General features: G+C 37.4%; 13 protein-coding genes and 2 pseudogenes across 23 annotated transcripts in view; 8 read left to right on the top strand and 7 right to left on the bottom strand.

Annotated features, from left to right (window-relative positions):
- Positions 1-1,467: 1,467 nt before the first annotated feature.
- Positions 1,468-9,388, top strand: LOC120004111 (annotated as a pseudogene).
- Positions 9,389-10,407: 1,019 nt separating this feature from the next.
- Positions 10,408-11,912, top strand: LOC120004110 (GATA zinc finger domain-containing protein 14-like). The gene is made up of 2 exons (XM_038853358.1): positions 10,408-11,357; positions 11,660-11,912. Exons 1-2 carry the CDS (start codon positions 10,928-10,930, stop codon positions 11,701-11,703), a joined length of 474 nt encoding a protein of 157 aa, XP_038709286.1. The 5' UTR covers positions 10,408-10,927; the 3' UTR covers positions 11,704-11,912.
- A 7,017-nt stretch (positions 11,913-18,929) lies between these two features.
- On the bottom strand, positions 18,930-21,582 carry LOC120003452 (PLASMODESMATA CALLOSE-BINDING PROTEIN 5-like). The gene is made up of 4 exons (XM_038852448.1): positions 21,249-21,582; positions 19,943-20,470; positions 19,767-19,797; positions 18,930-19,477 (listed from the first exon to the last, which is right to left on the bottom strand). The coding sequence occupies exons 1-4, from the start codon at positions 21,310-21,312 to the stop codon at positions 19,312-19,314; spliced, it is 789 nt and encodes a 262-aa protein (XP_038708376.1). The 5' UTR covers positions 21,313-21,582; the 3' UTR covers positions 18,930-19,311.
- A 16,409-nt stretch (positions 21,583-37,991) lies between these two features.
- Positions 37,992-38,324, top strand: LOC120003616. The gene has a single exon (XM_038852632.1). The coding sequence runs from the start codon at positions 37,992-37,994 to the stop codon at positions 38,322-38,324; it is 333 nt and encodes a 110-aa protein (XP_038708560.1).
- Positions 38,325-56,243: 17,919 nt separating this feature from the next.
- On the bottom strand, positions 56,244-58,140 carry LOC120003724 (pentatricopeptide repeat-containing protein At2g42920, chloroplastic). The gene has a single exon (XM_038852778.1). It carries the CDS (start codon positions 58,027-58,029, stop codon positions 56,449-56,451), a length of 1,581 nt encoding a protein of 526 aa, XP_038708706.1. The 5' UTR covers positions 58,030-58,140; the 3' UTR covers positions 56,244-56,448.
- Positions 58,141-60,247: 2,107 nt separating this feature from the next.
- LOC120003239 (26S proteasome non-ATPase regulatory subunit 14 homolog) lies at positions 60,248-63,569 on the top strand. Its single transcript, XM_038852129.1, has 5 exons — positions 60,248-60,677; positions 61,079-61,160; positions 61,837-62,013; positions 62,094-62,261; positions 63,134-63,569. Exons 1-5 carry the CDS (start codon positions 60,367-60,369, stop codon positions 63,323-63,325), a joined length of 930 nt encoding a protein of 309 aa, XP_038708057.1. The 5' UTR covers positions 60,248-60,366; the 3' UTR covers positions 63,326-63,569.
- A 6,959-nt stretch (positions 63,570-70,528) lies between these two features.
- LOC120004208 (callose synthase 7) lies at positions 70,529-89,469 on the bottom strand. 2 transcript variants are annotated; one of them, XM_038853478.1, is made up of 42 exons: positions 88,981-89,469; positions 88,569-88,669; positions 88,345-88,457; positions 88,122-88,209; positions 87,920-88,030; positions 87,670-87,822; positions 86,119-86,208; positions 85,924-86,042; positions 85,420-85,543; positions 84,594-84,728; positions 84,419-84,495; positions 84,255-84,339; positions 82,643-82,765; positions 82,427-82,544; positions 81,837-82,168; positions 81,677-81,729; positions 81,413-81,473; positions 79,400-79,481; positions 79,262-79,311; positions 79,068-79,154; positions 78,755-78,859; positions 78,483-78,577; positions 78,310-78,391; positions 78,046-78,209; positions 77,789-77,912; positions 77,562-77,686; positions 77,333-77,444; positions 76,920-77,071; positions 76,420-76,529; positions 76,203-76,334; positions 76,040-76,108; positions 75,721-75,907; positions 75,516-75,627; positions 74,942-75,064; positions 74,754-74,872; positions 74,519-74,602; positions 73,695-73,807; positions 73,391-73,620; positions 71,661-72,458; positions 71,504-71,554; positions 71,132-71,317; positions 70,529-71,009 (listed from the first exon to the last, which is right to left on the bottom strand). In XM_038853478.1, the coding sequence occupies exons 1-42, from the start codon at positions 89,195-89,197 to the stop codon at positions 70,770-70,772; spliced, it is 5,832 nt and encodes a 1,943-aa protein (XP_038709406.1). In that variant the 5' UTR covers positions 89,198-89,469; the 3' UTR covers positions 70,529-70,769. The 2 variants fall into 2 exon arrangements, with proteins under 2 accessions (XP_038709406.1, XP_038709405.1); XM_038853477.1 differs by having other exon boundaries at positions 82,427-82,568.
- A 1,098-nt stretch (positions 89,470-90,567) lies between these two features.
- On the bottom strand, positions 90,568-93,131 carry LOC120003709 (receptor-like protein 6). Its single transcript, XM_038852757.1, has one exon. The coding sequence runs from the start codon at positions 93,093-93,095 to the stop codon at positions 90,723-90,725; it is 2,373 nt and encodes a 790-aa protein (XP_038708685.1). The 5' UTR covers positions 93,096-93,131; the 3' UTR covers positions 90,568-90,722.
- Positions 93,132-97,632: 4,501 nt separating this feature from the next.
- On the top strand, positions 97,633-101,956 carry LOC120004139 (annotated as a pseudogene).
- Positions 101,957-102,857: 901 nt separating this feature from the next.
- Positions 102,858-105,986, top strand: LOC120003618 (receptor-like protein 6). Its single transcript, XM_038852634.1, has one exon. It carries the CDS (start codon positions 102,858-102,860, stop codon positions 105,984-105,986), a length of 3,129 nt encoding a protein of 1,042 aa, XP_038708562.1.
- Positions 105,987-108,441: 2,455 nt separating this feature from the next.
- On the bottom strand, positions 108,442-110,932 carry LOC120003735 (GDSL esterase/lipase At4g10955-like). The gene is made up of 2 exons (XM_038852791.1): positions 110,626-110,932; positions 108,442-109,653 (listed from the first exon to the last, which is right to left on the bottom strand). Exons 1-2 carry the CDS (start codon positions 110,763-110,765, stop codon positions 108,648-108,650), a joined length of 1,146 nt encoding a protein of 381 aa, XP_038708719.1. The 5' UTR covers positions 110,766-110,932; the 3' UTR covers positions 108,442-108,647.
- Positions 110,933-113,846: 2,914 nt separating this feature from the next.
- LOC120003619 lies at positions 113,847-115,464 on the top strand. Its single transcript, XM_038852635.1, has 3 exons — positions 113,847-114,291; positions 115,119-115,190; positions 115,340-115,464. Exons 1-3 carry the CDS (start codon positions 114,138-114,140, stop codon positions 115,462-115,464), a joined length of 351 nt encoding a protein of 116 aa, XP_038708563.1. The 5' UTR covers positions 113,847-114,137.
- Positions 115,465-124,574: 9,110 nt separating this feature from the next.
- On the bottom strand, positions 124,575-126,119 carry LOC120004597 (cytochrome b561 domain-containing protein At2g30890-like). Its single transcript, XM_038853964.1, has 4 exons — positions 125,985-126,119; positions 125,708-125,869; positions 125,139-125,287; positions 124,575-124,996 (listed from the first exon to the last, which is right to left on the bottom strand). Exons 1-4 carry the CDS (start codon positions 126,117-126,119, stop codon positions 124,690-124,692), a joined length of 753 nt encoding a protein of 250 aa, XP_038709892.1. The 3' UTR covers positions 124,575-124,689.
- Positions 126,120-127,911: 1,792 nt separating this feature from the next.
- On the bottom strand, positions 127,912-132,160 carry LOC120004397 (3-hydroxyisobutyryl-CoA hydrolase-like protein 5). 4 transcript variants are annotated; one of them, XM_038853747.1, is made up of 16 exons: positions 132,143-132,160; positions 131,749-131,820; positions 131,499-131,582; positions 131,325-131,393; positions 131,127-131,190; positions 130,865-130,938; positions 130,667-130,750; positions 130,459-130,543; positions 129,987-130,072; positions 129,611-129,732; positions 129,461-129,521; positions 129,264-129,362; positions 128,960-129,061; positions 128,823-128,864; positions 128,508-128,614; positions 127,912-128,413 (listed from the first exon to the last, which is right to left on the bottom strand). In XM_038853747.1, exons 2-16 carry the CDS (start codon positions 131,779-131,781, stop codon positions 128,326-128,328), a joined length of 1,200 nt encoding a protein of 399 aa, XP_038709675.1. In that variant the 5' UTR covers positions 131,782-131,820; positions 132,143-132,160; the 3' UTR covers positions 127,912-128,325. The 4 variants fall into 4 exon arrangements, with proteins under 4 accessions (XP_038709675.1, XP_038709672.1, XP_038709674.1 ...); XM_038853744.1 differs by lacking the exon at positions 132,143-132,160 and adding an exon at positions 131,951-132,098; XM_038853746.1 differs by lacking the exon at positions 132,143-132,160 and adding an exon at positions 131,955-132,039.
- Positions 132,161-132,883: 723 nt separating this feature from the next.
- Positions 132,884-133,056, top strand: part of LOC120004395 (tRNA (cytosine(72)-C(5))-methyltransferase NSUN6) — a 6,305-nt gene continuing 6,132 nt past the window's right edge. For all 7 annotated transcript variants that reach the window (XR_005469522.1, XR_005469523.1, XR_005469524.1 and 4 more), the window contains exon 1: positions 132,884-133,025. Coding sequence is in view for 4 of the 7 variants with exons in the window: in XM_038853740.1 (XP_038709668.1) it covers positions 132,951-133,025 (75 nt within the window). In the remaining 3 variants the exon portion in view is untranslated. The remainder of the gene's footprint in view (positions 133,026-133,056) is intronic.

The following is a 133,056-nucleotide window of genomic DNA, read 5'->3' on the forward strand; positions in this document are numbered from 1 at the left end:
GAAAACCCACCATCCCTAAAGCCCCAATGATAAAAGCCCATGGTTACATGAGCTTAGTTCATTTGTACGATCAATTTTATTTATTTGCTTGTTTTATTCTAACATGAATAACTAGACATTTTGCTAGGGTGATGATGTAACCTCTTTATTAGTGTTTGATGATTTCGGTTTGATTCATGCTATTTCAAGTGTTGATTGCTATACTTAATTTATAATTGAACATTGATGACTGATCACCATTTAGGTTTGATTATTCTGATATAATTTGTTGTAGACGTCATGCTAAAATTGAGAACAACTTCTTGCAATTTTAACACCATATTTACCTAGATATAGACGTTATATGCTAGGACTTATGTGATTGCAACAAAAGTTACCATTGATTTTAATGCATTCTTGTTTGTTAAACTAGTCTAGACGTCATTGATAGTTGCAAATCAAGAATAGACGTAGTAGTTAGATGCCATGAATGACCCAATTGATTTTTGGCCACTACAAGCCCACCCGTCAAACAATTTATAATGTAACAGTCCGTCCATCCGCACTAGTAACACTTTATCCGCTTTTGGCATCTTTTATGTATTGGACTTGGGCCCATGTTTTGAAGGTTAGTGAGCCCAATCAATTTTTGGACACTACAAGCCCACCCCTCAAACAATATATAATGTAATAGTCTGTCGCTCCGCACTAGTAACACTTTATCCGCTTTGAGTCAACTCATACTGGCCCACACGGCTTACTCTTATTACTAGTTTTGAGTTTAACCTATTGTATATTGTACTTCACATCTTCCCTTAGGCGATGTGGGATAAAAGACTTAACCCCTTCGCCACGCGATAGCTCACCCAACACCATCAAAGCTTGCACTACAGAGGCTTGTTTCCTGCCCCTCTACACTAAGTAACACTTTGTTTGTTTGAGTCAACTCATACTAGCTCATAGAACTTTGTCTTCTCATGAGGTCACCCATCCCAATATTGTTTTCGAGTTCCAATAGGATCATGTGCGTCTCCTATAAGGAAAAGTGTTTTGTTACTAATTTAGAAGTTTGACCTATTATATATTGTACTTCACATATTCCCCAGACGATATGGGACATGAGATTTATAAACACTAATTTATTTTTCTCAAATATAAATTACACCAAACACACCCTGGGAATAATTAGTATATTGTACAATAGTGATAATTGTTAATTATGAGCATTATATATATCCCATTTTTCACTAAGTACACCCACTCTAGTGTATTTGTACACCCACTCTAGTGTATTTTAAAAAGGGTAATGTGATGTACTTACTTAAAAATAGATGAACATTATTTGTATCCCATTCAGTTTTTACTAAATACACCCCACTCTAATATGTTTTTAAAAGGTTAACGAGATGTATTTAGTAAAAAATGGTGTGCAAATAATGTTCATCTAAAAATAAATGGGATAAATGGGGTGGATATAGAGAATAATACGCATTTTAATATTTTCATGTGCGTATTGTATTGCGTCAATATATATAATAATGATAATAATAACACATAAATAATTAATAAATACACCGCTCTCTCTCCAATCATTATCCGTTTTGAGTTCTTAATTTTGATTCTAATTTTCTTGTTTCATTTTCTCTCTGTGTGCATTGAGTGTCTATTCTCCGGTTTCCCGGCGGGAGAGAAGTAGAGGAGTATAAGAAACTAATATCTCTGCTTCTACGAAACTCTTGTGTGTGTGTGAGACTATAAGTTATCTCTTGATGAAGACAAGTAAACTTGTTTTGGAATTTGCTAGACTGCCCCTCCGAGTGTTTGTTTATTTCTTTATATTTCTTTTCCGAGGTAATACTGTCTCCCTCTAATTTTTCATTCTCAAAGGTGATTCTTACTCTGGGTTATTTCTGCGGTTTGTTTTTCATTTTGACTTTCACTGTTCTGGATCATGTATGCGCACAAACGATGGTATAAGTGGAATTTTGGGTGATTGTTCAGGAAGAAGTGAGTGATGTTGGGATTTATTGGGTTTCTGGTCGGTGGGTATTCCCGGATGTGCCCAAAGTGGGCATCCTTCGGTTTATGATTTGAGTTTTTGGGTGGGTCTGACATCCCATTAAGGCTATTTTGTGACCTCCTATGGGATATTTTGTTGCCCTTTTTGTGTTTTGAATTTGGTTGCATGAGTTTTGACCAAATTTTACTTGATTGATATGGGTTCCGGGAGCATTTAACATGGGGTTAACTGATTAAGTGTTAGGTATTGTGTTTGTTTTTCATTCAATTCGTATTATTGATAACTCGTTGTGGAACAGATAGGATCAATAAATTTTCTGGTTGATATGTTCTTGTCTGCATAATCCCCCCCTCACCAAAATGTGATGGACTATTTCGTGTCTCACATAAGGAATCAACTTGACTGCCTAAGTTTAAACTCAGATATGTCTTCCTTGAACTCAATTCCTGATTAAATCTGCTGTGGCTTATGCTTTTAGTTTATGGACTATCGGTTTCCATGACAGATTCACCTAGTCTACATGGTGAATTCTGGGTCTTTTTATTTGTTCCTTTGTGATATATATTATATAATGTGTTGGATATTGACTACCATGTGATGATCTCTATTTATTGCTCCCATGCTTTATCTGTCTACACCTATGGTATTGGACTTGAATTGAAAATCTAATGATTACTTCGTTTCTGGTTTTTCCCAACTCTACTTGTGTAACTAGTAAGTACTTGGATGGACCAGAATTCTAAGGATTCAATATCAGGTTAGTCTGCGTATGCGTATTCGTATGTCATGTACTTAGATATATCTTTAGCAGCATCGTATGTCTGTTTGTAGGTTGGTCCATTTCGCCATTTGCTAATATGGAGAAAGTGAACAGTACTGTGTGGGAAATCCCACATAAACCAATGGCATATCAAGCATCCAATGATGCAAGCTTGTTCTCTAGCTCGTTGCCCGTGCTTCCGCATGAGAAGTGTATGCATACAGCTCCTGTTACAAGGTTTTTTCTTGGTTCCTGTTATTCAGGGACTTCTGAGATTTTATTTTGCCAACATGCAGTGAACTTTACTGATTCAGAGGATCATGGCCAATCTCTTGATGATAGCTCGCCTAACTTAGGGAAACTTAATGTAGAAGCCGAAGGTAAAGATGAACTTGAAGCTGTTGAACATAATGCAATTGGGAACTTACTTCCTGATGACGAAGAGGAGCTTCTTGCTGGCATAATGGACGATTTCGATTTTAATGGGTTGCCTAGTCAGCTAGAGGATTTGGAAGAATATGACCTCTTCGGAAGTGGAGGTGGGATGGAATTGGATTTTGAAGCTCAACAGAAGTTAAGTATTGACATGTCAAAGCTAAACATATCAGATGGGCTTTCAACAAACGGCATTGGCAATTATACACTTTCAAATGGTGTTGGGAGTGTGAGTGGGTAGCATCCATCCAGAACATTATTTGTTCGGAATATCAATAGCAATGTGGAGGACCATGAATTGAGAACTCTCTTTGAGGTAACTTCATGTTAATCAAAATATTAACCTTAGCCAGTGAGAAAGTGATTGTTTCCCTGTTGTCCCTCGTTTGTTATGGTTAACTTCTTGCAGTTCAAGAGAGTATAATGTCATCTCTGAATCATTCTCCTTTGTTATGTGCAACAAATATGGTTATAGTCTGAAAATTTTGCTTATGTTCAATCTGACGTTTGCTGTAGCAATATGGGGACATTCGAACTTTATACACTGCATGCAAACACAGGGGATTTGTGATGATATCATACTATGATATTCGAGCGGCTCGCCACGCAATGCGTGCATTACAAAATAAGCCATTGAGACGAAGAAAGCTGGACATTCATTTTTCAATTCCAAAGGTTTGAGATAGGATAGTTCTCTTAGGTTTTGTTTGAAACTGTTGATTTTATCAACATCCTTATCAAAGAGTTGTTTTACCTACATATCAGGATAATCCATCGGAGAAAGATATAAATCAGGGAACTCTTGTAGTGTTCAACTTGGATCCTTTGGTATCAAATGATAACATTCGTCAAATTTTCGGGGCTTATGGGGAGGTTAAAGAGGTGGAGGCTTCATGTACTTGATTTCAATTGCTTTGTGCATGTCTGCCCATTAAGCTAATTCTTTACGTGACTCCAAAATACAGATCAGGGAAACACCACACAAGCAGCACCATAAATTCATAGAATACTTTGATATCAGAGCAGCAGATGCAGCTCTCAAAGCATTAAACCGGAGCGACATAGCTGGAAAACGCATTAAGCTTGAACCTAGCCGTCCTGGTGGAGCTCGTAGAAGGTAAATACTGAGTTTTGTCTTTTCTGTTGGCATTATCACAAATTTTTGAGGCATTTTTTTCCTTGGTCTTTCTTCTTGCCATCCAACCCCTAATGAAAGGGGGGAATCAGTTATTCTTTTTTCCATGTACCATGCTGTTTGATTTAGGAGAATTATTTTATTCATTATTAATCAGAGATAATTGGGCCCTGCATATTTCTTCTGCTGAAAAAGGTTCTATCATGATAATCGAAATATTTATTGTAGAAGGTGGTATGACAGTAGCTTTTAACTTATTTAATGTGTGCCATTTAAATTGGCTGAGTGATATTTGGCATGATTATGAGGACTACACGTGAGATCACCTTGGTATAATTTGGAATTATAAAACAGGTTACGACTACCATCATGTAGTTGTTTATGTTAAAGTTGATTGTGGAGAATTTTAGAGGGTAAGGAAATTGGCGATGACAAATCAATTGGGAAATAAAATTTTCAGCATTTTAGTGTTTTACAGTGCAAACTATTGTAATCCCTTGCACTAGTTGCTGCAAGATGGAAGGGGAGTTTGACTGAGAATGAGGGTCTTCTCTTTTTGAATTACTTTCCACCTGTTCGCTTTAGTTGTGAGTATGCTTCAACCCACAATTTCCTAACAAGTGGGATCGGAGCAAGGTTGCGGGGTTACTGTTCACAGTGAAATAGTGGAAGCCGGTTCAAGTAAAAAGCATATCGTCATATTAACTCCCTGGGCTTACTCTTTTCTTAGCTTTACTTTTCTTCTTCTTTCATGATTTGCATCTGTCATTTCCATTCTCTATGATTTCATCTCTACTACCAGGCAGAGTAGGTATACTTTAAATTATGACATCCAATATTGTGTCCACCAGTTTTAAAAAATGACGGCCCGCCCTCAAAAACTTTCTAAAGTTCATGCTAATAACTGAAGCAATTATTTTGGCTTCATTGAGTAAAGCTGATAAGGTGAACGTTTGGCCTAGTGGCATAGTGGCGAAGCTACAACCTAGGTGTTAAAGTTCAAATCCTAGAAACAACCTCTCCCCAATACAGGCAAGTGGGAGGTCATTTTCTTTTAAATAGGAAAGCTGATACATCTTTTTGTTGAATTGAAAATTATAATATTATTAGTTAGAGGGTGACAGGAAATTGCCTATCTCTAGGTGAAAAGGGCCGCGCTCTTCATGAGCTGCATTGCCTTTGTTCATCTGTTTCTCTTTATGGGTTAAATTTTCTTTACCGGTATCTCTCGTGCCTCCTTTTTCAGTAATAGACTTCTAAGAGTGTGTTTGGATTGAGGGATTTGTGGGGTAGGGAAGGGAAGGGAAAGGGAAGGAAGAGAAGGGAAGAGAATGGAAGGGAAAATACATTTCCCTCTCTCATGTTTGGATAGATAAAAAAAGAAAGGAAAGAAAAATAGTTTAATTTACTAGTTTATCCTTATTTTTTTATGTTTAAGTGTTATGTCCAAGGGTAAAATAGGTTTTTAACTTATAAGTAACTTAATTAGTAATCTCTTCCCTCCAAATGACTCCATTTTGGGAGGAAAGAATTTTGACAAAAATTTAAAGAAATCTTCCTCCCAAATCCCCTTAAATCCCTCCCCTCAATTTTTTATAAACTATCCAAACAAGAGAATTGGAAGGAAACTCCCTTTCCCTTCTCTTCCCTTCCCTCCAAATCCCTCAATCCAAACACACTCTAAGTGTCCTAGAGAGAGAGAGGGAACAAAAAAAAGAAGAAAAGGTGCCAGGGAGTACATTAAAATTGACTTAAGGTCATTGGTCTCACATTACAATCTCTTCACTTCCCTTTTGAACTGGAAAAAGATTATTCCGCCGCTCGAAAAGCTCATTATCCCTCTCAAGCCAAGCTATCCAGCAGTTCACCAGTGATCATAAGTCAATGAACTCGTTCTGGTACTTCAATCTGGATAAGCATGAGAAGGCCTTCAATTCTTCTTTGGTAATGCCTAATTCTGATACATTACCTTACGACAAGAGCCTTCTTTGAGGAAAGTAGCTTATAATTGGTGATTAAATGCAGAGTTGCATTCATACAGTGCAGCTTACCATTGTGCTGTCAAGAGAATTCCCTGCAGAACATAGTGTCAAAGACGTTCCAGGAATTGAATAGTTTTTTACGCCTTTCTGAATAATAGAGAGAAGTTCCTATGGAAACAAACGTTCCAAGAATTGCATATTTTTTTATGCCTTTTCAAGTTAGGAATACAACTACAAACCAAGTTTCTGAATAAGCAATGGTTGAGACTGCCATCATATGGCCCTCCTTTGAGCAGGTCAGGATGTGTAACCTCACTTTTGCATTGGGATCACTGACCTCTTCCAACTGTTGTTACTCGATATTTCTGAAATATCCTTCTGCTATAGAATTGGATAACCCTTCCATTCTATGTTTTCTTTTGATTGGTAGTGATAACATTTTATATTTGTTTATTTGCTTTACTTCATCAGAGTAGTACATTTTGTAATTTCTGAATTTTAGCTAAAACTACCTTTTTGTGTTCAGTTTGATGCACCAACCGATCCTAGAGGTAGATCAAGATGAAGCTCGAACTTTTAGGCATCAAGGAGGCTCACCTGTGTCCAACTCTCCTCCTGGTAAATATATCTTGGAAGTTTCTATTACTGAAAAAGTGGGTGAATGTCACTTTTGGCCACTGACAGATGACCTATGTTACAACTTAGCCACTTACGTTTTAAACGTTACACTTCGGCCATTGATACAACTGAGTTGTAACACCAGCAGGTTTTGTTGGGTTTGGGCCAGTTAATGTGATGAGATGACACAAAAAAGTCAAAGAAACCGTTTTTTAACTACCAATTGCACAATTGGAATTTTCTTTTTCTTTTTCTTTTCAAAAAATACATACATGGCAGTTGACTCCAACGGTTCCTGGGGAATTTATAAAGACTGTAACAACATAGACCCTGACAATATATAAGTGTAACAAAATAGCATTTCATTAAATATTTAACATAACAGAGTTCAGGGTAAAAGAGAAACATGTGGGGCAAACTCCAAAACTTTGGGATCACTAATGCACAAAGACAATGACACAAGCAAAGCCAAATACAAATAGAAACAGAGACATCAACTATTGTACAGAGCAAAAACCACACTAAAGTCATAAACTATTGTACAAAGCACTTGCACAAACCCATACTAAGAAATAAAAAAGAAAGTCGATGTCGGTATAGGGAAGAAAACACTCTCAATCACGCTACCATACCTGATGAAGCAACTATGTTGAATTGATTGAGACTTTGAAATGCAACAGAGTGAATAGAAGAGAGATGCTTGCAAATCTGTGTTCTGAAAATGGCAAATTAGAGTTAGGGTTTATAAGATATAACCCATAACCCTTTATCCCAAATTTTCCCTCTCAGATTACCCGCCAATGAGTGCAAACCCTAATCCACGTGGCATGACACATCATTAGTCCGTTTGCCCTATCACTTTTTAAACAGATTCCATTTGGTCAAAGTGCCATGTCATCACATTGACTACCCCAAACCTAGCAAAACCTGCCCATATTACAACTCAGTTGTATCAATGGCCAAAGTGTAATGTTTGAAATGTAAGTGGCTGAGTTGTAATGTGGGTCACCTGTCAGTGGCCAAAAGTGACATTTACCCCTAAAAAAAATTCTGCTACTCTTTGATAACAGTTAACTGACAGTTTCTTGTCCTCTTCTTATTTGAAGTTCATTTTGGCTTATAGCTAAAAATTCCAGCATTGCAATGACAGGTAACTGGGCACTATTAGGCAGCCCTGTTGAACATAATCCTTTGAAAATTTTTAGTAAATCTCCGGGCGTGGGATCTCTTAGCCCTGTAAATAGCAATACTTTGCCTGGGTTAGCTTGCGTTCTTCCTACTCATGTGTCTTAACTTTGGAAAGATTGCACCAATTGGTAAGGATCAAGGAAAGGCTAACCACGCAAACAACGTATTTACAAATATTGGGTCCACACAAGGAGCAATTTATCAGCACTCTCATTCCTTTCCTGAGCAAAAGTTAAGTGCAACTGCTGGGCTCATATCTGCCTTTGGCAAATCAAATTCAAGTTCACCAGGCATTGGAACACTTTCCGGTCCTCAGTTTCTATGGGGAAGTCCAAATCCCAACTCCGCGCTTGGCCATTCTGCTTGACCCAAATCATCTATGGGGCATCCTTTCACATCAAGTGGGAGAGGGCTTGGTTTTCCATACACTAGTCAGCCTGGTTCTTTCCTTGGTTCTCATCATCATGTGGGATCTGCTCCCTCTGGTGCTCCTCTTGACAGGCATTTCGGCTTCTTTCCAGAGTCGCCAGAAACAACTCTCAGGAGCCCTATTGCATATGGAGGGATGGGTATAAATCGCAGTAACGGACATTATATGATGAGCCTAGGTACTCGTTCTGCAGTGAGTGCTATGTTGGTATTCCAGGAAATATGGGTGAGAATGATTCACCGAGTATTCGGATGATGTCATTGCCAAGGCACAATCCTACCTTTATTGGGAATGTTGCATATTTAGGGCCTGGACCAACCAGTAATGAGGGGCTGGCTGAACATGGTCGAAGTCGACGGCTAGATGATGGTAGCCAAATAGATAGCAAGAAGCAGTATCAACTTGATTTGGACAAAATCGTAAGCAGGGAAGATACTACGACTACATTAATGATTAAAACCATCCCTAATAAGTAAGATTCATTGATTTTGCTTGTAAAACAAGTATGCTGTTAGGTTCCTAGAGATTCGTTGATAAATGCTGTCATTTTCTTTAGGTACACTTCCAAGATGCTACTGGCTGCTATTGATGAAAAACACAAGGGTACCTATGATTTTCTCTACTTGCCTATTGATTTTAAGGTAAATATGTACACATGGAGAACGTGTGTTTAGTATCTTGTTCTAATGGAATTGTTGTAAAAGTAAAACTTCTCTGGTTGCAGAATAAATGCAATGTGGGTTATGCCTTTATCAACATGGTGTCTCCTTCAAACATCATCCCCTTCTATGAGGTTCAATTCTGGTCCCTGTACTATATAATCTAACAAGTCTATACTTTATTAGATTTTCAGAAATTACACAGCATGTGTCATTAGTGTCAGAATGGTGAGCTGTAAATCTGTGCAGTTTGGCCTGTTTATAAAACCATGCGGCCCCTTGAATTTTTCCAGAACTTAAACCAGAAAATTTGTGCGGGCATTCAATGGCAAGAAGTGGGAGAAATTTTGTTGAATTTGAAGAAGACAAAGAAGACGAAAGACACAATGAAGATGAAAGTGATGTTCGGGTGCCCTAACAATTCTAAGCTGGGCTCTTTCCATTCTTTCTAAGCTGGGCTCTTTTAGTTGGGTTTATCTTACGGAAGCACTACATGTCCATAACTTTGATGTCCATAAGTGTCCATAATCTAGGTGGCATGAGGAGAAATGTGGGAGACCATCTAATACAAAATGGTCTCCCATACTTCTCCTCATGCCACCTAGATTATGGACACTTATGGACACCAAAATTATGGACATATATCATTTTGGTTTATCTTATGGCCCAATGTTAACTAGGTTTTATTTTGGCCAACTCGGCCCATAGAGTGTTTCTTATCTGGGCTTTGGCCCATGGTCAGTACCAATTAATTCCAACGGCTATTTTTTATGACCGTTGGAACTTCTCTGTATATATATTACTTTTGCACAGATTGTAAGTCAAGCTGCTTTATTCAATTAATACAATCAGTTCTTCCTCTTCTTATCTCTTTCTTTTCTAACTCCTCATATATTTCTCACAAATTTTACATGGTATCGGAGCATTTTGGGATCGTTTACACAAGAAGATCCAAAGCCATGATGAATTCTACAGAAAATGCTATGTTGGGTGGCAATGGTATCCTACCAAATCCAGCTTCTTACAGCTTTCTCAACCCCTTCTACTTACAAAATTCTGATTTTGCTATCACGAACTTGATACCCGTGATGCTAACTGGCCCCAACTACAGTTTCTGGAGCAGTTGCATGGTCGACTCACTTGAATCAAGAATCAAGAAACAAGATGGGTTTCGTTGATGGAAGCATAAAAGTTCCTGCCATGACAGATGCAAATTATCAACTCTGGAAAACAAACAATTTCATGGTAAAAAGGTGGATTGCAGGATGTGTTGATGAAAAAATCATGATGAGTCTCCAAGGTTGTATTACAGCCTATGATGTATGGAACAACCTCAAGAAGAAATATACAAAGAGAAATGGAACCAGAAAGTCACAACTCATCAGGGAAATCTCTTCAATCAAACAAGGGGAGTTATCAATTATGGATTTTTTCACAAAGATTAAGACTTTGTGGGATGAATATGCAACATACAGAAGAAGACCAAAGTGCAAGTGTGGAAATTGCTACTGTGATTTACTGGAAGAAATCCTAATTGAAGAAGAAGAAGAAAGAGTGTTGCAATTTCTACATGGACTTAATGATGAGTACAAGACTATAGCTAGTCAGATCCAGCTTATGGAGCCTATGCCAGACATGGACAAGACTCTAGGCATGGTATGTGAAGAAGAGACAAAAATCAAGATGGAACACAAGCTCAACAGGTTCAAAGTTATTTGGCAATGAATGTTCAAAAGACACAACAGAATAGTAACACAAATGGAGGACAGCAAAGATTTCAATCAAAGGGACAAAACTTTGATAAGAACCAGAGATTTCAAAAGAATGTCAACAACAATGGACAGAGACCAAGAAATAACACATTCTGCAGTCATTGCAAGAAAGAGGGACATACCATTGATGTATGTTTCAAGATCCATGGCTATCCAAATGACGGTTTCAAGAGACAGAGAACCAGTCAAGGCCCCTGGAATCAAAACAAAAATTATTCAGCAAACCACATTCAAGGCAGTGGAAACAACAATTCAGAAATGTCAAGCAATTCAAACAAGATGGAATTCACTGCTGAACAATATGAGAAGCTGATGTGTTTGCTGAATGCCAATCATGCAGAGTCAAATTCAAATGTGGGCTTTGTTGCTAGTGTGGGAGGTAAACACATAACTCAATCTAAAATGCATACATGGATAATTGATAGTGGAGCATCTAATCACGTAGTGCATGATATTTCTTTATTGTTTAATTATTTCCCTACTAAAAACACTTATGTAACTCCGCAAAATGGTGATAAACACACTATCACACACATTGGATCCGCAAAAATAGGGGATAGTTTGGTCCTAAATGAAGTTCTGTGTGTGCCTACATTTTCAGTAAATTTGCTTTCTGTAGAAAAAATAACTGAAGATAAAAGATTTGAAGTATGTTTTAAGAATGGAAAATGTGAAATGCAAGACTTGAGCACCTGCAGGAAGATTGGAATGGAAAGTTTACTTAAAGGAATCTATTTGATGGGAGAAACTGATGGAAGAACTAAAGAAACCCAAGGAAATTTCGTGAGAGCAGTGAATGGGATTTTGTGGCATAGGAGATTGGGACATCCTTCACATTTTGTAACTAGACTGCTAGGGGATGAATTTTATAATGATTTTGGTGATTGTAATGAATGTTTATTGGGTAAAATGAAAAGAAAGAAGTTTAACATCAGTGTGACTAATTCAGTAGATATTTTTGAAATAGTTCATATGGATATTTGGGGCCCAAACCACATAGTATCTTTAGAAGGATATAAATATTTCCTTACTATTGTGGATGACTATTCTAGACACACATGGATTTATCTTATGAATAATCAAAGTGAAACCAGGAAGTATATTCTTGCATTCATAAAATTTGTAAAAACACAATTTAACAGGAACATAAAAAACATTAGAAGTGATAATGGATTGGAATTCCAAATAAATAATTTATACCTAGAAGAGGGAATCGTACATCAAAGATCTTGTAATTACACTCCATAACAAAATGGTGTTGTGGAGAGAAAACACCAACATATATTGGATGTTGCTAGAACTCTAAAACTGGAATCTGGTGTGGATGAAACATTATGGAGTCACTGTATTCAAGCGCTGTGTTTTTAATAAATAGACTACCTTCTGAGAAATTAAAAAGGAGAAGCCCATATGAAATTTTGAATGGGAGGAAGGTTGATTATAGCTACCTTAGGGTATTTGGATGTTATTGTGTGGCAAAGGATAATAAACCATCAGATTCAAAATTCAATCCTAGAGCTATAAAATGTATTTTTCTAGGTTATCAACTAGGAATTAAAGGATATAAGGTACAAGATTTAGAAACTCAAGAAATATTCATTTCAAGGGATGTTAAGTTTATGGAAAATTATTTTCCCTTCAAAGATAAACAAAAGGAAGACAGTTTAGCAAATGACTATTTTGAACTCATTCAAGGAAGACCTAATGAAAATATCCAAATAACTGAAGAAAAGTCTAAAGAAATGAGATATTCAAAGGAAATATAACAACCTAGAAACAGAGTCAGAAAAATGCCTGAGTACCTAAAAGACTATGACTGCAATATAAACACACTGGTTGTAAAGGATAGATACATGAATAACATTAGTCAAAGTCAGAATTTTTCTACAGAACATAATACATATGTTAATAATATATATGGACATTCTGAACCAGCAGGATACAAAACTGCATCTAAGGATTAAAAAATGGTGTGAAGCCATGAAAGTTGAAATGGAGGCATTGTTAAACAACCAAACTTGGACAGTGGTTCCTCTTCCTGAAGGAAGAAAACCAATTGGATGCAAGTGGGTATATAAAACTAAATTTAATTCAGATGGATCATTGGATAAGTATAAAGTCAGATTAGTGGCATTAGGGTACAACCAATGCAAAGGATTTGATTATTTAGAAACTTTTTCACCTGTTGTGAAAATAACCACAGTAAGGTTATTTCTAGCCCTAGCCAGTATGCATAATTGGTATGTTGAACATCTAGATGTGAACAATGCTTTGCTAAATGGAGAATTGAATGAAACTGTTTATATGATGCCCCCTCCAGGAATGACAGTTCCTAGTGGGCATGTGTGCAAATTAAACAAATCAATATATGGTCTTAAACAGGCTTCTAGACAATGGAATACTAAATGCACTAATGCATTGTTAAAATTTGGTTTTAATCAAGCTAAAACAGACTATTCTCTCTTTTACTATAGGAAGAATGAAAAAACAGTTCTATTACTTTTATATGTTGATGATATGGCTACTGGTGGTGATGATTATGATCTTATCCAGAATGTAAAAGCCTACCTTAGCAGGTGTTTTAAAATCAAGGATCTAGGAAAAATAAAATATTTTCTGGGTATTGAGGTTCATAAATCAGCTGCAGGGTACTTCATAAATCAAAAGAAATACACCTTAGATCTGTTGAAGGAAACTGGATACATCAACTGTAAGCCAATTCACACTCCAATTGATGTTAATGTCAAATTATCATCAAATGTAGGAACAAGATTAGAAGATCCTCTTGAGTTTAGAAGACTCATAGGGAAACTAATGTATCTGACTATCATTCGACCTGATCTTAATTTTTCAGTCAATACTCTTGCACAATTTATGCAAAACCCTACTAATGTGCATCTAAGTGCAGGTTACAGAATTTTAAAATACATTAAGGGCACAATAGGAGAAGGATTGTTTTATCCTTCGAAAACTAACATGCAGGTAGAAGCTTACTACGATGTTGACTGGGTTGCTTGCAAAGACACCAGGAGGTCCGTGACTGGATATTGCGTCAAGCTTGGGAAATCACTCATAGCATGGAAGTCCAAGAAGCAGAAAACTGTGTCCCGAAGCTCTGCAGAAGCTGAATATAGATCAATGGCAGCAGCAGTTAGTGAACTTCAATGGATACATAATCTCTTTAAAGAAATACAGATGGAGATTAACCTACCGATGATCTTACATTGTGACAGTCAGCCAGCTATTCACATTGCCAATAACCCTGTCTTTCATGAACGGACTAAACACATAGAAATTGACTGTCATTTTACAAGGGAGAAAATTCAGCAAGGATTAATCAGTCTTAGCTATATAAAATCAGAAAAACAACCAGCAGATGTACTTACTAAAGGTGTTCCTATCATCACGCTCAAGCTTTTGTTAGCCAAGCTCAACATGGTCTCCCCCACCACGTCGAGCTTGCGGGGGGGGTGTTGAATTTGAAGAAGACAAAGAAGACGAAAGACACAATGAAGATGAAAGTGATGTTCGGGTGCCCTAACAATTCTAAGCTGGGCTCTTTCCATTCTTTCTAAGCTGGGCTCTTTCAGTTGGGTTTATCTTATGGCCCAATGTTAACTTGGTTTTATTTTGGCCAACTCGGCCCATAGAGTGTTTCTTATCTGGGCTTTGGCCCATGGTCAGTACCAATTAATTTCAACGGTTATTTTTTATGACTGTTGGAACTTCTCTGTATATATATTACTTTTGCACAGATTGTAAGTCAAGCTGTTTTATTCAATGAATACAATCAGTTCTTCCTCTTCTCATCTCTTTCTTTTCTAACTCCTCATCTATTTCTCACAAATTTTACAAATTTAAAGTGAAAAAGTTGCTTCACTGGCATATGCACGGATCCAGGGTAAGGCTGCCCTTGTGACACACTTTCAGAATTCAAGCTTGATGAATGAGGATAAACAATGCCGACCAATTCTCTTCCAGTCTGAGGGCCATGAGATCGGTGATCAGGTTACTAATCTGCACACTCTCTTGTTTTTGTTTTCATGATAATTTTTCCGGCCTTCAAGATTTTGTATTTAGCGTGGGAATCTGTTGCATTATTTTTGAAATGTGGTTCTGTGGTATTAGCTACTTGGGTCCAAATCAATGGAAAGGTCATGTTGCAACATCTAGAAAAAGAAGAAGGAAAGGGGACATGGTAATGAGTTAGTCTGCGTAAAAAAAAGATAACAGCAAAAGTGATTTAAATGTTAAAGATGCTATTGCCTCTGAGAATTCTAGTTGTAAATGTTTTGCGCAAGGGCTTAATTTGAATGTTCTCGGCTTGTCTTGGTTATGATATTATACTATCTGCTGACTATTGAGTGTTGTTCATGGAATGTCCAGGAACCTTTTTCATCTGCAAATTTGAACATCTGTATACGTCAGCCTTATGGGTCTTTAACTCCGGGGATTCATTGGATAGCCCATAGGACGGGTTTGATGAGATGCTGGAGAAGAGCCAACACTCATTGGAGACTAGTCAGTTTTAAGTTTTTAACAAGTGACGACTGGGAATTCTAACTACTGTGTAGATATTTAAGTGTGTGATGGTTAAAAGAGATGCCATGTCATGATGTTGCTAAGAAAGTTCTGAAAGGAATGGCAACACAGAGAATTTTGTTCATATGCAGAGCAACACATTGTTACTTAAGCGGTGCAGAATAATAAGATGGAGCATGTATAGCTGAGAATTGTGTGTCTCGTGCAGAACTAGCATGGCTTGCCTTGTCTCCTAAAGCTCCTCTTATCTTCCAGTTTATGGAATGATTTTCTTGATTCCATTTGCAAATATGGTTCCCTGTGTATGTGCATCAAGTCTCCAGAAGATCAGGGGTCATTAGTAATGAGGAGAATAAGGAGAGTAACAAGCCCAACATCAAGAATCATATCAAGCCCAACATCAAGAATCATATCAAAGCCCAAGCCCAAGCAGATACAACTCTGTAGAGACACATGTCTTTGGATTCCTTTAGTTTACACTCCAACGGATATGTTTGTGTCAGGAATCTCTGTCACCTCTGTCCTACCTATGTCTTTACTTTAGTTTACACATGTCCTACCCATGTCTCTGTCTTAGCTAGTCTGTCCATATAGCTGTTGCAACATCATGTATATATCAACTGTATCTCCTCTCCTTTGATTAAGTAAAATCATATGCTCAAAGCTCTTTATGGTATCGAAGCCGTAGCACTCTAACGAGTCAAAAAAAAAAAAAAAAAAAATTCTCCAAACCCAGCCATGGCTGCTCCTCCTTCCCAGTCTACTGCTATCGTGATTCCGATCTCTGGCAAGTCCTCTACAGTCACTGTCCAGGCCATCTCTGCTATACCTCTCAAACTTACATCAACAAATTTCATCTCCTGGAGGTTACAGATTCTCTCCTTGCTTCGTGCATACAACTTGGTTGGCTACGTTGATGGCACACTTCCCTGTCCAGCAGAACCTTCTTCTACCAATACTGATGATGCTCTTGCTACCTCTTACCATTTATGGAAGAGTCAAGATCAATTTATATTGTTGGCCATCGTGGCTTCTATTGATGGTGCAGTTCTACCGCTTATTGGCGATGTTAAATCCAGTGCTACTGCTTGGACCAAGGTTCATTCTCTGTATGCGAATTCCTCCAGATCCAGAGTGCTCCAGCTCAAGTCTCAACTCACTCACTGTCGAAAAGGAGGCAAAACAATGTCCGAGTATATGCAAAGTGTGAAACATTTGTCTGATGAACTTGCTTTAATAGATCATCCAGTTTCAAATGATGATCTCACTCTTTATATCCTTGAAGGTCTCAGTGAAGAATATATGGGCATAGTTGGATCCATTCGAACTCGCGAGACTCCCTTCACGTTTGAGGAACTTCAAGATGTCTTGGTTGCTCATGAACTTTTTGTGTCCAGACTAACTTCTGCCCAAACAACCAACCTCACCACTGCAAATGTTCATCAAGTCCAAACCAACTCTCATGATTCTCGGTCTCATGGCAGAGGTGGTCGGTCACAGTGGAATGGGCAACGCAATAACAACTGGAATAATAACACTCGTTCCAACTCTAGTGGCGGCCGAGGATATGGTCGCGGTCCACCTCGACTGGTCTGTCAATTGTGTGGCAAACCAGGCCATCCTGCTAATAAATGCCGGAAATTGAAATATTATGCCAACAATGTCTCACCAGCAACTGGTCAACCTTCAATAAATTTTGCTCACTCCACTACAGGCCCTACCTCTCATCCTCCACATCATCCACAGTGGTTACTTGATTCTGGTGCTAGTCATTCCATGACCCCAGATCTGCAGAACATTCAAAACCCGGCTGAATATGATGGTTCAGACTCAGTGTTCATTGGTGATGGTACAGGTTTGCCCATCTCTCACACTGGTACAACACGAATTCACACTACTCCACGCCCCCTTCACGTCCACCAAACACTATGTGTTCCTCTTATTAATAAACACTTACTCTATGTGCATGAACTTACTAAACAAAATAATGTTTATGTTGAATTTTTTCCTTTTCATTGTGTCATAAAGGATCAAGCTACGGGACGCACTATGGCTCTGGGCAAATGCACTGATGGCTTGTATCACCTCGATTCTACCTCTTACTCTTGCAATGTTGCTACTGTCTCTCCACCTTCCAATTCCAAAATGACTTCAACAGGATGGCATCATCGCCTAGGCCATCCCTCTAGTAAACTTTTGTCTACTATTATGCGTATTGCTCAACTACCGTGTTCCTCAAATGAGACTCTGCTCCCTTCATCTTGTACTCCTTGTGATTTGAATAAAAGTCATAAGTTATCCTTTGGTGTATCCTCGGTTACCAGTAAAGCTCCTTTACAAATTCTTTACAGTGATGTTTGGGGCCCTGCCCCCCTCAAATCTATTGATGGTTTCACATACTATGTCATATTTGTCGATCACTTTACTCGCTATTCATGGTTATTTCCTATCACTCACAAATCCTCCGTGCACTCTGTTTTCATTCAATTTAGACATATTGTTGAAAAACAATTTCAACATCCTATCAAAACACTATACACTGATAATGGTCCATATAGCCGTTGCAACATCATGTATATATCAACTGTATCTCCTCTCCTTTGATTAAGTAAAATCATATGCTCAAAGCTCTTTAATTAGGCTGTTTCCAAAAACAGTACATAAGCGAGAACAACAAACCCTGTTCATCAGTCTTTTTAACATTGTAACATTGTTCCCTTGTTATATACTCTCACTCAAGCTCTCAAATGCTAGAAATTCTTCAATTATATTGATAAAGTCATTTATTTAACCAAGATATTTTATTAGACGTATTTTTAACATTTCAGATGGCTTGTCTGAACTCACAGGTGACCCATGCCATGGTAACACAGTAATCATCCCGTCCATTATGGATCCGTTTGGGAGCATGTTAAGTTGCGAGTTCCGAAAATGTGATGAGGTGAGGGAGTTTTGAAACTGTGGTGTGGTGGGATGAATTGCGGTAACAGAAACGTTTGGCAGTGTGTTTGGATTTTACATCAAACACACTGCTTTTGGCTTGAACGTATCGCATTTAGAAAAGAAAAAAAAAGAGTTCAGCTGAGCGGTGCATTACGGTATTATTGCACCATGATGACTTCAAAGTTGAAGTTACAAAGAGCTACTTCCAATCCCAAAACAACGTGGTTGATTGCATTTTCGACGCTAAAATGCGAGATCTTTTTCCAATTTTGCTCTCAATAAATTTTATTATTTCATTTATATTTTTTATAAAAATTAAATGATATCAAAGAAACATATCTAATTTTATCCTTCCCTCGCCACAGTATTTTTAGTGACGAGTAAAAAATGACAAATATGAGTCCATTCGAGAGTGTGTTTATGTTTCGATTTTCTAGAATGAGATGAGGGAGTTCTGCAACTGTGATAAGATGAGTTGAGTTGCGATAACATAAAGGATGGATTTGGCACCTGCAACGTAGGAAATACAACTAGCAAGTTTCCAGCAGTAGCACAAAAATAAAAAACCTTTCTACCTCAATCAACAGCATTAATCCATGTACATATAGATCGATCAAAAATATGATTTGGTAACCGCAAGCTTGAAAAATTCGTCCGCAGAAATCTCGACTGCTATTAATTAATTTCTTGACCAAGTCGATGGTCTTGTGCATACCATCAGCCATCAATTTGATCGTTATACAATCCGAGTCCTCACACCAAACTCAGCGCTGTAGTTATATATTTCATCTATTGAGCGCGCAGAAGTAGAAATCCTAAAATACTCCCGATTGCAATCGAACCGTTAGTTAATGTAGAGCATGCATAGTTAGGAGAAATGTGATGGTAGGCAGTGACAAGCAGCAGATTTGAATTATGTAAGCCGATGAAGTTGCGGGAGAGGGGGTATAAGGCACTGCTCCATAAACCCTTGCACCATCTGAATTTGTTGTATTCAATACGGATGAACTCGTGCTGCATTATTTATTATTTACTCATTTCTCACAACACTAAATAATTAACTACTATTTAACAAAAATAAATAGTTGTCAGAATATAATATAGGAGGGCTTCTCAAGTGTGGAATCACGCACTTTATTTAAAATACAGGATCCATCTAACACCATTCATGTGTGAGGACCACACTTACATCAAATAATTGGTGTTAGATGGATCCCTCATTTTAAATAAAGTGTGGGATCCCTCACTTGAGAATTTTCTTATAACATAGTATACAGAGGGGAGGGCTATATAAATTAATTACCTTGTGGATGGATATTGACATGTTCCCGTACCTGAGATGAAATGTCAAAAACTTATTAGAGAAGCAAATTTAATCCTAACTAATGCATTGCATGCTATAAAATAAAAAAATGTGATAACACTTTAATGAAGCAGATTATTTATTTATTATTATTATTATGTGTATGTGTAACTTACTTGGGTTAGTGCTGGTAGTGACAGCAGTTCCTCCAAAATTGCAACTAGTAGGAACAGGATTCTTCTGATAATAAATGTTGAACGCATAGGAAGCGTGGTCATGGAGTGTGTTAGGATTGTAACAAGTTCCACCTCCCTGAATTGCTGAGCAATCAGCACCATCACCAAACCCACAAGCATAGTCCAATGCCACCTGTAATGCTGTTGGTGATGCACTTTGGCTAGCCACACACCAGCTCACTCCTCCAGAACCACTCACCGGTGACGATGTTGTCGGGGCTGGGGTCACCATTGGTGTCGGTGTCATGGGTGATGTGGTTGAGTCCGGATCCGAATTAGGGTTCATGATTGGAGTGGTTGATGGTGTGGGATTAGTCGGCGTTATTGTTGGAACCGTTGTTATTGGAGTGGTGATGTCCTTTTGGGTAGTGAAAATCATTGTTAATTTTTGTAAATTTTCTTCAAAAATAAGGATACGGTGCTCTTTTGTATCCCCTAATTCCAACTTTCTTGCAATAGTGATCGAACCTGAATTTGAATACAAGCAAACAAGTAAAGATTTATGCCAACATTTTTACTCACTAAAAGGACAAGCTATGGTTTGAAAATATATTTAAAAAAAAAAAACTAAACTAAATAGAAATCGAAATCGAAATCTTTATGATGTAATCCAGCTGATTGTGTAGCTAGGCTAGGTAATAATTGATGCCACCCCAAAAAAGAAAAAAGAAAAAAGAAAAACAAAAATTTAAGTTCAAAAATGCACCATCATTATTGCCAATTTGACAAAACTAGTTGGCTAATTTGTCAACAACTAAACTAGAATCTTAGGCCAAATGGCAAATAGTAAAAGAATCGTGTTTACAGATAAAAGAACTGCCATTCTGAGAAAAGATAAACTATACCCATGTGGAAAAGTAATCAAATTCAACATCTAGTCCAACATGTAAAGCAAATAAAACAGAGTATAGAATCAAAGAAGAAGATAAGGACTCTGTTCTTTTACATGCAAAACCATTAAAAAAATTTCTTTTACATAGAATAAGAATTTTGAACAACTGAAATGGAAAATGAACACCAGGGATCCATATGACAATGTTGATTTTTAGTTATATGACACAATTATAATGTAAAGAGTGACCAATATTATATATTTATTTGTTAAATCGCTAAAAAGGGAAAAGTAGAAGAACTAAAACAGAAAAAATGCAAATGTCACCTCATAACCCATGATGCAAAATAAATGAATAATTGTAGCTAAATAAAATGAAAGAAGAAAAGCCAAATCAAGACCAAGGAGAGTCACCTGATGAACAGAAGAGGAAGGCTAACAGAAGATGTACTAGAGGACAGATAACTCTGCCATCCATGCTTCTTCTTCTTCTTCTCCTCCTCCTTCCCCTTCTTAAACTATATAAGCATCAATGAATTTTGTTGAGAAGCAGAGAGGAATATGCGTAAGCATATAAGAAGTACAAAGGGAAAGTTGTGGTAGAAGTGCAGTAATCTATTGAGATTTTGAGAAGAGAGAGAGTGAGAGAGGTTGAGGAAGGAGACATGGATAGAGTGAATGAGGGAGCAAGCAAAGAAAGAGGAGAAGGTGGTGTAAAAAAGGTGTAGAAGAAGGTTGAAAAAAGAGGGGAATTGTTTGGAATTTAGGTTTGGTATGTGGGGCTTCTTAGTGATGATGGTAATCATGGCAAATTAAGTGTGCAGTTTTACCTTTTCTCTCTTTACCTATATATAAATATATCCACCTTCTTTTATTGCCCTCTCTATTTATATTCCCATTCTTCTTTGTCAAACTATAGATATTTCCAAATCTTATCTTTCTAATGCAAATTAAAGTGTAAATCCTTCATATAATAAAGTGAGACATCACTAACTCAATATTACTTAATATACATATATAATAAAGCAGGGCCCAAATTCACCAGTGTGAGATGTGCCCAGACCACCAAAAGTGCACTCAAGTATTCTTTCCCTCAGTTTGACACTATGACCCTCAAATAATTCTCTCCCCCCTTCTTTTCTACAGCCCGGACCAAGACTCTCTGGCCAGGTTGTTATGTCATCAATGTGACTACCTACAAGAGGGTAGGCAGAATCAGAATTCCTTTTTCTGAGTCTTTTTTGGTGACACAATTTCTGTCTTTTAAAAACAGAGGTAGAAGCAGTTCTGGTTTATAATTGCTTCTAATTCCATATGGGATTTCATTTTTGACAGTAGTAAAAAAAAGATTATAGCTTGTAAATATTGCTCTTAGCTAGAAGCAGATTATATTCTGATATCTCAATTCTACATCCAAATGACTTGGAATTCAAACTTGGCACAGCTATATAATCATTAAAGCTTTGTCATTACTTTAGTTATTTAATTAGTCATGTTTCGTGAGATCCGCAAAAACAATCCCCCCATCATCTAACTAATTTAAACCCTCTGGTGACTAATGTATAACATCAAAAGCTGTCCTAAATAATTGGTATTTTAACAGCAACCTGTTTAAAGTAAGGGGGCCCATATTTTTAAAGTAAAGAAAATTATTAGAAAATTGTCCTTGAGGTGGAGGGTCCAAAATTTCTATCTGCTCTTTTGACCAATTGGACACCTATATTATGACTGACTATATATATAATAAAATCCCTAGACTCTCCCCTTTTTTTTAAAAAATAAATAAATTATTAAAGACACATCTTAAAGTTGGATTATTACAAATCAGAGTATGTTTTTGGTAAATACATTAGGAAGGAAGAGATCAAGAAGGGCCAGGCCCAAAGTCATGCTCAAGTGAATCATATCCGATTCCCACAAACACAATATTCGACATAAATGGATGTGTATTTTTTGTGATTGTCATCCTCTGCAACATTTTAGCCTTAGATCACTTACTATTGGGTTTATCTGCTACATTTTAAACCTGCAGAGTCCGACGACCCTTGTTGGGCTGTCCCTTAAATAAAGCACCTACAGCCTACAGATAAGAATGTGTGAACGCAGATCCTCAAAAATTTGCTGCTACTTTTCTTTGATGAGTGCAAGACTTTAAGGGACTGAGTTTATTGCTCATTTTTAGCCCAGTGTCAACACCCATTTCCCGGCCCTGAAAGAGTACAAATACACGGGCAATAAAAAAAATCCATTAAAATTACTCCAAATAGATTGTCCAGTGAACTCATCTGTTTCAACTTTCAAGTCACGCGCATTTCAGCAGGAAAATTAACAGCCCCCGCCGATGATGGTTAGTTAATTTTCTTAGGTCGCCTTTTTTTATTTATATTTTTTCTTCTGTGGGGTTGGTTGGAAGTGCCGGTCTTGGGTTATTTTCTAATCAACAGAAGCCAATGTAATCTCAACCCAGAAAGCTCAGGGTGATGAAAAGTCCAATTCTTTAAAAAAAGCATAAGTCTGAGCAGCATTGAATTTGACTTGATCACTTCTAACAAACAGATGAACATGATTTAGTTAAGTTTAGTAACTTATCTTTTTCGTTTTAAGTTTATTCAAATGGTCGTCATTTACGATGGGAATTCAATGAGTGTTGATTCTGATTGTCAATTTCATGAAAGTGATTAGCTTTGGTAGTGTAACAGTCAATTGGGGGTTTGCTGCTTTTGATGTAATGTGATGAAGTGTGGAATTTTGGAAGAAAATGTCATGGAAGATCCACATTCTGTAAGTAGTTCTAGAAGAACCATTTAACAGGTCAGTTACCATGTCAAATCTTGGTCAGTTGTTGCTTTTAGAATTATTAACTACCCAGCATTTCTTCTTGCTTATTTTTAAATATATCAATTTAACTTGCACTCTATTAATATATACCACGTCGAAAGATGTTGGTATACAGTACCCTTTTATAAGGGCAAGACCCCCACTTTACAACAAGGGCTTAAGTTTAAATGAGTTTGGCTTAACCCACAGAATCAGATAATCCAAAGTGGACAATAATTAATCTATTTATACTTCTTGTGGAAATCAACTAAGGGATACTCATAGCACTTGCAATGGTCTTAGTTTGTTGGGGTAAGGATGATATTTTTTCAAAGTTTGTTGGGTCATGGATCTAAAAGTTACCACAACAATGACAATTTAAGGGGTTTGTTTTGTTGGGTCAAGTATGGGGGCTTAGACTTTGGCTTGCCCCCATGTTCGCTTGGTTTATGTAAAATAGGGCCCACACTTTGAGAGAGTCAAGTATTGGTTCAAATTTTCTTAGAATTCCAAGTCAACAAAATTATATCGGCAACTGCAATGGTGCTCTATTTGTTGGGCCAACAAAAATATTGGACAGGTCCCACCTCTATTACACAAAAAGTCAAGTCAATCAAGTCTTTCAATACAGTCACATCAGTAAAACACACCTTCCAATACAGTCACATTAGCAAAACATAAATTTCCATACATTATCTTTTCCCACCCAATATGGAGGCTAACAACATTCCATGCCTCCATGTTGTCCCCAACAAAATTACATCAAAACACATAATTTCAATACAACCACATCAGCAAAACACGTCTCTCGATACAGTCATATCAACAAAACATATTTTCTAATACAATCACATCAACAAAAGACAACATCTTTATTGACCCAACAACAATTTACCATTGCAAGTGTCCTAGTATGCATATCTCCATTCCTATGCTACATCATCCATTGTCACTCTCCAATGACATCTAATGGTCCCAACAAACTAAGACCATTGCAATTGCTCGAGGATCTATTAAATCAGTTATACTTTGTTGTCTTCTTGTGGAAATGAGGACGGTTAGGATAGGAGTTGGACTCTTTTTTTTTTTTTTTTGAGTATAAGTACAGATACAATATACAACACACCATCAGATCAAGTTTAGGAAAGTACCTGTGTCAACAAGCCCCATCCAAAAGGCACAAACTAAGCCCACACAGGGTTACATTCTACATATTTATTTATTATTTATATTGCTGATAAACTTGTAAAACAAGATTTGGAATTTTGGAGGGTGCCGGGGCTTTGCTGTAAAAAAATTACAGCAGGCCCCACTGTAATAACAATTTGGGATGAAAAAAAATTTTATTTTATTTTGAAAAAATTATAGATGTGTAGTTTATGATCTAACGAATCCAACGATATATTTTTTGTTCAAAACAAAAATCATATGCTATATGAAAAATGCTTAACAATTTTAGACCGTCGGATATAAACACAAAACATTCGGTGTCTGGATCAAGATGAATTTGATTTTTGTTTCGAACAAAAAATATATCGTTAGATTCGTTAGATCATAAACTAAACATCTATAATTTTTTCAAAATAAAATAAAAATTTTTTGCGACCCAAATTACCTACAGCGGGATCTGCTGTAGTTTTTACTACAGCAGACCCCTGCCACCCAATTTTGGATGTTTACGTCTTGAGATAGTCAATCCTGCTATAGATATCAAATCATCCTGAATTGTGGAGAAAAAAGCGACTTTAATAATAAAGACTCATTGCATAACGTACAATTGTCTCAACCACTCTAGAAAATCATTGAAAATCAAAAGACGTTATTTGTCGCCATATTTTTATTGTATAAACAAAGGAATTACTTAAGCGACCGATCGAGGGGCAGAAATTTGGATGATTCAAATTTGCACCTAGATTGTTGTCAGATTGATGGGAATGACTGCTGATACAAAGTACAAACTAATGAAGGTTCTTGGTAGACTCAATTCGGGATTCCCCGCCTAATTAAATAATATACATATATACATCCAAGAAAGAGAGATTGTCAGCGACTCAGCGTTAACAATTTTGGTTCTGCATTGGACTTGGATGACAAATTAATATAAGATTAAGTGCCTGTTTGGCAGGGAGGCGCCGCACTGCCAAACAAGTGAAATACGGCAAATGGATTCGCTAGCCAGAAAGAATCTCCCATTTCACAGCTTCCGCTGCTTCCTTGTTTTTTTTTTCATTTTTTTATGTGAGACTCACGTTGCATCATTGTGTTTTTGACTTTTTTACATAAATTAATGTGAGTCCCACAACTTTAATAATATATATTTAATACATTATTTAGTTTTATAAATGTTTTGCCAATAAATTTAATATTTATAATTAATATTATAAAAATTAATTTAACATTTATAAAATAAAGAAAATACACATTAATAAGCTTCATATTTTACTTCTAACATTCATCCACTTTTAATTATATTAATATTTTTTTATTAATTCACCAACATTTTAAATAAAAATAATATTAACTTAACTTTATTAAATTAACTTTAATAACAAAATGAAAAAAAATGATTAAAAATTTATTATTAAATTCAAGATAATACTTTTAGTCTAACAGTTTTTCCGCTAGCGTCAGCTTTTAATTCACCAAACACCTCACAGCTTTAAGCTCAGCTTTTTTTCTACGGCATTTCCGCTAGCATTGAAAATCAAACTTTCCGCTCTACCAAACGGAGCCTAAGGTTGTACAACACAGCTATCATATTTTGAGGAATGTCTTGTTTACAAATGAAGATGGACCTTTGTTATTTTAGTATCATTGAATTATATAAGTGGGCCGATGATTTAGTATAATATATTTGTTATTCATACATCGACAATATATATAGCAAGGCGATTAGGTAGATGGGATACACAAAAGGCTTCGTTTGGTAGAGCAATTGTATTGATTTTCAATGCTAGCTGTTAAACTGTGAAAAAAAGAGCTAAACTTAAAACTGTAAAATAAACTGTAAGGTGTTTGGTGAATCGAAAGATGTTTGTAACTTATAAATGTGGACTGAGTTGTGTAGTGTTTGGTTAATTGAATTAATTGACTTCACTATTTACCATGTACATATTAATTAAATCACCACTTTTTAAGAAAATTATACTCTAATATAATTTATTATGTTTAAGTACAATAATAATATACTAATGAAATTATTTTATCATGTTTTTCACATGAACATCACTCTGCACGCGCCAAAGAAAACTAAATTGAAGCGTGAAATAATGGAGATAGCTTTATTTATTAGTTATTGATCATAAGATATAATTATTGAACATAATATGTGTTTAATGAACAAATAAATCTACTTAAGTGAAGAAAATCTCAACTACCAAACATGCCCTTAATTGTTACAATAATAAGGAAAATGACATACATACATAATCTTTCAGGTACATAAGTTACATAATCTATGTGGCATGCCACATAGATATATTTACACAAAACCCTAGATGCCCACTTTCTTTCCCGCTTATCTCTCTTTAGACTTCTGTCCAGCTGCTTCTTTAGGGTATACGATACCCACTGGTGTACAATACCCATAGAAAAAGTTTCTCTCTCTATTTTTACAGTGGACAGCAAGTTCGCTTGCTTGATTTCTCAGTTCAACGCTGCACATATACATTGGATCTTATTGCTTCTTTTGCGGTTCCAAATCTATTCTGCTTACGAGTTATGAGTTTCCCTAGTTGTTTCAGGTTCTTATTCTCTTATTCAACGTTTTTTGATGGACACTAGAGTTTATGTTTGTGTTTCTGGATGGATTTGTTGAGACTGAGTTGGATGTGGTAGATGCTCATGTTATTCTTTTTAGATTTGTTGTGACTGAGTTAGATGTGGTAGATGTCCATGTTATTCCTTTTAGATTTGTTGTGACAGAAGTATTATTTGCCAAAAAAGTTGGGAATGTTGGTGATGAACATTATCGTTCCTTTAAGATGTCTTTCATGGTGGGACTTTATCATTGAGGATACCCATCTTTTGTTATGTCAGTTACTTATTATTTTATGTTTTCGATAGTGTATTTGTTAATCAGTTTTGAATGTATTACGAATTACCAGTGTATTTAGCCCAGATGTTCATTACATAGACATTTTTCTTGTTAAATACATTGGTTTTACTTTTTATGGCAATGATTTATGACACTCAAGTATGATAGTGTAATAATGTCGGAGTCAATTCATATTTAGTGTTCATATTATATGCGTTATTACATTATAAATTACTGAATTTATGCTTTTATCTAACAAATACATTATGCAAAATGGTAGTGTATTATACATAAAAGTAAACTATTCAAGCCAAATACATTTATAGAACTGATAGTGTTATAAATACAGTGGCATTACTAGCCACTAATGCAAGCTACAAAATGCCATTTAAATTAGGCAAAATAAAAGTGTAGTTCTAGCATATCTCATTGAACAAAAAATTGACCAACCAAGCAAACTAAAGTACACCATACAAATATATTAGGCAAGATGACAGTGTAGTTCTAGTATTGTCCATACCTAATAGATTTTACCAAACAAGAAAACTAAATCACTCAATACAAATACATTAAGCAAAATGGAAGTGTAGTTGTAGCATTGCTCATACCTAAGAAATTTGACCAGATAGCAAACTAAATTATAGGTTTCGTATAGGGAATCCAACAAACAAGATTGAACAACATAAACCCACACTTAATACCTAAATACACTTCCATTAATATTATACTCAACAAAATGGTAGTGTAATCAAAGATTTGTTCTACCTACAAAATGGAACCCATCAAAAAAAACTAAAGCATTCAAACCCCCCTACTTTCAACCCCCTACCTTAGATATTTAATCAATTTTGTCAAAAGATTTATTGTCTTTCTGTCTTTCATTTCAACAGTGCTAGGCGGCGCCGATTGCCCACCAAAACACAAAAAAAATGATGACAGAAAAAGAAAAACGAAAGAGAAAGAGAGAGAGAGAGAGTAGTGTGTCCTAATATATCAATTGTATATGAGTATCCATTGTATATTCTCTATCCTAATATATTCTCTGTATAGGATAGAGAATATATTCTCTGTATAGGATAGAGAATCTAGATAGAGAATATATTCTCTGTATAGGGCAGAGAATATATTCTCTGTCTGTACATGTGTACACATATATGTCTGTATGTACACGCCAAGCACTATTAAAACCCCCTATCTTAGACCCCCCTTTTTGTCATGTCATGCTAACATATATATATATATATATATATATATATATATATAACTTTTCAATTATATCTATCTATCAATTGTATATGGGTATCCATTGTATATTCTCTGTCCTAATATATTCTCTGTATAGGATAGAGAATATATTCTCTGTCTGTACATGTGTACACATATATGTCTATAAATTGAGAAGAGTTCGCAGAGTATTTGAAGAAGCTGCAAGAGATAGCAGTAGTGTGTGAGAGAAAAACGATAGAGAGTCTTACAGTAGTCTGTTTTTGAGATAAAAAGAGAGTGAACCTATTGTGGATATGGATTACTTTAGTGATATTTTCGACTACCACTTGTCAAGTTGTTCAAGTGAACAGGTACATACATATACTGATGTAAATTATATTGTTGTTTTTTTGTAAATACTCAGTGTAAATTATATTGTTCGTAGGGTGATTTTATCTCTGCCGAAATAAAGCAAGAAAACGAACATACGGATGAGATGGTCGATAATATCAAAGTTAACGATAGATGTGAATTTGAAACTGATCAGGTGTTCAAATCGCGACAATCGATGATCGAGTGGGTTCAACAAACTGGACACAAATTGGGATATATCATCATCATTTATAGATCAGATATTGGTGGGTTCGGCAAAAAACACATATTACAATTCAAATGTGATCGCGGTGGCAATTACCTGAGCAAGAAACCGTCAACGAAACAGACTGGCACCAAAAAAATAGAATGTCTGTTCAAATTGAGAGGGAAGAAAATGAAGCTAGACGATGATTGGATGTTGGAGGTGGTGTGTGCGGAGCATAATCATGATCCTGCATTATATATGGAGGGACACCCATACCCCGGTCGGCTTTCCGAACCTGAAATTCAAATTATGGTTGACATGTCTGCACAAAATGCCAAGTCACGAGACATATTGGTGGAGTTGAAAAAGCGAGATCCGAACAACGTGAGCACCATCAGAACCATATATAATGCATGCAAGAAGCACAGGACCTCTGAGAGATCGGGTCAATCACAAATGCAAGTTGTGTTCTCATTCCTCAAAGATCAAGAATACCTTTTCGATTATCGAGCAAAGCATGCAACCAATGAGCTCGAAGATTTGTTCTTCGCACATCCTGGCTCGCTAGATCGATTGCGTACATTCCCACACGTATTGTTGATGGATGCGACATATCAGACCAACAGGTATGGGTTGTCTCTCCTTGAAATTGTTGGTGTTATCTCAACTAGTCAGACTTTTTGCATAGCATTCGCATATTTACACTCAAAAAAAGAGCCCAGTTATACTTGGGCTTTGGAATGTTTGCGATGTGCAATGCATGGATGCACTAGCCCACGAGTTATCGTTACGGATAGAGAGTTGGGGCTGATGAAAGCCTGTGCTAAGGTATTTCCAGAGGCTTCGAAACTACTCTGTAGATGGCATATCTATCAAAGTATTTTAACCAAATGCAAGCTATCAATGCAAGACAATAGAGTTTGGAATGCATTTTACCGCATGTGGACTATGGTGATCGAGTCTGAAAATGAAAACGCGTACATGAGTAATATGGCACGCCTTCAAGTAGTCTTACAGAAGTTCCCGGCAGTGATGAAATATTTGAAAGATGTGTGGCTGACACCATATAAAGAGATGTTTGTATCTGCCTGGACAGACAAATATCTGCATTTCGGGAACCACACAACTAATAGGGTCGAGAGTCAACATGCCAAGCTGAAAAGATATTTGTGCTCGTCACAGTCAGACTTGGAGAGATCCATGTCATGGATTCATCAGGTTATCTTGTCTCAGGACATAGCTATCAAAGCTAGCATTGAGAGAAGTCGAACCATCATCCAACACCGATTCAATATACCGCACCTTCGGGATTTAAGTGGTTTTGTTTCAATCGAGGCGAAGATTGAAGAGGATGACATTGACTGTAACGTTGATGTACAAATGTTCACAGAACATTTCAAGCAGCAGCCAAGACATGTAAAAGTCAGTTGGCTAAGGATATTGAGGGAAATATTCAGACCTTTATCAACTTCTCTTCGTGAACCGGCTGTGAAGACCAACACTAGAGGGCGTCCGTCCACAAAGAAAAATGTAGCCACCAACACTCGTAACAATCCAACAGCATATGTCATTGATGGGAGTGATTTTATTCAGCCTCGGGAGCCTCACAGACACAGTTCCTCATCCGGACGCCCCGAATCGAAGATTTTTTAGTACGATTTTTTCCAATCTTATGAACTAGAGAGACACGGTTGCTCCTCAATTTACAATACTCAGTCTCTCTCTACACAGGAAAGTTCGATGTTAAGAAAGAAAAACTACTCTTTACGATCCTATATTGATCAGTTTCCAGCTATACTGCATCCTTACATTAGGGACGTACAAGATGTAAAAGCTGATGGAAATTGCGGCTTTCGATCGATAGCTTTGTGTCTTGGTCATGGGGAAGATGAATGGCCCAATGTTCGGTATAACCTGATGGCAGAGTTGGACGCATTTTGGAAACAATATGTTGAAATACTTGGCGGTGAAGAGAGGGCATATAGTGTTAAACACTCACTAAACTTTTTTCAAGATGATGTTGCAGCACCATTTGAGCACTTGATGACAATGCTAGACATGGGTCTATTGATTGCTTCTGCATATAATGTGATATTGCATGTTCTTCATCATGCAGAGAGTTGGACATATCTACCACTACGTACAGCTCCTCCATCACCCTATTTACGCGTTGCCATCGCTATAGGGTACGTAAATGGTAATCACTACGTCAAAGTTGGTTTGACAAGGAATTATCCAATGCCTCCCATCACACCCGAATGGGTTCACTGTAGGCATACTTGTGCAGCTGCATGGGCGACTCCGTATGCGGAACGATTAGATGCGTACATGCACTCATATGGATTCATCAAATCTTCATCCGAAACTTTTATTCATGTACTTGAATAAATTATTGTCTATGTCTTACAAAATTATGAAATTAATATCAAAAAAATATAATTTCTCTTTTCTTTACACAAAAATTAAAAAGAAAAATAATAATTAAAAAAACCGAATAGAAAATCTTAATCAAAGCATTTAAATTAATAAATGTATATATATATTCTCTACCCTATATGTATATGTATATGTATATGTATATGTATATATAATGAGACATGATGAGACATGACATATACTAAAAAAATAAATAAATAAATAAAAGAGGAGACATGACATGACAAGTAGTGACAACCTAGGGGAGGAGATTTAAAATAGGGGGTTTATATATCAATTTCCTTATCTGCTACATTTTAAACCTGCAGAGTCCAACGACACTTGTTGGGATGTCCCTTAAATAAGGCACTTACAGCCTAAAGATAAGAATGTGTGAACGCAGATCCTCAAAAATTTGCTGATACTTTTCTTTGATGGGTGCAAGTGTCAAAACCCATTTTCCTGGCCCTGAAAGAGTACAAATACATGGACAATAAAAAAAAATCCATTAAAATTACGCCAAATAGATTGTCCAGTGAACTCATCTGTTTCAACTTTCAAGTCACGCGCATTTCAGCAGGAAAATTAACAGCCCCCTCTGATGAAGGTTAGTTAATTTTCTTAGGTCGCCTTTTTTTATTTATATTTTTTCTTCTGTGAGGTTGGTTGGAAGTGCCGGTCTTGGGCTATTTTTTAATCAACAGAAGCCAATGTAATCTCAACCCAGAAAGCTCAGGGTGATGAAAAGTCCAATTCTTTAAAAAAAAGCGTAAGTCTGAGCAGCATTGAATTTGACTTGATCACTTGTAACAAACAGATGAACATGATTTAGTTAAGTTTAGTAACTTATCTTTTTCGTTTTAAGTTTATTCAAATGGTCGTCATTTACGATGGGAATTCAGTGAGTGTTGATTCTGATTGTCAATTTCATGAAAATGATTAGCTTTGGTAGTTTAACAGTCAAGTGGGGGTTTGCTGCTTTTGATGTAATGTGATGAAGTGTGGAATTTTGGAAGAAAATATCATGGAAGATCCACATTCTGTAAGTAGTTCTAGAAGAACCATTTAACAGGTCAGTTACCATGTCAAATCTTGGTCAGTTGTTGGTTTTAGAATTATTAACTACCCAGCATTTCTTCTTGCTTATTTTTAAATATATCAATTTAACTTGCACTCTATTAATATATACCCCATCGAAAGATATTGGTATACAATACCCTTTTATAAGGGCAAGATCTCCCACTTTACAACAAGGGTTTAAGTGTAAATGAGTTTGGCTTAACTGAGGGATACTCATAGTACGATACTCATAGTACTTGCAATGGTCTTAGTTTGTTGGGACATGGGTGGTATTTTTTCAAAGTTTGTTGGGTCATGGATCTAAAAGTTGTCACAACAATAATGACAATTTAAGGGGTTTGTTTTGTTGGGCCAAACATGGGGCTTAGACTTTGGCTTGCCCCCATGTTCGCTTGGTTTATGTAAAATAGGGCCCACACTTTGAGAGAGTTAAGTATTGGTTCAAATTTTCTTGCAATTCCAAGCCAATAAAATTATATCTAAGGGCAACTGCAATGGTGCCCTATTTGCTGGGCTAACAAAAATGTTGGCCCGATCCCACCTCTATTACACAAAAAATCAAGTCAATCACGTCTCCCAATATTGCCACATCAACAAAACACATCTCCCAATACTGCCACATCAGCAAAATATAAATTTCTATACATTATCCCCTTTCCACCCAATATGGAGGTCAACAACATTTCATGCCTCCATGTTGTCCCCAATAAAATTATACCAAAACACACAATCTCAATACAGTCAAATCAGCAAAACACGTCTCTTAATACAGCCATATCAGTAAAACACATTTTTCAATACAGCCACATCAATAAAAGACAACATCTTTATTGACCCAACAACAATTTACCATTGCAAGTATGCATGTCTCCATTCCTATCCTACATCATCTATTGTCACTCCCCAATGACATCTAATGGTTCCAACAAACTAAGACCATTGCAATTGCTCGAGGATCTATTAAATTAGTCATACTTTGTTGTCTTGTGGAAATGAGGACAGTTAGGATAGGAGTTGGACTTTTGTTTTCTACATATTTATTTATTATTTATATTGCTGATAAACTTGTGAAACAAGATTTGGAATTTTGGATGTTTACGTCTTGATATAGTCAATCCCGCTGTAGATATCGAATCATCCTGAATTGTGGAGAAGAAAGCGACTTTAATAATAAAGACTCATTGCATAACGTACAATTGTCTCAACCACTCTAGAAAATCATTGAAAATCAAAAGACGTTATTTGCCGCCATATTGTTACTGTATAAACAAAGGAATTACTTCTTTATCAAAAAAAAAAACAAAGGAATTACTTAAGCGACCGATCGAGAGGCAGAAATTTGGATGATTCAAATTTGCACCTAGAATTTTGTCAGATTGATGGAAATGATCGTTGATACAAAGTACAAACTAATGAAGGTTCTTGGTAGACTTCAATTGGGGATTCCCCGCCTAATTAAATAATATACATATATACATCCAAGCAAGAGAGATTGTCAGCAACTCAGAGTTAACAATTTTTGTTCTGCACTGGACTTGGATTGGCAACCTAACTGACAAATTAATATAAGATTAAGTGCCTGTTTGGCAGGGCGACAGCTCCGCACTGCCAAACAGGTGAAATATGGCCAACAGATCTTTCACGCTGCCTCCTCTTTTTTTTTCATTTTTTTATGTGGGACCCATGTTGCATTATTGTGTTTTTGACTTTTTTACATAAATTAATGTGGGTCTCACAACTTTAATAATATATATTTAATACATTATTTAGTTTTATAAATATTTTGCCAATAAATTAAATATTTATAATTAATATTATAAAAATTAATTTAATATTTATAAAATAAAGAAAATACACATTAATAAGCTTCATATTTTATTTCTAACATTCATCCACTTTTAATTATATTAAATTTTTTATTAATTCACCGACATTTTAAATAAAAATAATATTAACTTAACTTTATTAAATTAACTTTAATAACAAAATAAAAAAATGATTAAAAATTTATTATTAAATTCAAGATAATACTTTTAGTCAACAGTTTTTCCACTAGCTTCAGCTTTTAATTCACCAAACGCCTCACAACTTTAAGCTCAACTTTTTTTCTACAACATTTTTGCTAGTATTGAAAATCAAAATTTCCGCTCTACCAAACGGAGCCTAAGGTTGTGCAACACAGTTATCATATTTTGAGGAATGTCTTGTTTACAAATGAAGATGGACCTTTGTTATTTTAGTATCATTGAATATATAAGTGGGCCGATGATTTAGTATAATATATTTGTTATTCATACATCGACAATATATATATATAGCAAGGCGATAGGTAGATGGGATGCACAAAAGTCTTCATTTGGTAGAGTTATTGTATTAATTTTCAACGCTAACCGTTAAACTGTGAAAAAAAAAAAAAAGCTAAGTTTAAAACTGTAAAATAAGCTGTAAGGTGTTTGGTGAATTGAAAGATGTTTGTAACTTATAAATGTGAAATGAGTTGTGTAGTGTTTGGTTAATTGAATTAATTGACTTCACCATTTACCATGTACATATTAATGAAATCACCACTTTTTAAGAAAATTGTACTCTAATATAATTTATTATATTTAAGTACAATAATAATATACTAATGAAATTATATTGTCATGTTTTTCACATGAACATCACTCTACACGCGCCAAAGAAAACTAAATTGAAGCGTGAAATTAATGGAGGTAGCTTAATTTATTAGTTATTGATCATAAGATATAATTATTGAATATAAATATGTGTTTAATGAAAAAATAAATCTACTTAAGTGAAGAAAATCTCAACTAACAAACATGTCCTTAATTGTTACAATAATAAGGAAAATGACATACATACATAATCTTTCAGGTACATAAGTTACATAATTTATGTGGCATGCCACATAGATATATTTACACAAAACCCTAGATGCCCACTTTCTTTCCCGCTTATCTCTCTTTAGACTTCTATCCAGCTGCTTCTTTAGGGTATACGATACCCACTGGTGTACGATACCTATAGAAAAAGTTTCTGTGGAGTAAATAAGTACACCTCGTATGTGTGGTTCTCCCAGACGGAAGGACCCTATCCAGAAGCAGTTTACAGTCAGTCACTCCGTATATACAGTTCTTCCAGACAAAAGAACCGAAGCAGTTTCATCCGACAGTCAGTTACCGACGGTTACCAGGAGCAGTTACAAGAGAAGTTACCAGAGGCAATTAACCGCACCAACTGACATATCACAAGTCTATAAATACATTTCATTTGACATTTGTAAGCATTCATCGACAATCGACTCTAATGAAAGATCAGACTCCGTGGACCTAGGCAAGTTGTCGAACCACGTAAATTATGTGTTGTTATTCTCTTGAATCTTTCTACTTAATACACATTCTATACTTCGGTGCAAATTTAGCATCGACAATTGGCGTCATCTGTGGGAAATCGTTCATTAATATAAGCCATGTCTCAAGAAGTGGAAGTATCACGACAGGAGGAACTGCCTCGTCCAGAAGAGGAGAGGCCTCGGCATAATCATGATGAAATAGAAGAGCAAATTCCAAATGAATTGGAATTGGAAAAAGCCCTTCTTAGGGCAGAAGAAGATTTGCAAAAGAGACAAGAGCATGCTCAAGCTCTAAGGGAAAGACTCCATACTATGAGGAGAAAGGGGAAGCGTTTGGCTAGTGAAATCCAGAGTGTGGTCTGAGGTGATAGGGATACGGATCCAAAGCGTGTTCGGGAGCAAGACAGTGGGAGCACTGGGAGGTCTCGTCGGAGGAGGGGACCAGTTACGGAGAGGAGAAGGCATACTCCTTCTCCAAGGGGTGCAAGGAACAAATCCCCGCAACCGTCTAGGAGGATAAGACATCGAAGCCTTTCCCCAAAAATTCGGATGAAGAAAGATACTAGGGAGGTCTTATGGAGTGCTCAGAAGAAGGCCGAGCAAAGCCTCAGAAAAATGACTTCCACACCCTTCGTGCGGGCTCTGCGACTGGAAGATCCACCAAACAAGTTTTCACCCCCAACCTTTGCAATTTATGATGGAAAAACAGATCTTGTAGCACATATTTCAGCCTACACTCATAAGATGACTCTTTGGGTAGGTCGAGACGGACTCATGTGCAAAATGTTTCCATCAAGTCTCGGGACAACAGCCATGAAATGGTTTCACCAACTTCCAGAGAATTCAGTTTCGTCTTGGAGGGAGTTGGCCCGGATCTTCGTAGCAAGATTCATAGCAAATAGTGGAGATCCAGCAACATTGGATACGCTATTTGCTTTACATCTGAGGAGAGGAGAATCACTCCGGGCTTACACTGCCAGGTATTCAGATACCTATGTGGATATAGAAGATTGTGATGAAAGGACCGCAGTGGCTACTTTTCGCCTTGGGCTCCCTCGTGATTATAAACTGCGAGAAAGTTTGATAATGGCTCCACCCAAGAATATGGCCACGCTTCAAGACAGGATTAAGCAATACGTCAAACTGGAAGAAGACAAACAGGGGGATCGGCAGTTTGCTTCTCAAGAAGGAACAAAAAAGGAAAATAAGAAGTTTGAAAGGAAGAGTGGGAAAGAAAAAGACTCGAAAAAGGACTCGAAGCCCACTTGTTACGAGGCGGTAAAAACAATATTTAAGGACCCAATGTTTCGAATTCTGCCTCAGTTCGCAGACAAACCGTATTTTTGGCGGCCAAATAAGATGTCAGGGGATAAGTCCACTCAAAACCAGTCCAAATGGTGTTCCTATCACAGAGACAAAGGTCACAGGACAGAAGATTGCAGAGAGCTCAAACGACATTTGGAAGAATTGATTCAGCAAGGTTATCTTAAGGAATTTATTGACAAAGAAAAAACCGCTGCCAAATAGAAGGCAGAACCTCAGTCAAAGGAGCGGGGAGAACCTTCACACTACGTGGTTAATTTTATTGATGCAATGGTACCGGATGCACAACTTGGTGATGCGATAAGGCGAACGGAGTATAGGAGGGTCCGACACCATTAAGAGGTAATGCGGATGGATCTTAATCCCCGTTTGGGAACAAAGAGACCAAGGGAGGCAACCACAATCACTTTCACTAAGGAAGATGCAACAGGAGTCATCTTTCCGCATAATGATGGCCTCATGATCTCCCTGCAAATCGGAGCAACAATAGTGAAGCGAATGAAGGTAGATCAAGGGAGTTCCGCGGAGATCATGTATTATTCACTCTTCCAGAAGTTAGGGAAAACTCATGCAGATTTGATTCCTGTTCCAGCACATCTGGTGGGCCTTAATGCGACCCCAGTTTGGCCTCTTGGAAGGATACGAATGCCAATCACGGCAGGTCCAAGAACAGTTTAGGTGGATTTCCTTGTTATAGATCTACCCTCAACGTATAATGCAATCATGGGCAGGACTTGGCTTCACTTAATGGAAGCTGTACCCTCATCTTATCATCAGATGCTCAAATTCCCCTTCAGGGACAAAGTGGTGGAAATAAGAGGAGACCAAGCTGCCTCAAAAGAGTATTTTATGGCAAAAACGAAGCAAGCAGGAAAAATAATGATGATGGAAGAAGAGGCTCCAGTCCTAGAGGAAGTTGGAAAGGAGCCAACAGCTAAGTCAATGGAAGAGCTTGAGAAGGTTCAAGTTACACCAGAAAGTCCTGACAGATACTTTCTAGTTGGGACTAGCTTGTCCATATCAGAGAAGGAATCCTTAATTGGGATGTTAAGAAGAAATGTGGGCGTGATTGCATGGACTCCCTATGAGATGCCAGGGGTGGATCCGGAATTGGCAATCCATAGGTTGAATGTCAAACCAGGTTTTAAACCTGTGATTCAGAAGGGGAGAAGGTCAGTCGTTCAACATACGGAGGCCGTGGTTAAGGAGGTAGAAAACTTGTTGGAAGCTAAGGCCATCAGGGAAGTACAATATCCCAAATGGCTCTCAAACACAGTGGTGGTCCGAAAGAAGGATGGAAAATGGAGGGTTTGTGTTGATTTCGCTGATTTGAACAAAGCATGTCCAAAGGATTTGTTCCCGCTTCCTAAAATCGATCAATTGGTGGATATGACATTAGGAATGGCAAGGATGAGTTTCCTGGATGCATACCGAGGGTACCATCAAATCCCAATGCATCTATCTGATCAGGAGAAGACTTCATTCATTACCCCAAAAGGAATATTTTATTACCAAGTAATACCTTTCGGCTTAAAGAATGCATGTGCCACATTTCAAAGAATGGTGACAAAACTCTTTGGACCTCTGATTGGCAAGACTATGGAAGTTTACATAGATGACATGTTGGTCAAAAGCAAATTTCAAGAGGACCATTTGATGCATCTTCAGGAGGTCTTTGATGTCTTAAAGAGAAATAACCTAAAGCTCAATGCTAGCAAATGCGCTTTTGGAGTTAGTACGGGCAAATTTCTGAGCCATCTCGTTACACATAGAGGAATCGAGGCCGACCCAGCACAGATTAAGGCCATTCAATGCTTGGAGCGACCCACCAAAGTGAAGAATATACAAAAATTAACTGGAATGGCAGCGGCACTTAACAGGTTCATCAGTAGATCCTCAGACAGATTGAGGCCTTTCTTTCGACTGCTTAAGTCGGGGAAAGCTTTCCAATGGGATGATGAATGCGAGGCTGCTTTTCTTGGGTTTAAGAGTTATTTGCAGAAGCCCCTACTGTTAGCAATTCCCAAGGAAGGAGACACGCTTCAACTATACATGGCAGTGTCAGATCATGTCGTCAGTACCGTAATCCTGAGAGAAGAAAAGAAGGTCCAGTACCCAATCTACTATGTAAGCAAGACAATGCTAGATGCTGAAACAAGGTACTCATCCCTAGAAAAGCTTCTCTTGGCATTGGTAATGGCTTCTAGGAAGTTGAACCATTATTTTCAGGCATACCCAGTGGAAGTGGTGACAGAATATCCATTGAAGACCTTGTTAGGAAAAGCAGACATATCTGGAAGGGTTGCCAAATGGTCAGTCGAATTGGCTCAATATGATTTGAAGTTCGCCCCAAGGACTACCGTTAAAGCTCAAGTTTTAGCTGATTTTGTTGCCGAGTTCACCACAGAGCAACGGCCTGAAGAAGCCAACCAGATATGGAAGGTATAGGTAACTCCTTTACATCTTTGGGAATTGTAAGTTGATGGTTCTTCAACAAGAAGAGGATCCGGAGCAGGAATTGTGCTAGTAGCACCGGAAGGAGAAGTATTAGAGATGGCTATACGGCTAGGGTTCCCAGCAACAAATAATGAAGCAGAGTATGAGGCCTTGTTTCAAGGAGTCTAGAATGCTCTAAGACTTGGGGCAAAGGAGTTGGTGATCTATTCCGATTCTCAATTGGTAGTCAATCAACTCACTGGACTCTACAACGCCAGGACGGCAACCATGGCAGCATACATGAAAAAAACTAAACAGTTGCTCGACCGACTTTACGACTATAAAGTAATACAAATTCCAAGGGAGCAGAACGATCATGCAGATGCTTTGGCTACCCTTGCGTCGGCTGACCAACTAGGGGTGAAGAGGGTTATCCAAGTGCAAGTGCTCGAACGACCAATCATAGATGAGATGCCAGAAGAGATACGATGCGCAAAAGAACAAGCGCCAAGTTGGATGAATCCCATCGTTGCTTACTTAAAGGATGGCATTCTTCCCGAGGATAAGAAAGAAGCCAGAAAATTGGCAGTCAAAGCATCACGCTTTTGGTTGTCTCCTGATCAAAAGCTCTATAAAAAGTCTTTCTCAGGTCCATACTTATTATGTGTCCACCCAGGAAGGGTGGAGGACTTGTTGTTTGAGATTAATGAAGGCTCTTGTGGAGCACATGCAGCGGGACGGACGCTTGCGTTTCGAGCAATTACCCAAGGTTTTTGGTGGTCGTACATGCAGAAGGATGCTTTGCAGTACGTAAAAAAGTGTGAAAAGTGTCAAAAATTCTCACCAATCCCCCACCAACCGGCTGGGGATCTTTGTCCTCTTACAAGTCCCTGGCCTTTTGCCCAATGGGGGTTGGATATTGTTGGACAGCTTCCGCGAGCTTCTGGCAATAGAAGATTCTTAATTACCGCCACTGACTATTTTACGAAATGGATCGAGGCAAAGCCTTTGGTAGCAATCCGAGATATAGAAACAAGGAAGTTCGTTTGGGAAAATATCATAACAAGGTTTGAAATCCCTCATGCCTTGATCAGTGATAACGAAACTCAGTTTTCAAGTGCCAAATTTAAAGAATTTTGTGGTGGATATGGGATAAAGAATCTTTATTCCACTCCCGCTTACCCACAGTGCAATGGTCAGGCAGAGGCGTCCAACAAAATCATATTAGACGGAATTAAGAAAAGATTGGAGTCTTCCAAAGGAAGGTGGGTAGAAGAACTCCCGTTAGTATTATGGGCATACCGAACCACACCTCGTAGGTCCACGGGAGAATCCCCATTTGTGCTTGCTTATGGAGCGGAGGCTGTCATTCCCTTAGAAATAGGGCTTCCAACTCTCCGAACGCAAATATTTGAAGAAGGTAACAATGATTTGGCAATGGAAAGAAATTTGGATTTGCTGCAAGAAAGAAGGGATCAGGCCATGGTGCGGCTAGCTGCTTACCAACAAGTGTTGTCCCGATCCTATAATAAAAATGTTAGGGCAAGAAGCTTTGAAATTGGGGACTTCGTTTTACGAAAAGTCTTATCTCAGACTAAGGATCCAACTGATGGAAAGTTGGGTCCAAATTGGGAAGGACCTTTCCAAATCATAGCACGGGTTGGCCAATGAGCCTACAAGCTAGTTAGGCAAGATGGTAGAAGTGTCCACGGAACTTGGAATATCTCCAACCTAAGGAGATTTTATGTGTAATGCCGATTATGGCTGATTTAAGCCTTCGGCAACGTATCATCAATAAAAGAATAAGTTTCCTCTTCATCTAAATTTGCATTTAGTTACTTCTTGCTACTTCTTTAACTAAGTTTACGAAAGTTTTAAAATTAAGCCGTGTAATCTGATTCTTACTCAGGCTTCAATTTATTAAGAATATTTGATTTTTGATTCCAAGACAAGTTGGGAATCATAGTCAAACAATCAATCAAGTGTTTTCACTAAGAGGCGGTTGGAAAGGAGGCAAGAAGTTACTTGCGGTTGGCAAAGAGGCTAGAGGTTACTTACGGTTGAAAAAAGGACCAGAAGTTACTTCAAAACTGTCATTCAACCGTCTCAGCAGTTACTCCACATGTCTCGGCTATTATTCATCATAGTTCAACCGTCTTATCACTTCCACCTATAAATGGACATGAGAAAAGTACAGAGGGACGGAGAAAAAGAAAGAAACAACAATTGTTATAACAATGAGTTCTTCTTCACATTCCACCAATGTCCCACCAAAGAAGAGATCTATGATAGAGAACGAAGAGGATGACGATTTGATCAATCTTAAACATCCAACAAGCGCCTCCCTCCAGAAAAAGGCAAAGTTGGAATATCAAGAGGATGAGGACATGGTCATCCTTGAGCAACCAGTAAACAATCCACCGACGCAGGTGATTGAAATTGAAGATGATGAGGATGACGAAGAATTGAAGGTTCTCAATTCATTCCTAACCGGCTATGCGGAAGACCAAGTTGAGGATTTTAAGGAACAATTACAGTATTTGAAGAGGGAGTTCCAGACTGCTGACAATTGCAACAAGGAGCTCCTAGGCACTCTGCAAACTGTTCAACACTTGCTCATCCAAATATATGACATGGCCTGGGCGGCGGCAATGGCTCAAGACCCACAAAGGCTCCGGATGTCTCTTCTGGACCTCTCAGCCCGTGTTAAATCTATTTTAGACAGGGCGATGGTAGTTCTAGCAAGTTGGTCCATTTAAAGATTGTAAATCTTTTCCCTTCTATGCAATGAATAAGGTACTTTCTGAGTAAATACCTGTGGAAAAAAGCTATACAAAAACAAAGCCAAAGAGGCTTTATTCCAAGAAAAAGACAAATGAGTCTTAGCCAAAGAGATTTTATTCCAAGAAAAAGACAAATGAGTCTTCGCCCCAAAGAGGCATTATTCCAAGAACAAATTATCTAAAGAGGCTTTATTCAAAAAGAAATAGACTAAGAAAAGTCTAAGCTAAGAGGCTTTATTCAAAGAAATAGAGGCTTTATTCAAAAAGAAATAGACTAAGAAAAATCTAAGCCAAAAGGCTTTATTCATACAATTAATTAAATATGCAAGCCAAAGAGGCAGAATCTAAAATGTTAGTAAGAAGAAACATATTCCTATTGTCCAGGATCAGTGGCCGAAGTAGTCCTAGGAGCATTGGTACCCAGGCCAATGCCATTTTCACGAAGTCTCTTTATACTTGGGCGAGGATGGTTGGGGGCAGGCCACTGGAAGAAGTCCTCCGACCGAACTTCATGTTCTAGAGGAATCTTGAGTGCGAGAAGTGTACAACCACGTCTAAGTCCAAAGTTTTCATTGGATTCAACAACAAGAGTTTCCGTACATTTCTTGCAACACTGGGCTATGCTTTCTTCAACCGCTTTCGTCTTTTTTGCCTCAGCTCTGGACAATTGGCTTTTGGCTTTGGAAAGTTCGCTCCGGGTCTTCTCTATCTCTTCCTTGGCTTCGGCAAGTTTCGCTTCAAGAATGGATTTTTCTTGAACGATCTTCTCAAACTCAGTTTGCATCGTCTTTGATTTCACTAGCTCTACCTTTGCGTCAAAAAGTTGATGTTTCAAATCAACTATGTAATGAAGGCACATTTGAGATCCCTGATTCAAACAAAGAAAAGGTTAGTATGACTTAATCCACGTACACATGTATTTAATGAATAAGAGTAAGTAAGAGGAAAACCCCGAGCAGCAACTGCAAGCCAAGGTCTTCGCCTTTGGGAAGTTGGTTAAAGAATTCTTTATCCTCGTTGGAGATGGTAGAACAAAGCTTCTCAAGGCAGAAAGGTGAATATCCGATTTGCAAAGATAAGGGATTATCCACAAAACCTTTAAACATGCTGTCGGCATTATTCCAAGATGACGGACTCAAAGCGGTTTTGCCCAGAGTAAAGGGAGCAAATGTAGGGCCACTACCTTGAGAAGAAGAGCTATCGGCACTTCTTGACACTCCGAAGGAAGACATACTATGAGTTCTTGGAGACGGAAAAGACAACGTCGACTTAACTAAAGAAGAGCTCGTGAATGAGGTTGAGGATCCTCCAATAGGTTTAGGAGCTCCAAAGATGTTTGCCCAGGGACTAAATTTGGTCTTAGGAAGATCAGGAATGGAGACACTTTTCAGAGATCCGGAAGATCCGCCTGGAAGAACTTCTGCAATCATACGTAAAAGGTATGTATATAAAAGTACCTATGTAGAAACATACATATATAATAACAACTAAATTAAGCAAAGGAAAACACACCTAAAGAGACGGAATGCTCACTGGAAGTATCCTGAAGTTCATCATCATCGTGGTCTTCCTCACTTTCACCTTCAGAATCTGATCCAATCGCGGTAGGAGAAGAAGTGACGAGAAGAATAGTTGTAGCTGAAGAACGCTTCCTCTTACGTGGCTGTCGCGCTGGGTGTAACTTGAAGTATTCACACGCTTCTTCAATGGATTCACCATGAGGGAGAGGAGCGAAACCACGATAAGAGGGTTTACAACCAAATAACACTGGGGCAGATCTCCAAAATTTACCTCCAGATCTAGACTTAGCATAAGAATCATCAAGGACCTCTTGCACAGCTTCACTAAGCACATTGACCGACACCAAAGTGTGTGTGTACTTACCCCAAGTGTAGGGTATCGTCAAGTAATAAACCGGTGAGTCCGGTATCGATCCACGAGGAAGCAATGCAAATTTGAAGTGAATGATATGCAAATGACTAGCTAACACTAATAAACACAATGAATATCAAATAAAAGCAAGTAAAAGAAATGGGCCGAATGACTCGGTAGCATGAGCGATTTTGTAATCAAAGTAAGCACAAATTGGATTTAAAACAATTAATTAAAAACCTAGTCTCTAATCCGTCCCGGTGGTTACTCGGTTCTCATACTCAAGGTATCATTGCAAACACACACAACCATACACAATGCATTGTGTGATACTATCAATCATGCATATGCAAAGAGAATTGGGATATAAGACTTCAATTCATACATGTAGGCCATCGGGTCTCTTAATCTACGATGAACGCAAAGGGATAAGCACCTAATATTATGGATTAATGTTCCCCCTTGGGGCTCGGCTTGGCTAACACCCTAGTTTCACACTCAAAGATCAATTAACCATAACTCTCTCATGCACATTCCTAAATTAACCCAAAACCCCATCATCAATACACATAATTAATAGCTATGCAATGGAAAACTCAATTAATTAAGGAAATCATGCAATGGATTTAACAATTCTCAATCAAACACATTAGATGCAATCCCTAGACTAGACAATCCAAGAATACAATCAAATATGTCATTCTCATATATCCACTCACACAACTATCACGAAATTAAAAGAGAAGAATCGAAGCTGCGATTCTTTGAACATACCTTGAGTAATCGAAACCTTGCATCCACCTTTCGGGATTAGAAACTAGAGAAGAGAACTACCCACTCATGATTGTTGCAATAAACATCCAATCTATTGTCATCTAAATCAGAGTTTATACAAAATCAAGAGAAAGCACCAAAAAACAACAAAGAAAACTTAGAGAGAGAAACTAGGTCTACACTACTCCTATGGTGGCTTCATGTTGGAGAAGTGAATGAATCATTCTGGAAGCCAACCAAATCTTAGGGTTTTCTTCTCTTTTTTACAATAGAAAATACCTAACTACCCTTATAAAATCGTTTCCCATTGGTTACATACATGATTTACCCCAAATGCCCTTGAAATTTCGGTGCAGAAAATTGCAGATTCGCCGTAGGTGTCCGGACGGGTGTCCGGACGCTTCATGCCTCCAACTTTGTCCGAACAAGGTCTGATTCCAAGCTCTTGTGATTTCCACCATTGGATCTTTTTTTCATCTTCAAATCTCGACCTTCAATTACATGTGCAAATCTTGGCATGTGCACTTGCAGCCATCTTTGACCATTTGATTAAACTTGCACCAAATCTTGACCTTGGTATCTCCAACAATTTTGTCATCTTTGACCATTTGATCAAACTTGCACCAAATCTTGGCATTGGTATCTCCAACAATTTCCTTTTAAATGTGTAGCAACTTGCAGCCATCTTTGACTCCAAAAATCAAGTAAGATCTTCTTTTAAGTCAAAAATTGCAAGCAATAATGTTGTCTTATGCACAACCATTGGATTCACCTTTAAATGATCATCTTAACCCTTCAAGTCTTGTTGTAATCTAATCCATTCATAATTCAAAACAATTCAATCTCGGCCATAGATTAGTGTACCGTTGGAGCTTGTAGTCTTCAAGAATATCTTCATAATCTAAGTCCCGACACCTCACAGCAAAAAGTGCCCAAAAAGTGCTCCAACTTGCCCAATTCAGTCATTTAAGCCCGATTTCCTGCAGAACCAACGGGAAACATGTATAAGGGTAAAATTACTTTATTTAAACACAAATGAATTACTATAAGCACTAGAACCTCCTAATTAGATAGTATTAGGACCTCAAAATAGAGGTCCGGTCACACCCCCTAACTTAGACGTTGCTAGTCCCTAGCAATGCAAACACTTCTAAAAATAAAATCCTAACTCACTGACGTAGGCATCACGGTTGCATTTAGCGCATGCAACAAGCCTTTAAACCCCTAGGTCACCCTAGTGGACGAGTTGTAGTCTCGTGAGGGCTTATCAGAGCGATACCCACAAACACTTACCAAGGGATCCACTATTACTTTGAAAGCACCATAAATTATTCTTAAGTTCTCACATGCAAGAAATAGAGCTAATCCCCCAATTCCCCCGCTAGTCGAAAACATGCAAAATCTTTAGACAACCAATCTCAATCCCCTCAAAGATGACTAAGAACATTTTATAATATGTAAAATATATGTGCAATCAAGCAAGACAACTCAACACATTCACACAAGTAAAACCTTGTTACGGAACCTTTTAGTGTTCATAAATCCCCAATCCCAAATGTACACAAAAACATAAAAGCATTGTGCTAAGTGAATGACTTACACAATTGGATTAAATGTATGTGTTTATGAAAGATAATTTTGGATGGGCATAGCTTTGAGAAAGAAATCACCTACAAGAGCAACTAATGCATTCACCAACTCACTTGCTTACCTTGGATCAAATTCATCAAAAGATTAACTGGGTTGTAATGTGGTCATGGGACAAGGTAGGAAGAATTTGGATCTAGGTAACAAGTTGCAATGTTAAGTTCAAACATGTGAGCTAAATTCTCATTTTGTCACCCCTTCTATTGTACCACAAATTCAAACACTTCTCATCCTTTACACACAAAGGATTAACTTTATTGCATACACTTCTCATCCCCGGCAATGGCGCCATTTTCTTTTTTTTCTTTTTTTTTTTTGATATTTTTCTTCTCTTCTCGAAAATGAACAACGTTTATACAACAACCCTCAATTTTTTTCAACATAAAAAAGGGTATTATCACTACCAACTTATCTTTTTTTTTTTTTTTTTTTTTTTTCAAGCTCCTACTCAACCTTGCAACCAAAGGTGGAAAGTATTTAAGGAAGTGGTGCACACAAGGCTTGTAAGTGAAATAAAAAGGCTTAAAGAAATTTAGGCTTATAATCACTCACAAAGGAATGGGCTAAGCTCAAATCTCTCAACCTAATGAATCATTCAATCCTAAGTTCACAGGCAAGTGGCAAAATACAAAAATCACACTTCTCAGTAATCAAATGTAATGGATGCAAAGCTATTGAAGAACACGTACATAAGATGTCAAATGAATATCAATGAATAGCATCACCCAGAACCCAATGTATATCAAGGAAGAATGGCTCAAAAGATTGAGAAGGGATAAAAGGTAGTTTTCCAGACAAAATGATCCAAAAACGTAGTCATACATATGCTTCAATGCCAAGATGTCTGCTCAACTACACAATTCTATATCAAACTAGGTCTCAATCATTCCAAGAGAAATTGATTATAGTCATCCTACTCAATCACATGCTTCGACTTCACAAAAGAAATCAAGAAACCTACTCTACACTTGCATATTTGAACAAGAATAAGAAATTAGCGTTCAAATTGGTAGTGAATCCCCAAAAGCATCTACCATTCCCTTCCTAAAGTCCATCTAGCATGTATGAACAACAAAGCACAACACAATAGGATAGAGGGTAGGAAATCATACCATACTCTTCAAAAGTGATCGGAATCATGAGAAACGAAGCATAACCTGAAAAAGTTAATACCAACCACACTATCCAAGCATGACACAACAAGATTTTATTTTATTTTATTTTATTTTTTAATTTTAATTTTTTTTTTTAATATTCACAAAAGCACATCAAAATAAAGTAAGTTTCACAATGAATTCACAATTCACTCACCCCCCAACTTAAATGAGACATTGTCCCCAATGTCAAGAATAAAAAACAAGGCAAGAACAAATTGTGAGATGCATTGTGAACATACAAAAACACACCAAAATTGAAATCAAATCAAAACTAATCACAACCATACTATGGTACAAGGGTGGAGTCTAACCATGACACATGGGAGAATTGGGATCCTTGAGATCCCAAGAACATCCTCATAATCACTACTCCCATGTTGAAGAACATGACGGACCACGCATGATTCGGTCCCTTTTTCCCGAAACTCACATGGAAAAAATTGTAATTGGGATTTGGGACGCCATACTTTTTTAATTTCTGTAAAAAATTTCTGTGCAAAGTAGCATTTAGAGGACTTTTTAAATCCACTTGGTAAAAGTATTTTTTTTGGTTTTTGAGGAGGCACTTGGTATGATTCAACTTTGAGTGGGGAAGGCTCTAAAGCTCCTAAAAGAGAGGACAAAAATCTCACACCGTAAATAGTTAAGGATTTCAAAACTCCTTTCATAGCATCTCCCTCAATCAAAAGTTTACTACCTTTCTCAACCAATGCTAGTACAACCTCAATTGAATCATGTGCAAGTGTCAACTTTAATTTGTCCTCAACATGAGAGTGAATATAAAGCTTAGGGACGTACTCAATTTCCCTCCCAAGGTCTAACTTGTTCCCCTTTTTTCTCACTTTATTTTCCTCTTTCTCTTCATTTCTCTTATCTTCGCTCTTTTCCTCAACCTTTTCAACTTGAGCATTGTCCTTGTCTCGACATGATCTATCTCCAACTATAACATTTTTCACCTCACCACCCACTTCTTCCACTAATTTCTCATCCTCACTTACCTTAGGAGTCATGGTATTGTCAATTACTATCCCACTCCTTGAGGTAATGATGGGTTGTTCTTGTTCTTGCACATTCAACCCCTCACTTGAAGTTTCGAATTGAAATTCTAATGTTTGAGTGATCTTTGTCAATTGGCTTCTTAAATCTTCCAAGGCTCTATTGGTTTGCTCACGAAATTCAAATCTCCTTTGATTAACCTCCAATTGAGCTTCCATGAATATTTGAAGCGTATCCTCAAGTGATCTCTCTTGGGGTGGGGTGCATGGTTGGTAAGATGGTGGAGCTATACATTGGTGTGAAGATTGTGCTTGCCTAAAAAGTTGGTACTCATGTGCATGAATGTAGTCAAAAGGAGGAGGTGCATGTAAATTTTGTCCGAAGGGAGCATATTGTGGCACTTGTGGCATTTGATAATACATAGGTGGGTAGACATTTTGTGGGGCAAATTGCGCCGCATTGTCTTGTTGAAATGGTTGAGGTGCATTTTGCAAAGCATGCTCAACTTGAACATTTTGCAAATTTTGGGCATTGCCAATTTGGACATCTTGCCCTTGCACCGGATTCATCAACTCATCAATATTCACATGTTGCAAAAGACGACGCAATGCATCAAGATTCATATCACCCCCACGTACACTCCCCGCATCACTCACATTTATATCACCACTTATCCCATCTCTATTAGACCCATGCCCACTAACATTATCTCTAGGTTGAGACATGATGGCAAGGAACAATAGCAAGTAACACACAAAAGTAGCAATCAACCACGTCAAGTAACACAAGATTCTTTTTTTTTATTTATTATTTTTTTTTCAATTAATGAACAACCAAGAACAATATTAAGCAAGAACAAGAGCAAGGATAGGAATAGAGCAACAATCAACCTTAGGAACAATAACACACCAAGATGTAGCAAGTAGTGATAAAAATAAAAATGCACAAAGCTCTCTCAAACAACGTATCACTACCAAGCAGCAAACAAGGTGGCATCCATCGTCCACAGGAATCTAAGTTAGCCCCATCCGCCAAGTTCTCCTCACAAAATTTTTTTTTTTTTTTCAGCAACTATACTAAATCAACTACTCTAGAAAGCAAGGAAAATGAAGGAACGAAGTTACCCTTGAAGCGTGACCGTGCTCCTTCCTTATTTGATGGCGTTTAATAGCATAAAACTAGCATCTACAAGCCACCCAACTCCGTCTTTGACACTCGCTTCCTCGGCAACGGCGCCAAAAACTTGACCGACACCAAAGTGTGTGTGTACTTACCCCAAGTGTAGGGTATCGTCAAGTAATAAACCGGTGAGTCCGGTATCGATCCACGAGGAAGCAATGCAAATTTGAAGTGAATGATATGCAAATGACTAGCTAACACTAATAAACACAATGAATATCAAATAAAAGCAAGTAAAAGAAATGGGCCGAATGACTCGGTAGCATGAGCGATTTTGTAATCAAAGTAAGCACAAATTGGATTTAAAACAATTAATTAAAAACCTAGTCTCTAATCCGTCCCGGTGGTTACTCGGTTCTCATACTCAAGGTATCATTGCAAACACACACAACCATACACAATGCATTGTGTGATACTATCAATCATGCATATGCAAAGAGAATTGGGATATAAGACTTCAATTCATACATGTAGGCCATCGGGTCTCTTAATCTACGATGAACGCAAAGGGATAAGCACCTAATATTATGGATTAATGTTCCCCCTTGGGGCTCGGCTTGGCTAACACCCTAGTTTCACACTCAAAGATCAATTAACCATAACTCTCTCATGCACATTCCTAAATTAACCCAAAACCCCATCATCAATACACATAATTAATAGCTATGCAATGGAAAACTCAATTAATTAAGGAAATCATGCAATGGATTTAACAATTCTCAATCAAACACATTAGATGCAATCCCTAGACTAGACAATCCAAGAATACAATCAAATATGTCATTCTCATATATCCACTCACACAACTATCACGAAATTAAAAGAGAAGAATCGAAGCTGCGATTCTTTGAACATACCTTGAGTAATCAAAACCTTGCATCCACCTTTCGGGATTAGAAACTAGAGAAGAGAACTACCCACTCATGATTGTTGCAATAAACATCCAATCTATTGTCATCTAAATCAGAGTTTATACAAAATCAAGAGAAAGCACCAAAAAACAACAAAGAAAACTTAGAGAGAGAAACTAGGTCTACACTACTCCTATGGTGGCTTCATGTTGGAGAAGTGAATGAATCATTCTGGAAGCCAACCAAATCTTAGGGTTTTCTTCTCTTTTTTACAATAGAAAATACCTAACTACCCTTATAAAATCGTTTCCCATTGGTTACATACATGATTTACCCCAAATGCCCTTGAAATTTCGGTGCAGAAAATTGCAGATTCGCCGTAGGTGTCCGGACGGGTGTCCGGACGCTTCATGCCTCCAACTTTGTCCGAACAAGGTCTGATTCCAAGCTCTTGTGATTTCCACCATTGGATCTTTTTTTCATCTTCAAATCTCGACCTTCAATTACATGTGCAAATCTTGGCATGTGCACTTGCAGCCATCTTTGACCATTTGATTAAACTTGCACCAAATCTTGACCTTGGTATCTCCAACAATTTTGTCATCTTTGACCATTTGATCAAACTTGCACCAAATCTTGGCATTGGTATCTCCAACAATTTCCTTTTAAATGTGTAGCAACTTGCAGCCATCTTTGACTCCAAAAATCAAGTAAGATCTTCTTTTAAGTCAAAAATTGCAAGCAAGAATGTTGTCTTATGCACAACCATTGGATTCACCTTTAAATGATCATCTTAACCCTTCAAGTCTTGTTGTAATCTAATCCATTCATAATTCAAAACAATTCAATCTCGGCCATAGATTAGTGTACCGTTGGAGCTTGTAGTCTTCAAGAATATCTTCATAATCTAAGTCCCGACACCTCACAGCAAAAAGTGCCCAAAAAGTGCTCCAACTTGCCCAATTCAGTCATTTAAGCCCGATTTCCTGCAGAACCAACGGGAAACATGTATAAGGGTAAAATTACTTTATTTAAACACAAATGAATTACTATAAGCACTAGAACCTCCTAATTAGATAGTATTAGGACCTCAAAATAGAGGTCCGGTCACACATCCGGGAGTGCAGGCATGCGCCCTGTAGTAAACAGAAAAATTAGCAACATATATATATGCATATCATAAGAAAATCAAAGATCAGAACAAAGGAATACCTAGGGGTTCCCCTTTATGGGAGGTAAAGCCGCTCCAATGCCCGGAGACGAGCATATAATCCACGTCTTTATTGGAATTTGGAAGACAATGGATTAATGCCGAATCACACTTTGGAGACAAGTAATACTTGCCATCTGAACTCTTATTCTTGAGGATGGAGTAGCAGTAGAGAAGATCAATAGTGGCAAGTTTTTTCTTCAAGAAGGAATTCATTTGTATCACACCACCAATGATCCGATAAGCATTTGGAGCTAACTCCGACGGATGAAGATCTATATACATGAAAAATTCCTGAAGGAATGACGAGAATGGAACGTGGATTTTGCACTCCGATAACAGGGAAATGGGAACCTTGATGAACTCGGGATCAGAGTCCCTATTGTCATTAAAAGGAACCCAAATGTCAAATGGAGGTACAATATGATGCTTCGCTTTGAAAGCAGCTAAGTTCTCTGGGGAAGAAATTAAATCTTTGAGCTTACCCATGGCAAAACCTGTAAAATCAAAGGTCTGTAATTAAAAATAAAAAAAAATCAATTCTAACCCCAAAGGGGTCGGCGCCGAACTCCCCATGTGGGGAAGTTCGGCCAAACCCCCAAATGGGGTGCCGAACCCCATGGGGGTCGGTGCCGAACTCCCCATATATATGGGGGTCGGCGCCGAACCCCCATGTGGGGGGTTCGGCCAACCTCACTTTGGGGGTTCGGCCAACCCCATGGGTGTTGGGTCGAACCCCCAAGTGGGGGTGCCGAACCCCCAACCCCCAATGGGGGGTTGGGGGAGAACCTTCCATAGGTTCGACAAGTCGGGTCCGAACCTCTGAAGAATTCCACGAAAGGATCTGGCGGGCCAAACTCCCAGTCTCCATCCAAGTTAGTTTTCCTTAGATATTCCGAGAGGTCTAAACAAACGGATTGCCTCTTGAAAAGTTGTAAATTCAACCAAAAAAAAAAAATTCAAGCGGAGAAAAAGAATTACCTCTTGAAGAGCAGAAAAGAGATGACCTTTGAAGCATATGAAGTTTAGAAACGAAGGAAAATCTTCACATAATGCAGCTATTTATAGAGGATGTCAAGACTCCTAATTCAACTAGCAGTAGGAGATTATTTGCAAAGAGCATTTTAATCCAACTAGGAAACTACTTCCTGATAAACATGAAAAAAGCCTTTAAATTTATCCTAAATTTATTTAGATAAATTAAAAGGCTGGCGGTATTTGTGGAGTAAATGTGTGGTTCTCCCAGATGGAAGGACCTTATCCAGAAGCAGTTTACAGTCAATCACTCCGTATATACGATTCTTCCAGACAAAAGAATCGAAGCAGTTTCATCCGACAGTCAGTTACCGACGGTTACCAGGAGCAGTTACAAGAGAAGTTACCAGAGGCAATTAACCGCACCAACTGACATATCCCAAGCCTATAAATACATTTCATTTGACATTTGTAAGCATTCATCGACAATCGACTCTAATAAAATATCAGACTCCGTGGACCTAGGCAAGTTGCCGAACCACGTAAATTCTGTGTTGTTATTCTCTTGAATCTTTCTACTTAACACACATTCTATACTTCGGTGCAAATTTAGCATCGACAGTTTCTCTCTCTATTTTTACGGTGGACCGCGAGTTCGCTTGCTTGATTTCTTAGTTCAAAGCTGCACATATACATTGGATCTTGTTGCTTCTTTTGCGGTTCCGAATCTATTCTGCTTACGAGTTATGAGTTTTCCTAGTTGTTTCAGGTTCTTATTCTCTTATTCAACGTTTTTTGACGAACACTAGAGTTTATGTTTGTGTTTCTGGATGGATTTGTTGAGACTGAGTTGGATGTGGTAGATGCTCATGTTATTCTTTTTAGATTTGTTGTGACTGAGTTAGATGTGGTAGATGCCCATGTTATTCCTTTTAGATTTGTTGTGATGGAAGTATTATTTGCCAAAAAAGTTGGGAATGTTGGTGATGAACATTATCGTTCCTTTAAGATGTCTTTCATGGTGGGACTTTATCATTAGGGATTCCCATCTTTTGTTATGCCAGTTACTTATTGCATTATGTTTTCGACAGTATATTTGTTAATCAATTTTGAATGCATTACGAATTACCAGTGTATTTAGCCCAGATGTTCATTACATAGACATTTTCCTTGTTAAATACGTTGGTTTTACTTTTTATGGCAATGATTTATGACACTCAAGTATGATAGTGTAATAATGTCGGAGTCAATTCATATTTAGTGTTAATATTATATGCGTTATTACATTATAAATTACTGAATTTATGTTTTCATCTAACAAATACGTTATGCAAAATGTTAGTGTATTATACATAAAAGTAAACTATTCAAGCCAAATACATTATAGAATTGATAGTAAATACAGTGGCATTACTAGCCACTGATGCAAGCTGCAAAATGCCATTTAAATTAGGCAAAATGAAACTGTAGTTCTAGCATGTCTCATTGAACAAAAAATTGACCAACCAAGCAAACTAAAGTACACCATACAAATATATTAGGTAAGATGACAGTGTAGTTCTAGTATTGTCCATACCTAATAGATTTTACCAAACAAGAAAACTAAATTACTCAATACAAATACATTAAGCAAAATGAAAGTGTAGTTGTAGCATTGCTCATATCTAAGAAATATGACCAGATAGCAAACTAAATTATAGGTTTCGTATAGGGAATCCAACAAACAAGATTGAACAACAGAAACCCACACTAAATACCTAAATACACTTCCATTAATATTATACTCAACAAAATGGTAGTGTAATCAAAGATTTGTTCTACCTACAAAATGGAACCCATCAAAAAAAACTAAAGCATTCAATAATGGGCAGTGTAGTTATGTACCCAAAACAAAATGGTAGTGTAATCAAAGATTTCTTCTTCCTACAAAATGGATCCCATCAAAAAAAACTAAAGCATTCAATAATGGACAGTGTAGTTATATACCCAAAACAAAATGGTAGTGTAATCAAAGATTTGTTCTACCTACAAAATGGAATCCAACAAGAAAAACTCAACCATTCAATAATCCGCAGTGTAGGTTCAAGAAAAAATAAAAATAAAAACGTCAAATACATTGTTCAAAAACAAAAGCGACTCTCAAAGTGAATAACTTTACTTTGGTTGTGGATTGCTAGTTGATATGAAGCCAATTTCAACAGGACTAGGCCAGAATTTGATCCTTCTTCGACGTAAATTTGTAAATATGGTCTATTCCGACCATGATTGTCACAGACGATTCTCGTCGGAGACGAAAAATGGTCATCAGAGGTGTAAACACAGGCAGAGTAGTTGAGAGAAGCTTGGGAGGATTTTGGAAGCTTCTCATATACTGTTACCGAGGATGGAGGGTTTTGGTCTTGGAAATCGCAAAACCAGCTAACAAAATTATTTTGCTTTTACGATTTTGAATTTTAAAATTGCACAGTCAGCATGTCATGTCATTATGTATCTTTATATACACCAAACCGATATATGAGTATCACTACCGCAATAATAATATGGGCCCCACCTCATTTTTGAAAAAAAAAAACTAGTCTAACGCTCACCATACCAACAGTACCACTGGCTTAATGAAGCTGTTTGGCACAATGATTCCGCAACACAGGACCGTTAGTAGTCCCACTTTGGGAGCCGCTGTGCCAAACAGGCTCAAAGTACTTGGATCCGGATCAAGATAGAGAAGTGACAAATAAAATTAATTAACAAAAGTGCTACACATCCAGTTGTTATAATCCAAAAGTTTAAGCAGGCGTCATATATGTATTAATTGCACTTGCATAAGAGCAAGCATACATTTTATATATAGCTCGAACCATGTATCTTTGTTTATAGTATCCTCACCAATGAATTCAAGAGGATAATAACTTTCTTCAATGACCATCAAACATCATTAAGTAGATGGTAAATCTCTTGGGCCTCGCAATTTAATCTTCCTCCAGCTATAAACTCCTGAACTTCTCCATCCACTTCAATCAAACTACATCCAGGCTCTTTCTCCATCTGCTTCTCTTTCAAGTAATGCCTTTGTTTTATTGCTTCCTCAAACTGTCCAGAGGCAGCATAAATATTTGACATAAGCACATAACCGGAGCTCTCACATGGATCAAACTCAATGACATGCTTCGCTGCAAGTTTTGCCATCTCTAAATTTCCATGCTTCCTACAAGCTGAGAGTAGAGAACCCCATATGATTGAATCTGGCTTTGACGGCATACTCTTTATCACTTCTTTTGCCTCTTCTAGGAGTCCAGCTCCGCCCAGGACATCAACCATGCAACTATAGTGCTTTACCGATGGCATAATCCCATATTTTTCTATCATTAACAAGAAATAGTCTTTTGCTAGATCCACCTTTCCAGAATGATTACAAGCCGTGAGGACACCGATAAAACTAACATAATCCGGTTTTAGATTTGTAGACTCAAGTTTTGTGAACAATAGGATTGCTTCATCTCCATAGCCATTCATAGCAAGCCCCAGAATCATGGAGTTCCAAGATGATATTCCTTTCTTTGGGGCACCCTCAAATACTTGCAAAGCCTCATTGATGCCCCCACACTTGCAGTACATGTCTATAATGGCTGTAACAACAATGACATTCATCACAAAATGATTCTTCAAGTAATCATGAATCCATTCTCCTTGTCGAATAGCTCCCAAACGACCACAAGCGTTCAACAAGCTAACCATCGTGAATTCACTGGGCTTGATCCTTTCTTCTTGCATCCTGTAAAATAGATCCATTGCATCCATAAATCTTCCATTCCTTACATACCCACTAATCATAGAGTTCCAAGTAATCGTATTTCTTGTTGGCATTTTATCAAACAGCTTCCTAGACTCATCTACTTCTCCACTCTTAGCCAGGCCCATAATCATGGAATTCCATGTAACAATATCAAAATCCTTATCCGCATAAAACATCCTTCTTGCTTCACTTGATAACCCACAGTTTGCATACATATAAAGGATAGTGTTTCTTATATACTGATCACACTGTAGACCAAGTTTCACAACTCTCCCGTGAAGCTGCGCTCCATCGTGGGCTAGACCCAGTTGAGCATAGGCCTTAAAAACAGAAGGGTAAGTTAGCCTTTGAGGTTGTATAGGAGAAGAAACCAGCATCTCAATAAAAAGGGATATTGCATTTTGTGGAGTGGAGCTTTGAGAAAAGCCTCTGATGATGGTATTCCATATGAAGAGATTCGGATTTTCGATTTGTGTAAATAGTAAGTAAGCATAGTTGATGTCACCTCCAGAACGAGACGTGCAGAAGGCTAGGACTTGGCTAGCAGCAATTGGGTCCTTGGCGAGGCCTGTTTTTATAAGCTGGGCATGGATGCTATGGAGATCTTTCATGGTGGTGCAATGTTCCCTTATCGTGGAGAGGAAAGGTTGATCTGATATGAATTTGGATACAGACGTCTGTGATAGGGCTAGTGAGCAAGAAAAAGGTACCATTTTTCTGTGATGCTAATTTTCTGTTTTCTGTTCTCTGAAGGTGCTTGAGACGAGAAGAGAGACAGATAAGGACCAGGGATGATTGGGCCTTCAAGATGGACAGACCCTTCAGTAGGAAGGAAATATTAACCACTAATTTCTGGTAGTTATCTACAACTGGAAAAAGGGGCCAGTGTGGGCCTCCGATCCGGAAGAATTCCCAGTCAGTCTTGAACATTGGGTGTTAGTCAAAAAGCTGGGTCGTCTCAGTTTCATCTATGTTTTTCTTTCCATCCCCATCTCTTCACAACTTATTTTATAATTTTAAGTTAAGTTTTTTTTTTTTTTTCACAACTCAACAACTAGAATTGAAAATCAACACAATGACTCTACCAAACAAACACGTTAGAGCGTGTGCCTTTTTTTTTAAATTAAACTGTCATGGGCCCATTTGTGATTATTAAAGTTTTTTTTTTGTATTTTTTAAATAATGTGGGCCAACCTCTATAACATTTATTATTTTATACTGAATACTTTCTTATAAAAAAAATCATTTTACATTTAATAATGAGTATTTTATAAAAATTACGTGTAGGTTAAGCATGTTTTTTTAATTTTTTTAACTTCATAATTAATGAGAAAATTAATTTTAATAATAAATTATACTTGTTAGACTAACTTTAAAAACAAAATTTATTATAAAAACTAAGATATATATTTTAATTCAACAGTATTTCCGTTAGTATCAAGTTTTAGTTCGCCAAATACACAACTTTAAACTTAATTTTTTTTCTTCATACCTATTTTGTTAATATTGAAAATCAATCTTTTCGTTCTATCAAACGTAACATTAATTTTGGTTTTGATTGCATGAAAAAAGCCCCTTAAACAAACAAAGGCATTGATTTGAACTTTGAAGCATAACTTTTAATTAAAATATGGTCGTGCTACTCTCTTTCATTATTGATTTACATTTTAAAATTCTTAATTTGTTTTCTTAAATTCACTTCATCAAAAATCCAGCATTTCTTGGTTCATGCTATATCTAATGACTTACGGTAATCGTAAGTCTAAAAATCGATATGGTCTACTACTCATGCTATATCTAATGACTGCACATTTAAATATTTAATAGCTCTTAGTCCTAATTTAGACATTTTCAAATATGACACAGAGTCCAAACACCCCCACAGTTTACTTTCAAGAACTCAAATTCCTCTTATACCATAACCATAATAAGATGATTTTTGGTTTCTTTTTTGTTTTTTTTTTTCCTTCCATTTTTATCCTTTATTCCCTGTCAGCGCAACAACTTTACGCATTTGTTTTTCAATTGTAGATGTAGTGGGCTCACAACAAATATGTGATCCCCCACTTTTGTTGTGTTTTATTATAACCATTGAATTTAAAGTGCGTAAAGTTGGTGCGCATGTGACAATTTTTATATATATATATATATTATCAATCCTACTTTTTTATTATTTTTTGCATAACAAACATGATCATCATCAATATCTATGCTAACGCTTAACTATGTAGTAACAATATGGTTAAAGTCACCTAATCTAAGGTAAAATATCGTGGAAATTAAAGAAATAGTAGTTAGGTAGTTCATATAGTGATAACCCATAGGAACTTAAGTCTCTTAAGCGAAATTTTAAAACGTTTTAACTCTCAAAATACATGTTAGATTTTTAAAAAAATTACATATTTAGAATCAGCACAAAAAACTCTTTCTAATAAGATCCATTGTCGATGAGTTTTAACTAGTAAATCTTAACTCCATTGCGTTTTTCAATGAAATTTTAAAAACAAATGAATTCAGAAATAAAAACAATGAATTCTAGACTATGCTTTAAAAAATAATAGAATTTATATTAAAACAATAAATTTTGGACAATGAATTGTGGGATAAAAAAGTGGAATAAAAATATTCATTTGATTAAATCAATGGAATAAATATGTTGGGCTCCCACGGGCTACCAAACTGATGGGCTACATGTCATTTTGGTTAAAGAAGTTAAATATTCTTTCTTAATTCTTCTAAAAAAAATTCTTTCTTAATTTGATGACATGGTTTTGTGCCAATTTGGATTTTTAGGCCCGACTTTAACGACCCAATAACACAATATTTGTGGCCCGTTTTTTTTTATTAGGGGCCCAGACAACTGGGCCGCTAGAATCCACATGAAGTTTCGTCCTGTCTAGTGTCTACCTGTACCCGAGAGTGACTACTACTAATCCGGCCCGTCTCATCACTTCGCTTCCGATTGACATTGGAGGAGGACCAAGATCTAGCAACTTGCTTTCTTTGCTTATCAATTTATCAAAGCTTTACAGAGCAGACAGAGAGACAGGATGGAGCGATTGCAGAGGATATTCGGCGGAGGAATGGGAGGGATGGGTCAGCCGCATCCGGATTCTCCGCTCTTGGACTCCTCGGAGCAAGTCTACATATCGTCGCTGGCGCTCCTCAAGATGCTGAAGCATGGGAGGGCCGGGGTTCCTATGGAGGTGATGGGCCTCATGCTTGGGGAGTTCGTCGACGAGTATACTGTCAGAGTCGTCGACGTCTTCGCCATGCCTCAGAGCGGTACCGGTGTCAGTGTGGAGGCCGTCGACCACGTCTTCCAGACCAACATGCTCGACATGCTCAAGCAGACTGGCAGGTCCGTCCTTTCCAATTTCTTCTGTGTGATATTCGGCTTGTAATTAGGTTTTAATCTTATCCATCGTTCGAATTTACTGCATCTTCCCACTCAAATCTTGGCAAGCTATTTAATTTTCCTGTTCTGTTGTGTTCCATATACCGACAGACTGTGAATCCTAAATTTTAACCTACAAATTCTGTAGCTTTACCAAAGCTGAACTTCATATATTTCTGGTAATGCGCTAGTTTAAGAGAGTTGTCAATTAGAATTAGTGTGCTACGAGATTATGATGTAAAGTTAGGGTTTTTTCTTACTTGTCAAACTAATTACTTTGATAGTTTTACTTTTCATTCAATTTCTCCCCTTATTCCGTTCTCTTGTAATTTATGCATATTGATGTGTAATTCCTCCTATGGCAGACCAGAGATGGTCGTTGGTTGGTACCATTCACATCCCGGATTTGGTTGCTGGCTTTCTGGTGTTGATATAAACACTCAGCAGGTAATATATTACCATGGACTGGATGTTCTCTTTGCTAGTTTCCTCTGATTGTTAGCATATGTCATATTCTTCTTCTTTATTTTTTTTGTTGTGGTCCTTGCTGGTTGAGATGTTATTCAGAAATTTCCTTTACCAGTTAAATAATGGGTGTGTACCCTCGGGGCTTGAATCTTCTTTGACTACATGAGGTGGTACCCTGCAGAGATGTGCAATGTCTGTACTAAAGTATGCGCAGGCTCTTAAATTATATAAATATTGATACACTTCTTGAAGAATACTAAAAGTGTGAGGATTATGAAGGCTTTGCAAGAGTGGTACAATAGTATTTACCTTACTTGTCGCAGAGTAAACCCCATGGATGCTGTAGTTGTGTTGATTCATTAGGATAATTATTTGGTTCATCTCTTTAGTCCACCTACAGCAGTAGCCTGTCATGGCTTTAACAATTTCTTAGGCTCGAATTGCTTACATCTATGAATTTTGCCATCCTTAGTGTTTATTCTCAGTCATCTTTATCTCAATATTCCACCCATTGAAACATTTTGCTCTGATCAACGACTAATGAAGTTATATTTGCACTGTGATCCTGATATCCATCCCAGACCTGTTCTGGATTTTTTTGAAATACTTGCAGAATCTTTTGATTCATTTTGCCTCATTATGGTGTTGTTTTCAGAGTTTCGAGGCATTGAATCAAAGGGCTGTTGCTGTAGTGGTCGACCCGATTCAGAGTGTTAAAGGGAAAGTGGTTATTGATGCATTCCGTCTTATTAACCCTCAAACAATGATGCTCGGACAAGAGCCACGTCAAACAACGTCTAATCTTGGGCATTTGAACAAACCATCGATTCAGGTTTGGGCGTCTGCAATAATTAAAAATATGTTTCTAATTATGTTTCTTATTTCATGCCCTATGTCCTGTCCCCTTGTCAGGCTTTGATTCATGGGCTGAACCGACATTACTACTCTATAGCCATAAACTATAGAAAAAATGAACTTGAGGAGAAGATGCTTCTGAACCTCCATAAGAAGAAGTGGACTGATGGCTTGACCCTGCGTCGGTTTGATACCCATTCTAAAACAAATGAGCAAACTGTGCAGGTTAGTGGTTTATGGTGGTTCTTTCTTACTATATTGATGCAACTGAGTTGAATTGGTATTTGTTTTTTGAATTGCAATTGACTTGGTACATATTTTCAGTTCATTTTAGTTGATCAAGCTGCATGTAGCTATATATGACTGATGTTAGAGCCAAATGAAGTAAACCTGTCTTGTTAGGCATTCATTCTGTCAAGGTTGGTTTGAGTTTATATCAAGCTCAAAGTTTCTATATCTTCCACAAGAAACACCTCCCAATTTTGAGCCTGATGCTGTCACTCTGTCTTGGTTGTCATTGAATTAGAGGCTGTAACATATGCTGATATGTCTTAGTGGGGCATTGTTGAATCTGCACCGTGGAATTTCAGTAAACCAATAATTGATGAGCATAACAAGATTCAATCATAAGAACTCTGCTTTGATTGAAAATTTATATCTTCTTCTGGAGTATTGTTTGTGTAACGCCAGTAAAGCATCATTTTTGAGCCAAGCCAACTTGTACTTTTGGTTCCTAATTCCACTGGGTTTCAGTCCCAGCTTAGCAATTGGACCTAAAAACCTGGCCAAACATATGCTTTACTATGCCACTTTTTACTTAGCTGGAATTATGGTCTAGCCTTTTGTAGTTTTGTACCATTATTGCATTTGTGCAAGCTCGTGTTTAATGTTTCTATTGTAGTTGTGCTTTCTATCTCATAAGCTTCTGTGAGGGATCCGAGACATTCTCAATGCGGTTATGTTTGGTTCATATTTTGACGAATTTGTTATATCAGAGCTCCATTTTCTCGACCTTTTCACTCTGGTTTCATGAGTTTTATTTCTAATTTCTATTTGTGTAGAATCTTAATTCTAATTTGGTTGTTGATTGAATCCAGGACATGCTTAACTTGGCCATAAAATACAACAAGGCAGTTCAAGAAGAAGATGAATTGTCCCCAGAGAAACTTGCTATTGCAAATGTGGGGAGGCAAGACGCAAAGAAGCATCTGGAAGAGCATGTATCGAATTTGATGTCGTCAAATATAGTTCAGACTCTTGGGACCATGCTTGATACTGTTGTATTCTAGGGTGATTTGATGATGTTTTACGTTGAACGCTTATGAATTTCAAGCCTGATTTAGGCATATGGTTACGTTTGGAGAATCTCCTGTAAGACACTTTTAAAGTTGGCCTAGTCCTTGGACGTAATGTAAGGGCGGTGAAAGATGATATTGTTCTTGCATAAGCCTTAACTAGGCAATAATTTCATATTCGCGCTTGTGTCATGGCTATTGAATTTCCTAATGAATGTTATAATGTATTTCGTGATTACTTTTTTTTTGTTTTTGAGACCACTAGGAACACTACTTCCTAATGAATGTTATAATGTATTTCGTGATTACTTTTTTTTGTTTTTGAGACCACTAGGAACACTACAAGACCTAATCTTTTGGGTAAAGCCCTTTCTTGTAAATTTCAAGGGAAGCCTTATCTTGTAAATCCCAATAGGAGAGTCTAGTTATCCTTTTTTTTCTCCATACATTTTCGGTCTCACCATTGACTCAATCTCTTTTATATTTTTATAATTTTTAATTTATTTGATTCAAAAAACAATATTATTAAAAAATAATACTATTAAAAAACAATATCAGAATTTTTATTTTAATACTTTGTACTAATATTTTGTTGTATGTTTCTAACTATATCAATTATAAATTTTATGGTGTGAATTTTTTTGTATTTTTATAATTATTTTAGTTTGAATTTTTATGATGTGAGTTTTTTGGTATATTTGGAATTATTTCAATTTGAATTAGAATTTTTATGATATGAATTCTTTTGTATGTTTGTAATTATTTTAGTTTGAATTTTTATGATGTAAATTTTTTTAATGTTCGTAATCATTTCAGTTTGAATTAGAATTTTTATTATGTGAATTTTTCGTATGTTTGTAATTATTTTAGTTTCAATTTTTATGATGTGAATTTTTTGTATGTTTGTAATTATTTCAGTTTGAATTAGAATTTTGATGATGTGAATTCTTTTGTATGTTTGTAATTATTTTAGTTTGAATTTTTATGATGTGAATTTTTTTTGTATGTTTGTAATCATTTCAGTTTGAATTATAATTTTTATGAAGGTTAATAGCACTTTCGGTCATTGAAAGATTTTCAATGTTTCAATTTGCACACTGAAAGATATTTTGTGCCAATTCGATACACGAAAGATTCAAATTATGTCAAATTACACAATCGGGCAGATTTGCCCAGTTTTGGGCAGTCAACGTGCCCATGTGGCATGTTGACCGTTAAGTGGGCTTGACATGGCAAACGGTGTTAACGAAGTTAGAAAAATGCTGGGTGGGGGCTAATTGCACCCCTCATTTTCTCATTCACACCCCAACACCAAACACAACCCTAAAATATCCCCTTGCACCCCAAGTAATCCCTTTACACCAACACCACCACCACCACCACCACCACCACCACCAACTCTTATAGTAAGAAAGTATGGAGAAAGGGTCCAAATCAACATATACCCCTTCTCTCCTCCAAATCAACATCTGCAATGAAATCACTCCTCCATCCTTAGGGTCCAAATCAACATCCGGATCTTATAACTATGGTTCAAAATCTTACAGAACTGAGAGACCTTCATCTTGATGGCATCAATACATCTAGAGCAAGGGCCTTGAGGATATGAGAGGCGGAAAGGGAGTTAGAGGGAGATCTGGCTTGGCTAAGAGTTGTGCGCAGCTTGTTGAAGGTCTTGCGACGAATATCTGAACATAAATTGAAACTCGTTCAGGCGAAGCTTGCCATGGAGGTGTGGAGGGGAGGATGTGAGAGGAGGAGTTGATGCAAGAAGCGGAGGTGGAGAGGGGGAGAGAGAGAAGAGATCGTGCTGCCACAGGGTAAAGTCTAGGAGGGAAAGAAGACTCTGTTTGGAATGTGTTGTAAATTGGGGTTTAACGGGAAAAATGTGGGGTGCAAATAGTCCGAACCAAAATGATGAGCTGTATAGATTTTACGCGCCTAATATCCATTAGCCCTAAAACACCCAAACCCAATATTTCACATTCACACTCGATCAACACTCTCTCGTGAGTCTCATTAACCCTCGATGCAGAGATTCCCAAAAACTCGAATCCCACTCTAGATCACCACGCTCTCTTTCGACGATCTTTCTCCGTTTCAGGTAAGTGGTTATCGTTTAATCGATTGATGTAGACGTGGTCGATTTTGTTGCTTTAGGTTGTGTTCTGTTTTGCTCGTTTTATGCCATTTTCCTCTATTTTGTCCTCTAATTTGGTACTGATTAGGTAAACCCGTGAGAATGAAACCTGCTCCGAGAAGACCTATCACAAGGTCAACAAACAAGCTCAAAAGATTTGTGCAAAATCAGAGCGCTAGTGGAGTAGTTGATCTGAATGATAGTGATGATGAGGTTCGGAATATTGTAATGGAAAGTTTGGAAGGCAGTGGAGATGGTGCTGATGCTGGGGTAGGGAGCGGTGATACTAATGCTGGGGGTGGTACTAATGATGGGGGTTCTGGAGGTGTAGGTCTAGATGATGGGGTAGGGAGTGGTGACACTAATGTTGGGGGTTCTGGAGGTGTAGGTGTTGAGGGTAGAGAGGAAACTGGAGTTGATGGTTCTGATGATGAAGAGGGTCTCAATGATGTTTATATATATGATAATGAAGACATTTTATTATATGAATCAGATAATGATGAGGAGGTTAGAAAGATTGGTCGTGCCAATCCAAAATATAATGACAAGGTAAGTGTGAAGGAGTTTGAATTTGAGCTTGGGATGGAATTCAACACACTGAAACAGTTCAAGGATGCCGTGAAAACATACTCAATTGAGGGTGGGTACCAAATAATTTTTGAAAGGAATGAGAAGGAGCAATGTAAGGCCAGATGTGATATAGGTTGCCCTTGGATGATTTGGTGCTCCAAAATCAATGGACAAGCCACTTATCATATCAAGACTTATGTTAATGAACACAAGTGTAGTAGGACTTTGGACAACAAACAAGCCAACAGCTCATGGCTTGCGTTGAGGCTGGTTGATAAGATCCGGGGTGAACCTAAAGTCAGTGCTGCAAATTTGGTTGTATATGTTAAAGAAAATCTTTCTCTGGATATTTCAAGAACCCATGCTTACAGAGCAAAGAAGAAAGCCTTAGAAATCATAGATGGTAACCATCAAGAACAATATGGCAAGCTAAGAAGTTATTTAGCAGGGGCTGTAAGGACCAATATAGGCAGTACATGCAACATCATTGTTGATAGGAACAACCCTGAGGATCCTACTGTAATGTTGGGCAATCTTCATGCAGTTGTAGGGAGTGGGACTTAACAGGGATACCTTGCACACATGCCGTAGCTGCAATTGGTTGGCTGAAAAAAAAATCCAGTCGACTTTGTGCATGTTGCCTATACAAGGGAAACTTACATGAAGATTTATCAGCACAATGTAGCACCAACTAATGGACAGAACTTGTGGGTATCCGAAGGTGCTGACAAGATTATCCCTCATCCAATGCAAGTTTTAGCTGTTGGAAGACCAAAGAAAAAGAGACGACGAGAGCATGTTGAGCCTCAATCTGGCACTAGATTGAGGAGCAGGTATCCCAAAGTAACATGCACTAAATGTGGAGGAATTGGGCACAACATCAGATCTTGTAAAAACCCACCATTGGAATAGGCGACTTCATTTATATACTATAACCCTGCTTTGTTTTATAGATAAATTTCTGATATATTTAATTTGCAGCAAGCCACTAAACATATGGGTCCTACTGATGCTGGGAGAGAGCCACTGGTAGAGGAGGTACTGGTAGAGGAGCTGTTGTTAGAGGAAATGTTGGCAAAGGAGTTGCTGGTCGAGGAGAAGGGAGTTTTGAACTGAGTTCACAACCATCTACTGCTGGTAGAGGAGTAGGGAATTCTGGACTGAGTCCTAGTAAAGGGAAAAAATTCATGCTATTAGGAGCAGGAAATATACAGTTTCAACCATTCAGGGAGCAACATCCACTGCAAGGTACACTTCGATGTTGAATCAAACTCAAGAATCCATCAATCATGGGAGAAAAAGTGCATAGGGATTAACTATGTTTGTTTTGAACTATATGGCTTATGTAGCCCTCTTTTGATACACTATGCATGGATGCTTATATATCCTTATTTAGGACTTTATGCTGCCAATTTGACGTCACGTATTTTGGACATTATATTGTATTGTGAACATCTGTATCTCTATTGCACTTATATACGTTTTCGATAATTTTGCTGTTTAAATGTGTGATTTGAAACAAGAATGATCTTTCAGTGTTCTATTTGGTACATAAATTGACAGTTTGAATACACATAACGGTTACTTACAACAGGTGTCAGGTTTAAAATAAAACTTAACGGTCAACATGCCACATGGGCACGTTGACTGCCCAAAACTGAGCAAATCTGCCTGATTGTGTAATTTGACAGAATTTGAATCTTTCGTGTATTGAATTGACACAAAAAATCTTTCAGTGTGCAAATTGAACATGAAAAATCTTTTAGTGTGTAAAAGTGCTATTAGAATTTTTTTAATGTTTGTAAATTTTTTTAATGTTTGTAATCATTTCAGTTTGAATTAAAATTTTTATGATGTGAATTTTTTGTATGTTTGTAATTATTTTAGTTTGAATTTTTATGATATGAATTCTTTTGTATATTTGTAATTATTTTAGTTTCAATTTTTATGATGTGAATTTTTTGTATGTTTGTAATTATTTCAGTTTGAATTAGAATTTTGATGATGTGAATTCTTTTGTATGTTTGTAATTATTTTAGTTTGAATTTTTATGATGTGAATTTTTTTTGTATGTTTGTAATTGTTTCAGTTTGAATTATAATTTTTATAACGTGAATTCTTTTGTATGTTTGTAATTATTTTAGTTTCAATTTTCACAATATGCTTGCATTTTTCGAGACAAATAAACCAACACCAATCAACTGTTGGATAAATATGCCTGATATGGGACACCTTATCGCATCAAGGTACAATATCGTCTTGCATCTCATAAGCGATGTATAATCTCTGACTTTTTTTATGGTTGTGATCCATTCTACCTCCACATACAGAACTTAGTGTCATCACTATTGAATATGTGAATGGTAATCACTTTGTTCAGGTATTCATGAGTGGGAATTATTCGATGCCCTCTATTATGATCCAGTGGTTTTCATACAAATATGATTGTGCAAGAGAATGGGAAACAACTCTCTCATTATGATAAGCTTGTTCATTCGATAAATGTATCTTAACCCATTGTAGACATAACCTTTGATTAATGTGCTTTGTATTGATAACAATATTATTTTTTAATAATATTATTTTTTGAACCAAATAAATGTAAAGTTATAACCAAATAAATTTAAAATTATAAAAATATAAAGTATAAAAATATAAAAGAGGTGAGATCAATGGTGTGATCGATGGTGTAAAAAGAAAAAAAAAACAAAAAGTCAGGGAGTGTATAGAGTAAAAAAAGGAGTGCATTTAGACTTTGTCTTGAACAAATGCTCGAGTCCATATCCTCTTTCATATATATATATATATAAATTCTCACATAAGGGTTTAATGTGAGGATGTAAAATAAGGGTTACGTTTTAATGGTGTGGATGAATGAGAAGACAAATGGGGTCCACTGTTTTAGGTCCCACATGTTTCAAATCAATGGTGTAAATATAAATCTTTGTTTTACACCCTTAGATTACACCCTTATGTGAGAATTCCTCTGTATACTCCTTCATCGTCACAAGTTCCGTCAGCCCCTTCTCTATGGATCCACTTCAGGTTTGTGAAACAATTTTAATTTTGTTTTGAGTTTTTGGAGGCCTTCATTATTGGAACCAAATTCTTCAGGAATGCAATGAGATATGATTTCATGTGACCCCCCACTACGCAGGTGATGGTGGATTAAAATGGGTACACCGGACAAAATCGCATTCTCCATCAGAACAGCTCCAAGTTTATAAGCTCCGTGATGTTTTCGATTTCTGGTGGAATCGTCCCTTCCATGCTGCAATCTAACATGTAAAGCCAATTTAGCTTCTCAAGAGTCACCACCTCCATTGGAAATGGAGTTTGATCAAATGGGTAGTCTCTGATTGAAAGAGGCATAAAGGGTCAGGGTATTTTAGTAATGATAATAGAGAAGTTACTTTTAATCTGAACCATAGAATCATAACCATTGATCTCAATGGTTAAGATAACAAGTTCTCATCTAAAAGTGTGAATCAAAAAAAATTGTCCTATGTGAATCAAAAGTGTGAATCAACTTTGTGGATCTACTTTTCAATCATAGATGTGATGTGTCCCACAGAAAGTTTATGGTCCCCATTTTTGTTTTGTTTTATTACAATTGTTGGATTTGAAGTTCACAAAGTTTATTCACACTTTTGGTCCACATGGAAGAATTCTTGATATATATATTCTCTCATGAGGTCTTAAAATGAGGTCTTAACTTTTAGAATTCACTTTCAAGGTTCAAAATATTTTTCAAAAATCTGAAAAAAAATATATTTTTGTTTTGATCGATCTTACATATCCAACGATATATTTTTAATTCGAAACAAAATCAAATGCAACCTGAAAAGTATATGAAATATTTTTTGTTTTATATCCAACGATCCATAATTATCATACACTTTTCATGTTGAATTTGACTTTTGTTTTGAACAAAAAATATATCATTGGATTTATAAGATCGATCAAAATACAAATATATTTTTTTAAAAAAACTTTAAAAAAATATTTTAATTCTTAAAAACTAGAACCTCATTTTAAGACCTCACAACCTCAATATACTCGAATGCTTTTTAAAGGGCAAAACCCCTGTGGACAAAGTTTAATCCATATTATAGGGCAAAACCGTGTGAACGGATTTTGGATGGGCCAAACTTTAACACTCATCAATGACAATGAAGTTGAAGATTCGATAAAAGATATCAACATTTCTCTCCAATCTTAACAGCTCAACTGGTAACAAGGCACATTAACATTGCATCTCTTCCTGGTACAATAAATGTCGCCCTCAATCGCCTCGTCACGCTGAGGACTGCTGCTGCCCCCGCCATTTATATGTAAGACTTGATAAGCCATCTCATGGGAATCCATGCTTGAATTCGTCCAATGTCGACAATCGCCATCGCCTTAGTTAAGACTTTGGGAAAGGATATACACCCCTGTAACTTGGAAATGTCACAAGTCGTAAGAAGAGACGATGAACAAAGGAGGAGCCAAGTGTCTATTAAACTTCCATACTGAAAATTTATTCTGCCTAGAAGACCATAAAAATAATATCCCAAACAACTTGAAAGAGAAGGGGACAAAATTAAAACAGAGCATCTAGGATCACCAAAATAATATAATAGCCATGACAGTCACTAGCTTCAGACTCATATTACCAAAAAAAACACTAGATGAATCACTAGAGTCTTAAATTTGGAAATGAATGTATGTGAAAGCCTAAGACCTTCAACTGGATTGCGTCTTCTCTTTCCTTCCTGCAAGAATCATTGAAATCTGGAGGCCTCTACTAAATGCTTGATTGAAGAGCAGACGAGTTTGGAACTCCGACACAAACGGGAACCATGACAAAACCGCAATAGGTGCAAACAGAAATAGTCCCATTATGTACTCGTATGCTCTCCCTAGCTCCTTCACTGAATCCCAGACATGTATTCCCTTAAATAGAGATCTGCAGGCTTGTGCAATCTTCAACCAAAAAAAAAAAAGAAAAAAAAATGGAGATATGAGTCAATACTCCAAATCGCTACTAAGAAATCATTAATTGAACAAAAAGTTGCATACTAACAGAAAATGAAAGATTGACTCACAAGGAGGATGGCCCAGCCCGTGGGCAAGAAAGCAAGGATGGCTGCAAATAAATCTGATATAGTGAGGCCACATACTACAAACAAGACAGTCATGACTGACATGAAGCCAAGGAACAGAAGTGCCTTCAGAATCCTGAACATAAGCTGAAAGTCTGTCCCAAATCTTCGTCTCCCCATTGATACCATCTGACAGCGACATAAAAAACGAAGAAGCAGTAAGTGATCAGGTGAACACACGTAGGATTAAACAAGCCTGACATTTGCTATCTAACATCTTATGAAAGAAAATAAAATGAACTGACTAGAAAGTAGAAAGCCTTCATAGAGTAACTCTAAGCACAGCTATCTCTATTTCTTTTTCTTGTGGCATACCTTCAACACTAGAAGAGCAGTTACCATAACCATCCAAGAAAGTCCATATACCTACAAATAGCACAAGTTCAAACGAGAAAGTTGTAAGATTGTTGTGCACCACGGTTTCACTTTCATAGGGTGATAGACTTTCTATTATTGAAATAGTAAACCTTACCAGTATATTCTTGCTGTGATGAGCTATATCAAGGTGGTAGACAATGCCGTACTGGTAGATAAAGAATCGAAATGCAAGAATTATCTCAAGAACTCTTCCCCTTATATTTGTGTATTTGAGGTGTTCTTGTTCCCCATCCCACCAAGACTCCCAACTTCTGTCAGGTGGGATCCCAATTCCACCACGATTCCCCATCCACCTCTTCCAATCTGTCCAATCATCCACTGTTTTTTGCCAGTCAAAACCAGATGGATTGAATACAAAAGGCGCAAACAACCAGGACCCAACCAGGAACCACATGGAGAATGTGATGAAAAAATAAAGATTTGAATTGCGATATGATCCTCCATAAACTCCATACAATACCAATAACATGAACAGCTCCAATCCCTTCACAAAGTGACTTCGTGAGTACAACCTGTAATTTTCAGCAAACTTTGCATGGAAAACAACAAACCCCCGGCCAGTAGCTCGATATTTGGAACCTCCATGCAAGATGGTTTTCCCAAAATAATGTGCTTTCGTTCCAAGCTGGAATGTAAAAAATACAGAGGCCAGCTGGAGCTGCATAATGATCAAATCGCCCAGAGCAGTACGAAACCCTTTTTCCAGGCCAATTTCCATAACCATGGGCAGTACCAGCAACAAGCCTAGCTGGAAAACAGATTGGGTAGCCAAAGCCTGTTCAAGCGCATTGCTCTGATGGATATCTGGATTTTGAAGAATCTCTTTTTCCAATCCACTCATGACCATGTACAAACGCCCATATAAGAAGATATATACTGTGAGAACAGTAATCTGAAACAGCAAAACATGCAAATCAAAAAGGAAACATGTATCTACATTTTTAGAGTTTTTCTATAGTACTTGTGCTAAAGCATATCAGATGGCATTCCAAGTGCAGATATCCCATGGCTCGTTCTTATCCTGCTCCAACTGCTCGATATAGAAACATTTTAATTCAACTTATTAGTGATCTCAATTTCATGGACTTACTTGGGCTGCCTTGGTGAATCATGCTCTGATGTGCTTGAAAAGCAAGCTTAAGAACTAACTATTGAATGAACTTTTTTGCTTCACGGGACTAGACAAGCAGCTATCTAAATTGAACCCCGTGTTAATACAAACTGATCTCTTTAAATATTGCCCGTATGTCAGGTATTTGAATATAGCCTACATCACTCAATACTGCTTCACTAATCCTATAAGAACGGATACCTTCAACATGTGCTAAGACTCATATGAGACCTGTGGGTAATTGACATGATAAATGAAATGTTAAGGGCATCCTAGTCATGTGTTCACCCTGATAAACATTTATTCTTTCTTTTTAATTTTAAGCATATAAAACCCAGAGGAAGATATAGCAGATAAAGTAAAGAATTCCAAATAGGACATACTAACATGCCATCATATTATGTGAAAGCTTCATACTATGTGACATCTGTAGCTTTCCATGTGATAGCAACAAGCGATAGCAATGATAATCTCTGTTAACTGTTAAGTCTCTTTGACACTGGCTCATACCTCAGTAAAGATTGCTTGATTGGTCTCTTTAAGATGGTGCATGAAATCACAGAAACTTTCAAAAAATTAAAGTTCACCAAGGTCAATTATCTTATGTGCACTTCAATACTAGTCCAAACAGGAGCAGCATTGGCTACTACAAATTATAACACTAGAGCAGATGCTTAAAAACAATAAACATAGACATTAATTGGGAAACTCACCATGCTACTAAAATAGAAACCAACTGTTGTGAAGTAGAATGACAACATTCTATAGAAGTCGAATCGTCGTCCAAGTCGATAGACATCACGGCTAAGCGTCTGCTCTCCATTACCATTTGCCACCTTTGCCTCAAAAGATGATATCTGATTCATCCCCACATCACGTCCCTTGCCCACTTGGATATATTCATGATGTGTTATATATCCGCTCCGCAGAGTTGAATTATACCCTGTAGAGCATTACAAATATACATCATATTGTTTCTACTTTCTATTCCTCTAGTCTACAGATGAACCAAAGTACCTGCAAATATATCTTCGCTCAAGTTTATTGTTTTTGAAGCTTTACTTATTCCACCCCTTGTTATGTGGAAGATTCTGTCAAATATATCAGGATGACCATAATGGAACCGCACCCTGAAAAGTAAGTCAAGCCATTTAGTATAATGAAATCAAGCACACAAGTAATTCAGAACTTTTTTCCCACCCAACGACACAATGAAATTTGGACATAAGGCAAGCATCAACCATTAGTTTGAGTTTTGAGTGGATGTATCTGCATATGCTGTATTTAGTGTCACAAAGCCATTTTAAGGTCTAAAAAAAATTCAATCCACATTTTCCATGCCAATAATTTTGCGAGTTCTAAATCAAGTATGTTTCTTGGATTATTAATTTAGACAAGGTAGGCGAACATGTAACCTAGTGGTAGAGTTGTAGGTGTGCAACCTAGAGGTTACAAGTTTAATTCCTATAAACCTCCTCTCCGCATGTTGTATATGGAGATAAGATTTGCGTACATCCTACTTGTCCCCGACCTCACCCACTGTGGGAGTCTTGTGACGAGAGTTGTTAACCTTTTTAGGTATACAATATTTGGGATATGAATGTCTAAAAACTGTCTAGCCTTTCCTTTTCATATGTGTTTTCCTTTTCTTCTCACGAACTAAATCATGGTGATTCCCATTCTTCAAAAGCAAATATTTATTGCACTACGAAGGAGGGAAAAGAATGGTACACAAATATATATAACAGCTTCCATGAATCTGATATAAAGTTCAAACATTAAGAAAAACATAAATTAGCTGCACAATCAATCATTGTCATTCAATAAAGTTTCAGGCTTACCTCAAAGGGCTTGCCAAAATTCGTTGGCCAATGGTTACAAAACTTGTCTCCTGATTGGACATGAACCAAGCAAGTGAAGAAACACTGTAATGTAAGAAGGAAAAAGTGAGAATGCATAAACTCCGAAAACTTTCACCATTCTACAGAATATTTATTCATGATACTGGACTTATTTTACAAAAGCAAATAAGCAGTTAGATAAAGATTAAAATAAGGTCCGAATGTTATGGCTGACCTTCCAGTAAATATATGTTCCCTAAGACCCAAAATTGTAGGTTTTCGCGCTGCACGGCGATGTTTCACAAATTCTTGCAATACATTTCTCATTTTGAAAGCTTCTTCAAAATAGTTATCCTGAGAACAAAGAATCAAAAACAGTGACTCATCCCATATAAAATGTCAGAGTAGGCATATGTCAACTACCTGATTCATGTCGATGGTTTGGAGAGCCTCTCCACGAGTAAAAATGATGGCATGATTCTGATTTTCAGGTTTCCCTTCTCCAATATCTGTTGGTGGGCCCGGAAGCTTGATTCTATAAATTTCCTGCAGAAAATCATTAGTGCATAAGGATATTATGAATATTTGTCGACAGATAACAAAGACGCAAGCTAGTTCAGTAGCTCGCCTTCCTTCCAGAGAGTATAACTCTATCTGAATTACAGAAATGGTTGTATAAGACAAATAATAGAATACTTCATACATAGGGAGTGAGAAATATGCAAGTGCCAGCCAAAAGAATAGTTTTACAGAAAAAGAAAAAGGTGCACGTCAATCATTTACCAATGCCCAAATAATACTATGCATTCTGCCAGAGAAACTACTTAAGGTACCAAAATAAACCAAGCACCACCCGAAATTCCGAAATTATGGTACATTAGTATATGCAACTGCTTTTAAGCTTCCTATACCAAGTAACAAATCCCACCGCAAACCAATTCTATTTTTAGACATAAAACTCTTCGGGAATTATTTTCAGTTATCCCATCTAACATACCTCATCCAACTTATCTCCTCCCTTCAGAAGAACAGAGTAATAAACCTTGTGAGATTTTCCATCCACAGTTTCATCTCGTTCATCAATGTAAGCAACACGTAGAGATGGATACCTAAACAGTTTATAGAGGATTAGAGATGCCTTCTAAATTTTATATGTGAAATTTGAGAAACATACTCAGTCCATTAAGAATAACTTTACTTACTTCAACATGAGATTTAGAATATTACTGTAACAACTACGGTCTCGAGCATCTCTGGACTTTTTTTGAGTACCATAAACCTGACAAGAAACAACGTAGGTGAATTTCAAATCAACCAGAGCTTGTGCACTATCAAAAAAGGCCTTATAATCCAGTCTTGATTGAATTGTCTGGTAGCCCCCAAAGATAGCTGCAAAGGAAACCACAAACTTTATTAACAAATAGTGACTCATGTTGTGTCAAAATTTAAAATATCATAAACCAAACTCTATTTATAGCAAGTCTACATTGTGACACAATATTCATGAAAGAAACCACCTACCACTGTCTCCTGCGGATTCCAGGAAGTATTGAAGTTCTAGAGCCTGCCTATAATACATCATCCCCCTCACTGCCAGAAATAAATAAATAAAGCAATAGGGAGTGAGTGAGAGAGAATTGATAAATGGACCCAACTCAGGTGATGGAAGTTCCATCATGCAGACCTGTTCTTGATAGTGTCTGCCCCCTGAAGGATACCCACTGACGAATTAATTCCATCTTTAACTCCTTCTTATCTTGCGCATAATCTTTATCTTTAGGATCATTTATGCGATCCTGGAAATTTTGCCATTCATCTAGTTGCAGCTTAAAGAAATTTGGTTAGTTCATAGAATATATATCAAGAAGAAATTGCGACATAGCATTGGTTTGATAACTCACCAGGATAAATTTTTTGCAGGTAGAACAAAGTTGTTATTCCATCCTCATTTTCCTTATTGAGTTCGTCCTCAGAGTAGAGTACATCCTCTTTGTAATATGGAGTCAAAACACTGAAAATAAATAAAGAATTTAATCAATAGGAAAATAAAATAGAAAAAAATGTCTACAATCACCTAGTTTCTCATCACAACAGAATAATTCTTAGCTAAGAGTTGCAGGATTCATATGTTGTCTGAGCACATCAAGAAATCGAGATAATCAGCAAATGAACCAAGTCTTGAAAAACATATTCTCTTCATGTCCCAAAAAAAACATAGAGTAACCTTGTCCAAGTTGCAGCAACAATCAATCAATGGGTGTGAAAAATGATTCGTTTGCTAAAAAAATATCAGGAGAGACTTTTTCTTCCATTTGATTAGTATAGTAGTTTATTCTATTCTTTCTATTAAACAGCTTAATATATTTTCCGTGTCATGCTTGGGTCTTGCATTAAAACTGACCTGAAGGAGAGCATGTCGCGAACTTTTGGAGCATTTGGCATAATCATAAACAAGGAGTTTGCAAAGAAGGTTATACGTCGGCGGGCCTCCAAATTTGTTGGCACATTTATGGCAGATTCCTTGACTGTCACTAGCAAATTAAGCCTAACAACCTACAGAGAGACATAATAAAGAATACGAATTTGTGCCATAGTTACATATGAACATGTGGCTCAGTGGTAGAGTTGCATGGGTGCAACTTAGAGGTTACAGGTTCAATTCCTGGAAAAAGCCTCTCCACATATTTTGTAGGGGTAAGGTTTGCCTACATCTTGCATGCATTGACCCCGCCCACTGCGGGAGTCTAGTGCACAGCTGTTGTTTGTTTGTTTATATGTTATTTAAATAACAATTAAAGTGGGAGTTGAGGGTACCTTCTCGCTCGAAGATTTGTTTTGCATAAGGCTTAAATTTATCTTTTCAAACCTCATCTCTTTCTTGCGTTCTTCAGCACCATGACTGTGAGAATGAGCTCTTAGCAGGATTCTACAGAGAGCATAAAAAATTCAATAGCATACAATAGTGATAATGCCTTGTTGCATTACTAAAAAAAGGAACACTTTTTTCACAGCCTATGCAAGTATAGCTTTTGTTAGCACTTACTCATGGCCGTTAACCATAACATCTTGGGTAATAATTTCCACAATATCTTGAAGGACATTGATTACTTGAGGCTTGTATGCCTCAACATTTACATGAGACTTGGATGCATCTTCATAATATTGTAGCTGTCAATGGACCAGTGTAAGCAATCGAAGCTGAAAAATGAATATAAATTTCCAGCTTAAGATGCGATGGTCTGAAAGTAAAAAAAGTAGAGAGTGATGTACCAAGAAACCTAAGAACTTCTCCAACTTATCACTTAGTAAAGGCAGCCCACTCATACGGAAATTATTCAGAAAGCAACGCTCTTGTATGCTAAAGTCTACGTCATCGCAGATCTGCTTTATGATCCTAAATCAAAAAGGGAAGGAAATAACAGGAATAAGAAAATTAACAGAAAGATGAATGTTAACAATCACATGCAGCCAGGTGGTTCGATATCATCCGTAGAAAATCAATATGGCAAGATAATTTTCTGCCGTACAGTGTATCTGCTTCATCCTCCAGGAGGCCAAATATTATATATCGGAGTGTCTCGTAGCATTCAATCACTGCCGAGAACATGTAATCATCATTTTTAATCTTCCGAAATAACTCAGCATCCTCCTTCCCCTTAAAATCTTTTGCCATGTCCAATGCTATAGGAATCTTTCACGTGCAAGGGCGAGGAAGAAAACAATTTAGCGAAGTATTCTCGTTGAGCATAAACATCAACTGATCAACTTAGGAAACTAATCAGAAATTATACCTTACTCGCAAGCAAGAAAGGAGGCCATTGGACGACTGACATATTAGTAGAAGAATATGGAACAAGTAGCAAATCCCTTTCCCTATATAATATAAAGTCAAAGGAAAGATTGGAAATCTTAAACGTGATGCAGGAAACATATTACACGAATATTGAAACAATGCAGTCTCTACCTATTGCTGATCAAATCCTCCAGACGCATAGAATGTATGAATCCATTCCAAACCTGAGAAAAATTTGCGATGTTCTTCCTTTCTGCTGACTCGTCCTGTCATGTTAAGTATTACTTTTGTCAAAGAAAAAGTGGCCCTATGTCAGACTACTATGAATTGAATAGATACAACTGATCGAACCCCCTGACTTTTAATGTAGAATGGTTTCTTCTAAATTTTAGAACAAACTGCAGAGAAACTTGGAATGATTAAAAGAGATGCCGCAAGTATACCAAAGGTTTTCTTTTGTCATCCTTTCCTGATGTTGGCATAAGATGACGACTGAAAGCTGAAGGTACAGCATCAAATCTGGACCGCAACATCCCAAGAGTTCGTATCTGATGAAAGAAAAATGGCTCAAATTTATGATCCAACATCCATACATCAATTCAGAAATGCAATTTTAGAAAAATCAAATGAGTGAGAACTTAAGCTTATACATGACACAACAGACATGGATTTCCAGGATCATCATATGTCACAAAACCATGGCCTTTGAGCCTGAGCCATTTTTCTACAGTGTATAAGAACAAGATGATGACCTACCTCACCCAAATGACTGAAAGCTCCATGAATTCCACCAAAAAGAGTGGAGAAAATGGCATACCATATCTGTGCATCCATGAAATAAACCTACATAACAATAGATTTGAAGTTACAGCAATCAAAGTAAAAAATTTGAAAGAACAGCCATGCAGTACTTCTTTTGACAATCCTTGATGTGCTCATGCACTTCTTACCAGAATGATTGGTGCCCATATTGCTATCACAACTCCAATATTATGGGTAACTACAGTCAAATTTCAGCAGCCGTTAAGAACAGGTCATAAGAGTATAACCGAACAAAACTGAAATGGCCACAGATACTAAATTATTACCATTTGGAAAGAACTCATGCCATTGGTAATTATCAATGTGCATCTCCATTATCAACTTTGTTGGTTCAACTAGAGGCAGTATCTACAAAATAGTATGTAGAGTAAGAATTAGAATGGACCTGAATTTCAGAGATATCCAAGAAAGTAAATGTTTTGCACAAATTGAAACAGGAGGTTGCAAAGCAATACAAGAGCTACATAAAACATGATCCACAAGTATAGTTACAGCAAAAAAATCATAATCAGTAGAAAATTTTATCATACGTTTGACACATTATGGCGTCGTGATCTCATTTTTGTGCTACAACCTGTCAGGCATTTTCACCATACTTTTTTTCCTGAGAAAATAACTTCACCACTCATTATGAAATTTGAGGTGGACATTGATATAAACGAATGCAATCATGCATGTGAACATAGGAAGTCAAACATAGAAATAAATTGTCCCAGACAATCAAATTATAACATCATTCTAATACTACAATCAACATAGTTACAGAGCATGTAACAATTAGAGTCAGATAATATATTTTCAAATGTTTCTTATGATCTGCAGCTTTTCTAATTCACTTGCCAAAATGGGTTTCTTACAGACAGACACAATTGACAGCGAAACAGGTTTACCTTCAGGTTATTTGTTCTCTAATAATTTCAGTGGATTATAGGTTTGTTGTTGATACGACCCATATGACACAGTAATACATGGTTTGATATCGGTTTTATTCTTGCAAGTTCATGTCAAGATATCTATCCAACCTAACTTCGAACGGCTTTTAAGGGAAAGAAACCCAACTGGATAATCTTGTAGCAGGGTGTTTTGCATTTCTGCATAGGTTTACTTGCAGGGTGCCTCTGGAGGGACTTCAATTGGTGGGCAACAATTTAATTAAGAGGTTAAGAAAAGTCTTGGTCTTTCATAAGGGAGCAGGGTTGGACAACTTTATTGGGACTAAATTCTTAAAAAAAGCCCAGCAGAATCCCACATTAATTGCCAGTTTTTTGTCAAACTTATTGATGGCGACAGAGCGGTTCTTTACAAGAGCTTAGAATCAGCTACAAGAACATGATAACTGACTGATTACTCCGTGTTAAACTTATTGGGCCCTTAACCCAACCCCCTAAAAGGCCTTTTAAGGAGTTGAAGGAACCCTCAATTTAAACCACAATACAGAACCCAATTCAAACGATGTGGTATTTCTCCAACATCCCCCCTCACGTGTGGGTTGGTCCAACTCCGAGAAGCCCAACACGTGAAAACCCAAACCTTGCTCCGATACCATGTTAAACTTATTGGGCCCTTAACCCAACCCCCTAAAAGGCCTTTTAAGGAGTTGAAGGAACCCTCAATTTAAACCACAATACAAAACCCAATTCAAACGATGTTGTATTTCTCCAACACTCCGGAAGCTTAAGCAGATAGAGAAAGATATGTTTAATCCTCTATTTCAACACCCTCACTTGCGGTCCCTCTTTTGCAGGCCACATGTGTATATTATTGTTCGTTTTATGCAAATCATGGTGCAAACAAATCATCTTTATATCTACTATTACGACAAACAACTAATTTCACCAAAAGATTAAGCTGGCAAAAAACTTTCCCTTTTGAATATAAACTTCTACTTGGTAAGGGTAATCAGTTGTCAGAATAATCTTCAGATAGCAGAAAATGAGCAATATTGAGGGTGTTTGAAATATATATGGCTGCTCTGTCAAACATTTTTCCTCATTCTGAACTGCATAAAGCACCATGTAAAACATGTTACAATTTTTACATTTTTTTGCCACTAAGGTTGACGTATTGAGGTAAGTCATCCATGCCTATCAACCTACAAGCAGTCTACGAGATGGAGCCATGAAAAACCACAATTGTATAGCTACACCATTGTAGTCTTTTGTTATGAGTGCATTTATCAATAATAAAGTAAGTGAACAAAAAAAAAGGCATAAGCTGAAGCATTCTTGTCTAAACTGGAAAATAGTCACACATAAAAGAGCTGTGAGAGTACAACACACCTCCACATAGTAGCTGAATGCTAGCTTGCTAATAAGCAGCATGATCCAAAACAGTGTATACCTGAGCATACGGAAGTGTAACTATTTTAATGAATTTGAGTCAACTAGATCAAAGCACCAACTCTGAATTTCCAAGTAAGAAATGTAACATAAAATTGTAAGACTGGCAACCAAACACCGAATGAGCAACTTCATTCAGCAGATCTTGCCCAATAAAACAACAACTCAACCAACAAGAAGTTCAAGAATATATGTTTTCCTTACCTGAGAAGTGAGATCATATCCTCATGCATGCCTCTTCCAACATACAGTTTTGGCTGCAGTATAGTCAAGAATATAAAAGCCCCAGTTAATTAATTGAAGAGAGAGAAAGTAATCACCTAAACCCCAAACTTTGGTATTATAATAATCTAAACATGCTTGCCTGAGCCCACCACATAATAAGGGTGATAATCCGCCAGTTAGAACGCTCCATGGTTCTCCTTAGAGGTGGAAGGAAAAATAGCAATACTGCCAGTACATTGGGTATCAGATAAATTGCAACCGCAAAGTTATAGAACGACTGACTCCTCCAATCCCCAGCCCAACTGCTAAAGAATTTTACAAGTCCTGTTGGATTCTGCACAGAACTGGAATAACCAATTGGCAGAACCACAGCCCACATAGCTGCTACTGCAAATTTCAGAAGATAACGTAGGATCTGTGTGGGTTTTACGCTCCTCCAAGCATTAAGACTAAGTATAATATCCAGAGCAGCTGCACAAGGTAATATGATAAGCACAAGAAGAGTCCCACAATCTATAAAATGACATTGAAACATGATATAAATAGCCAAAAATCTGCAACAGCTGTATTAGAAATAAATTTAAAGTTGCTAATACTTTTATCAAATAAAAAAAAGCACCGGAGAAACAATCATTCAATCATCGGCATCGTTCTCTACCTGTCTAGGATAAATTGTATTAAGATATTAAATAAAGTTATGAGCAGAGAAATAATTTAGATATCACAAACCTTGAAGAAAATTGAGAAAAGCAGATGTGACAAAAATGCTTAAAACACTTCTAAAGACATCATCATCAAATAAAGCAGCAAGTGATCCAGAAGAACTCCATGCAATTATAACCATTGCCTGAAAACGGAAGATTCGTGGATACTGAAACTTCAAATGGAAACTGATAAATTGTAATGTGCAACAAACATAAAAGAGACAGAGGGAGGGGTACCCACCTGCAGGGCCAATATAAAGAATATCCACATTCTGTCAAAACTTCTGTAAAGGTGCCAAAAAGTTCGGACTTCAACAAAATTAGTTTTCGGCTTCGTCTTTCCACCAGTTCCATGATTGTTTCTCTGCCAAGAAAAATGGAGTAAGTATCACAAGTTTTAAGAAATGGCTAGTGGACAAATAAGAAAGTTTGCAATAAGATTTTCGAGTAAACAAAGACTTCTGAGAAAAAAGAAGAAAGAAAAAGAGAAGAAAATCAAACTCAGAAACAGGGCCCAGGCTCTAAAAGCAGTTTGCTTAGCAAGTTAATTATCGCATTCCACTTTTTCCATTATCTTCTTGACTATTTTGTTACAGCACTACTCCAATAGCTACATAATAATGCTTCAGAAAATTTTTATTTATGCAAAGAATGTTTTATCTTATGCAAAGGCCAAAGGAGTTAAAGAATGCAATGGATACTTTATGTTAAAGTAAGTGGTTTAAATATTAAAAGATCCACTCCTCTTATGGCTTGAAATTTAACCAAGCAAAAGATCATTGGTTCAAATATCACTTCCACCAGTTTAAAAATAATTAAAATTTCCACTTGTTGGGCCTTCCCAAAAGAGGCATAATTTGCAATATAAGTGAGGAGAATGTTAAGAGTGAATAGTTTAAATATCAAAAGATCCATCCCTCCTATTAGCTTGCCCTCCTATTAGCTTGAGCTTTTACGAGGATTGGGTCTTTCACACTTATAAATGGCAACATACTTCAAAATGCTGACTTCATAGATAATATATTACCCATCTTAGATTTTACACCCTCAAGCACAACCAAGAATAAATAAATAAAAGTTCCCACCACTTTTTCTCTTGCACCAATAAGTAAGTGATTGGACAGATGTATGTAATCTTGCCTCCAAATTGCAGAGAGGTTGCTTACAAGGTCTCAACCAAGGATGCCTATGCTGCAGTTGAGCAGATTTCCCCCTACTAACATTCTGCTCATGCATTAAAGGAAATAACACTGATCCACAAGACTCTCATAGTAGTGATGGGGCCCAAAAAGGAGTGATGGGGCCCAAAAAGGGATAATGGATGCTGCCTTATCCCCAAATTATGGAGAGACTGTTCCATGGTTTGAACCTGTAATATCTAGTAGGTTGTAATTAAACAACTTTGCCACATTGCTAAGATTCGCCCTTAAGGATCATATAAAATGTTTAACTATTCCAGGGCCATCCAAAACTTTCTTAGTGTACATGGTTGACCAAGGTAAAAGTCATCAAACATAGACAGCTGACCACTACACTATGGTTCATATAATTTACTTGCCTTAAGCAAAGTCAATGAAGAACAACTTCTCTTACAATGTATATGGCTTGACCAGGATTCGACACATGATTAAATTACTAAATTCATATGTAACTAACATTCCATATTTGGCCCAAAGACCCAATAAACCCTTTATTTGATAATATGAAGATTAAAAGGGAAAAAAACAAGCGCCTCATTCTACATCATCCATCGTCTAGCCATAAAAAAAATTTCAATGAATCCGGGAGCAGTGCAATACGTGTGAGTAAATATGATATTACCTGAATTGTTTGAAGAGGAAAAACAAACATACCTCATTTGCAGGAGGCGCATCCCAATGCACAAAAAAATCAGCTTTAGGATCCCATGGCCACTTCAGCTTAAAACATTTGTCAGTCCTAGAAAGGGCAGAGATTCCCTGTCAAGTACTAATCTGATAAGCTAATATGAACTGGCTTTTCAATTGAAAACACGCACCAGAAGTACTCATTCAGATCATCATAATTTCTCCACTTTGAATGACTTTCCTTGCCTTCTTTGTTTTTCCTAGCTTCCTTTGTCACCAAATAAAATAAGCTTTCATTTTTAATTGCAAAAAGAAGATGGTGCAGGTAATATGAAAAAACCTTTGAATTTTTTTTTTTAAAAATACCTTGCGCAAAACCTGGTAGATGGGGGTTATAACTGTTCTCAAAAAAGTTTCTTCATCAGGTGCTTCTGTATGCTGTGTCTCTCCGGTAACAGGAAGTGCATTGCTATATAGTACTCCATAGATCTCATTTGCCATCTTATGAAACGGACAAAAACATGAAGGTTACTATGATATATGAAAAGGTGTGAAACATAAATGGTTATAGATAATTTAGATCAATCATGCGTATATATCCCCCCAAGAATAGCATCTACTAGCTATATGCCAAAAATAGTTTAATTCCTCAAGACAACTGTTTAGCCACCAACGACCAGCATCACTTTCAAGTTTCCACATAACAAGTGCACAATCTACCCCGATAGGTATCAGAAAAGATTTCAGATAGGAAAATGCCAAATACATAAGGTACATGATGGAAATACCAGCAATAAGTTTTCTGGAAGAGATGTATTACTATGGTAAAAAAAATAGTAAATCAAGAGAAGCAGGTTATAAAGGATCTGAGGAAAGTAACAATGGCAGCTAACAAAAACATAAACATAAATACCACCATCAACGACCAAAATACTGTGACACAAAGTCTCTAAAAGCTAATTTCAGTTTACTCTAGCTCCAACATCAATTTGTACTTTTACAGTTTTGCCCCTAATCCAAAAACAAAGTTGAGTAGCACCCTTTTTGAGAGTTTTGTGTCATCATTGATGCTTTGAATTATATTATTCTGTTGAAAAGCTAAACATAAACTCTAAAAAAAAAGGCGAATATGGTATAGCCTTATTTTTGGAGAATCATTTCTCATTAGGATAAAGAAGAAAAGAAAACATACATTATGGAAGATATAGCAAATGCATTCTGGCATGAATCGAATATTTGATGCTTCACCCCATATAAGAAGGTAGAGTCCAATGTAGATGAGCTGTAATTGTTGCTTGTCGGAACCTCCAGGAAACCTGCAAGGTGAATACAAAAGAGCTAAAAAGAAAATCTAAGGCCTCTTTTGCTTTTTCGAAAACTACAAATGTTTCTATTTCCAGCTTAGTTAGAAGACGACTGTATGGTGGAATAATTTTAAATGGTCAAAATGATAATTAATGTCCAGGAAAACTCAAATTAAAAAAAAAAATGACAGTGGCAAAAAGTATTTTTCAAAATTGAAAGCTAAGAAAAATTAAAACTGAAAACCAGGAAAAGAAAGAGGGCAAAAAATAAATAAATCAAACAACAAATACTCAAGTTGCACAACTACTCAACTTGCACCACAACAAATACAGTGCAATTTAACAATTGGAAGGTGTTATTCTATGGTCAGAACTGTAACAAGACAACGTACCTAAGATGTGATTTGCAACGCAAATATTTACACCATGACTGATAATTCTTAAAAACGTTCTCCATCAACCGTGGTACAGTGTCGTTATGTAGCAGCAGGACGTTTCTCCCCCTATCAGTCTTCAATATAGATGCAGGGAAAAGATGCTATTGAGCAATTACAGAATAAATAACTAATACCATCACAGAAATATACCTCAGCATAATCTTCAAGATTTTTTCCCCTTATATCCATATTGGCAAGCAGCAATATCAGGTGCTCCCTCTGATTTGCTACATTTCCTTTCTTCAGCACCAAAAAAATCAAGACAGTACCACATAGTCAGATAAGCAGAAGTCATCAGATTTTCATGTGATGAGCAAATAAAACCTATATTGATAGAATGGAGAGCGCAGATTGTTGCTAGGCCTTTCCTGAAGGGGAAAAACCCCATGTAACTGAACATAAAAGGAAAAAGTTATCTTGATCATGTGTCAAGTTGACATCTATAGTAAGGCATTTAGAAGACACTTGAAAGTAATCCAGTCTTAAGTGTGTGTTTAGCTCAGGAAAAAAAACTCAGCCTTTAAAGACTGATATACCTATTAAGACCTTATTCCTTCTCCTTTTTTTTTCCCCTTTTCTTTTAATCTAGTAGAAGTAATTAAGAGTGCCATTCAATTTCACGGTAATGTTTACAAGAAACACAATTCATTACAATTTTTCAGGATTTTCATTCATTTAAAAGGGAATTGAATCCAAAAATATTGGTGGGATTCGTTTTTGAAGCCTTTTATCAATTTTGAAGAAAGAAGGGTGGCTTTGCTAGTTATTCCAAGTGATTGTAATGACCAATTATAATCACGTTGTCAAGGGATAACCTTCCATGTCTTTCCAATAAGATAAAGTAACTGAAAAAAGATTTAATGGAGTCAGTGGCATAAGCTCCCTTCCCCACCAAAATAGATTCAAAAACCTAGTCTACAAGCCCTTCAAGCAAATTAGAGGTGCTTCCATGGAAGCCTACACGATAGACTAGGTATTATGGTTGGGCTGGGGATAGCCTTTTATGCTAATTGGTTATGCTCAGGGTGGATCAAGATGTGAGTATATACAGAATATGCCAACACAAATACAACATGTTTCTTGATCAAGTCAAAATCCTTTTCCCCAACACAACTCGACATGATTTGCCTTATGCAGTTAATAGATAGGTCACATCAGCCGGGATTAACATGAATACCAAATAACCCATATACAAACACTCCACTCGTTCACCTCAATGCCACAATAAGGGCGCCTTCTACTGCCATAAATTTCCTAGAAAATGCCTCAACAAATATCTTACAATGCTTCAATGTGACTATAAGAGCACCCTCCACCAAAATGAATCACCAAGAAAACCCTTTAACCACCCCCTTTGGTGCTGCTACAAAAGCCATGCAATCACAATTAAAATGCAACAGATAAAATGAAATAAGAACATCTTCATAAATATTAGAGGGATTGGCTTAGACATAATCAATTAAAAGGCACCCATCGCTTGTCAATTTTAAGTTACATGCTCAAACTAAACCCAAAAACTATTTATTTTCACTTTTGGGTTGACTTAAATTTGTGTCAAACCGGCTAAAGTTAAAACCATAACTCAACAATTTCATATTGGGTTTTAAGCTGTTTTCAAAGTCATGCCATACTTACATAGGACATTCAGCATCCATGGTGCATAAAACATATAGGAAGCATGGAATTCAAGGCACAAGTTACCTGAAACCCAAAAACAGAAGAAAGCCAATCAAGAATGTCAATGGTGGATTTAACCCTATGCTTAGCCATGTCATCAGAAGCACTTCGAGTAGGAGTAATTCTGGGCGTTGGAAGATTCTCCACATTACGTACAGCATGAAGCGCAGCTTGGATCTATATTTTTAAGTGGAAAATTTTAATCAGCATGAAACTTAAGGGTCCATAAAAACTGATACATCAGGAACAAGCAAAACATAGAAACACATGTAACCTCAGGAAGTTCCATAATTGCTGGTTTGACCCCAACAGCATTTAGTGGAAGAATGTTATAGTGTTCAAACTGTTCCCTTTTCCGCTCAACCTCTCCAGCATATCTTTCTGTCTGCAAAGTAAACTAACTTTTTAGTATTTTACAAAGGCAACCATATCCTCATAAATATTTGACATCACTTTTGAAATTAAACAAATCAAACCTCGTCATCAACTTTCCCATTAGGTACCACTGTCCTCAGAACGTCATATAAAACCGTTGCAATCTGATAGATCTTAGCCATCTCCTCACTTCAAGAATCAGCAGAAACCAAAAGTATAAGATAACATGAAGATAAAGCTTACCATGATGGGTACACAAATACCTAAAAACTAACATAAAAATTTAAATATATGGGGAAAAAAATCAAAGTGAAGAAGCCTCACGGTTTCTTGGTATCTTGTCCTTGTCTAATGTTTTTCTCATAGAACTTCTGGTAATATAACTGGATTTCTTTGGGATCACTTCTAGCAAGCTGAGGATGTGTTTCTTCTTCTTCCTGACAATGATAAATTTAGTTCATTCTTATAATCTTTTACTTAAGAAAAATTTTCCATATAACATGCAATCATTCCACATTTCTACTGTTAAACAACTTCCTTCTCTTTACCGTCTCAAGCCTGTGCAAAAGATAAGTCTTAAATTGACGAACTCCACGCCCATTAGATGTTGGATCCATCTTATGAGCCTTCTCAAAAGCATGGAATCGGCCTAATTAAACAAAAGGTAGATAAGCTACAAGGAAAGGCTTCATCTCAAATCCATGAAAAAAAATAAAAAAATTTAATCCAAATTAGCAACATGAAATGAGAAACTAACCATGCATATTTGTGAACTAAAATTAATTGTATTACAAAAGCCCCAAATTTAAAATAGAAAAAGAAAAAGTTTCAAACCCACAAAGAAAGATGTAAGCTTTTGGTCAACAATAACGCTCAAAAACATTTTCAAGTAATGACAGTCATAATTCAACCAAAAATAATAAACCCCCAAGTTTCCATGTCATTAGAGAGAGCACATACATAGGTAGGCGACCCTAGGGTTATCTTCCTCGATCTCATTTGCAACACGGAGAATGGGAGCGATGGAGGCGAGGGCGGACGGCACCAGCTCGCTATCAACAGCAGAATCATCCTCGTTAGTACCATCCACCATCAACGTTTGTGCTCGCGCCATCGGCCTAGACAGCGACCTCTGCAGGGGCCCTGCCTCGCTCTTGGTCCCGCTCGTACTCGCCATGTCCACCACGAAGAGCAATTCCCCAATACAGTGTCTGAAATGCGCGTATTCCACTCTGTCGTCGTTCCTTATGGCGACGAAGAGTGCCAAGAAAGAGAGAGATCATCTTTTTGAGCAATATAAAGAGGGAGAGATACTTTGTGTGTCAAGTGGGGCAAAGGAGATTGCTCTGGGGGGAAGTAAAGAATTGAGAGAGGACACAGGTGCTGCTGCTTTTGGTGGCTTTTTCACTCTTTCATAAACAATGGACACTTTGACAGCGAGAGACGAGACGAGACGAGACTGCTTTTCTTTTTTGTTTTTAAATTCTGGCAGAACAGAACTGGCTTTTATTTTGTAGCGGGAACTGTAACAGACTTAACAGTTGTGGGTTTGGACGACGGACGGGAGTTGTGTCTTTTCATGCTTTTGTAATCAGAAACTGCCACGTGGCTTCCAATCTTTGGTTGCCAGAGACTGACACGTGTACAACCCTTTTTTATGGAGTAAAGAGGAAACCAAGACACAAAAAAAAACAGAGTATGGCATGGAATGGAGCTCACTAGGAGTGCGACACTTTTTAGTTTTTAGCCAACACAAAGGTCACCAAAACTAAAGGCAGAAGAGAGCAACACCAAAACTAATGCTAGAGGTAGAGGGTACAACAAGAAGAGAGCAACAAACACTATATGATTAGAGTACTTAAGTAGGATATGATTAAGCAACATTATGGTAAGCCAAAATTTGAGATTCCATTGCATTGCACAACTCCTTTTTCCCTTCTAACCACTACTACTGCCGAATGCCGATGCAGTATATATTTACATTACATGCAACAAATTAACATCTATGAAAATGAAATGAAATGGTATATATATGCAACTCAAATGCCTGCACCAACAACTAAACTACTAAAGCACTGTCTGGACTCTGGACTCTGGACTCTGACCCAGCCTGCCGGAATCCATATATATGATGAATTGATTCTTCAATTTCATTCATTCTTTGTTTAATTAGCTTTCTTATGACTTATCTGGCTCTTTCAAATGAATATTGGGGTTTTGAGTGAGATGTATTTCTCTTCTTTCTGCTTCAAACATTGTATTGGGTCATTGAGGCTGTTTGGTTTATTAATACGAGTCAGAGTAAGCTCGACTCCATTCATTTTATCTTTCTACGCCATCCTTTTGCTTCAAATTTCAGAATTATTTTTTATCTTATGTTCATTTGATTCCCTCTCATAAAATTATATATTCGAGCCTGTTGACCTACAATTCTTACTGATGCATTGCTGCTGCTTATTATTATTCTAGTTTTCACCCCTGTTTTTTTGATTGTATTAAAGGAGTAGTGTCAATCAACTTGGGCCTATATACTTTAAGAGCCAGGGCAGTCTCAACTCTTTAATAAGTATTCTCTGTCGCCAAACCATTCCATAATCAACCATCACTAGCATTACAGTCTATATATATATATGTACTGTGACTACTGTATAGTATATGCAGAAATTTAAACCATGTCAATGATAGCTGAATGCCTCATAATTTCAAACTCTTCCTCCCCTCTTTTTCTGGCGTCTCCTTTTTGGTTTTCTTCTCCCAAATGTTTTCATAATCCAGTCATGTCTCCATGTGGTGAACCTGAGCCCGATGACTACTCCAACCATTAGCCCACTTCCATATCCTATTAGAACAACCATCCAATCAATATATACCCAGGAATCTGATCCTTGATCATCTTCAACAGTTGATGCAGGCGGAGCATTTCCACACACATTTGACAATGGCTTCCCACATAATCCCAGGTTGTCCTTGTATGAACTGTTCTCATATGTTCCAAACTGTTTTCCTTGTGGTATAGGACCCACTAGCTGGTTGTGTGAGACATTGAAGACTGAAAGGAACGTGAGCTGAACCATTTGCTGCGGAATTACTCCACTGAGCATGTTGCTTGAAAGATCTAATGATTCAAGCTCTGTCAAGTTCACTATTCGTGATGGGATGTGCCCCGACAGACGATTGTTGGAAAGGTTTAGTGAATGGAGCTTCTTCAAAGTAATGATGGATTCTGGAATATCTCCTTCAAATTTGTTGCATGAAAGATCAACAGCTGCCAAGATATTTGGGATCTTCGTATACTCTGTGTCCACACCTTTGTTAATCATTCTCAGCTGGTAGTAGTAACTGATTGGAGACTGGTAAGTCATCTTATCACCATAAGACCACACAGTTGTAGTTTCCTCCATATATGAAAACTGGACTTTATCAATAGTTCTCATGCTATTCCAGTTCTGAAAGTAGTCGGATGGCAGGGCACCTGTAAAACCATTGTAGGAGAGATCGATAATTTGCAACATGGAAAAACCGAAACCTGCCGTAGGCCTGCCAATTGCTCCAGAAAGATTGTTGGATCTCAAGATGAGGACCTTCAGATTTGGCAAAGTTCCCAACCAAGAGGGGAATTTATCGGCAATTTTGTTGTCTCCGAGATTAAGACTCTCCAACGTGATTTGATTTGCCAATGACTTTGGTATCTTCCCCTGCAACTCATTATGACTTAAATCAATCATCTTCAGCTTACTTCCATTTTTGAAAGTTTCAGGAATGGTTCCATGGAGAGAGTTGTGTCCCAGATTCAACATTGACAACGAATGTTCCAAGTTGAACAAGCATTGCGGAAGCATGCCACTTAGATTGTTGTGAGATAAATCGAGGAAATAAAGGCGAGGTAGATTGCACAACATCAGTGGAAGTTCTCCAGTTAAACTGTTGTTTGAGACAAAATACTGAACAACGGAAGTTGGTGGTATGGGGACTGGTCCTTGCAGCTTGTTGGAGTGCAAATATAAAAACTGTAGTGTAGACATGCTCGAGACTAACAAAGGTTGCTCAAAGCCAGTCAAAGAATTGAAATGAAGTCCAAGATACCACATAGTTTCCCTACCTGTGTTCCATAACCAATTTGGAATTGGGCCATGGATGTTGTTTCCTCCGAGTTCTAATGACTCCAACTTGTCTTGGTATCTGAGGAAGTACGGGAACGCCGTCAAGTTGCACGATCCGAGTCCCAACAGCCTCCACTTTGGAAGAGTAGCATTCAGGCTAGTTTCGATCAGTGATGAAAAGCTGTTACCTGATATTTGAAGCCATGTGAGATTCTTAAGGTTGAAAAACATGTCAAGATTCAAAATGCCGCTGAAGTGATTGGAGTCCAAGGTAAGGTATTCAAGGTTCAGTAGCTTCGAAATTGAATCTGGAATGGGGCCATGCAATTCATTATTGTCAAAGCACAAGGAAGTTAGTTCGGTGAGATTAGCCAGCCAATGTGGAATTCGACCGGTTAAACGGTTCCAAGAAAGGATTAAACTTCTAAGTTGGGTAAGGTTTCCAAGAGAAGGAGAGATTTCACCTGTTAAACCACAATAACCAAGACTCAAAAGAGTGAGCTTGTTTTGGTTACCCAGCCAAGACATGGATCCCCCACTGAGATTATTGGCAGAAAGTGACAAGTCAGTAAGCTGCGTAAGGTTTGCCAATGAAGAAGGGATTTCACCTTGAAAGTTGTTATACTTCAAAATTAGAATTCTGAGGTTGGTAAGGTTTCCGAGTGAATATGGGAGCGGACCATAGAAATTGCAACTTCTAATATCCAACCTGGTTAGGGAATGAAGTTTGCCAATTGAAGTAGGTAGTCGACCCGAGAAATTTGTGCCCTGAAGCCATAATATCTCAAGGGGTGAGTCCCGTTGAAATTCAGGTAAATAACCTGTAAGATTTTCATTTACGGGCACAGCGAGATTCTGGAGGGTTGGTAGATTGAAAATTTCCATTGGAAATAGACCAAACATTCCGCAGTTTCCGAGATAGATAGATCTCAATGAAGACATATTTGCGATGGAGGCAGGGACTTGAGAAGACATGTCTACATTGGCAAGGTAAAGTGTCTGAATGCTAGTTAAGTTTTCAACTAACCTTCTGAGACCAGGACTTCTGAGCTGCAAATATTTTCCAAACGACAAATCTACACCTCCACTTAGATCAAGAGAAGTCAATCTGGTTAGCTATGAAATTTCCAATGGGATTTGGCCATAGAATCCGGAGAAGGAGAGATCGAGGTTTGTTAGCATCGGAAGATGGCGAAACCCGGATGGGATTTGGGAGTAGTTGAAGTCGTTATCTGCAAGGCTAAGCCTTTGAAGATGTACAAGTTGGAAGAGGCTGCTACTGGAGTTGATGGAACCATAGAGGTAGCTACTATTGAGGTGGAGGCCAATCACATGGCCAGTGCGCTCATCACACTCAACTCCATCCCATAAGCAGCAGTCCTCGGTCTCTCCTCGTTGATTCCATGATGTCACCTTGGGATAAGCAGAAGGATCACTGGAAGCCAACTTGTTGAGGACAAAGCTTTGCTTGAATTGCAGCAAGGCAGAGCTCTCCTCACCGTGACACAGAGGGGACAAGGAAGTGGATAAGGGCATTTGATTAAACAAGGACAGTAAGAAGAGAGAACCCAGAAATCTGAAGGCATTCAGTGTTAAAGAAGCCATGGTTTTTTTTTATTAGTTGAAGAAGAAAAGAGATTTGAGTATCCTTTTATAAACACATTAAACAAATCCCGCATCATCTTGTGTAATGATAGGCATGTGTACTGGGGAAAGCCCTCCTCCTCACGGAACCCTGATCGTGAAATGAAGACTTTCGAGTGATCAAGTCTAAGTCTTCTCCCTCAATTTTACGTTCTTTCTCCCAAGACATTTGTCTCTTTCTAAAAAATGTTAATCCTGAAAGAGAGGTACAAGACTTTCTTGTAAATACTGAGCCTTTTAAGTCAATGATGGTATGTTTAAGCAGTGGTCCAGTGACGCCAAAGATATCATCAATCAAAATCAATCAGCCAGACCCATCTCCCATTTGCCTAATTGAAAAGGCACTCTAGTGCACGATGACTAATGGATTTTGTGACATATAATACAGGAGCAGTTTTTCCTGTCGAAAAAGATCCACCAGTTGAAGCATTATATATGGGAAGAAGATATACAGAACTAAACTTCCTATTTTCCTTTTATTTTTCCCGCTAATGAAGATCTGTAGCATAATCATCCATGATTATTTGTGTTTCCATGCTTGTAATCATATTTTTTCTTCATTGCCTCCAATATGGTTACAAATAACGTTTCCAGCGATTAGATACATTCAGTAGGGGGAAAAAAGATTTAGTAAAATGAGTATGCCTCAAATTGTTATTTTGAAACTTGTTTATGCAAAACTTATAGTGGCAGTTTTAGTTAAAATATTAATCTTAATCTATTCAGTATACGCACACAAATAGAATTGATGTTGCTCAAAACTAGCTCTAGTTCCGAGGACATCACAAGAGTCGAGACCGAAGGTAGTTGGCTTACACAAGGAAGCACGTGAGCTGTGGGGGTCCCGAGGGTGTGCTCGGGGGGCCTCTCCGATACTCAAGTAAATATATAGTCAAAAAGAAAGAGTGTTCGGTGCTCGGAGTTCTCTTCTCTCAAATTTTTATTAAGTATGTCTAAGTGCAATAGTTTGAATCACTTACCTGTGGTGAAGGGTTGATATATGACTGGCATGAAAGTTGCAGTTAATTACCAAAAATACCAGTTAGTATAAATCATTTTTGAACATTGGTTGGTTCACTTGGTTGGGCTGGAATTTTCTTCAATGTTCTCAGAATTTGAAATTTGATTGGTTGAAGCGAGATGACATTTTGAACCGAAAAGGCCACTGACCCCATCCTAGTTTCGTGAAATTCCATCGTTTAAGGGTATTTTCATAATTTTACGTTTATGTCATATTAGGGTTTGTAGTCAGTCCTAGTGCTCATTATCTTTCGCTTTCATAAAATATATCAAAACCAACATTTGTTATAAATCAAACGTTGGTTTGATTCATTTGTTGTTCTGCCTGCGTCAAAGATCCCCTTTTATAAGAGCTTAGAGGTGTCAGTTAAGGGAGATCGTGGGTCTATTCGCATTAATAGGTGAGAACATGGATTAGTGGACCCAACATTTATTCCCCTTGTAACTGATCTCTTCATGGGCCCTTGGTCATGGGGCGTGCTCTTCATATCGAGCATTCTGCTCAATGGGGGTACCGAGGAGCACTTCTCCTCTCCCTCTTTACATGTGCCTATAGATTTCTTTGTCATCATGTTTTAGGACACGTGTCAAATTTTGAATGAAGGTTATGTTGGTACTATCATTATTCTCGATGAAAATTTTTTTTGCAAGTAATTTGATGAATATTCAATGGCACATGGCACATGGCACATAGGTAGCTTTTTCGGTTTTCTAATTTTGGATTAAAATAATTTGAAAAATAAACAATAAAGTTTTACTTTTACGAAAAACCAAAAATAAAAGCGAGGTAGAAAAAATCATACTCCCTTCGTCCCATAAAGATAGTCCAATTTTCTTTATTCCTTAGTCCCAAATTATAGTCTTGTTTCATTTTTTAGAATGTAATTAGTTCATTAGTTTCCTAAAAGATCCCTATTTAATGTGTTTTGTTATCACAATATTAATTAGGGTCATCTAAGTATTAATTAGAGGTGTATTAGGAAATATGTGAGTAAAATTGAATGTTGTTACTATATTAATTAGATTTTCTTAATCTGTGTGAAAAAAGAAGTAGGACTATCTTTAAGGGATGGAGGGAGTATAACAGTTTAAACAAAATTTATACAATAAGAAAACAAAATCATATAACATTTCTACCTTTTGAAATTCGGACTGGTCATCAAACTGAAAATTCTTGGTTCATGATTTAATGATTCAACAAGAATTCAATTCGGGTTCGAACCGATTTCAAGATAAAACCTTATTATATATATATTTATTTAAATATACAGTAATTAAAAATATTTCATATTTTATTATACTCACAACAATATAAAAAAAAAACCAATTATATGACTCTATTGAAAAATTTACAATCATTATGTAACAAGAAATGTAATATATAAAATAATTAAAAAAATAAATAATTAGTTATGAAAAAATAAAAAGAAGGATATAAGAGAAAATACAAGGCATACATGTAAAAATATTTAAATTATTACATATATATTTATTATAATGCACATAATAAATAAATGTGTATACATATATATACACACATAAATAAATGTGTATAGATGTTATAAGAGAATTTTTATTTTTAGATATCATGTAATAGTATTTTAATACAATATATTCAAATAATGTGATTGTTCAAACAAACAAATTAAGTGACTTAATTGGACCCGTTTGGGGCACCGTTTATCTCCGTTCAAATGCAAATTGTTGCGTCCGTTCCGATGATTTGCATGTTTGGCTATCCGTTCCGTCTCAATGCACCGCACAAATTCTCGGTCGAAGTCGAAGCGAGGAGGAGCTACTTCGAGGATTATCCGAGTTTTCAAAAACGGAGTTTCACTTAAAAAACACGGAGATTTAAGTCAAATACGGATATCTTTTTACCTTTGTGTCCCCTTACGTGTTCCTCGCCATCTCTGCTCATCTCTCCAATCCGCACTTCAGGTCAAGTTCGTTCAAATCGAAACTCACTCTTCAAATCACATACCCATAATCTAGACTTGCTGTTCAAATAGCAACCAAGAATCGAGACTAGATTTGCAAATCGCAGACCAAATATGTTGATTATTGATCCAAAGCATGCTGTTCAAATTATAGATCCAAAAAATTAAAGAACTAATAAGTAAGAAAAACAGAGAGATGTGTGTGCCGAGGACGACGGCGATAGGAAAGTACAACGAGAAAGAAAGGAAATAGAGAGAGAGAGAGTCAGAGATGAGGAAAGGGAAGAGCCCGCGTGGAAAGGAGATCTTTTTTCAGTGGTTTTTTTTTAGAAAAATTAATTTAAGCTGTGAAATGTTTTTTTTATTTGGTTAGTAGTTCAATGGAATCACAATATATTTATATTAATATTAATATTAATATATATTAATGATAATTAGAATTTAAATTAGAATCCCATTACATTTGGTAAAATCATTCATTACAATTTATAAATAGATTTGGACAAGCTTATCAAAAAAAAATAAATTGGACAAATTTCATAATTCATTGTGACCTCACCTCACCTCAAATTTGTTCATCCAAACTGTATATGAACTTACCTCACCATAGTTTTTTTATCACGCATCCAAACCTTTTTTGTCAACAGAACTCACCTCACAGCACCACAACTTTTTACCTGACAACACCTCACCTCACAGCACTAAAATACAAAGCACTCTCAAACGGACCCAATTAGTTTGGCTAGTCATTTAAGACAGAGATCTTGAGTTCAACCAGGAACCGGCCAATTCTCTCGAAATACACCGGTTTTTTCGGTTCTTACCCTTTAACGGGACCAGATTAAAGGCCGGTCACCGGTTGAACCGTTTGGCCGACCGGTCCGGTATTCAAAACCTTTTACTTCCACGGAGCTCACTCAGAAGCAACGCAAAAGGCTTGCGCCTTGCAGTCACGACTTACCGGTGAATCGCAATGGCAGCGCTCCTAAGATCTCCGACTACGACGTCCGCCTTGCCCTCCCCCCTTCACCGCCTCCCTACCTTCAGAAACACCTCCTCCTCCCCTACTCAACCTCCCGCTGCCGCCTCTCCGCTGGATTCCTTCGCATCGGATCCCATTCTCTCAGCCTTTCTCTCTCCTGAATTCTCCCCTTCCTCCTTCTCCTCGGCGGCGTTGTCCTCCGGCTCTCCAGCCTCCACCGCCGAGCATCTCGATCATGCTATTGGCCTACTTGAGTCTCAGCTCCGTTCTGAGGTTCTGTCTCGTCACGACGACCTGCTTCACCAGCTATCCTCCCTCCATCACGCCGATCATGCCCTATCTTCGCTTCGCTCATCTGTTTCTTCGTTACAAGCCTCTCTTCGTCTCGTTCGATCTGAGCTATACGATCCGGTCGCTCAAATAAAATCGCAGTCCCTGCAGCTCTCTAATCTTCACTCAACTACTGAGCTCCTCTCCCACACTATTCGCGCCCTACGCTTGTCCAAGAAGCTTCGTGACGTCGACACTGATCCCGAGAAGATGGATCTTGCGAAGGCTGCTCAGTTCCACTGTGAGATCCTCGGCATGTACGAAGAGTACGTCCTCGTTGGAGTTGATGTCATCGACGAGGAGCTCGTTTGGGTAAAAGAGATTGGGACGAAGCTGAGAAGTGAAGCAATGAAGGTTTTGGAGAGAGGAATGGAGGGGTTGAATCAGGCGGAGGTGGGGTCTGGGTTGCAGGTGTTTTACAATCTCGAAGAGTTGAAAGGGACTGTTGAGATATTGGTGAAAAAGTACAAGGAAATGGCAGCAAAGAGTATCGGGGCTGCATTGGATATGAAAGCAATTACAGGCGGAGGCAGCGAATATGGGCCTGGAGGGGTGAGGGGAACTGGGACGCCGCAGATTGGTGGTGGGGTGAAGGCCAGGGAGGCGCTGTGGCAGAGGATGGGAAGCTGTATGGATCGGCTACATTCAATTGTTGTCGCTGTGTGGCACTTGCAGAGAATCTTGTCGAAGAAGAGGGACCCATTTACTCATGTGTTGCTGCTTGATGAGGCTATTAAGGTACAAGTTACTTGGTTTGTGATATCCATTATTGTTTGCTTTTAGATGTTTTGGTTGCTGAGACATGATAGGAAAAAGTCTAGGAAATTAAAATTTTGAAATGGGAATTCAGAAAACTGGCTTTGAAGAATTTAGCCTAATAGATTCTTATGGGAGTTGGTATTATAATCATGATGAATATTCTATGGAGTGAAATGGTCGTCCCTTTTCTCTTAAACAGGATTTCTTTATCTGCAATGTGTTGCTCTATTTTTCAAAGATGCTGAAGTGAACAAAATGTTCTAACGCAATCAAAGCTATGGGTTAGGGTTAACGTAAATGAATCCTTTGGTCTTTTTAGGGTCATAGGGTGAAATGTTGATACCTTCTGCAGTTGGGGAAGGAAAAAGAAAAGAAAAGAAATAACAGTCCTGTACAAAAGTTACAGATTATAAATTTATCAAATGAAAAGATGTGATAGAGGGAGGATGCAATCGAATTCTGCATAGAAAAATGTTGATATCGAAAAACTTCAAAAAAACGAGAATGAGATGTCATTGAATGCAGGTAAGAGTAACACCTTGGTATTTGAGAGTTAATGAATGGATTTGAAGAAGTAGCTAGAAATGAGTGGCAGCAGGATCAGTAACTATGTAAACATAATAGGCTTCTTCATGTGACCGAGTGGAAGAGTTGCAGGTGCAACCTAGAGGTCAGGTTTGGTTCCTGGAAACAACCTCTCCACGTATTATGTGTGGGTAAACTCTGCGTACATCTTGCATGTCTCCGACCCTGCCCACATCCTATTGTGGAAGCCTTATGCACGGGAGTTGTTTTACCTTTTTTTTTTTTTAATAATAGGCTTTTTCATGCTTTCATTGCAATTCTGTTTTTGCTTGGCTAAAATCTGCCATGAAAATGCCCTTTCCGGTGTATATTCTTGCGTTACATAAAGATCCGAATTCCTTATTTTGTTCTCTTGTCATTTTGCTCCATTGTTCTCTGTTCTGCTAAGTTAACTGTTACTTGCTTAGGAGGGCGATTCCATGTTAACAGATAGAGTCTGGGAAACAATTGTAAAAGCTTTTGCAGGCCAAATGAAGTCCGCTTTCACAGCATCAAGTTTTTCAAAGAAATATTTACCATGGGGTATCCAAAGCTCTTTTCAATGATAGAAAATCTTCTTGAAAGAATTTCACTCGACACATATGTGAAAGGGGTTTTACCTGCTATTAGTTCAGAAGGAAAGAGTCAGATGGTTGCAGCTATTGACATATTCCAGACAGCTTTCTTGGCTCTCTGTTTAAGTCGTTTGTCAGATCTTGTGAATTCCATTTTTCCAATGTCAAGCCGCGGAAGTGTGCCTTCCAAAGAACAAATATCAAGAATTATATCACGCATTCAGGAAGAGATTGAAGTGGTTCAGTTGGATGTGCATTTGACTCTTCTTGTCCTGCGTGAAATTGGCAAGGTTTTGCTTTTGCTTTCACAACGAGCTGAGTACCAGGTAAATTTTCTTCTACTTGCCAAAGGTAAAATATAATAATAATATAATACAAATAAAATTCTATCTATGACTATCCTGGCTTCTTGTGATTCATCACATCCTTCTTGTGATTCCTCATCTTTATTTGAGGAGTCAGTTACTATATGGCACATGAACAATGCCTTATGTTCTCATTAATTTGTTGAATTGATTCGAGGGAAACTATATCACACTTTCTTAAGGAGTGGGATGCTGTTAGCTTGTATCTAAGTAGTCTTATGACTTCATGTGATGCGTGGAAATAAAGGACATTGTTTAATGCACCATTTCATTCCTTGATGAATCTTTCCTTTTTTGTTCCTTTTGTCGTAAGTCGTAACTGGTTTTATGTGCTCTGTCAGCTTGTGATCTTGTAAATCTTGCTGTCTTTCCTTCTATCTCATTTCTTGCCATGAATGTTCAGGTAAAGCAAAACTATTTATGAATCCAGTTGATTAAGTCATCCTCTTTTCATTTTTTTAAAAAAATTCATGTTTTTCAGATACTTTCCTATTTTGTTGATGTTATGCGATCGTTACTAACTAGATTTTGATGGCAGATTTCAACAGGTCCAGAAGCACGCCAAATAACAGCTCCCGCTACCCCAGCCCAAGTCAAGAACTTCATATTGTGTCAGCATATGCAAGAGATTCACACACGCATATCATCTATGGTTACTGGGCTTCCTAGTATTGCCGCAGATGTGTTGTCACCCTCGCTGGGTGCAATTTATGGGGTTGCGTGTGACTCTGTCACATCCTTGTTCCAAGCAATGATTGACCATCTTGAATCTTGCATCTTGCTAATTCACGAGCAGAACTTTGGTGTTCTTGGCATGGATGCTGCGATGGACAACAATGCTTCACCGTACATGGAAGAGTTGCAGAAGTGCATTCTTCACTTTCGTAGTGAGTTCCTATCTAGGATGTTGCCTCCCTCGACAAGTGCTACATCCGCAGGAACAGAAACTATATGCTCGAGGCTTGTTAGAAGCATGGCTTCTAGGGTTTTGATATTTTTCATTAGGCATGCTTCTCTTGTGAGACCTTTATCTGAATCTGGAAAACTGAGGTTGGCTAGAGACATGGCTGAACTGGAGTTAGCCGTGGGCCAAAATTTGTTCCCGGTAGAACAACTTGGTGCGCCCTATCGAGCTCTTCGAGCATTTCGTCCTCTTATTTTCTTGGAGACATCACCATTGGGAGAGTCTCCTGTTCTTCAAGATCTGCCCCTAAGCGTCATACTTCACCATCTTTATTCTCGAGGCCCCGACGAATTGCAATCACAACTGCAAAGGAACAAACTTACACCTGTGCAGTATTCATTGTGGTTAGATTCTCAAGGGGAGAATCAAATTTGGAAAGGTATTAAAGCGACTTTGGATGATTATGGTGCAATGGTTAGGACAAGAAGAGACAAGGAGTTCAGCACTGTATTTCCTCTAATGCTTCAGCTAGGATCTTCTCTGACAGAAAATGCTCCTGTTTCAGGAAAGCCTTGATGACTGATGTACTTCTTGGCTAGATATTTTTGCATTTATTAGAACGTTGTAAATGGTCACATAATGAAGCTGGAGAGTTATGTTAGGTTTGCTACCGAGTTTAAGGTAAAGCTGCTTTACTTGATAGATAAAGCTGATTCATTTGTTATTGATTTTTCAAAGGAAGCTATTTTCTTACTTGCTTTGTGTGGTAGTAGTAGTAGGCTCTATTCGAAAATTTATAGTCTGCGTAGTCTGAAGTCTAATATGTTGTTGTAACTTGTAACGCAATAAACTTGAGCAACTCACGTAACTTGAACTTCCTTCCAAACTACCTGTCCTGATCACAAGTGTCAAATCCCAAAGAAAAGCTTCCGCTCCAGTATCTTTGGATGGAATGTAATCCAATTAGTAAGCAAATGGCAGGTTTATACTGATAGGATTGATTATTCACCAGCAAAGGTTTCTACGGAGGGATGGGAATGGAAGGAGCAATAGGGATTTTGACTCGAGAGAGGTAAAGGTAAAGGGTTTGGCTCTTGGGATGGGCCTCTATAATTAGGCAATGGTTCGATGTTGTGTGAACTTGGTATTATTATTATTATTATTATTAATCTCAATTTAGTTCATTGGTTCAAACTTTGCAGTGGAGCAGTTCAAGTTTTAGTTGATGCGTACGTGTTTCTTGGTTTCTCTCTTTTGAATCATTGAACTTGGAAGCGTAATAATTTCTGTAAAAATGCTCAAAACAGGGCTTTGACTTGATTGTTTTAGTTATTTCTTAACTGAGACAGAGTTTGCACGAAGCCTTTTCCAAGGCCTGTGCAGCAATGTTTGAATGAGTGAATACTCAAAGCATTCATTCAACATCATTGAGTAAAAAATGGGTAGAAGTTAGGTAAACATATAGAGTTAGAAAAAAAAAAAAAAAAAGCAACCTCTGCTGCAAAATCCTTTTGTGCACTTACTTTTGACAGGACTTTCCAGAATATACAAGTGTTCCAACGCGTTAATCAAATGGAACTAAATGATAGAAGAACAACACTAGGACTTGGTTTCTCAATTTTTGAACACCACTTGGACTGTTATTGCAGCGAAGATGCAAGCTTTTGAGTCAGTGGGGAGACCTGGAATTCCATGTCACTACTTTCTTCCTTTCTTTGTGTTTATAAATGACTTCTCACTGCCTCTTCTTCTTTATCTGATCATACCAATGGCTTTTTCATTACTGAATCTGTTGAGATTTATGTCCTTGATTTCCTTTCTGTCCTTGTTTCTTGCAATCCACTTATCCTCCTTCATACCTCCCCCATGTCACAGAAAGGAGTGCTTGGCTTTGCTGCAGTTCAAGCAAAGCTTTTTTCTCAACAAGTCTGCCTCTATTGATCCTTCTGCTTTTCCCAAGGTGAATTCATGGAGACAAAATGGAGAGAATTGTGACTGCTGCTTATGGGACGGTGTTGAGTGTGATGAGAACACAGGCCATGTAATTGGCCTTGACCTCAGTAGTAGCTGCTTGTATGGCCCAATCAGCTCCAACAGCAGCCTCTTCAACCTTGTTCACCTTCAAAGGCTTAACCTTGCAGACAACGACTTCAACCGCTCTCGAATCCCTTCTGAATTTAGATTCTTTTTGCAACTGCGACACCTCAACCTCTCCTCTTCAGGATTCCATGGCCAAATTCCATCAGAAATTTCAGAGTTAAGTAGATTGACTTCTCTTGATATTACTGGTGGTGCTGATCAATCCGATGGAAGATTGTTGGAGCTCAAAAGTCATGACCTGGATAGGTTAGTCCAAAATTTAACTCGCATTCAGGAACTGTTCCTTGATAATGTAGGCATATATACTGCAATCCCTGATAACATTGCAAACTTGTCTTCATTGACATCTCTCCATCTTGGAAATTGTGGACATCATGGTAGATTTCCAGTTAGAGTTTTTGAACTACCAAACCTGCAAGATCTCAGTGTGGGAATGAATGAAAACCTGTTTGGTTATCTTCCTGAGTTTCACAGGAGAGCTCCCCCACTTAAGAGATTATGGCTTGAGGGAACAAATTTCTCGGGGAGATTACCTGATTCAATAGGAAGCCTTCGTTCTTTGACTCTGTTAAATCTTGCTCTCTGCAATTTTAGAGGGCCACTTCCATCTTCCCTTGGTAATCTTACCAATCTCACCTTTCTCAAAATCAGAAACAACAACTTCTCTGGCCAAATCCCTTCTTCCTTTGCCAACCTTACACAACTTTCAAGTTTATCTCTTTCAGAAAATGATTTGAGTTGTGGTTCCCTGTCTTGGCTTGTTAAGCTAACCAAGATCACTCATCTGAGCCTTGGACAATGCAATATAACCGGTGAAATTCCTCGTGCTCTTGCAAACCTGACTCAACTTGATACTCTCATACTTGACTCAAACCATTTAAGTGGTCGAATTCCGCATTGGCTTGCAAACCTCACCCGATTATCCGTCTTGAGCTTCGAATCTAATGAATTGCACGGCCCAGTTCCTGATTTGATCTCAAAATTAGTGAATCTTGACCACCTTAATTTTAAGAACAATCACTTGAGTGGCATTGTGAATCTTGACCAATTTTTCACCCTCAAACGTCTCAGCTATCTAGATATATCATATAACAATTTTTCCTTGCTCAATGAAACCAGTCCAAATGCTACTCGTTCAAAGTGGAGGATATTGGGGCTTGCTTCCTGCAACTTGAGGGATTTCCCAACCTTCCTTAGGTATCAAGACAAACTGGAGTACTTGGATCTCACTGGAAACAAAATCCACGGCCAGATTCCAAGTTGGTTTTGGGACATTGGAAGAGAGACTCTGCAGTCTATTAAACTTGGTTTCAATTTTTTTACTAGCTTTGACCAATCTTCATCAATCTCACACTTCTCTAGACTTCAAGTCTTACAACTGCAATCTAACAAGCTGAAAGGACCACTTCCTTTGCCACCACCCTCCATTGTTGAATATTCAGTCTCCAATAACAGTTTCACTGGAGAAATTTCATCAATGTTCTGCAATCTGCCTCACCTTTATTCTCTAGATTTGTCATTCAACAATTTGAGTGGCATGCTTCCACAATGTTTGTTCAAGTTGGGGAATAATCTGGCAGTATTGAATCTTGACAGCAACTTCTTCCGTGGGACAATTCCTGAAACATTCGTAAATGAAAGTAAGCTGAAGATGATTGTTTTGAGCCATAACAAACTGCAGGGAAGGATACCAATTTCAATTGCTAACCATACAATGTTAGAGATTCTTGATCTTGGTCACAATAAAATCAGGGATACATTCCCCTCCTTTTTAGGTGCTTTGCCTAATCTGCAGGTCCTTATTCTGCGATGTAACAAACTTTTTGGTGCAATTGGAAAGCCTGCTACTAGTTCTGAATTTTCCATGCTGCGCATCCTAGACCTCTCCTTCAATTATTTTACGGGTATGCTACCATCCGAGTATTTTCGAATATGGAATGGCATGAGAATATTTGATGTGCATGAGTTCTCATATATGGAGGTAAGCAAAACTGTTCGGATTCCTGATTATTTGACCATTGTCAAAATTGGAATCCCATTGTCTTTGGTTACCAAAGGTATTGATGTGGTGTATGTGAAGATCCCAAATGCTTTTGTAGCTATTGATCTTTCAAGCAACAGATTTGAAGGAGAGATTCCAGAGTCCATCACAACTCTGAAGAAGCTCCTTTCACTTAACCTTTCCAAAAATCGTCTTTCGGGTCGAATCCCATCACTCATTGAGAACTTGACAGAGCTTGAATCATTAGACCTATCGAACAATATGCTCTCAGGAGAGATTCCGCAGCAGATGACACAATTGACATTCCTTTCATTCTTTAATGCCTCTCATAATAATCTCTCGGGTCATATACCACAAGGTAAACAGTTTGATACATTCGAGAACAGTTCATTCGAGGACAACTTGGGATTGTGTGGGAAGCCATTGTCAAAGATGTGCGGAAATGCAGGGGAATCACCTCCATCACCTCCGACCAGTGAAGATGATGAGGGTTCAGGAGGTTCTTCCGTATATATTCAGTGGATGGTAACTGCTATAGGATATGGAAGTGGACTGGTGGTTGGTGTTGTTTTTGGACTCAGGTTCACCACATGGAAACATGAATGGTTTGTGGAAACCTTTAGCCGGAGGCAACCAAAAAGGCGAGGGAACAGGAGGGGACGGAGAGTTTGGAGCTCTTAAGGAAATTTTGATTTTCTCCCTTTACATGGTTTAAACTTGTAAGTATATATGTTGGAGCAAGTTAGTACTGTGATTTAAGTTCTGTCTCTCTTTTGTTTCCCTTTTCAGAGGAATTGGATGGAGACATTGCTTGATGCTCTTAGCAGTACATCTAAGTTGTATCTCTTTTTTCTTCTTTCTCCAGTTATGAAATCTTTTTGCCTTTCCTGTTAATGTAGAGGTGGTTAGTTCTGCAGTTCATGATGCAGTAAGCTTTGCTTTCTTGTCTGTTTTGGAGAGTAGATGTATTAGTGTAAATATAACCTTCACTATTTACCACTACGGGCATAAGTTGTTCTTCAAATCTCTCTATTCTCTATATTCTGCCATAACTGAGCCTCAAATGCTTTGGAAGGCAGATTTCCCTATAATTACAAGAGTTGAAACTTAAAAGCTACAATTTCTGAATTAATAATTAACATGCTTAACAAAACTTCATGGGCTTAATACCTTTCTTCACTTTCAAGAAGACAACCAACTCCAAAACTCTAGATGTTTATTTTGAGAGCAATGCTAATGTCCCCAAAAATTATTCCCCTTTTGAACTCTCAATTTATGTGGCACGTGGAATACCCATTGACTATTAACACAGAAGTTGATCCCTAAACATCCAGCACTTCAATGAATGGGGTTTTAAATGGGTTTAAGAAATTGAGGACGAAACATTTTTCTTATTTTGATTTGTGACGCGGACATGGAAAATAACATGTTGAAATGTGATGGATTATAACTTTTTAATCATTTTTTTTACTATTACTTTTTGGAATTTCTTCTCTCTTGTGAACATTAAAAAAAAAAAAAAAAAAAAACCATCCCATGAAGTTATTTTATCTTTCTGTTATTTTTTCCCCAATAATAATCTCCTCCCTTTTTCTTTTTTTTCTGTTTGTTTCCACACGTGCATTTACTCACAGTAACTTTTAGCTTTTATTTGGTCTTCAAGCTCTAGAAAACTTTTCTTCACATAAATAGAAAAAAGTCACAGGATATTTCACCCACTCTGTAAAAGTGCTTCTTTCTTTACAGTTTCCTTCTCAATGTAATATTTTCCTTCTCAATGTCATGTAAACAAACAGAAGAAGACATATTTTTCAATAGTAAAATCTACATGCCTTGAAAACCCTTCTAGTATACCTTAGACTGTAAGACCTTTAATTGAATAATTGTTATGGAGAAGATATGTAATTTTTGATAACCGAAATAATTGACACTGTTCAACTTGGTTATCCAAAGTTTGAACATTCCAATCTAGTCACTCAATTTTTGAAATCAAATCTAGTCACCCGAGCATATTTCTCTCCTTTCAAGTAGTCAACTCACTTACATCCCCTCTTTTTATGAGTTGACAGCAACAAAAATCTTCCTAGTGACTAGATTTAATCAATTTCAAAAATTGGGTTATTAGATTGAAACATTTAAACTTCGGGTGGCCGAATTAGACTATGTCATATCTTTCGGTTATCAAAGGTTACATTAACCCGAGAGATTAATATTGGTTGCCAAGAGAATTAAGGATTCTTGTGTAGACATTTTAATATGGAGAAATAGACATCCATTTCAGCATATTCTAAGAGTTTAGTCCATTATCAATTAAAAACTAATCTTACAATTCATTAAGCTCAATATATAAAAAGGCTCTTGGGAGGTTAACTACTTGAAGCAAGTAAAAAGGGGGATTCAATCCAAACAAAAAATTATCACAAACAGCTCAAGCTTCAAAGGGGTTGTTGTTCAAGAGCTAACCGGTAATGAAGGAAGCGCAACATTGTCCCCAATAGCAGAAACAGTGCCAGAGAATGTTCCAGTAGTAGTAGAGCCTGAAAGTAGCATTGAAAGTTCTATTGATGCATCAACTGATTCATTTGAGTTCTGCAACCAAGTATTTTTCTGCAAGTCATGATTATGGTCAGATATCAGGATATCTATTGACGAATCAATAGGCAAATCAAATGGTCACGAATTTAGAATATCAAGAACCTGAAAGCATGGAAGGTTCCCTTGATGCATCCTTTGATTCATTTGAGTTCTGCAACCAGGTATCTTTCAATGAAAAATCAAATCATGTGTACGATCATGGTAGCAGGGGAAAAAAAAAAGGTTACATGGTCCCAAGGAAATGCTCTGTATAGTAAATTGCTGCTTGATAACAATCAGCATGATCTTGACAACTATTATATGATTTTTATGGGTATGGAGATGGATTAGGCTTAGGATTTCATGAGCTGGGTGCTTTGGGTTTAGGATGTAAATTTTAGGACTTGTTGAAATAATGATAAAATATTCAGATTTTCAATTGTGTAAGTAACGGCAATTATTCAGATTCTTAATTTCATTTACTTATATCATTGATGAATACTTCGTGAAACAAAGTCAGGCAATTTAACTGACAAATGTACTTTAGATATAAGGAACAAAATAAGCAGAAAGAATGACTTTATATATTGAAGCAAAACAGTAAATATGTCTGATTAGAACATAGAGAACCAGGGAGTACAAGAAAATTCAGATATTATAAACAACAGAAAGAAAGAAAGAAAAAAAAAGTAGTGAGAAATCTCAATTGTAAATTATTGGGTAAGCAAAGAAAGCAACAACCTTTGGTCATTGTGGCTTTACCAGTGCTTATTGAGAAGCTGGGAGGCTATACAGGGACTTCAACTGCCTGCTCATCACCTTACTGCTATGGAGAGCTAGTTGAAGTTCCAAGTCGTCAGACCACCACTGCTCTAACCCATGAGCCTCGAGAAACTTCTGTTTTCCCTTCGACTTCACAAAAAGCTTTGCTGCTACTTCACCATTTGCAGGACCCATATTCTCCTTCTCTGCATTTTTGTCTTCTGTTTGATCGGTATCCATATAAGAGCAACAGATATAGTCGCTATTGTTCACATACAAATGAGGTACCCACTTATTTAATTGCACAGGAGACTTCTCGCCATAAAGATTCGATAACCAGTTCTTTAACCCGAGAGCAGAATTCTTCTCCACCTCATCATCACTTATGACCTGAGTTTCACTACTCGAAGGAAGCATCGATTTAATTTTCTTCCAAGCAAAGCCAGCTTTTTCCCCAATGTTCTTCAAGCTCATAACCAGTGAAACAGAAGGAGGGTTAAATAAATGTGCATCTACATATAGCCCTTCCTTGGCTAATGCTTTTCCCACTTGGAGAGCAAAGCCAGCACCCAATGAATGACCGGCAACACACACATTGCGGCTCCCATACCTTTCAGCCATGGATTTTAAAGCCTCAAATGCTCCTTTGAACCTAACAGAACCCTTCAGGCTTTCCCAGGCTAGAAAGCGGAGGTCATCTTCAATATCTCTTCGGACAGTCGGGCTTTTGAGTAAAGTCCCTCGAAGTGCCAAAACAGCCTTCGGAGCTCCACTGGGTCTGATAAGAACCAAATCAGCCAATGCTGCAGGTCTATCCCATTCTAGTACTGCACCAAATATGGATCCATCTCTTTCATCAATTAATGTTTGAACCAGCTTGTATTTGAAGATCATCCACCATGCTGGAGCCAGGGCATTTTCTGCTGTTCTGTTTTCCTGTCTGTCAAGTTCAAGTAAGTAAACTGCTTGTATGAAGCAGGACATAGCGGTTCTCTTGTAGTTTGCATCTTTCCTGTTGAACAGATTAATAATGAAAAATTACAGAGTAAGACAACTACATATTTGCCGAATTAGATTAGGAAAAAAAAAAACTATCAAGAATTCAAATGGCATGCATAGGAAATGCAATGTCCAGAGCAAGGACTGGGACACTAGATTAAGGAACATTTGAATGAGTGGATGATGTTACTTTGCGAGTTAAAAAAGTGAAGAACCAAGGAAAAAACAAGCAGCGAAAGCACAAGAGATAAAAACATAAGAACCCAATAACGTTTTAATGAGAAATAGACATAATTATAGACAGCAGAATGCCACTGTGATTAATTGGTTTAATGAGCAGAAACCCAATTCCAATTCTGAAAAGTCACCAAAATCATACACCTGACCTAAAATTTGTTTGCCTCAGATGTGGAAATTGATTCGGAATCCCATTTTAAATTCAAGAATCTGCCTATTGAGATTTTTGTCTTCTAAAGAAATTCCATTATTAAATTGACACATGAAAGGAAGCCACTAAACCCATGCAACAATATAAACATTCAACAGGAAAATTACCAAATTTAACTAAAGCAAACCCCGTCCGCTCAGATCTCAGATCTTTGACTTCAAAAACACTGTCGCCCAATCTATCAATCTAATCATCAAACACAAGAAACCCATAAATTACTTTCCATAGAAAGACCACAAATTTTCCATCCTCTCTCTCTCTCCTTTGCAGATCATTAATTCCTTAAATCCAATCAACAAAAAAAAAAACTACAAATTAACTCCAGTTCCTCAGAGCGCCGAACCGAACCCAAGCACAAAACTTCAATAACACCAAGTTTATACCTCAGTCAAATCTTTGCATTAGTAGATGGGTACATCATTCTCAAGTCGAACAACACTCAAGAAAAAGAAAAACCCCAAAAACAGCACAAAACATGGTATACAAAATCGAACGAATTGAAAACAGAACGACGAAATTAGATGCCAGGGCACTGACCAACTGGAATAAATGAGGTCTTTCCAGGTAGGAGAGGCAACATTTCGAGGGCCAGAGACGTGAAATGCATATGGATGAGCCTCCTCCCTCTCCACCATTACCTCTTCCTTCGTTATCTCCTCTGCCCCTCGCTTTGCCATTTGCGAGCAAATCTTCGTCTCTTCTTAAGATTAGCTTCCTCTTTGCATGGAAGAGAGAGAAAGCGAAAGACCTTATCGAGTGGTTTTCTTAACTTTTTATCACTCTTTTGGTGACATGATTGTGGAAGCTTTACACAGTATCGGATTCGGCGTTAATTGGTACAGAATTTTTCTTCTCCTATTAAGGTCCTTCGAATTAAAGTTTATTAAAATAACAACAGATTATTTGAAAAACTAAAACGCCTGGCTTTTGTTAACGGTCATATTTTGTGGAATGACAACATTGCCCTTCCATTGTGGTTTCCTTAAGGTTGTGTTTTATGTTTGCAGTTTGCACCTTGTTGGGCCTAAAAAGGACTGGATGCTCTACCCTTTTTGTCTTCATTAGTAGTAGGGTGAGGGGTTATGTTCGTCTTTAGCATTTGTGCAAGTGGACTCCTATCACGTCAAGCTTTGATGTTGTTGAATTAGACTTTTGAATGATGAGCATTATTTGCATCTCACACTTTATTAAGCACATTTCATTAATGTTGAAAAAAAAGTAATATTTTAATACCTCACTGACCCAACTATTTTTAGCCTCAAATTCTTCTCTCGTTTTTCTTCATCTTCTTTTGACGGAGACCTGTTACAAACCTTCGACGGAGACGTGAGCCGGTGAATAACTTCCTGTTTGGGAAGGACAAGGTTGTCGATGTTCTGCGAGTCAATGATGGAATTGGAGGTTTTAGCTACAGATTCATCTGGACGAGACAACATTAAAATGTGCAATAGATTTGAGGGTTTGACTCTTACTTTACTGTCCATGTGTAGAAATGAGATGCATTGAAGAGTAAGTAGTTGTCTTTTTCTTTTTTGTTTCTAATCTCCATTTCATTGAGGATTGCTCTGTAAGCTCTATTGGCAGGGAAGAGGACAAGATCTAGAGGGACCATATCCAAAATAATTGAAATCTACTAACGTCTGTGGGTATGACTACTGAGTAGATTTTGACAGGTTCCTTGATAATTCATCAGAATATTTTGAGGGTGTGTTGTTCAAACTCGAAACGCTTGAAGAATCTCTTGCCGTCAGTGTCTTGTGTTAGATTCTAACGGTTCTTTAGGATTTTTTCTTTGAGAAGATCCATTCAGGCTAGGGTTACAATGAAGAAAATGAATTGTTCATTTTTTAAAAATTTTCTTTAATCTCACTCGTCGATAAGATCCAATGGTTGAAATTATGTGTTGCAAACTATATTTTTTGAAAAAGAAAAGAGTGTACTTGATATTGTTATATTTTTAACTAGGGTTTATTTAGTGTGGGGGTGTACTTAGTAAAAATGAGGATGCAAATAGTGCTCATCCTTTTGAATGGCATCTCCTTATATTCTACTTATACAATTGCATAAGTGGGAATCTACCATGAATGTATTGTCTTTTGAAGCCACCACACCAACCTATGATAATTAAGGGAGATGGTTTTGTGAAAGCTTGACACGGGTGTGGTATTGGTAGGGGTGTCCATCGGGTGAATAAACCCAGACCGACCCAGACACCCGATCCGACCTGGGCCTTATCGGGCTAGCCCAAAACAGTTATTATAGGATCCGGACTCGGCCCATTAATCAGTTAACAAGGTCGGGTCTCGGGTCTGATTATTATGGATTTTTGGGTTATCAGGTGACCCGATAACCCGATAAGTTATTTAATTAAGTTAATAGTTTTAGTTTTACGTATTATATATGATAATGATTTAACTAATTATCATTACCTGTTAACTAATCGTCTAATATCATTACTCATTACACTCACAAGACACAAATCAAAAAGACAAATAAGAAAAATCTTGGTCACTCTGTGACTCTGTCTCTTACTCTCAACCACTCAGCCTCTCACGTCGGTGCCAACAGAGAACCAGATCGAAGTACATCGTCGGCTTCTCATTTTCGCCGGTGAGTGATTGGCTTCTCTGCGTTCTCGCACTCACGCACTGTCGCATAATCTATTCACTCTCTCAGTCTCTTGTGGTTGTGGGCATGTCGCCTTGTGATTGTGGATCGTTGAAGATTTAAGATTTCATATTTGTAACCTCTGGTTTGATACTTTGATTTCCATTCTTCTTATTGTTCATTTTATAATTTTGATTTGCTTTGTGGCTTACTTGCTTAGTGGCTAGTGCTTATTGTAATATTGTGTTATCTTGACTTCTTGAATCTTGAGTGTTATCTTGAGACTTGACTCTTGAGTGTCTGTATGCAGTTATGCAGCTGAGCAACTGAGTTAAGAAATTCCTTTTTTCGCCCCTCTTTTGATGTCAATTTGTCACAGATAATAGATATGCAGGCAATGGCAATTCAATTCATTTTTTAAACCTGTTTTCTTTACTGTTTTAATGTGAATTTGTCAATCTTCAGTCATCATTAGGAGATTCGAGACCTGAGGTGGACTAATTTGCATTGGGCCTGTTAAGGGTTTCGGGTTACACATTGGACTTGTTAAGGGTTCCGGGTAACCCGGAATCCGATCCGAAAAACTCGAACCCGAGACCCAGCAACCCGATACTCCTTAAAAGGGTTAACAGACGGGTCAACATTCTATCAAAAATAATCGGGTCGGGCCAAACCTGGTCCGATAACCCAGAATCCGGTCAGATGGACATCCCTAGGTATTGATCAGGGAAACTCCAACGGATAAATCAGTAAAATGGTTGAGAATTTTTTGTGGGATAAAACATAATTCTTGAAAGAGAGCAATTAACACCTCCAAGAACATAACGGGATTTCTTACACTGTGTAGCACCTCGGTATTTATAGACGTCTGACTCAAGTGACCCACCAGTGGCACATGGGCATTGAACAGGATGGAGCTTTGATGCCACTAAGGGAGCTTGGCAAGGTCGTGGGCTCGTATTGAATGGTCGAGTCGCCCAAGCCCTGAGTCTATTAGACGTCTTTTAGTCTGTGGGCCTGTGATCTTACCGGAGTTGTGGGCTTGTAAGTCTTCTTGCCCAAATAGTAAGCATGTGAGTCTTCTTGCTGCCGACTGCCATGGTGTAATAAGTTTCACTTGTTCTTTATTGGACAAAAGTTACAGAAAACTTGAATAATGCATGAGAATGAGTAAGTCATCAACTTTTAAAGGTGTTTGAGGAGAGTGTGGAGGATGCAAGTATCAAATTTTTTTTACATATTCACAAAAATGTAATTTTTTTACCTGGTATTTTGGAGAATATTTGTGGAGGAGATATTTTTAGGCACATTTATTTTATTTTTCTAAAAATGTAATTCCAATCAAAAAAAGTTTAGGTGGTTAGATTTCCACTGAATTCACAGAAGCCATGGAAATTGAAACCTAAAAACTCACAGATTGTTGAAATTATACGTATACTGTCATGGCACTGAATCTCAGTCCTCCTCTTCCTCTCTGTCTGATTCCAAAACACAAGCACCGGTCCAGGTTATGTTCTTCTTCATTTAGAGCATCCGCGCAGTCTGAGAGGAATGAAGGCGGAGTAACAGAGGAGGGATCTCCTGCTGCTTTTTCTGGTATGCAATGCAAAATTGATCCTTTTTAACATAAAAAGCTTTCATTTTTAACTTTCATTCCATGGATTTATATGTAGAATTGTCTTCTCTTTGTTCTGCTAGAAATTTATTCAACATGACTCGGATAGAAAGTAGGAACATATCAAATCGGTTTATTTGAATTTCACTAGTTTTTTTTTTTGAAAAGGTTTTGCAACCTGATATGATTCCATAATTCCAGATAAAACTGGACAAATGAAATGGAGTCCTATTAAAAGGTACTCGTGCCACCCTAAGGTGGAATACATAACCAGAAGCTGCAAGAACGCAGCCCTGAAAACTGAAACAAAATGAAAACAAAAACAATGAAAGAAACCACACTCTAAACCACCGAAGTTCCCTCACTTGCAGAAGAAAAAGAAAAAGAAAAAGAATCCACTTTTGAATTACTTTTTGTATCTTGATTCGAAATATGTTATCCATTGAAGACTCGTTTTTCAGTCAGAACTTAATTCAAACAGTTGGTGGGCACCATTTAAAAACAACTGTTTTTTAACTCCTTTGAGAAAAGATAAACGAGCACTTTCTACCTCAGCATGGTATTTCTTCGTATATGCTTGTCAAACAATTGTGAATTTGCAATATAGTTGATATTCGACTGTAATGGCTTGTTTTACATATGAGTTGCTTAACACTTTCTGAATCCTGTTGCCACAAATCTTACCTTTCCCGTTTCCTTGAAAAAGATGGATCTTATATCACTCAATTGTGCAATAAGCTCAATGGAGCTTATTCTGGAATGTGGACTATTTAAACTTTTGTTTAACTTCACCATTTTCTCTTCACAGGGTCTCTCTCTTCTAGTCGAACACAGTTAGATCTCTTGGAGCAACTCACTTCTACTGCTCCATCAGTTGATGGTATGCCAGTGATGATCCTTATAACGACTGCAAATATATACTCACATACACAACACATGCACATTTCTTTCTTTGATAAAAATAACAAATTGGAAAGGGTGAACCATCTTTTACATATTAAAGCCAAAATATAGTATTTTCTTGAGCAGGTTACGAGAGTGATGGTATTTCTGGAGAACTTACAATTCGAGAACAGCTAGCGCAGCTGGTTGGAGAAAGAGAAGGTGACTTCAGCATTCCGTTGGGAAAAGATTTGAAGAAGGTTAGTGCCTGATTGGACCTCTATTTTGAGGTTCTAATGTCCTTTAATTAGGATGTTCTAGCACTTAGTTAATGTATTTGATTGCATTTTAGCTTAATTTTACACTTACAAATGTTTCCCCTTGGTTTTGTAGGAATCGGACCTTGTTCGGGCAAGTTGGAGCACTTTTTGGGCACTTTTTGCTGTGAGGTGTCGGGACACCCACAGTACCCGTCCGGACACTTTCTTCACAAATTGAGACAGAGGCTCACAAAGTTGGAGGCATGAAGCGTCCGGACACCCGTCCGGACACCTACGGCGAATCTGCAATTTTCTGCACCGAAATTTCAAGGGCATTTGGGGTAAATCATGTATGTAACCAATGGGAAACGATTTTATAAGGGTAGTTAGGTATTTTCTATTGTAAAAAGAGAAGAAAACCCTAAGATTTGGTTGGCTTCCTCATTATTCATTGACTTCTCCAAGAGGAAGCCACCATAGGAGTAGTGTAGATCTAGTTTCTCTCTCTAAGTTTTCTTTGTTGTTTTTTGGTGCTTTCTCTTGATTTTGTATAAACTCTGATTTAGATGACAATAGATTGGATGTTTATTGCAACAATCATGAGTGGGTAGTTCTCTTCTCTAGTTTCTAATCCCGAAAGGTGGATGCAAGGTTTCGATTACTCAAGGTATGTTCAAAGAATCGTAGCTTCGATTCTTCTCTTTTAATTTCGTGATAGTTGTGTGAGTGGATATATGAGAATAACATATTTGATTGTATTCTTGGATTGTCTAGTCTAGGGATTGCATCTAATGTGTTTGATTGAGAATTGTTAAATCCATTGCATGATTTCCTTAATTAATTGAGTTTTCCATTGCATAGCTATTAATTATGTGTATTGATGATGGGGTTTTGGGTTAATTTAGGAATGTGCATGGGAGAGTTATGGTTAATTGATCTTTGAGTGTGAAACTAGGGTGTTAGCCAAGCCGAGCCCCAAGGGGGAACATTAATCCATAATATTAGGTGCTTATCCCTTTGCGTTCATCGTAGATTAAGAGACCCGATGGCCTACATGTATGAATTGAAGTCTTATATCCCAATTCTCTTTGCATATGCATGATTGATAGTATCACACAATGCATTGTGTATGGTTGTGTGTGTTTGCAATGATACCTTGAGTATGAGAACCGAGTAACCACCGGGACGGATTAGAGACTAGGTTTTTAATTAATTGTTTTAAATCCAATTTGTGCTTACTTTGATTACAAAATCGCTCATGCTACCGAGTCATTCGGCCCATTTCTTTTACTTGTTTTTATTTGATATTCATTGTGTTTATTAGTGTTAACTAGTCATTTGCATATCATTCACTTCAAATTTGCATTGCTTCCTCGTGGATCGATACCGGACTCACCGGTTTATTACTTGACGATACCCTACACTTGGGGTAAGTACACACACACTTTGGTGTCGGTCAAGTTTTTGGCCTCTATTTTGAGGTTCTAATGTCCTTTAATTAGGATGTTCTAGCACTTAGTTAATGTATTTGATTGCATTTTAGCTTAATTTTACACTTACAAATGTTTCCCCTTGGTTTTGTAGGAATCGGACCTTGTTCGGGCAAGTTGGAGCACTTTTTGGGCACTTTTTGCTGTGAGGTGTCGGGACACCCACAGTACCCGTCCGGACACTTTCTTCACAAATTGAGACAGAGGCTCACAAAGTTGGAGGCATGAAGCGTCCGGACACCCGTCCGGACACCTACGGCGAATCTGCAATTTTCTGCACCGAAATTTCAAGGGCATTTGGGGTAAATCATGTATGTAACCAATGGGAAACGATTTTATAAGGGTAGTTAGGTATTTTCTATTGTAAAAAGAGAAGAAAACCCTAAGATTTGGTTGGCTTCCTCATTATTCATTGACTTCTCCAAGAGGAAGCCACCATAGGAGTAGTGTAGATCTAGTTTCTCTCTCTAAGTTTTCTTTGTTGTTTTTTGGTGCTTTCTCTTGATTTTGTATAAACTCTGATTTAGATGACAATAGATTGGATGTTTATTGCAACAATCATGAGTGGGTAGTTCTCTTCTCTAGTTTCTAATCCCGAAAGGTGGATGCAAGGTTTCGATTACTCAAGGTATGTTCAAAGAATCGTAGCTTCGATTCTTCTCTTTTAATTTCGTGATAGTTGTGTGAGTGGATATATGAGAATAACATATTTGATTGTATTCTTGGATTGTCTAGTCTAGGGATTGCATCTAATGTGTTTGATTGAGAATTGTTAAATCCATTGCATGATTTCCTTAATTAATTGAGTTTTCCATTGCATAGCTATTAATTATGTGTATTGATGATGGGGTTTTGGGTTAATTTAGGAATGTGCATGGGAGAGTTATGGTTAATTGATCTTTGAGTGTGAAACTAGGGTGTTAGCCAAGCCGAGCCCCAAGGGGGAACATTAATCCATAATATTAGGTGCTTATCCCTTTGCGTTCATCGTAGATTAAGAGACCCGATGGCCTACATGTATGAATTGAAGTCTTATATCCCAATTCTCTTTGCATATGCATGATTGATAGTATCACACAATGCATTGTGTATGGTTGTGTGTGTTTGCAATGATACCTTGAGTATGAGAACCGAGTAACCACCGGGACGGATTAGAGACTAGGTTTTTAATTAATTGTTTTAAATCCAATTTGTGCTTACTTTGATTACAAAATCGCTCATGCTACCGAGTCATTCGGCCCATTTCTTTTACTTGTTTTTATTTGATATTCATTGTGTTTATTAGTGTTAACTAGTCATTTGCATATCATTCACTTCAAATTTGCATTGCTTCCTCGTGGATCGATACCGGACTCACCGGTTTATTACTTGACGATACCCTACACTTGGGGTAAGTACACACACACTTTGGTGTCGGTCAAGTTTTTGGCGCCGTTGCCGGGGAAGTGAGTGTCAAAGACGGAGCTGGGTGGCTTGTAGATGCTAGCTTTATGCTATTAAACGTCATCAAATAAGGAAGGAGCACGGTCACGCTTCAAGGGTAACTTCGTTCCTCCCTTTTACTTGCTTTCTTGTGTAGTTGCTGAAAAAAAAAAAACAAAAAAAAAAAACAAACAAAAAAAAAAAAAACAAAAAAAAAACAAAAAAAAAAAAAAAGTTGTGAGAAGAACTTGGCGGATGGGGCTAACTTAGATTCCTGTGGGCGATGGATGCCACCTTGTTTGCTGCTTGGTAGTGATACGTTGTTTGAGAGAGCTTTGCGCATTTTTCTTTCTATCACTACTTGCTACTTCTTGGTGTGTAATTGTTCCTGAGGTTGATTGTCATTCTATTCCTATCTTTGCTCTTGTTCTTGCTTGACATTGTTCTTGGTTGTTTGTTGATTGAAAAATCTGGTGTTACTTGACTTGGTTGGTTGCCATCTTTCGTGTTATTTGATAGCTTTGTTTGCCATCATGTCTCATCTTAGAGATAGTGTTAGTGGGCATGGGTCTAATAGAGATGGGATAGGTGGTGATATAAATGTGAGTGATGCGGGGAGTGTACATGGGGGTGATATGAATCTTGATGCATTGCGTCGTCTTTTGCAACATGTGAATATTGATGAGTTGATGAATCCGGTGCAAGGGCAAGATGTCCAAATTGACAATGCCCAAAATTTGCAAAATGTTCAAGTTGAGCATGCTTTGCAAAATGCACCTCAACCACTTCAACAAGACAATGCGGCGCAATTTGCCCCACAAAATGTCTACCCACCTATGTATTATCAAATGCCACAAGTGCCACAATATGCTCCCTTCGGACAAAATTTACATGCACCTCCTCCTTTTGACTACATTCATGCACATGAGTACCAACCCTTTAGGCAAGCACAATCTTCACACCAATGTATAGCTCCACCATCTTACCAACCATGCACCCCACCCCAAGAGAGATCACTTGAGGATACGCTTCAAATATTCATGGAAGCTCAATTGGAGGTTAATCAAAGGAGATTTGAATTTCGTGAGCAAACCAATAGAGCCTTGGAAGATTTAAGAAGCCAATTGACAAAGATCACTCAAACATTAGAATTTCAATTCGAAACTTCAAGTGAGGGGTTGAATGTGCAAGAACAAGAACAACCCATCATTACCTCAAGGAGTGGGATAGTAATTGACAATACCATGACTCCTAAGGTAAGTGAGGATGAGAAATTAGTGGAAGAAGTGGGTGGTGAGGTGAAAAATGTTATAGTTGGAGATAGATCATGTCGAGACAAGGACAATGCTCAAGTTGAAAAGGTTGAGGAAAAGAGCGAAGATAAGAGAAATGAAGAGAAAGAGGAAAATAAAGTGAGAAAAAAGGGGAACAATTTAGACCTTGGGAGGGAAATTGAGTACGTCCCTAAGCTTTATATTCACTCTCATGTTGAGGACAAATTAAAGTTGACACTTGCACATGATTCAATTGAGGTTGTACTAGCATTGGTTGAGAAAGGTAGTAAACTTTTGATTGAGGGAGATGCTATGAAAGGAGTTTTGAAATCCTTAACTATTTACGGTGTGGGATTTTTGTCCTCTCTTTTAGGAGCTTTAGAGCCTTCCCCACTCAAAGTTGAATCATACCAAGTGCATCCTCAAAAACCAAAAAAAATACCTTTACCAAGTGGATTTAAAAAGTCCTCTAAATGCTACTTTGCACAGAAATTTTTTACAGAAATTAAAAAAGTATGGCGTCCCAAATCCCAATTACAATTTTTTCCATGTGAGTTTCGGGAAAAAGGGACCGAATCATGCGTGGTCCGTCATGTTCCTCAACATGGGAGTAGTGATTATGAGGATGTTCTTGGGATCTCAAGGATCCCAATTCTCCCATGTGTCATGGTTAGACTCCACCCTTGTACCATAGTATGGTTGTGATTAGTTTTGATTTGATTTCAATTTTGGTGTGTTTTTGTATGTTCACAATGCATTTCACAATTTGTTCTTGCCTTGTTTTCCATTCTTGACATTGGGGACAATATCTCATTTAAGTTGGGGGGTGAGGGAATTGTGAATTCATTGTGAAACTTGCTTTATTTTGGTGTGCTTTTGTGAATATCAAAAATTTGAAAATTTTGAAAAAAAAGAAAAGAAAAGAAAAGAAAAAGTCTTGTTGTGTCATGCTTGGATAGTGTGGTTGGTATTAACTTTTTCAGGATACGCTTCGTTTCTCATGATTCCGATCACTTTTGAAGAGTATGGTATGATTTCCTACCCTCTATCCTATTGTGTTATGCTTTGTTGTTCATACATGCTAGATGGACTTTAGGAAGGGAAGGGTAGATGCTTTTGGGATTCACCACCAATTTGACTGTTAATTTCTTATTCTTGTTCACACGTGCAAGTGTAGAGTAGGTTCCTTGGTTTCTTTTGCTAAATCGATGCATGTGATTGAGTGAGATAATTATAATCAATCTTTCTTGGGATGATTGAGACCTAGTTTGATATAAAATTGTGTAGTTAAGCAAACATCTTGGCATTGAAGCATTTGTATGACTGCGTTTTTGGATTCTTTTGCCTGAAAAATTACCTTTTTACCCTTCTCATTCCTTTGAGCCATTCTTCATTGATATACATTGGGTTTTGGGTGATTCTTTTCATTGATATTCATTTGACATCTTAGCGCGTGTTCTTCAATAGCTTTGTAAACATTACATTTGATTACTGAGAAGTGTGATTTTTGTATTTTGCCACTTGCCTATGAAATTAGGATTGAATGATTCATTAGGTTGAGAGATTTGAGCTTAGCCTATTCATTTGTGAGTGATTATAAGCCTAAATTTCTTTAAGCCTTTTTATTTCACTTACAAGCCTTGTGTGCACCACTTCCTTAAATACTTCCCACCTTTGGTTGCAAGGTTGAGTAGGAGCTTGAAAAAAAAAAATAAGTTGGTAGTGATATTACCCTTTCTTATGTTGAAAACAAATTGAGGGTTGTTGTTCAAATGTTGTTCATTTTCGAGAAGAAAAAAAAAAAAAAAAAAGTGCATAGAAAAAAATCAAAAAGAGGTGTATGCAATAAAGTTAATCCTTTGTGTGTAAAGGATGAGAAGTGTTTGAATTTGTGGTGCAATGGAAGGGGTGACAAAATGAGAATTTAGCTCACATGTTTGAACTTAACCTTGCAACTTGTTACCTAGTCCAAATTCTTCCTACCTTGTCCCTTAGCCATATTACAAACCATTTAACCTTTTGATGAATTTGATTCAAGGTAAGCAAGTGAGTTGGCGGATGCATTAATTGCTCTTGTAGGTGATTTCTTTCTCAAAGCTATGCCCATCCAAATTATCTTTTATAAACACATATATTTAATTCAATTGTGTAAGTCATTTACTTAGCACAATGTTTTTATGTTTTTGTGTACATTTGGGATTGGGGATTTATGAACACCAAAAGGTTCCGTAACAAAGTTTTACTTGTGTGAATGTATTGAGTTGTCTTGCTTGATTGCACTTATATTTTTCATAGTATAAAAATGTTCTTAGTCATTTTTAAGGGGATTGAGATTGATTTTCCAAAGAGTTTACATGTTTTCGACTAGCGGGGGAATTGGGGGATTAGCTCTATTTCTTGCATGTGAGAACTTAAGAATAATTTATGGTGCTTTCAAAGTAATAGTGGATCCCTTGGTAAGTGTTTGTGGGTATCGCTCTGATAAGCCCTCACGAGACTACAACTCGTCCACTAGGGTGACCTAGGGGTTTAAAGGCTTGTTGCATGCGCTAAATGCAACCGTGATGCCTACGTCAGTGAGTTAGGATTTTATTTAGCAAATTTTAGTTTTAGGTAGTGGTTGCATTGCTAGGGACTAGCAACGTCTAAGTTGGGGGGTGTGATTGGACCTCTATTTTGAGGTTCTAATGTCCTTTAATTAGGATGTTCTAGCACTTAGTTAATGTATTTGATTGCATTTTAGCTTAATTTTACACTTACAAATGTTTCCCCTTGGTTTTGTAGGAATCGGACCTTGTTCGGGCAAGTTGGAGCACTTTTTGGGCACTTTTTGCTGTGAGGTGTCGGGACACCCACAGTACCCGTCCGGACACTTTCTTCACAAATTGAGACAGAGGCTCACAAAGTTGGAGGCATGAAGCGTCCGGACACCCGTCCGGACACCTACGGCGAATCTGCAATTTTCTGCACCGAAATTTCAAGGGCATTTGGGGTAAATCATGTATGTAACCAATGGGAAACGATTTTATAAGGGTAGTTAGGTATTTTCTATTGTAAAAAGAGAAGAAAACCCTAAGATTTGGTTGGCTTCCTCATTATTCATTGACTTCTCCAAGAGGAAGCCACCATAGGAGTAGTGTAGATCTAGTTTCTCTCTCTAAGTTTTCTTTGTTGTTTTTTGGTGCTTTCTCTTGATTTTGTATAAACTCTGATTTAGATGACAATAGATTGGATGTTTATTGCAACAATCATGAGTGGGTAGTTCTCTTCTCTAGTTTCTAATCCCGAAAGGTGGATGCAAGGTTTCGATTACTCAAGGTATGTTCAAAGAATCGTAGCTTCGATTCTTCTCTTTTAATTTCGTGATAGTTGTGTGAGTGGATATATGAGAATAACATATTTGATTGTATTCTTGGATTGTCTAGTCTAGGGATTGCATCTAATGTGTTTGATTGAGAATTGTTAAATCCATTGCATGATTTCCTTAATTAATTGAGTTTTCCATTGCATAGCTATTAATTATGTGTATTGATGATGGGGTTTTGGGTTAATTTAGGAATGTGCATGGGAGAGTTATGGTTAATTGATCTTTGAGTGTGAAACTAGGGTGTTAGCCAAGCCGAGCCCCAAGGGGGAACATTAATCCATAATATTAGGTGCTTATCCCTTTGCGTTCATCGTAGATTAAGAGACCCGATGGCCTACATGTATGAATTGAAGTCTTATATCCCAATTCTCTTTGCATATGCATGATTGATAGTATCACACAATGCATTGTGTATGGTTGTGTGTGTTTGCAATGATACCTTGAGTATGAGAACCGAGTAACCACCGGGACGGATTAGAGACTAGGTTTTTAATTAATTGTTTTAAATCCAATTTGTGCTTACTTTGATTACAAAATCGCTCATGCTACCGAGTCATTCGGCCCATTTCTTTTACTTGTTTTTATTTGATATTCATTGTGTTTATTAGTGTTAACTAGTCATTTGCATATCATTCACTTCAAATTTGCATTGCTTCCTCGTGGATCGATACCGGACTCACCGGTTTATTACTTGACGATACCCTACACTTGGGGTAAGTACACACACACTTTGGTGTCGGTCAGTGCCAAATTCTTGACCATATCACAAAAGAGAAATATCAGAAGACAAGCTTACCTAGAAGAAGTGTCTCAAAGGAACGACTCAGTTTTCTTTGCTACTATTGGAGCATTTGTAATGCTTCCTCCTTTTATAATATTAGGGATTGCTATAATTACTGGTTATGTGCAGCTTTTCCCATGACATTTTATCGAATACATCATTATAGAGACGTTGGAATTTTACGTCACTGTGGGGCTTGTATAGATTATGTACTTAGTTACTTCTCGTATTTACCGTAAATCATATCCTATGAATCTTTTGGAGGTATAATTACTGGATTCAACTGTTGTGAAAGTCATCTTGTATAAACCCTTGATATAGAAATAGAAGGCATCAACCACAGGAAAACATTCTTTCTTCGGAAAGTTAATAAGTAGATGCCAGTATGCCACTATATATATTTTATCTGCAGATCTCAAAACTGTGATTTGTGCTCTGAGAATTCTCCTTTTAGGAAGTTTCTTATACAATGAAACTTCATTCATATGAATTCAATATCTCTTGCAAAATCCTAAGGGGCAACTTGGACTTATAATAAGAACACTTTTAGACTGGCTTGAGTTTGCGGGTCTAAGGATGCCAATAGGAACAAAGTCATGCAGCATTTTTTTTTTGTTTCAAGAAGAGAATTTGATGCTACCAAAAGAGAGCTGTTTGTGAAACTGGCACGAGGCAAGTGATCTATGATTTTCTTCTGTAGGTGTGAATGTCAAAATCCAAAAAGGGAAACCCTTTTTTAAAGAAAGATTAAACCGAGTCATGTACGACTCATCTTATTAATAGAAGCTTGTATTCCAAGCAACAATCTCTCCTAAATGTAGGATATGGAGAATACAAAAAAAGAACATAAAAAACCAAAGTTTCTTTGTTAGGGAAATTCAGTCATTAGTTTCTTCTGCTTTCTTAACAAGACTCAGCCACCAATTCCTTTCTGTCTTGTGGAGAAATCACATTATTGGAGGGTCGTATTGGTTCATCACCCAAAATCACTCCTTGCTTCTGTATATATACCCATTTTTCCTGGAACAGGTAAAAGAAGGCAACGAGAGAGATTTCAATAGTGAAAATTGTAGTCCATAGCCTTATACTTTTTGATGTCTTTTGATGATAAGCTTGCAATCCTGAGTATATGTTGATGGTTCCTAGCAGAGATATAGCCGTTCCAAGTAGCCAGTGCATAGAGAACCATACACTTCTTCGTCTTGATCCCCTGTAGATAGTTAATGGAAATAGAGAATTTATGCTCATGAACAAACTTTAGAAACTAATGCACTAAAGAGAATGTAGTCTTGTGTGAAATGATTCAGTTGGCTTGAAAAATGCCTTTGGTGTGACGAACTTTGAGGCTTTACCTTTGTGGCCGTAAAAACCCAATCAGGGCTTGAAACCATATGATGCCATAGAGTGCAACCCCAATCCTCTGGTGATTATTATTGAAGGAATTGTTGAAGTTTTTGATGGACATTACTGCTCCTGCCGTCGCAAGAAATATAGATAGCATCTGTTCAAAAAGAAAAGTAACAATTATATACTACAAATCTAGCAGTCATTTGGTAATTAAAAAATTAGATATGTTCAGCTACCCAGAGCTTTATTTTACCTGTTTAACTGTAATTTGTGATTGCAACACCTAACTTCATAATTATGTTCTATATATTATGCACCTTCAATTTTTTATGCTCATTACTTTTCTTGCCTTTCAAGTATTCATCATAAGAAAGTGGGACATCTTACTTCTCTTAATTAACAAATTTTAAAGCTTCAATGAAATCGTTTTTTAACTCTGTAGAGATATTGTCTGTCATGTAAAGAAAAATAATACAAAAAAAGAAAGAAATTCTCATTGGCCGTCTTGATTCTTGAAAAACATCAAGATGTGACAGCAAAAAAGGAGGAAGAAAAAAAGAAAAAGAAAACATGCCTGTGAAATTGTATGAACATAGAACAGAATCTTAAGCCTTCTTCCACATTCTTCTCTGTTTGACATTCTGATAATGAGTATCCCTACAGGCATCAGAAATCCCACTGAAGCCCAGAGGAGAAACCCATGAACTTTAATCTCATATAGCAGCTTAGGACTCAACTGTAACCAAAATCACATACTGTTGTGGAAAAGCTTGCAGAGATAAGAAAGTTCAAACAAAAACACTCGAAGAAAATCTAATCAAAATCTGAATGATGAATTGAACTATACATACCTTATGAATGTTGCTGTTGCTTCTATGATTTTCTGCGCTTTTCGAGTCTACTTGAAAAGAATCGACTAATGGTAAAACAAGAGCAATAAGACTCGCATGAACTGTAAAAGAAATCAACTTTAGCAGAACCTGCATTGTTCCTAAATTAAAACAAGCACAAACCCAACTGAATGACAAGAATTTTGAAGCTTTGAGGTTCTGTAACTTCTGTTGGAAGATCAAGTTTATATAACTTGCAAAACTTTATGCGAGCTCTCAACTACATGAAATTCTCAAGAGAAAGAAATACCCAATTGGGTGTCTAATCCATATACATATACTCACGCTTGAACAATCTCTCTTAATTAAATGCAAAATAATGTTCAAAAGTGGAACTTTAGTGTATCACGAACTTTCTTTACTTAGTTTAAAGAGGCCATACTTGTTACAATTGTAATTGAGTGGATAACTTGATATAGTATATATGGTACTTAGGGGAGAAGATTTGAGTATGAATTGAAGGGTAGTGGGGGAATGGCATGGATTGCCTTCCAACGATGTGGGGTTCACTAGAACAAGCCTTTTGGGGTGAATGGAGGAGAAAGTGGAGTTTCAGAGCAAAAAGAGGTCAGATTTTCAATGGATGAAGAAATTTGAAAGATTTTGTAAAGTGGGTCTTGGCAGGTCTCACTAGCTAAAACATTATCTTCTGCTTCCACTATCAGTCATGCACTATATATTGTTGTGTGTAAACCTTTTTTTTTTTTTTTTTGAAATACACAGAGAATTACCTGTGTATATATATAGACCAACACAAAAGCAGTAAGCAAAGCTTATTCTAAAGCAATGATACTGTGGGTGTGGGATTAAATTACATATTAGCATTGTTATATTAGTGTGGAATGATGGATTAATGTGATGGAACTCCGTAGTCATTATTATTTTCCTTGATCATAAATATGGTGGGTTCTTCTCTTATTCGTAACAACCACAAACAAACTGAGCCCAACCCTGTTTTGGAGTAGTAGAACCAGTACTGATGCAATAACAAAAACAAAAAGAGGAACAATTTTGGAGAGAGTAAGAGAGTATAAGACAGATGGACCAAGACAACCAAGCTCATGCCACTTTTTAGTTGTAGACAATCCAATACTAGTAATTCAAACAAAAAGCTGCATTGCCATGTGGTCCTTTTTCTTATCATTCAATGTTTTCCATGATGATAATTATTAAGAAAAGTATTTATGGACTATTGTCACCTCACCTATGATTAATTAGATGTCTTCCAAATATAAAACAATCTTATTCAGTAAGCTAGGAGTAGGAGGAAACTGCCCTAAATATTCTTCTACCACTACCAACAATTTATGTATACTACATTTTCAAATCTATCAATTGTGTGATTGACTAATTCTTTGAAAATGGGTTTGATAAAGCATTTCTATGACAAAATTGACTTTGAAGATGTAATCAAGTAGTTAGGTATGTTTAGAGAAGGTTCCTTTTGATTAAAACTCTCTAACCCCACCCTCCCAATGTCTTCTTGATGATTGAAATGCTGAAAAAAAATATATGCATGGGTGGGCTCTAAACGGGGACAACAGACGGGCCTGACTGGGCCCATTTGATGAGAGCTATATTTTGTTGGCCCCTATCATTTTGGGCTTGAGTCCAGCAAGATAGACCGAGCCAGGAAACAGAAGGATCAAGGATCCCAATTCGACTGCAACTGGCAAGTGGCAACTGCTAGTTCTTGTCTTCACTTGTACTACATAGGATCAAGGAACAATATTATTTATGCTCTGTGATCAGAATGACCCTGTGACTACCTTTTTTTCATGAATAAGCGCAAATGGGGGATTAAGGCAGTAATTTTATTAGCAAACACCAAGTCGATTGATAGGATAATATCCAGAAATCACAAACACAAGTAATAATCAGCAGCAAATGGTCAAGAAGATGAACTACTTCTTGTATTGATGGAAAGCAGATAACGAGTAGCAGCGATAATGGATAAAACAGAGAACCAACAACCTAACTTTCGAGGAGTTAGGGCCTCCCAATGAGTCCTTACAAAATGTAGTCTGCCGCCTCCTATTACAAACCTTACATTAAATACCTAGACAGCGAAACCCTAAGCAAGAAAAGACAAAATGAGTAAAAGACACTAATACTAAAGCAACAACTGGATCAATCCGCCTCAGCCACCTGTCTTGCCATGTTGTGCAGCTCCTTTCCTTGTGTACACCTTGTCAATAATCGTATCATCGATTAATACACGTAGGAAAAACCGAGCAAACAGAAGCGAGCTGAAGCACATGACTGCTGTGTAGAGCTACCAGGTTCAGGTTCAGGTTCAGGTTCATAACAAAGAAGCAGCCTGACGAGTTTTCTTCTCTTCATCTGTCACCTTCGTTGCATAAGGGGAGTACTCATACTTACCATCCCACCTGTAATTTGGTTCAACGAAAAAAGACAAAACTAAGAACCAAATTAATTATATGGAGCATCCAACTGTGAACATAATTTGAAACCTAAACTAACCTGCATTCCTCTTTTTCTGGTATCTGGAGCTCCAGGTCCCCTCCAAATGCCTGAAATACCAACTCCAGCTTTCCCTCTTCCGCTTGCTCGAAACTTGGCGGATCCCACTACATTGGAAGCAGATACTGCATCATTTAGCCAAAGAGGAGAACAATAACAGAATACCGTATAAATACTAAATGGATGTCTTTTTACTTCTTCGTAATGACACAATAAAACATCATATTAGATATTCAACTTGAAATAAACGAAACTTCACCAATGATATACTCATAGTTCTGCATATGTTCACACACAAGTGGGTAGATAGAGTACCTTAGGAGCAGTATCCTTATCAATAGTGAGTGCTCTAATACCCTACATCAGAAAACAAAATTTCATTTAATATGCGGGGATTTTGTGCTTCCAAAATTGTATAATTCGCTATTTCCTATTAGTAACTCGAATTCTACCTCATAGACATCCGTTGATACTGTGGTTCGTAATATGTTCATTGTTACCCTGAATTCTTTCTTCAGACTTTCAGCCAGTGTTTGCTTCCTTCCATCACGAATCTGGAAATTTGTAGAAAGTTCAAATTAGAGGGCAGTATAAGCCTTAAGGGCACGCACATGATATGTTTTCATATACAGTAGACATTAGGTGAAAAGGCATTAAAAAATGCTAGTTTTTATGGTAATCACCACATCTAGTAAAGTTATGACCACGTGTAGTCAGTATGGAAACTATTGTGCTAATAAAATAGGAATTCAATACCGATCTTAGCGTAATTTTCAGTGCCGTAGGAGATGATCTTGTCAACCCCTTAAGGACTGGTACTATCCATTCATTTCCTTCTTTCCTTGCCTTGGTATCCTGTAGAGTAGATTACACATTCATTCACCTAAATTGAGATACGAAGATATAAATGTACGCTATATTATGATAAAAGAAGAAAACAATTAAGGACTCACAAGTGATTTGATGATATCCTCCATGGTCTCCTTGGAAAAACACTCGTCAATGATCAACTTCCTGAGAGATGTTCATGTTTTGACTTGACATTATGGAGCTTAAAGGACCTAATGGAAAAGTAAATCGGTTGTCCTAGTTCATATTATTACTTGTTGAGAACACTGTCTTCATCAAGCTGAACTCCAGGAGAGAAGTCTTCGATTGTGGATTTCACAGCATTCTCATCACCAGAGTTCAATTTAATCAGATGCTTCTCTAGCTCTCCCATTTTCTGATAAATAGAAGACAGTGAGTATGTCAGTGTCTCAGAAATGCAACCTATTCAATAGAGCGTTTAACCTTTACAGTTCCAGTATTGAGCTAAAAAACTGCAATTTTCATGATTAGCACCGACCAGCAGTTCAGCTCTTCATGTATATATATGTAACATGTTACATGGATGTTTAAATTGCAGACACAAGGGCATCCTCACAAGATTATGTAATTTAGCGAGGGAACTATAAGAAAGCAAAAGTTCGTGCTCACCTCAGAAGGGACAAAATGGGTTGCCAGTCCAGCTGCAACCAGTTCTTTCCCATTAAGCCTTGACCCAGTTAAGGCTAAGTATTCCCCTGCATGAAAATCCATCTTATATCAATTTGATACTTAGAATCATGGTGAGCATTCTCTTCATGCTCATCTTGTATTGAACAAGAGTAAATTTAGATTGGACAGACTTCAATCTAACAACATATTAGACGTGCAAAAGCAAATAAGAAGTAAAGCGCATCATACTCAACTGATGCCGACAAGTTTCGATTCCAAACTAGGAGAATCTGTTACATGAATTATTTTCTTTAGTTCAATTCAATGCAAGACATTGATTTCTTGTTGGATTATTATAGATTGATGTTTTCTATGACTTCAGTTGTTGTTCTTTGGTCTCCCTTTCCTCCTCTTTATACATTCCACGTTTATGAAATCGCGCTTCCTACTCCATTGGCTACAGCAAGCTTACCCAAATGACCAGGTAGATGGGAAAGAATGTATGAAAAGCCACAATCAACATGAAACCCGATACTTGCTTCTGGAGTTGCAAAAACCTATAAAATACATTCATTAGAGACATCACAAATAGTAACTATATGCCAAATCAGGATTGAATGTAAACCTGACAGAGAAAATGATCATGCTGAGAAATAACATGATAAGAATTAAATACCCACAGTTTTCTCAGTGACAACTGAAAATTTCATTGGAGTCATCAAGGACGCTCCTCCTCCCATTGCAATTCCATTAACCAGGGCGACCTGTTACTCAAACAACCAATTGTAAATGTCTACTACGAAAAATATTTTGTAAAAAGCGGAAACTTGAATTCCACAAAGATTGTGGGCCAATAGGATAAGGTTTCAAGACAGTGCCTGGGTTTTCTTGTATGTATGGATGTGATAGCATAGCCAATAAGTTCTGTAGACCACTTCAAGGCAAGAATCCTCTACAAAAAAGGGTAAGTCATATACAAATTTTTAGTCTTGCTACTAATCCACAAAGCAATGTCATAAATCATAATGTCTCAGAAAGGTGATCAACATGTGCAAGGTAGTTTGTGGATGGGAAAAATCATAATTAACACCTTGCAAATAACAGAAAATTAAAATTTCTATTTTAGGGAAGTGCATTTACTTATCGGTTTTCCATCATAGAACATTTTCAAATCCCCTCCAGCAGAAAAAGCTCGGCCAGCCCCCTGCACAAGAACTTCATATTAAGTAATTACATAACAACATGGATAAGTAGATCTTATTCAATTTATATCATGAAAAAGAGAAACCTAAATCACCAATAACAATTTGAAATTCCAAAAAACGTTCAAAAACTAACTTTAATTAATATAAGCTTAGATTTGTCATCCCTCTCCCATTTTTCCAAGTATTCAGCTAGTAGATAAACCTGTACACGAAGAAAAGGAAATGTTAGTTACATATCCGAAATGATTTGAGGTACTTAAAATAAGCTGCAACATATATAACCCAGTTTGGTATCATCCGGACATACCACTTTTGAATTGAGCACATTCAGTTGACGAGACCGGTTCAAAGTAATTATCCTCACATGGTCTATTTCTTCCCCAAGAACCACCTAAACAATATGCACAGAAGAACCCATATTGTAATTAACAGGTATTTTTTTTCCTGAACCCATTTGGGAAGATAACCATTCTAATAGGAAGAATGAATAAAAGAGGCATAGAAAGGGGAAACAAAGCAAAGGAGAAAACAACAATAACACATGAAGATCACATTACCTGCTCTTCCGGGTCCACAACTTCTTGAGCCATTGTATTGATAAACAAGTAAATCGATCCTCAGCCAATTATCTACGCAAAAAAATAGCTCTGGATAATTAAAGTCAAGAGCCGTTCATTCAATCTCTCAGAGATCAGAACCAAAAGTTACAAGCTTTAGTCGAAACACTAGTAAAAATCTTGTTAAACAAAGATAAATTACCAACAATGACGAAATGCCGTGGATTCAAACAAAATTGAAAGGAAAGGAACAACTTATATGTAAGTTGAATAGAAAGTATGAAGACAAGGTGGGTGTCTTATGAAGACCGGTAATGGAAAATCAGTTCCCGGGGTTGTCTGGTTGGTAAGCTCGACTAATATATACTTTAGAGTTTTCAAGTATTTGATGTACCTACCAGCTCTCTCCACGCTCTCCACCTGTGGAGTCATTTTGGGTTGTGATTGCCACCAACTCCACCCACCGACCCTCAACCAGAGTTCTCACACAAACCTTTTAGTTACCGACCATTTTTTTAGATAAATTTATTTATCTCTTGTTGATCGATTATTACTTTCGGCAAAGAGTCAGAGTCAGAGTCAGAGTCAGAGTCAGAGTGTATGACGCTGACTATGCAAATGTAATAACTTTCAGAAGAGAAATGGCATATACCTCAAGAAACATACCACCAAAATATATTTTATCACCAGCTTCCTTCAATATGAAGATCAGCTTTTGAATTGCTAGCTCTTGATGTCACAGATTTTACACCAGGAACCTTAGTCTGCAACAGACCCATTTGCCATCATACGACATCAAAGGGGTTAGTCTTATCAAAGCGCAAAGCATGACAATATGACACGACGAAAAAGAGGAAATTTGGAAACATATATGGAAGAAATTCCAAACCTTTGACAGACCAGTACCAATGACATGGTCAGCATGAACGTGAGTGTTCATAGCTTCAATCCTAGCTTCAGTTCAATCAGTTGGACTTGGCGATACTGCCAAGGGGCAATGAATCGGATGACCGACAGACAACTGGTTTGGGCTTGTACTAGCTCAAATTTATTCAATCAGGCTTGAGCCCACTTCATTGATAATTTGGGCCATGATAGGCCCCAACTTCCATAGAAGCCCAATTAATTGGCTGCAAACAGACTAACATTGTCGAGGGTAGTAAACCCTCCAAAACCCAAGGGAAGCTGTCACCCCTCTTTGAATGCAGAAAGCGAGGGATCTTCTGCTCAAAAGCATCCGCAGAAGCTTCCTCTGCCTCAGTAACACCGCTGTTCAGGTGCTTCTCATTCTGTGTGTCTATGCATACG

The sequence above is a fragment of the Tripterygium wilfordii genome, chromosome 8 (assembly GCF_013401445.1).
Source record: "Tripterygium wilfordii isolate XIE 37 chromosome 8, ASM1340144v1, whole genome shotgun sequence".
In the NCBI taxonomy this organism is placed as follows: domain Eukaryota; kingdom Viridiplantae; phylum Streptophyta; class Magnoliopsida; order Celastrales; family Celastraceae; genus Tripterygium; species Tripterygium wilfordii.

Coding starts and splice junctions, on each gene's coding strand:
- LOC120003724 (XM_038852778.1), bottom strand. CDS start 58,029: ATGGTACCTTTTTCTTGCTCACTAGCCCTATCACAGACGTCTGTATCC.
- LOC120003619 (XM_038852635.1), top strand. CDS start 114,138: ATGGCACTGAATCTCAGTCCTCCTCTTCCTCTCTGTCTGATTCCAAAA. Junction 114,292..115,118: donor ATCTCCTGCTGCTTTTTCTG/GTATGCAATGCA, acceptor TTCTCTTCACAG/GGTCTCTCTCTTCTAGTCGA. Junction 115,191..115,339: donor TACTGCTCCATCAGTTGATG/GTATGCCAGTGA, acceptor TTTCTTGAGCAG/GTTACGAGAGTGATGGTATT.
- LOC120004208 (XM_038853477.1), bottom strand. CDS start 89,197: ATGGCGAGTACGAGCGGGACCAAGAGCGAGGCAGGGCCCCTGCAGAGG. Junction 84,340..84,418: donor GATCTGAATGAGTACTTCTG/GTGCGTGTTTTC, acceptor TGCCCTTTCTAG/GACTGACAAATGTTTTAAGC. Junction 79,482..81,412: donor CATTCAGCTACTATGTGGAG/GTGTGTTGTACT, acceptor ACTATTTTGTAG/ATACTGCCTCTAGTTGAACC.
- LOC120004397 (XM_038853747.1), bottom strand. CDS start 131,781: ATGGCTCAAGAAGTTGTGGACCCGGAAGAGCAG. Junction 130,751..130,864: donor ATACATACAAGAAAACCCAG/GCACTGTCTTGA, acceptor TTTGAGTAACAG/GTCGCCCTGGTTAATGGAAT. Junction 130,073..130,458: donor CCATCTACCTGGTCATTTGG/GTAAGCTTGCTG, acceptor ATTTTCATGCAG/GGGAATACTTAGCCTTAACT.
- LOC120003239 (XM_038852129.1), top strand. CDS start 60,367: ATGGAGCGATTGCAGAGGATATTCGGCGGAGGAATGGGAGGGATGGGT. Junction 61,161..61,836: donor TTGATATAAACACTCAGCAG/GTAATATATTAC, acceptor TGTTGTTTTCAG/AGTTTCGAGGCATTGAATCA. Junction 62,014..62,093: donor TGAACAAACCATCGATTCAG/GTTTGGGCGTCT, acceptor TCCCCTTGTCAG/GCTTTGATTCATGGGCTGAA.
- LOC120003452 (XM_038852448.1), bottom strand. CDS start 21,312: ATGGATGGCAGAGTTATCTGTCCTCTAGTACATCTTCTGTTAGCCTTC. Junction 20,471..21,248: donor CTTCCTCTTCTGTTCATCAG/GTGACTCTCCTT, acceptor ATTCAAATTCAG/GTTCGATCACTATTGCAAGA. Junction 19,478..19,766: donor TGTCAATATCCATCCACAAG/GTAATTAATTTA, acceptor TAAATAATGCAG/CACGAGTTCATCCGTATTGA.
- LOC120003735 (XM_038852791.1), bottom strand. CDS start 110,765: ATGGCAAAGCGAGGGGCAGAGGAGATAACGAAGGAAGAGGTAATGGTG. Junction 109,654..110,625: donor GACCTCATTTATTCCAGTTG/GTCAGTGCCCTG, acceptor TCTGTTCAACAG/GAAAGATGCAAACTACAAGA.
- LOC120003709 (XM_038852757.1), bottom strand. CDS start 93,095: ATGTCTTCTCAAGTCCCTGCCTCCATCGCAAATATGTCTTCATTGAGA.
- LOC120004110 (XM_038853358.1), top strand. CDS start 10,928: ATGAATGTTCAAAAGACACAACAGAATAGTAACACAAATGGAGGACAG. Junction 11,358..11,659: donor CTTTGTTGCTAGTGTGGGAG/GTAAACACATAA, acceptor TGTGAAATGCAA/GACTTGAGCACCTGCAGGAA.
- LOC120003618 (XM_038852634.1), top strand. CDS start 102,858: ATGCAAGCTTTTGAGTCAGTGGGGAGACCTGGAATTCCATGTCACTAC.
- LOC120004597 (XM_038853964.1), bottom strand. CDS start 126,119: ATGCAGGTTCTGCTAAAGTTGATTTCTTTTACAGTTCATGCGAGTCTT. Junction 125,870..125,984: donor GCAACAGCAACATTCATAAG/GTATGTATAGTT, acceptor TTTTGGTTACAG/TTGAGTCCTAAGCTGCTATA. Junction 124,997..125,138: donor GGGTTTTTACGGCCACAAAG/GTAAAGCCTCAA, acceptor AACTATCTACAG/GGGATCAAGACGAAGAAGTG.
- LOC120003616 (XM_038852632.1), top strand. CDS start 37,992: ATGCGGATGGATCTTAATCCCCGTTTGGGAACAAAGAGACCAAGGGAG.